Below are 144,179 nucleotides of genomic sequence, written 5' to 3' on the forward strand. Positions count from 1 at the left end.
TCTGACAAATTACACTCCAGGAAACCTTTCATTCATCCATTTTCTATAGTGTTATTCCTCATTCGGGCTGCATGCAATCTGAAATCTATCCCAGTTGATTTACCCAGTCCAGGGTCCATTCTGGACCGGTTGCCAGGCAATCGCTGTCCAGCACACCTTCTCCCCGTAAAGATATTGCATTTCAATTATAAGCCTATAAACAATACAAGCTCAAAGAGATGAAACGTGAACAGTGCATCACTTGACAAAAATGAGTCATGATGACAGTAAATCAGTCTGACGGATATGAGTAATAACACCTCAGACACATTCATCACGGCACATAACATCTTTATTAGCTTTTTCCTTAGGACATATACATATGTAAAATATGTGTGCAATGAGAGTGAGAGAGAGCAGTGCACAGAAAACAGAGTGTCCCCGGGGACTGTGCTCACTCCTGCTAGAGCGACCTGTCTTAAATAAATCATTCCATTTCCATGACTAACTTCTCTATCTCCCTTTAATCCAGTGTGGGAGAGAGTGAAGCAAGATAGGGGGGGGTAAGCTGTTTGCCTTCCTATTTGCCTGTGTGTCGCTTTAAGCCTTTGGTAACTTGAGTTCTCAAACTTTTTGTGTTGACCCACTTAAATATAACAATTTGTACAGTAGCAGCAGTGGAGAGGGGTACTCTGCCAATAAGCAATGTTGTTAGTCAGTAAATCAGATAATCTCTACAGCCAAACTGTTACCAAGGTCAACCACATAAAACTATTCTTCTCAATTGATGTGTCAACTGTCAAGACGGTGAAGGTGCATTAGGATGGGCAGGTGCACATATGTATTTGTTCTTTGGCACCCCCAAAGAGCTCTTACTGGATACAAGTGTTACAGGCATGGCACCCGGGTTGGAAATCACTAGGTATATTGAGTACAGAGCAATCTTTCAGTGTAATTAATATGTATAAATAACTGTGTCACATAATTGATGTTGTGGCAACAATTTTCTGTGTGGGTGTCTATTGTGTTTCCAATGAATTCTCCAAATTAAATGGCATTCAAATAGCTAAGTGGGTGAGACTGACGGTACTTTTTTTTTTTTCCATTGGACGATGAGGAATAGGTGTATGAATTTCCAGAATAAGGGGCATTGTAGACCTGCTAGGCTGCTGTCAAACCAAACGTAAGCGAAACATTTTAATATTACAATGTAGGACCGGTGTGAGGTAAACGACAGTCAACTTTCAATAGCTGCTGGGACTGAGCAAAAAAAGTTGGATGATGGTGAGTGCATTGACCTCTTTTCAGCTGCTGAACTGTCAACCAAGATAGTCATAACACAACCACTGGTAAACAGACTGACTAATGATGTCAAATCTCTTTCTTTCTTCTGTTGGAGAATACTCTCCTTTTCTGAGCTCCAGGCAACGCTCGAGGGATTGCAGAGCAAACAAAGGCAAAGCATGCACCTGATATTTTGATAATTTTGACTTTTCTATATTGAATACGCAGACAAAGTACAGTAAGGATGCCAAGTGACATTCAGGGGTCACAGGCAGGTCCTGTGAACAGTTAGGCGGTTTGCACTAATGGCACATCCTGTGAGTCTGCAGCATCAAAAGTGCACATACTGCATAAGACGTCAGTTGACCCTGTCAGACACTCCTCAAAACGATTGACACTGCACTCCTGGAATGCTGCACTTTTGAAGACTTTAATTAGTGCTGACAAGACAACGTTTCCCGCCTGGCACAGGTTCCCCTAGCTCACAGAGCCTGGAGAGCCTTCACTCTATCATGTTGTGATCAAGTGCAGGAGATATTTGTCAAACGTGATGGATAAACTCTTCATCCCTCAGTGAACAAAACAATCTGAATCACTCTTCAGACAAAGTAGACAGGATAGAGAAAAAAATGTAAATTTGATACGTTTTGCACCACTCACTCACGTGAACATAATAAATCTTGCCTTAATGGAAGCGCTCTCGACAAGTTTCTGAAAATTGGTGAGCCCTGATTGGTTGAGACCAGTCAACTGTGATGTCATTTTCAGATGACAGCAAGGGGCAAAATGGATGAAAACAGGTGGATTTTGCACATAACATATTATTACAAAGAAAATGTTGGGGTTAACTTTCCCTCTAACATTAAGCTACTATGTTAAAGTCATATTTGATAGGATGCAGGTGGCTCCAATGACACAACATAAATAAATAAGAGAAAATCAAGCAGCTAATCTTCTTCCAACCCAACAGATGTTGTCAGATGACCGGAACGTGTGTAATGATGAAAAAGAAAACATTGGCAAACTGGCAAACAGCCTTTAAACAGACAGCGGTAATGTTGCTGTCACTCTAATTAGGCAGCAGGTATGTCTGGCTCTTCAAACTTCAACTACCTGCCAAAGGTGTTTGATATCACATTGCCACTTTGTCAATGTGCTTCCTATTACATTCTTGGAATGTCCAAACCAGTAAAACCTAATTGAGCTATTATGAGTTGTGCCAGTTCAGTTGTTCTAGCAGAGGCAACATGCGATTGTCAAGAAACTTTAGTGCACTACATTTGGTAAATATTCACTTAAATGAGCGTTGATGTTGAAAAGTTAACTTATTACCGTATTGGCCCGACTATAAGACGACCCCGATTATAAGACGACCCCCTCTTTTTCAAGACTCAAGTTTGAAAAAAGCCTTTGTCTATACCCCGAATGTAAGACAACCCCCCCCCCCCCTTTTTTTAAAAAGTTTTATTTCAATGAAAAAAACCTCATCTTATATTCGGGCCAATACAGTAACTGGAACCAATACTTATCAGACTGTAGCTGTTTCACTTACATACATGCTTGCGTCAGATATTTTATTTTGATTGCAGTCTTGCTTTGGAACTAATCCCTAACATTTTAAGGAGAGGTTAAAAAGCACTCAGGTAGCAAAATTTAGGAGCTTGTCTGTCATCAATTATACAAGTGAACTGCTTACATCACTTATGGACATGGTGACATAATTAACAACCAAGTTGGAGTGTGGCAAGAGGTTCGGGTTAGGGCAGACAGAATGATCAAAAAGTTTATGTTTGAATATTGTTGAAAGTCTCCTTGTACATAATTAACTTAAACAAGCATTTTAAAATAAATACATTCATTATGAAATCAGTGTTAAATAATACAGAAGACATTAACTGTGACAACATGTATTATTTATTTATTTATTTATTTTCAGAGATGGGAGCCCGTTCTGTTCGGGTCATGACCATCTGTCCATCTGGCTTTAAAACAACAAAAACACTCACTTCACTCTTTCGTCGTGTTTCAGTTTAATGCTACTCATGAGAATTTCTGCTCGCACAAACATTCTATTTTTATTTTTCACCTTTAGTGAGGTGAGCTGCTGCCTAATGTTTGCTTCTTTTAGAGTACACATTTTTCCATCACACTCAAAATTGTCTTCTACTTTTGTAAATGTCAAGACAGTGCTCATTTACATGGGACATATTGCGCACCAAATGCAAATATTCTTGACTTTGCTTCCAGTTATTAGAAAAAAAAAAAAAAGATTTTGTGCCACTTTAAGATGAAAAAGTGCTGCAGAGGGATGAGGTTTATGTTGGAGAAGCCGTGTGATGTAATCACACCACGGATATGTACATATATGCTACATGTAATACATGCTATGAAATATCAATATTCACAATCTCAAGTAAGGTAGCCTAAATAATTTTAATGATACATTTTCTTGTAAATTTTGTGTGTGTCCTTTCTAAAGCGTCTTCCCTTATGTTGAAAAGAAATACCATCAAATAGCGAACATTACTGATTTTACTGCAAACTAAAGTCCTCATTCACCTGGTGCGCCACGGTTCTCAAAAATCACCATGTTTGCTAATTGCAAACCAGGTTAGTGTTAATTTATAAAACACTCCAACCAGATAAACGACTGAAACGAGGCTAGCTTTGATTTATATGATCCAGAGTTATTCAGGGTGAAATTCATTATTTGTTCAAATGTTTTATCACTGTGCATCTTAGTGTCTCACCAGTTCATGATGTGTGTGGTTCAGAGAGCACAATAAATAAAATAGAAAAGTACTTTGCAGAGTCTTGTGGATAGTTTTATAGGACTGCGCCACATCTAATAAATTTCAACAAACCTCTAGGTATTATTTAATGCAACGACAACAACAACAAAAGTATCAAGAATGCATTACTTCCTTGCAGTTAAATATTTACAGATGATGTTCTTACAACGGTAAATAAAGCAGTAAATGACTCTGACAAACACATCTGGACATCTTGTTTTTATCACACGCATAGGCCAAGTCAGTAAAACACTATAACATTCAATAGTTTATTTACAGAGATGCCTTAATGAAACTTGTTTAGTTCTTGGTGGAGAACCAACAGGGACATACAATCTGAATAAGTACACATGACGAGCTTTTAAAAACAAGGACAGGAGACTCAACGCTACTACCACAACTCAATGTGATTTAGAACATCTTTATTTTAGTTATAGATGTGTGGTGGAATATAATGAGCAGAGATTTGAGGAAAAACAACAACAAATTTGTTGATAGTTGTATGTGTTAGTGTGTATGGAAGGCTTTTCACTAGCTGTGGTCCTTTGTGCATTATTTCATCTGAAAGTCATTCCCAAAAAATCGATTTTGGACAGGGAGCCTTTATTTACTGCTATTCAAGTCTCCATTTGTATACACACTTAATTATAAAACCCTAAAGGGGATAAACAGTTGAATTGGGAATCTCATTAATGGCCACAAAGAGTCCAAAAACAAATATTAGAAGAACAAAAATAAATAAAACGTACTTGCCAGTCTTGCTGCTGGCAAGAAAATGTAATTATCCTTGTCTACAGTTTATTATTTCGATTTCTTCGCACATCAGCAGGAAAACAGCATGTGAGATTGTTTTAGTTACACCAACGATATGACCCCTGATGTGTGCAGCATGCTAAGAAATAATTATCTCACTAAGAAGGCTTTAAACTCCATTGTATTCACCATTATTTTTAGGGAAATTAGCATCCAAATAATCTTTAAACAGGCCGCTTTGCCACTGATCTACAATAACTGGATAACAACTGTTGACCAACGTAATATCTTAAATTACATTTGGTGTGCCACTGTGCGCAGAGCACATGCCCTCCACATGTCAATGTAATGCGAAACAGATTAAACTGCTGAACCTCCACGCACCTTCATCAAATACAAGCACACACATGTCCAATCATTTTTTGCAGAACAATATTAAATGCAGAACACTGGTCTGTTAGCTGAGTCCAACACCTCGTTATGTCAAGGCTATCTTGTGCAGCGTGGTGGAATATCTGATTGATGGAGGTGGGAGGGGTGGGCTTAGAAGACCAGATCCAAGTCTCTTAATTAAGTGGCAGCATCATCCAGACCAAACAGAGCCTTCTTTCGGTCGAGCACATGGCCTCTATTTTCCAAATTTCAGACAAACTCCAAACAAAAAGAGACCCTTAAGACATTGCAACTACTGGAGGAAATCAAACGAGTGCACTAAAACTACAATTTGTTACCCCCATACAGTAATGGAAACATGGCTGAATTCTATTTTAGGAAACTTTAATGGCTGCACAGATAATATTTTGCTTCGAGGCTTGGCCCAGATGTAAGAGTAGTGCTGTGAGTACATTGCCGATCTTAGGAAAGCGTCAGCTGGTATTTCATTTGCCAGGGAACAAACCTACCAAGAAAGCAAGGGAGATGCAATTTTTTTCCCCATGAATACAAGTGTCAAAATGTCAAGGCATGTAATCCTTTTAATAGGTGAGACGGTCTTTGGCTAGAGTTTGGCAGGACTCCAGAATCTAAAGCAAGGAAAGTGCTTACTTCAAGTTCTGGAGGTGAATGCTGACTTCTGATCCCACTCTCCTCCTCCGTTACTGCGGCTCTCCGGTATACTTACTCTCCTTCTATCTGCCCCACGTAGAGGATTATCGTGGTATCAGTATGGATTTGCAGCACTGTACACTATATCCTCAGTGGCATGTTCCATTTTACTTAATGCAGCACACTTTAAAGCACGTTGCCAAGGGTGTCGAGGGGGCAGAGGGTGTAATTAAGAACAAAAGCATCTTAAGGTGACTACAAATCCTCACTCAGCCCTATCCCTGGTGATGTATTTCCGCTCTAATAAAAGCCATCCCATTCACATAGGCCAGGGCATCCAAATTTGTGGTCCACGGATATGTGGACTTGTGTGGTCTTCTTTGTGAGATGAAGAATTGAAAGACGGATGGATGGATGGAGACGGACGGACGGACGGACAGACAGACAGAGATGGGTTCACTAAAGACAAGTTGTTGCTTGTGTTTGTTTGCACTGCTGACTTACAATCAAATCAGGCCATACGTGATGTTTTATTTTGACTTCACAAAGGGCTGACGAGAGACTGGAAGGGCTAGAATTGGGAAGCCCTACTTTTCTTGGATTTGCTGTAAGTCTTTAAATTCATTCCACAAAGTCGATGGGTCAAGAAATAAATGTGAATCAAAACAACAACCTCTGGTGCTCTTTCAAGAACCACTCCAAAATCGTTATGTTCTCCCCAGGCTATATAAAGCCCCTTTTCCATTGTACCAGTTCTACTTCAAATTGCTTTTCCATTAAATTGTTTGAGGCCATGTGGTTACAACTTTTCCTCACAACCAGGTTTAGGTTGTATTTAGAACAGTGGTTCTTAACCTTGTTGGAGGTACCGAACTCCACCAGTTTCATATGCGCATTCACCGAACCCCTCGTTAGTGAATTTTTTTTTTTTTTTTTTGTTAAATTCTAAAAATATATTTTTTTACTGGTGCACAAAATGAGCCATGCATGAACATCACCTTGTTCAAAGAACAAAACCAACACAATCCATGAACTCACAACAAATTACATACTGGTAAATCAGAATTTACACAATAAATCAGGTTTTTTCGGACCTCCTCAGTGGAGGCTCTGTCAAACCCCTGAGACCGACTCACCGAACCCCTAGGGTTCGATCGAACCCAGGTTAAGAACCACTGATTTAGAATAACATGCAGGACAAAGTCAGTAATATTAAAATTCTGAGTGAAATAATTCTTGTGAAAAAATGCACAAAACAGAGTGAGTTCTCGCACTTAATGTTGGGTCGCTGTTCAAAGGCTCTGTACTCTTTGTAAATGGTAATTTATGATTTACGGTTTTTTGCTTCTAAACCTTTGTTGTTAGAAATCTTTTATACGTGCAATGATTTTTATACCTGCATTAGGAACTGTATTTGGAAAAATAAAATATATTAAATGCACTCATTTATTTTAAATTTTTGTCATACATCTGGTCAAGTTGGCGAATAGCCTTGATGAAAAATTGAGGCATCGTCCATCATTCAGTTCCCTTTGGTGGACTATAATTTGGGAAGTTGCTGCAAAACCAGTGAGTGAGACTTGGCCATTCGTGGACTCTTGTGACAGACCCCAGCACAGTGTGAGTGTTCAGTGGAGGCTCGAAGGGTTCATTTGATTCCGCCCCAAATGATGGATGGATGGATGCCAAATCTTCTATTATCTTCTCTTAATATTTTAATTAGCAGAATATCAGTGTGATAGAGGTGGTATTAAGAAGTTGATTGGGTCAGTAAACTCTTCAATGAAGGCCAAGGTCTGAAATGCACCACTAACCATTTTCCATTTTATTTTATTATTTTAATATGCATATATTGAATTTATAAAAATGTTCCATTGTATCATGTTAACATTGGCCAGCTAAACATTACTCATCATCATTGTTGTATCCTTATCACATGCAAACATGGTGAAATCGCCCTCAGGACTACTGACTAATGCACTTATGTACTTCAGACTTCAGAGTACTTTTCATGCCTTTCATTTTATATCCATCTTATCATTTTCTGAAACAAAACCAATGTTGTTAGCTGTGTAAAAAAATACAGGAAGACATATAATTTGCTTGATATTGCATAGATTCCATCCATGTACTTTAAAAAGAAAAACTGTTCAACAGATGTTCTCCATTACTTCCTCCACTCACAGCATGTGTTGCTAAGCAACAGCTCATTTCTGAATCAGAATATTAGTATTCACATAAAAACCATTTTCTGTACAGTTTTTTTGTAGGATTTCTCCCCAACTCGTTTCTGTAACATACTGGTTAGAGTTGTTTTCTAGGTTTTAAGTCAGATCTCAGTTGACATTAGAAACTACAGTAGATTAAGCTAAAAGCTGTCTCTGCCAATTTATATTTTTAAACAGCACCACTGCAAGGATGAATTCTGCTTTTCACTGTTGAACTTCCGGTGAGGCTTTATTTAATCTTGTCTTCCTTAATCCTCTGTTCATCATCCCACCTGCTGTGGCATGACTTAAAATTAAAGAATTCACACTAAATGCATCATATTACCATTCTACACTAAATCACCTTTTGTGCAGGTGCCAGCAAGTTTTAAGATGATTTTGTAGATTACTTTTGCTTTCCTTTGCAAGAAAATACTTGAATCTCTGAAATTGCAAAGGATGTTAAAAGATTAAGACACAGCATATTTATGTCATTGTTGTTTCTTTGCATGCCTTTATAATAATAATACATTTCATTTGACGGCGCCTTTCTGACACTCAAGGTTAATTTACATGGGTTCATATAAAACAATATAGCAATAAAATAAGAACATTGGGAGATCGTATGAATCAAAACAAGATGAAAAAAATGAAATGAAGGTGAATAAACATTTGTAATTTGTTTTGAGACCCGAATTAAAATGTAAAATAGCGTCAATTTCTTAAATCAGGAGGTAGTGCATTCCATCTAGAGCCACTGAGCGCCCGACCCCCCCATGGTACTAAGGGTGTGACGGGAACGGACAGGTGTATGGCGGCAGATGGGTCTCAGTGATCGTAAGTGAGAAGTGATATTGATAAGGTCTGATATATATGGTTATGAATTGCTTTAAAAGTGAGGAGTGAAATTTTCTATTGTATGCATGGCTTAACCGGGAGCCAATGCAGACTTTCTAGTAGGTAGGGCGATCAAGGGTCACGTCAAGTCCAAGGCCGATTCTAAGCTAGTATACGTGAGGGGGCAGGTGAAAATGTGAAGGGGGCATCATGCTACCATTTTGTTATTTGTTGTTGTTAATGATTCTTCATGAGAGAGGGTTGTTAGTGATGCCCAACACAAAGAAACGAAGCAAATTGGAAAAAGCCCACAAATAGCCTTCGCCATTAGATGAATTTATCCTTTCAGAGTATTGGGCATAATTTTAATGATGTTTTTAAATTACAAAACCATACAAAACATTGTGATGCCAGAATCAGTGTGGCCTCATTATACCATTCTCATTTGAGTTAGGGTTAGAAAAAGGTTGGATATGATGGGTCAAATCAAACACACACTTTGATACTACAGCAGCTATTTTGTTATCATCTTGTGAACAAACAAGTCTACTGAATTCACGAGAATGTGTAGGAATAATTACATTTTCATTGATTACAATATATGTCATCCATTTTCACTCCATTTCAGTAGTCCCAAAGAACAGGAGTGACTCAAATGCAGGCATCATCAAGTGAAGCAGCCTACTTTTCGTGCCAGTCAACAGAAAAGTGGTGTTAAAAAATGCAAAGAGAATATGATTGGAGCGCTTCACTGTTTCAATCATTCTCTCTGAAATCTTCCATGTGATGCCATGATCCCTTTTTACCGCGCTAATAGTTTTGCATTCATTATGCATGCAAGTGCAGTAGTGCTGATCGATAATTCATTCAGGCTTTGCCATCATGATGACATCAACAATCAAAATTATCTGCTAATTATTGCTTGCTAAACTGGAGCTCTCGCATGGAATAGGCTAGTCTGCTACTGCTATTGCAGTTCCTCGCCTGCCAGCTCATCAAAGCCAAGAAAGGGGCAGAGCAGACTGCTGCCACTGCCAAGCATGGCTGCCAACGCAGGTAGCCACCTGTTTAGCAAAAGACACGCTAGTGGATCTGAGCTCACAGTGGATATCGCTACAGCAAAATAACACTCCTACAAGCTGTGCATGGTGCGGTATACTACACAGTCGATCTATAGCACTGGTCTGTTTGAACCTTTGCCAGCATGGAATAATTATAATTTTTTTATTCATGCAATAGTCTTAACTCCACATCTGAGTTCATGAGTTTCATATAATTATTAAAACAATTACAAACAGAAATTTACATACACTTTTTAATTAAAATTACAGTAAATATTGATTCATTAAATAATGCCCTACTTTTAGTGCATTTTATCTAGTTGATATCATTGCATTTTATTTGCTCATTATGTTAGTCGACACGAATAGAACTGTTTGTGTTTCTTGTTTACCAACCATACAGGCTATCACTGAGGAAGTAAAACAGTGAGCTGCTCTCGCCTAAAGGGCAACATTAGCTGACATCAGCATGTTGTTTTTAAGCATCATCTATTGTAAGAACAGTTTTCTGCAGCTGCTGTTGCCATTTAGTCTATATTGCACATATTAGTCAAGTACTCGCCAATGTGTACATCTTTCAGGCAAGACCAGCAGCCTCTGTTTGTGTCAAGGCGACATGTAGTGTGTATGTTTTATGGAACTGCACGCTACTTCTATATTGGTCTCTTGTACTTGGCCGTTTATAGTTAAGAGTGTTCTGTCCTTGAGCATTATAGTACAGCGATCAGCAGCTACAAAGATTGGTTTATGACTGAATGTGTTGAGCTCTTAGCTTCAACATATGGACTCCACCATTTTAATCAAATTTGGTTTCTCATCTGTTGGACTATGACTTGTTTTAATGGATTGACGTTGGAGAGACGGATTGATGACGGAAGTGATGGCGGAAGTGATGACAGAAGCAATGATGGACGTGATGGCGGAAGTGATGACAGAAGCGCTTATAAAAAAAAACAAGGAGGGATGATTATACTACGAATAAGGACGGACCAACAATGACGGAATGGTGCCCGGGTCGTGGGTGAAGGATGAAAGATGGACAAGCAAAAATTGGTAAATTGCTCACCTCTGATTAGAACTGTGCCAAGCCATGGGGTCGATTACAATATTCCACTTCTAGTATGTCAGATTACATCATGTGCTATCTGTTTGTGTTCCACGGGCATTTTCCACTCCATTTATTAGTAGACACTTGAAGCTAGTTTTCATAGCAGTTTGAACACCCTAGGTCAAAGAGCTCAAAGTTAGAGATAGAAATGTCAAAAATATTACAGTTTTTCCCAGTCTCCCACACTCAAAAACAACCGTTCTGTCAAGTTGAATTTTGTGTTCGTACGTGGAAGAGTACTCCCCCCCCCTGCTCCTTTTAAATATCCACAAACCTTTCTACAAAGAGAAAAACAGAACTTAAATGTGTCGATCAAACTGCAATTTGAATTCATGTCCTCTGGTTTAATTCACAGAGCACTACATTTTGCAAACAGTCTGAGACAGCCACTTGAATGCTTCTCAAGTTGCAAACAGAGGTCTTGCAGTAATTTTAGGTTGGCACAGATGATAGCGTGCATCATAGCTGTTCTGTTTTAAAGCCCATCCATTCATTTTCTATAATGCAGCCATGACATACGTACTTTAGGACAAGTGAGTGATATAGAAAAACTGATGGATGGATCTTACATTTGCTTTTAAACTGGGTAATTTGACTATTCGCCTGTACAGAGTGCAAGAGCAAAGAGAGTACACTTTGAATTTACATTTTTCTTTCTGCAGAAATTGGTCAGAAAATGTAATGTGTGCATATACCCAACGGTAGACAAACACAGTCTGTGCAAACTCGGATCACACAAAGACTACATTTTTTTCATGACTTTAATGCAGTCGTGTAAACATTTAGTGAACAAACTGTATGAATCTTAAGGTTGATAACCTCTCAAAGAGTTAATTGGTTGCCAGTGTCTGCCAACATAGATGCCAATCAATGTAATGAGATTCGAGGTGTTAGTTAAAGCTACCTGCCCTGCGAAAAAGCACATGCCAGTCTAGTTTTCTTTTCTCAAGAAACCTTGACCTGAAACTTAAGAACATCCATCCATCCATCCAGCCATCTTCTTCCGCTTATCCGGGGTCGGGTCGCGGGGGCAGCAGCTTTAGGAGGGACTCCCAGACTTCCCTCTCCCCAGCCACTTCATCCAGCTCATCCCGGGGGATCCCAAGGCGTTCCCAGGCCAGCTGAGAGACATAGTCTCTCCAGCGCGTCCTGGGTCGTCCCCGGGGTCTCCTACCGGTGGGACATGCCCGGAACACCTCCCCAGGGAGGCGTCCAGGAGGCATCCTGATAAGATGCCCGAGCCACCTCATCTGGCTCCTCTCAACGTGGAGGAGTAGCGACTCTACTCCGAGTCTCTCCCGGATGACCGAGCTTCTCACCCTATCTCTAAGGGAGAGCCCGGACATCCTGCGGAGAAAACTCATTTCGGCCGCTTGTATCCGGGATCTCGTTCTTTCGGTCACGACCCATAGCTTGTGACCATAGGTGAGGGTAGGAGCGTAAATCGACCGGTAAATCGAGAGCTTTGCCTTTTGGCTCAGCTCTCTCTTCACCACAACGGACCAGTACAGGGTCCGCATTACTGCCGATGCTGCACCGATCCGCCTGTCGATCTCGCGCTCCATCCTCCCCTCACTCGTGAACAAGACTCCAAGATACTTGAACTCCTCCACTTGGGGCAGGATCTCATCCCCGATCCGGAGAGGGCATTCCACCCTTTTCCGATCGAGGACCATGGACTCGGATTTGGAGGTGCTGACCCTCATCCCGACCGCTTCACACTCGGCTGCAAACCGTTCCAGCGAGAGCTGGAGATCACGGCCTAAAGAAGCCAACAGCACCGCGTCATCTGCAAAAAGCAGAGACGCGATGCTGAGGTCCCCAAATCGGACCCCCTCAATGCCTCGGCTGCGCCTAGAAATTCTGTCCATAAAAATTATGAACAGAATCGGTGACAAAGGGCAGCCTTGGCGGAGTCCAACCCTCACTGGGAACGAATCCGACTTACTGCCGGAAATGCGGACCGGACTCTGGCATTGGTGATACAGGGACCGAACCGCCCTTATCAGTTGGCTCGGCACCCCGTACTCCCGAAGCACCCTCCACAGAACCTCCCGAGGGACACGGTCGAACGCCTTCTCCAAGTCCACAAAACACATGTGGACTGGTTGGGCGAATTCCCATGCACCCTCGAGGATCCTGCCGAGGGTGTAGAGCTGGTCCACTGTTCCACGGCCAGGACGAAAGCCACACTGCTCCTCCTGAATCCGAGGTTCGACCTCCCGATGGACCCTCCTCTCCAGCACCCCTGAATAGACCTTACCGGGGAGGCTGAGGAGTGTGATTCCCCTGTAATTGGAATACACCCTCCCGTCCCCCTTCTTAAAGAGGGGAACCACCACCCCAGTCTGCCAATCCAGAGGCACTGTCCCCGATGTCCACGCAATGTTGTAGAGGCGTGTCAGCCATGACAGCCCCACAACATCCAGAGCCTTTAAGAACTCTGGGCGGATCTCATCCACCGCCATGGCCTTGCCACAGAGGAGTTTTTTAACTACCTCAGTGACTTCGACCCCGGAGATTGGAGAATCTGCCTCAGAGTCTCCAGGCCTTGCTTCCTCAATGGAAGGCGTGTAGGTGGAATTGAGGAGGTCTTCGAAGTATTCTCCCTACCGACTCACGACGTCCCAAGACGAGGTCAGCAGCACGCCATCCCCACTGTAAACAGTGTTGACGTTGCACTGCTTCCCCCTCCTGAGACGCCGGATGGTGGACCAGAATTTCCTCGAAGCCGTCCGGAAGTCATTCTCCATGGCCTCACCAAACTCCTCCCACGCCCGGGTTTTTGCCTCAGCAACCGCCGAAGCCGCGTTCCGCTTGGCCATCCGGTACCTGTCAGCTGCCTCCGGAGTCCCGCAGGCCAAAACGGCCCGATAGGACTCCTTCTTCAGCTTGACGGCATCCCTTACCGCCGGTATCCACCAGCGGGTTCGGGGATTGCCGCCACGACAGGCACCAAAGACCTTACGGCCACAGCTCCGGTCGGCCGCCTCAACAATGGAGGCGCGGAACATGGTCCACTCAGACTCAATGTCCCCCGCCTCCCCCGGGACGTGGGAAAAGCTCTGCCGGAGGTGGGAGTTGAAGCTCTTCCTGACAGGAGATTCTGCCAGACGTTCCCAGCAGACCCTCACAGAGCGTTTGGGTCTGCCAGGTCGGACCGGCATCTTCCCCCACCATCGGAACCAACCCACCACCAGGTGGTGATCAGTTGACAGCTCCGCCCCTCTCTTCACCCGAGTGTCCAAAACATGCGGCCGCAAATCCGATGACACGACTACAAAGTCGATCATCGAACTGCGGCCTAGGGTGTCCTGGTGCCAAGTGCACACATGGACACCCTTATGTTTGAACATGGTGTTCATTATTGAAAATCCAAAAACTTAAGAACAGCTAAACTTAACTTCTATGAAACAGGACAGGGTCATAAAGAAAGAAAGAAAGACTAAGGAAACAAAATTACAATACAGCAAACAGACAGATAGCGAGATTATGACAGCATAAAGATCTGATCACATTTGACAACCACATACGTACGTATGTCTAATTGATATGGGAATTCCCAATGATTCACATGCTTTTTCTTGTCACTGTGCTCTTTCTCACTGACCTGGTACTCACAAAAAGTACTGCTTCGGACAGTTCCATCAAGACCTGGTGAAATGAGCTACTATTGCAATAAGACCTTGAAAAACTGAACATTTAGCAGCACGCTACTAAAATAACATTCCTTTTCGCTTTGTGGAATCATTTATGGATGAGAGAAGTGTTACTCCAAAATGCAATGCAAATACTAAAAAAACATTCCTTTTCCCTTTATGGAATCATTTATGGATGAGAGTAGTGTTACACCAAAATGCAACCAACATGAAAGAATTCCATTTGTCCCTTTGGCAACTGTACCGCCAGCAGAGTTTAGGTCTATGCTTGAATAGTGAAAAACATTAAGACCGCTCTGTGGTGCACCGGTTACCACGTCTGCCTCACAGTTAAGAGGGTGCCGGTTCGATTCCACCTCTGCCCCTCCCTGTGTAGAGTTTGCATGTTCTCCCCGTGCTCGCGTGCGTTTTCCCCGGGCACTCCGGTTTCCTCCCATATTGCAAAAACATGCTTGGTAGGCCGATTGAGCACTCCAAATTGCCCCTAGTTGTGAGTGCGAGTGCGGATGGTTGTTCGTCTCTGTGTACCCTGCGATTGGCTGGCAACCGGTTCAGGGTGTCCCCCGCCTTCTGCCCGATGATCACTGGGATAGGCTCCAGCACGCCCGCAACCCCCGTGGGGACAAAGCGGTACAGAAAATGGATGGATTAAGCCCATGTCTTTTCCTAACCACCTCAGTTGAAAACATGATGTGGCCAAGAAAAGATGAGAATTCATGAAGAATTAAAACGACGACTCCGACATTGTAAGAACCGGGCTCCACTCACAAGAAGTAATTAAGAGACTTGGGATATTTTTTGTAAAGAGTCTGCTGTCATGAAAAAACAATTTTCCTATATGACCTAATGCATTATTTCTATGTCCATGTAACCCAAGAGGATATTAGCAAAGCATGTAATCAAAGTATAATTAGAATTTCTGTCAAAATTGTGCCAGTAAAAAAATTAATTGGATGACGATCATGTCATGGTTTATACAGCTGATTTGCATGTATGGGATTGATTCTCAGTCATCCCCATTCAAAATTGACCTGCAATCATTTCATACTATAGTCCACTTTCAATTAACAATCCCTCTTGTGGCTTGTTGTCAATATGTAGAAAGTGAGTGGCTGGTGATCGGACAGGTGTACCTTACCTCTCACCCTAGTCAGTTGTGAGAGGTTCAAACTCATCTGCGACACAAATGAGGATAACTGGTATAGAAATTCTGTAGGAGGATTATTCAACATCGTAAATGATCAATTACAATTCATTGTGATTGCAAGTATTCATTCGGCTCAAATATGGCTGCCAGTCCTTGATTTACTGTGACAGGATTCTCCTTCGAAAATGCTCCGTTTGATCACAAGCCCTAGGTTTGATATTTTCGGACTACGCTCTATTTTAAGATGCTCCCATCTTTCTGTCCACCTTTCATGTGTAACAGGTGTTATTAGAACCGTGATTATGGACAACAACTGTCACGTGGCAAACCATCTGTTTCACAGTTTGCCGATGATCCATTCCACCTGGCAGTCTCCTCTTGGAACCAAGCTGCCCCCGAGCAGAGATTTTCTTAAAGGGGACATTCATTTTACAAAAAAAATGCTTCTTTTTTTGCTGCATTTATGTCACCTTTTTGTTTTTTAACTTTGTAGCACTCCAGTGATTACAAAATAGTATCTGTTAGAATCTGTTCAAAGCAACAAAGTGTTTAAGAGGGCGCAAACCATCAGTTGGAAGATTTTGAATTGCCTCATATCATATACAAGATCAGCGCTGAAACTAAGAATATCAGTTCCCATGAAAATTGTGTGTTGCTGCTGAAGAATGCCAATATCAGAAATGAATAGAAAACCTCTCTAGAACGCATGGAAATAGATCAGAGTGTAATTATAATTATCCTGCTCCTAGGCACTGTTCCAGAATGGGGATGACATCAGAGCCATCTGATAGGATGCTTAAATACCATTAGTGAGGCTTATTTTCAAAGCTCAACAGTCCATACAGAGTAGCATATTTTGTTTATTGCGTATGCTGTATATTCTATATTATTCAGTATATGCTGAGTGGTGACACAGATTTATTTCCCATAACAACAGGTACTCCCAAAAAAAATCAATATTATCTTTTTGATGCTTCAATGTATTAGTGCATGAATATTAAAATCATGAGTGAGGTTGCATGAAGATCTAAAGCAATTGAATAAAGACTACTATAGGTGTGATTTTAGGAGAAATGACATCTTGTTATGTAAAGAATTGTGAGTCATTTTGTCAGTATTGGCATGCACACACCAACCTAGCAGTTCGGTTTTTTTTTTTCTGTTGGTCTGTTCTCTTATCCACAGATGTATCGCTATCTGCTATCAATCATAACCTGTAGGAAATTACTTTGTCGAAAGTGAACTATAATTATGACCTCCCAGTGCATTCAAATCCTGTGTAGCTTTATTTTGTTCTATGAGTTTTTCTTATTAGTACTTTAATGTAAACACTGATTTTATTTTGTTTCCAATTGTGATTTGCTATTCATTCACCTGAAGCTTTCCAAAGTAGGGATTAAACAATGTCTACTGATATGTGACAAGAGAAATAGCACTTTTTTTTGCTTCTCACAGGAAGAGCATTGTGAAGCTATGTCTCTTCAAAGTGTACTCCTCTGAATGATGTAGTCTGCACACTATTTCTTCTTGCTTGAATATTTATAACCACGCGTTCATCAAAAAAAAAGAGAATAAAGAGAACAAAATACTGACATCATGACGATTTGCTCTGTGAAAACTATTAGGAAAAAATGCATTTTATTCATATTCATGTACAGTATGAACTACAATCTCAGGTATCAATAAGTGGACTTCATCTGCAGAGAAATTAGCTGGACTTATTACAAGCACAGTCTCTTGTTCTTTTATGTCACCCATTTTTTTCCTTCAGCATTTTTCAAACAATTGAAGCACATGTAAAATTATGAGCTTAATTTTTTTTTTTTGCAATATGTTTTTGAAAATATTTATTTATTTATTTATTTATTTATTTTTTTGTAGAAATGTAACCATTTGATGGTTGCTCTCTCCAAAAATGAGAGAGAATATTCCTACATCCAGTACCCTTTCCCATACATACACAGTTGGCAGAATAACACACACGAATTATATCTTGGCTTGGATTTTGCACAAAAATCAAGCACACGCTGCTGGTATTTCATGTCCAACATTCTACACAGCAGTCTTAGTTTTGTCCCAAAACAGCCTTCCACTTTGGGCCAGTTTACTCATGTACATAATACTACCAATTCAGAGAAAAAAAAAAAAAAAAATCCATTAACTCTGGAAAAAAGAAAAATCTCAACCCCCATTCTCAAATACATACAAATATAAAATCCCAACTGTTTTAATTATAGCCAGCATCAACACTGAATCAATAAATCACAAAAAGCAGTGAAAAGAAACTGAGCACCAAAACAGAAAACTGGAAAAGGGAAAGAATGGTTCACATTTAATGTTATTATTGATGCCCACATCATTCATAACTCCAGCAGAACGGCAGACGTTTCTAATCCATTTCTGCAGTGTGCATCCACACATCGGTCTCCTAATGTATATTTTGCTCCTATCACATTTGTTATTGAGAACTAATGAAAAAAAATGCGGGTGACTAACTGATCAGACGCAGATGAGTTTTTGAGTGATGGGCCTTTATTATATTCCTCCTATAAGCCATGGTTGCCGTCCTTACTGAATTCAAATTCAAGAAAGGAAGGGGCAATGGAAATATAAACTGGTCGCATTTTCAAATCAGGCACCACTTTATTTCATTTAAAAACATGAAGCTGCAGAGTGCTCTGCAATGATGATGTCACATGTTGCTCAAAATTCTATTATTCCAGCTGTAAAGGCCCACCACATTATTTCAACTTAAGAAATAATCGCTGGTATCTGCACAATCTTTACCAGGAAATCAAAACAAGCTTGTTGAACAGACGACCATTATAGACAAGTGAAAGGCATATCTACCACATCTTACTTTCTGCACAAGGTCACCGTTTCCATGGTGACAGACCGATGGCTAGTTTTGCCTCCTTATAGCTTATCTATTTTTTATTCCTCTTCCTTCATATCTTCCAGATTTCTGTTTGAAGACCCCATGTGACCGTTGTGGATTTATCCTTTCTCCACACACCTACTCTTCTTTTTTTACCATTCCGAAAAAAATGAATGAAATCAGCAGCAGATTCCTAAAACAATGTTTTGATGGGCTACAAATGATGCGGCCTCAAATTAGAGCATTTTTCCTGTGATCTGACATCAATGACACCAAGCTGAAAGTTCTCAAGCCTCGCTATGCTCGGCATATGGATGGTGAAAAAGTCTAATGCTGTTTGGTTATCACTTTTGCTCTCTTGGTCTGCAAATGAAGTGCTGATGCAGTTTAATGAGACGTAACCTATCTCCCTTTTTTCGTGCCAGGTCCCTTGCTGCTTCACCGAGTCTGTTAGCCCTGTCTGCATTGGTCCGACAGGGTCACACTACATTACAAAGCTGCCTCATTTGCCTCTTTATCTGTACCAACAGATGGACTATCAGCACATGAGCTTGTGTGACCCCAGGGTGATGGCGAGGTAACGCCACACTGCATGGACATACATCATAACTGGGTTAAAAGGGAGGGTACTGACTGCAGCCTTATGCTCCCCTTCATTTTCTCAAGCAGTATTCTGCCATCGTGCGACACATGCCGACGGCTAAAGCGAGACAAATGAGACATGGCAAGGGGTGGGTAATGTCCCTGAATTAAGCAGCAGAGACAATCAAAGAAGGACAAGCATGGGGACACGGAGTAAACGAGAAGGGGGGAAGCTACAGGGGGCCTTGATCAACATGAAAAACAGGAGAAACTAATTGAGATAACAGGAAACAATATTTATAGGAGAAACTAATTAAGCAATGAATTGTAAATCATGGGTAAATGGAGGTCTTACTCGTTATACTACAATGAATAGTATATGGCTGCTTTAAGGTGCCTCTAATGCATGTACTAATTTGACTGCTTTCGTCTTCAGACACGCAGGCTTGCCTTTGATATCAGCAAGAGCTTTTCCCTCAATAGGTTCTCCTGAATGGCAGCAAGTACTGCGGGATTATGAAAATTAACTCATTTTATGCTGGAGTAGTATAGACAGCTGCCTCAATGTGGAGTGGACGTCGTACACTGAACAACAAGCAAATGAAGGCTTGTATACACTAAAACAATGCCCCTCGCAAAACCATAACAGCTGAGACCAAACACTAAATTGAATGAAACTGTATTTCTTTCAGTACAAAACCTCCATTCCATATTCACGTTTAGCAAACCATTCTTTTCCTTGTGCAACATTACACAGAGAGAGAGCGAGAGATAAAAGAAAAAGGAAAACGAGCTAAAAAGCTATCACAATTAGTTTTTGTCTTCAGTCACCAGACAGTTTTTAAATAAATAAGCTTTGTTTTTGTAAAGACACTTAATAAAGTATCATTGGTGGTCCCTTTGCCAAATGTTGATTTAGCTCTGTCGTTGACATTGGAGTCTCATTGGAGTATTCTTCTTTTTCTTCTTCTTCTTTGCGGTGTCCTTCGTGTTCCTAACACCGCTCATGTTGAATATTACTGTATGCGAAATGTAGGCTCAGATTTGGGTCTCTTGTACATTGTCTTTTGAACAAGCTTGAATCAGTAAATGTTCCTGTGTGGTTGAGCTGTGTATGGTACTGAGCATTGAGGGGTGATGATAAGTGCTCTTGTAGGTGTTGTAGTGGTTGTAGTGCTCCAGTGGGGGCAGCGATAGGTGTCTGTCAATTGCAGCAACACCCGCAAGCTCTTCTTCAACTGTAATGACTTCCATAGAGGAGGCCGGGCCGTCAGGATCCTGTTGGTTATGCTGCTTCCTCATTTTGTAGAAAATAACAAGTAGAACAGCAGCCATGAGCGTGATGGCCACAAAGCAGCCAATGATAATCTTGGTTGTTTTCATCACCTCATCCAAGCCGTTGAGGGCTCCCTCTCCGTCCAGATCGAGAACTGGAATGGTGTAAGTCCTCTCCGTGGTCCTCGTTGAAACCGGGGTCGTTTTTGTGGTCGAGGAGGACACCCAACCGAACGGCGGGAGCGGTGTGTGGCTATCGTCACCCGGGCTCTCAATGGTCTCCACGGTGACTGTTGTGAAATAGGTCACCCCGCTGTTTTCCACAGAAGTGACATTGAGCACAGCCGAGGCGGAGATGTTTCCCGCAGTGTTGCTGACCATACAGGTGTACGTCCCGGTGTCTTGCATGGTGACGCTGGTGAAGTTAAGCGTGCCATCGTTGAGTACCGACAGTCGCACCTTATACGCCCCGTGCGTCACCAGGGAGCCATTTGGTGTGAGCCAGCTGATGGATGTCAAGGAGCTTGTACGACATTTGAGCTCTGCACCCATGCCCTCTGTCACATTTAAGTCAGAGGGTGGCTCGATTATGACAGGAACATCGCACTGGAAGTAGCTATGATCCAATTCACCAATGTAGCGACCTTTAAAGAGCGTAGGGGTATGGCAACGGGCACAGCAACTCGTATTGGCGGGCACGGATTCCTTGAGCCACCAACTGAGCCACAAGATATCACAGTTGCAATTCCAAGGGTTGTGATGAAGGTGGACCCGTTCCATACGATGCAGAGGTGTGAAGAGGTCATGTGGAAGAAAAGTCAGGTTGTTGTGAGCAAGGTTTAGCTCTACCAATGACTGCAAGTCGTCAAAGGAATTCCTCTCAATGGTTTGGATCTGGGCGTGCATCATCCACAGCTTCTGGAGGTTGACTAATCCTGTGAAGGAGCTAGGCTTGACAATAGTCAGCTGATTTCCAGACATTTCCAGTTCTTCCAGTCTTACCAGTGGTAAGATGTTGGGGATCTCCTTCAGGTTGCACATTCCCAAATTCAAATAGCGCAAATTGCTCAAGTCCTTGAAGGCTCCATCTGAAATGTAGGAGAGACGTTTGAGCTCGCCCAAGTCCAACCTTCGAAGCGAGGGGACTCGGTTGAAGGCATAGGACGGTATACTTTCGATAGGGTTGTTCCGAAGCCACAGTTCCTTTAACTTGGACAAATACTCAAATGCTCCATTGGGGATTGTCGTGAGCCGGTTATCAAAGAGCTCCAGGGTGTTTAGGCTTGCCAGTCCATTAAAAGCGCCGATTTCAATGCTGCGAATGTGATTCTTGCTCAGCTGCAGAATCTCCAAGTGGCGCAGGTGTTTGAAACTGTCCACCTTGATAACCTGTATGAGGTTGTCCTGAAGGTTTAAGTAACGGGTGTTGGTCGAAATACCATCAGGCACGTCCCGTAGACTGCGACGGGTGCATATGACTTTGCTGAACTGGTTACTACACGAGCAGACAGAAGGACAGGTCTGAGCACGAACTAGCCCGGCCACCACCAAGATCTGAAGGGCCAAGAGTAGCACGAAGAGGGGGTTGGATAGCGCCCCCTTTAGCCTACGACTTCTCATTGTCTGGCGCTGGAAGGAGGAGATCATTTTGTTCAGCATTCATAGTTCATCTGCTGTTTGAGTTTTCTGCAACACAAAAACAAAGCAAAACAAGACATAAAAAAAAAATTCTGTGAGAAACACAAATCAGAATTTGGACATTGCATTGTAATTTGGAGGACTGAGAGCACACATGGCACGTAATTTTGAATATCTAGTTGTCTAGTTCATCTAGTTCTAAATAACCCGATGCAAGACTGTTTGCATGCTGACCCATTTTAAGTCACACATGACCTTTTTTAGCACTCACAAGCATTTCATTGTGTTCTCATCTGTATGAAATGGCAATTTTGATTTCTCCATACAGTGCAATACAGATACCAGGAAAATTATCTATGAATTATGCAATGAAAACAAACATGCAAATTATGATAAAATGTCTTCGGTTGCCCCTGCATACTCAAAAATCCGGTATTATTTTATACTACAAAACTAATAAAGCCTGCTTTTAGATTTGTGTTGCACTGCACGGGTTTGCATGTGATTATAGAAATGGATGTTTCAAGAGAAACATTTGTTTCAATAAGAAATGAAATCAAATGAGCAAGCTATGACCTTAATCGTTGCATGAAAATGAACTTCAATTCCTTTATTTATTCTAGACAAAGGAGAAGCTGTCCAATACATTTTTAATGTGATGAGTACTGTTGCCTACCTGGCATTTGTCTGGCATTTGGCATTGCCGGAGCAATGACCCATTTACATTTAATTACAGTCCAATTCAACACGAAAACCAACAGCCAAAGAGTGAGTTAAGAGTGAAGAAGACTCATACGCTACATCTGAGAACACAAACTTTACAATTATCTTCCTTCTTTTCATAGAATAAGCTTTCTTTAGACTGGATGAATGAATGAAGGAAACATTCTAATTAATTAACTGATTAATCAATCGCTATATGAACATGACTGGTAAAAATAAGATGAACAAGACAATGTACACATCACTGCTTACAAAGGAGTAGGATGAAATGATCCGGCCCTAACCCTTTCCATCACTTCTGAGAAAATTCATAGATACTTAAATTATATAACAATTTCCACCTTTTCAATACTACTTAGAAAACCGGAAAATAAATCATATCAGCCTCCACAATGTCGCAAAAGTAGAAAGATCAAAAACACCAGCTCGATATCCATTCAAGGTGTGAGTGTTTAGGAATTTGCTGCCTTGCAGAGCACCAAAAATAGGCCAGGACATTCAAATAACAAATACAACGTACAACAGCAGGCATCTAGTTCATACAGCATGATTGATGCGTTTAGTACCCCTTATTATGTTGTGCCCTAGAAGCAACCTGCGTCAACACACAACACAGTATACCAAACATTTCACACGCAATATGCTGAGCAGATACAGTAAAATAGGTCACCGTTTATTCTTGACTTGTATTATTTCAAATTCACTCATTTGTGGTTTTGCTATTGCATCTTTCCAACCTGAAATCCTAACTTGTCTGTTAATCATCTCAAGGCAAGGTATATGGATATTATGACTTATGTTTGCCACACCACTGGAAAAATTGTCAGCTCAGGTGGAACTGTTCTTTTGCTTGCAAGACAGAGTGGCTGCATGAATCAATATAAAAGGTACATGGTACATGTGGCTTGTTTTCTCTCCAGCCAAGCTACCATGCTACTGCAGCATTGGGAGGCTGCAGAGGGACAAGTCTCTGTTGAAGAATGAGATGGAATGAGGCCTCCCACTGGCAAAGGCTCATTTTATCTGCCCGGAATCACAAACACTCTGCACTACCACCTAAACACAGCAAGTGTTGAATGTAGCAAAAACACAGCAAGAATAAAATATCTCTGGTTCCATTTTACTGCAACGTTTATGAAAAGTGCTTAAGTGATGATTGTGTTTTTGTCAAAGGCAGCAATTATACAGTAGACTTGGATATATGCCTTGCTCCTTTTTCCCTCCATCTGCTCGGATTTAAACATGACAATCCCTTTGCACATAAAGAGAATACAAAAAAAGCAAATAGATTCGATCCAACATTCTCATAATTGAATCTCGACAGCTCAAAATGTATTTAGAGCCGCTGAAAGCAGTTTGCTGTTCACATTTAAAATCCTGGCTTCAACATAAACATACACCCACATTTACTTTTGTGCCAGCAGCCACTGGCATTATGGCTTATGTTACTGAGATTTATCGATTAATTTCTTAGAACAAGTCTGACACAAAGGTGTTATAGTGACAATTGCCCTGTTGAAGCCTGACCAAAGTAAATGTACTGATCATATCGTAATTCAAACCCCTCCAGGAGCTGTTTTTACATCTTGCTTCTCATGTGTTTTGGTAATGCGTAATGGGTACGAAGACACGTTTTCTATTTGTCTGCTAAACTATGTCGAAATAAGTGTACACTAGTACAAAAAATATCGTACAAAGAAAGATGCATACTCTGTTTCTCTCTCTCTCTGTTTCTCTCTCTCTCTCTCTTCGTTCTTTATTCGCAAGATGGGCATCCAACTGGGACAGAAACACACACATCTGTATTTAACAATGCAATGCAGGTGGGAAGAAAAAAAAAGTAGCTCAGAAATGCAGTACCCACCAGATAATCAATGTTGTGTAGATATTACCTACACAAACCTGCTACATTTTAGCATTGACTGCATTCTAAGTACTTATAGAACTGTAGCACGACGATGAAACCCACTTCAAAGATGAATTACTATAAGACTACTTCCAAATGTTGTTCGTTTGTTTTTTGATAAATGTTACATTGTAATTCATACAGCTGCCGTTTTGTGTTCATATAAGATGTGGAGGTAAATGTATTTTAAGGCTGCACGCTCAGAGGTGGGCTAAACAAGTGACACGAATACTAAGCGTGCCCTCATCTTCAGCCATGTGGGCATTTCGCCTTAATCTCTCTGCAGAGAAGAGAACAACATGCATGGAAGTCCCTTGACAGTGATTTAGCCCATGCAATTATCATAATGGAGGCAGCATAAGGTAATGTCTGATTAGGAATTGAATTATCACTTGATGGGTGTCACTAAACCATTCACTTGCTTTCCCTCTTTCCCTGTATTGGTGAAACATTCCAACCCTCCCCCTTATCAATCAAACGTTGGCACATGCCGTTTTGTGATCTAGAGAAAATACCACATTAAAAAAGGTCAATATAATGTAACCAAAAGAGAACAGGTCACTAAAATGCTGTAGAATTTTGCAAAACTGCAATAACTTAAACCAGTCATATTGCTAAAATAATATCCCTCTGACATCGTTAACAAATGCACATCTTTGTACAAACCACATTTTTATTATATAACCTTTGATGGATGTGGCTAAATATGCATGTTTGCACATTAACAGAAATAAATAGGTATGTACTATCATTAGTAAATAACCCACATATTTTTTAGGTCACGATCAAGCTTGCACTCGTTCATGAAGAATTAAATCACAATGTACCTATCTTTGTGCGCTAACTCTTAAAGTGCCCACAAACTTATTAGAAGTTTATTTTTTATTTTTTTATATAATTTTCATAAGCTTAATGATTTCAAAAGTATTTTAGTCAATATACAAGAAGAATTTCAAAACCAGTGATCGGTGTATTGGTCAAATTACAAACTACTTTGTTTATATTACAGTTCAAGTTACAGTCCTTGCAGCAATTGTCAGTTTGATCATAATTCCAGATGGCAATTTGATTGCTCTCAGTTTAGTGTCTGTTTTAATTTAATATCCTCCAGCCAATGGACACACGTGATGACACACATCACATGGAAGGGAAAACGGGACCAGTCACCAGGAATTGTGATCAATTTCAATAAGATCGTCCTATCTGCCCTATGGGCACAGCAGGGGTTAAACTCGGGTCATAAAGGTCAAGTGTAACACCTCATTGTGCATTGTTCATCATGAAAAACATCTGTTCCCTTTTCTCTTTCTGCAAACAAGCTTGTTCGCTAACTGTCATTTATCAGAACGATTGCAACATTCTCGCTCATAAATTAGTAGAGGCATTTCCCCTCAACCCCCTGAGCCCGTGTACATGATAAACGGTTTGGATTCTATGACACTGGCCTATTCTGAGTGTAAAGTATGCCATTGTTTCACTGAAAACCATAAACCTATTATTTTGTACATTTGAGGGCATGGGGCATACATCATATTGACACTTTAATGCTAAGGCTCATGGTCCAAAGCATATTAAACATAAATATGAAAAGTGTTTCATTGTAACTACTTGAATATTGCATACACTGTGTGCAGAAAAAGAAGAAGCAATCATATATATTAGTAGAGCACAATGTCCCAAAAAAAAAACGAAAACGTGTTTCATTTGACATCGCAAGATCATGAATATTGTATCGACCTAGATTATGACTAGGTGTGTTTACGTGCATTTAAACGTGCATGCCATTTTAAAGACTTGCAAAACCATTCTATTCGTCCATCCACAAACTTAGTGTGTGAGAACCTTCTCTATATCCATATGGCTTGTGAAGTGAAACATTTACACACAAACAAGATTCAGGGGATACACGCAGTGAATATTTGCGAATGTTATGAATCGGTAATGTGTTAAATGGATAGACTAAATACCATTCAGCTCAGCAGTAGGTCTGTAAGTGGTAACATGAGGAGAGACTTGTCAGATTTCATATCACTGAAATGATTTCACACAGACTTCTCCTCCAATTAATAACTTTACTAACAACAGGGTTTTAATTTTCCTCAAATATATATCTTCAAGCAGGAGGTGGCAGATACTTGGGTGAGGTAAAGTGATTCAAATGAATTGATTCACCTGTTTATATGTGCATGTAAAGATGTAAACAACAGCAGATTCATCCCATGGGAGGTAAGTGTTTAAATGACCAAATACTGTTCCTTTCAATAAAACGGCTACAACAAATATTAGTCCTACTTACACAATAAACGTGTTTTGATATGTTTACATTGAGTTATTAATTGCATCTGTAAATTATTCAAGGAGCAGTGCATTGGTAATACCTGTTGCATTGCGAATGCACTGCCTCTTAAAGGCTGAGATGCGGAGATTCAATCGTATCACATGGAGAATGACACAAATGCCATGAAGCTTCAATGGCCTAGTATTGGCAGAGTGGCCTCCATGCAAACAGTGCTCAGTCACAGCTATTCTTGTAAAGCTATTCTCTGCAAATTGACTGAATGCAAGAGTGTGCTCTCTGGGGCTTTGGTGTGCACATTAGGGTGAAAAAATACTGGCAAAACTTATCATCATAGAGCCCACGCTTCAGTCTTTTGCACTTGTCTTTTTGTTCTGCCAACACACCGGGAATAATGATAATATTTAGTGGTACCTTGAAGTACGGCCACAGTCTGTATGTTACAATAGACTTTGGCTTGAGTTTAAACTTTCATCAGCATAAAATGTATGTATAGCTTTTTTTCATTTACTTTGGGCATCAAGAATCGTATGGAGCCAGACATTCCAGATCATCATTCAGATTTAAAAATGTTGGCACAAGATTTCGATGCAGAATCGAATTGAAGAATCTGAATCACAACCGGAATCGTCCACATTAAAAAAAATGCCCGATCCTACTTTTCATATTGTCATCAAGTACAAGCAGATGACAAGTCTAAGATGATTAATTAAATAACATAAAACACAGGTCACTTTTTTTTTTCTCAAACTTAATTCAGGAATAGTCTCCTGTTGCACGTTACACATCTGATTCTTTAGTACCAACTGTCACACAATGAAAATAGTTACACTTTTATTGTTAGCCTACAGCTATAGAGGAAAATTAGGTAGCAAGGAAATATTTATTAAATTACATTTTATAACGCTGCGCTTACACTATAATGACACAATGTATGCTTGTGAGGTATTTGTATAATTTCTATCCACTTTGAGTCACCATCCTTCTACACACTACTTGTCCAATTTGACTAAATACCTAATCATAGATTACATACAGATTTTGCACTTTGTGTACAATTTAATGTTCAGTTGGTCCTTTCTTATTGTCGCTGCTCATACCTTTTGAATTGCACCTTGGGGATAAATATGGTGTTTTGATTACAAAATCACATTCTATTCTCAAAAGTGATGCACTCAGGGCTAGGATTACTCCGCCTACTTGCTTATCATTGCTTTTCAGTGTGTTATATTATTATTTTCAATAATTATTGTCAGTGAATCGTGTTTCCCAGGCCATCCATCCATTCTCATCACTGCTTATCCTGTTCAGAGTCACAAGGGGTGCTAGAGCCTATTCCAGCTGACATCATACAGCCTGAAGTGGTCGCCAGCCAGTCGTAGGGGACACAGAAACAAACAACCAGTCACACCAACATGCACACCGCCACTGAGCAGGAATCAATCCCACGCTGCCCGCACACAAGACAGGCGAGTGTACCCCTACACCATCAGCGGCTTGATGCCAAAGCCTTGAAACAATATTTCTTTCCTTATTTCCCCCCATTGTCGATGAGGCTGTCTCAACATAATTTTGCCAAACTCCAAATTGTACATCAGGGGGCACACATGATTTAAAATACCTCTGTAATCACTTAACAAAACAAGGTATGTGTTAATACTTCACTTTACAAACTCAAGGGCAAATGTCATAATTTGGACATGCATCATCCATCCATTTTCTATACCGCTTTGTCCCCACGGGGGTTGCGGGCGTGATGGAGCCTATCCCAGCTGTCATCGGGCAGTAGGTGGGGGACACCCTGAACCGGTTGCCAGCCAATTGCAGGGCACACAGAGACAAACAACCAACGGCACTCGCACTCACACCGAGGGGCAATTTGGAGTGCTCAGTCAGCCTACCAAGCATGTTTTTCGGATGTGGGAGGAAACTGGAGTGCCCGTAGAAAACATGGCTGGTAAGATTATTGGTGGTTCACTCCCCTCCCTGAAGGACATTTACACCTCCCATCTCACCCGCAAGGCGACCACGATTGTGAGTGATGTGAGTCACCCCGCTCACTCTTTGTTTGATCTTCTGCCCTCCCGCACCACCAGACTCACCAACAGCTTCATACTCCAGGCTGTTAGGATCCTGAACTCTCTCCCCCCTTCTGCGTAGCGTCCTGTAATTTTGCGCTATATTCTGACTGTCTGCTATATGCACACTTGCTTCATTTTTGCTCCTCTTATTTATTATGTTATTTGTTTATTTAGTATTTATTCATCACTCTTATTTATTCATTGTTTGTGCCTTCTTGTTTTTAGTTTTTGTGTTGTTTACTTGTTTGTATATTGTGTACTATGTCTTGTCACCGTGGGCTAGTGGAAACGTAATTTCGGTCTCTTTGTGTGTCTTGCCATGTGAACAAATTGACAATAAAGCAGACTGTGACTTTGACTTTGAACATGCAAACTCCACAGAGGGAGGGCCAGAGGTGGAATCGAACCTGCACCCTCCTAACTGTGAGGCGGACGTGCTAACCGGCATCATTACAGGGTAAATCAGACATCCTTAGATAAGAATCAGGCCTTATGCAAATGTGAATAAAAATATAATAAGTATTGGAAATCTGCAGTGTAAATGTGTCGGATTGTCCCAGTCAATGCAGTCCTGACGCCATCGATCGAAGTGCACTGATCTACTTACAATTGCCAAGACAATGCAAATAAAATAAAAATTATATTTAAATATATCATACAGTATAATCAAATATAGATAATAAAATAATATCTAAAACGATATATAAATGTATAACGACCCCCCCCCATCCCACTCTTTGCCCAGTGTCTTAGTTTCTGTAGACACATTACATACACAAAGTATGAAAAATTACAGTTAACACCCACTGATGAAACTTAAATTGAAATTTCTTCATTTTGGGGTGGCGGTTCTGTCTCAGGCATGCGTCTATTTTTCAGCTAAACCTGGCTGCTGCCAACCACTGAAAGGTAACGCTATAACGCCAGACAGGCCCTAGGTAATCATTTCACCCCGTCTATTCCTAGGACTAATGCACTGAAAAGAACAGCAATGTACCGAACACTTTCATACTGAAACCATTTTATATTTTCCCCCATTGTTACAGTTAAATCACAAAACTTTATAAGAAAACTAAAAAAAAAAGAAGCAATAACTGGAAAAGAAGTTACAATTGATGTCATATGAATTGGTGACCCCTGGTTTAGGTGAAGAACAAAGCCCATGTTGATTTTATATTGTAAAGAATTTGTCTGTATTTTTTGTGACGCACCCCAGGAAGAATAGTCTTTACCATGGTGAAAACAATAATTAATAATCAATAAATCGTTGACCCATCAAAACAGAGAGACTAGATTGTTACTGGGAGTTTCAAATTCAGCTCAAGAGATTTTCTCATTCTTACAAATTACGTGGACAGGCTCACAAAATTGATTCATGATTAAATATCCAAGGAAAATCTTCTGCAGTTATCTATAAGCATCTGATGATCAAGGATAAAATTACACACCACTCATTGGAGCTTTCTGCTCCCACAAAAGGCTTGGAATGCACCCCTATGAGACCATTAGTTGAGGGATAATTACAGTACGTCTTAATATAAACAACAAGAAGTACATTTAAAACCTTAAAAGCTTAACTGCTTCGGTAAATGTTATAATTTACCCCAGGGATATGAGTTGTTTACTGTAAGATAACATCAGTGCTGCAAGATGGATTCATATCTGTTCCAGGAAAATGATTGCACTTATATTCAAGTCAATGGCTTTAATGGTTCAGTATAAGTTGAAACCCAACTATACTATAATTCTTGATTATTTGCACCTCCACTACATTAGATATTTAAGTGATCGATTTGTATGTATTTGTACAATATAAAGGTAAGTCCACATTTGTACCATTGCATGCATTAAGTGCAGTCACCACGTTGTGACGCAACATGCCGCCAGCATTGAGTTCGACTGTAAGATATGCAGGATGATAGAAAAAGAGGAAGAAGAGCAAGAGGATAAACCAACGGAAAACGAAGCCGAGCATTTTAAGTCCAGTAATATTCCTTTTTCCCACGTAACAGAGAGGAACTATGCCTGTAACTCAATGTGAGTTCAATTAAGTTATATGATGTGGTTAAAAAAAATAAATGCCAAATTCCCAACTCTCTGCATTGCAGTTCAATTTTTCAAAAGGTGAGTTATTAAGTTGAGGCTACTTTGTTTAATGTTACAATGATCTGACAGTTTAAGTTAGCTTATGAATATTTAGCACGGAAGACTTTTAATGTTTATTATTTATTGTCTCAAGTGTGAATTTGAGAAAATTCTCATATTTATTGGGCCAGGTAAAGTCCTTAAAGGCCTTTTTCATATGGCAAAAGCGTAACAGTATTTGACTGGCCAGCCTGTGGGCAATTCATCAACATTCTCAACTTCTCACATGAGCACAAAATTCAGTGAGATGATTCACAAATTACCAAAGACTAAGCCACATATTTCGGTCGACGAGTAAAGCAAGCAGACCATTCCCTTTTTTTTTTCTTTTCTAAATCTGCAAGCAGCTCGATAAGCTTGTGAGGATGTGGTTTCTTTATTGATCCCTGTGGAGGAATTCTCTTTACACTTGCTCTCTCAAGGGAGGTCACAAAAGGGCATCTTCATTCCCAATGATTGTAGCCAAGAATCAGCAGGGAGACACCGTTACTCAAGGGCAGGGCACAATATTGCACATTATTTTTTAACCAAGTCATACAACTTAATTGAACTAAAGTCCATTATTTTATCATGGAAAGCGTTTGGGCAAATTTGCATTGCACCTCCAAGCAACTACTACAGCAATGTGCTTGGCATACCATTACACAGAGTCACAGCCGTATATCCTCTATGTTATGTGGAAACAAGGATTATTACTGGACTGGTAATACTTTACTACAAATATCATCTTAATTACGGGGTTTTTCAAAAGGAAAATCTCGTTCCACTATGAAACCCAGACATACAGTAGTCTATTTTTTTTTAAGTGAACCTTAAGCAAATACCTTTTCCTCTGCCTATGCTGAGTAGCATGCTCATAACTATTCATCCGAAACATATCCTTGCCATCATCTCCTGGTGAGTCGTGTGCTAATTAGCGACTCAAAGATACAAAGGTAGATATTGAACAATGTTCTAACACTGAAATTGCACTCGACGCTCTCAATTCGAGGACACCGAACATTCCTTCACCTAAGCCAGCTAGTCCATTCCACAGCAACAGTTTATCGCTGGGAAAATTAAATTCTCTCCAACCAGATTACTGTAATTATCAAACTCACAATGAAGGAGGAGCAGAGGATTAAGGTCTGTTTAAAAATAACCACCATCAAATATATTTGGACTCAATAACGGAGGGAGTGGGCATTTTCTCACTACGGGACTTTGATTCCCCCTACCTCTGTTCTTTTCTCTCTGTTAAGCTGCTTTGATCAACCGGCAGAGGATGCATGGTGCTTGGTGGTAGAGCATCTTAAAGTCAAAGCAGAGGAAATGCAATTGTTCAAGTGGCAGTAAACTATTTTACAAAAGATGGATGCAGGCCGCATACGCTGTCTGAAAAAGGCTGGGAGCTACCCAGAGCCTCACAAATCATCACCATGAGCCAGATTATTGTTCTGCCTCCGCAAGGTCATTTGCTACACCTGCATTTTTGTTGTTGTTCTTATTGGACTACTTTTGCCCTACGAACATTACATGCGTTCCTAACTTTTGTACTATCGCACTTATAGCGATAACAATGGAGGCGGGAAAGTTATGCTGTTGTGTTTTATAGCTCGAGTGTTTTCTTATCTCTGACGGCAGACGCTGCGCAGACTCGTCTGTTGTTATATGTGAGTTTTGTTGCTAGCGATGGATGATTGATTGCGTGTAGCTTGCATTGACAGCCTACGGTAGGCAGTCCATCATGTTTTTTCTTTCATTATTTCTTCATGGTGAGAAGTCTCAGCTGGCATGCTAATAAGCTGTTAAAGGCTGGTGGTGCGCCAAAATATGCATCCCTGTCAATCTGTCCTTAATGTGTCATTGTAATGCATTTTCGTTTTCTAGTTCATACTGAATAGCATGTATGTAATGATAGAAGATCATTAAATAGCGTGTTTGTCACATTCATGCAAAAAACATATTGGTTAAAGTGGTTCATAATTCATTGTAAACAAACTTTATCATGCACATATATATATATATACTCCCAATACTCTTTAATAAGATCTGTGTGAATTTCTTCTGTAAGCTTTGTAGCACGATAAAACGAGGCAAAGGACATTTTTCAAAATCAGGTTATACAAGGCACTATTTGTCGTACCTGGTCAGCCTTGGTTCAAGTCTGACTTTTATTCTCGTTGCCTTGAGTCTCCTCACAAATAAAATATCTCCCGACCGTGGCCGACAATCACATGCCACAAAGTAAATAAGACCATCGTTGGACTTAACTGTTGCTGTTTCATTGCTGCCTTTGATGCAGTAAAGTTTTTGCACGTTCATGGAGTCCTTTTTGGAATTGGAAGACTAACCTTCCCACTATATATTCATCACAAACTTCCATGGCTTCTTTTGTGACCTGTTACAATTTAAATTGGAACAATTTAGGGTCCAGCTCAAGGACACTTTGACATGGTTGCCAGGGATGAGGATTGAACTCACAACTTGCAAGTTGGGAGACAAACACTACCACTGAGCACACCGCCCAATAATAATCAATCCTATTTCAAGAATTTGTCAAAATGAAACATATCTCAAATATTCATTTTAATGTAACTGTGTTGGGTAGGACATTCTCTGTAGATTTTCATTTTCAGTGGCTATTGCATTAATTTTAATGACAACATTTTGCTGTCCACTATGATGGCGTCGTGCCATTTTGGACATCTGCAATTTGAGGGCCATTCTTAGTCCAGATTCTGTTGTCAGTAACAGTGGTGACATCTGGATACAACTGTACTCTGAATGACGATGAACTTTGACACTGTTGATAGTGCAGTTCCAAGCAGAGTAAACATCACGCTACATTAATTGTTCACGCTGTTAAATATAATCTCAGGCTAACACTACTACGGGTTATCTTTTCATGTCTGACACTGTTTCCATTTAATTGAATCCCAGTTAGCCTGAGGCCTAACTCTCCAGTGACTGGCAAGTTGTTGTTGTTGCGAAGTTGATTGTGATTTTGGGCCACCTTGTATGCACAAGTGAGAGCCTGCCCGATCGGGTCGGCAGTTGGTGCTAACACATATCGACAGACAAACACATTCACACCTACAGGCACTTTAAAGTCTCCACTTTACTTGTCATGCCTGTCTTTGCAAAACAGAGTAAAACTGGAGCAGCTGTGAAGGAAAAAAAAAAGCTTGAGATGAAGAAAAGACAAAAACTCCGTGGAGGATTTCTCTGCTTGGTGTGTTTAAACTCTCTGAAACCTTCTAGTTATATTACTATGACATGTATGTTCCTCTATTTGTACAAGGGTGACAATTCTTATCTCTTTTAATGGAATTTGAAGTTATGCACACAGTCACTGCCTTTGTGACTTATGTCTAGAGCTACAAAAGCACCTTAATCCTCAAGGTTTTTTCCACTCACTTTCCTCGAAGCACCATTTTGCTTCTCCCTCATTCCCTTAGGAACCACTATCTGTCCTTTGCTATCCTGGAGTCTTGCTCTGTTGCTGTCTAATCCTCTACTCTCATCACTAAATAATTCCTCACTGAGAAAAATCTAATCAAATCTGAGTGAGAAAAGCAAAGATGGGACGGAATTGTGTGTGTGTGTCTGCGTGTGTGCATGTGTGCGTGCATGCGTGTGTGTGTGTCTCTGTGTGTGTGTGCAAACTTGTGCATCAGGCCCGGGGCGGGAACGGGTGTTAGCGAGGGGGAAAAAGGCAGCATCAAAACGCGACATTGGTGGTGTGTGAAGGGGTTGCAGAGTAGGAGAAGTGCAAGTGCATTTGCAGTCTGAGCACTTACTGTGGGGAATCCATTCATTATTCATTAGCTAATTCACCATGTATAGTAATTAAAATCAGGGCTTTCTCTAAAATTGAAAGAGCTATTATACACAGGTTTTCGATGTACAATACTTAAGAGGGCTTTTTGAATTTGTGAATCATGTTTGTGATTTTTAAGGATGCACTTCCTAGTGCAGTGGCAACAATACAAGGACAGACATATTAAATTAAAAAAATAAATGCAAATGTCCCCCATCACCTATGAATATGATATGTAAGACTGTCTAATCATTATGCTGTATAATCAAAGTAATCAATCAAACAACAATGGAGTTGGAATTTGTCACAACATACAAAAGATTTGTTGTATGCATACATTAACATATGTGTTCTATCGAATATTAAATAAAAGTATGACATTGTTGTTTTATCTTCCCTGAGCTTATTTAAATGAGAAACATGTTACATTTGTTTGTAATGTGCACATTAATCCCTGACAAAGTTCAGCCCATGAAATGTCTAAAATAATATCATACTGTTAGACAAGCTGATTTTCCAACCTGTTCCTGAGTTATTGTGATGTGCATACATTATCAACTTTGAATATTACAGAACATCACACATTTAATTTACAGTTATGTATTGCTATTTTCTTGTTTGAGCCCAACTAAAGTAAAAGCTTCAACTCGTAATTTTATCTTCTCCCAGTAAGCTCTTTTTTTTTCCTTATTTGCGCAACACCTTCATGCTCACTACTGTCGGCATTGCCACTTGTTGCAAAACGTGCGTACTGGTGTGCTGGAATTTTCTCGCATGCAGAAAAGCAATCATCTTTGTATGCTGCGCAATAGACGGTTATTTATCTTGTGTTGATAGGTTACGGCTGAAAGACATCAGGCGCGTATGAAGGGGACATGCTTGTCATGACAGAGATCTTCCATAATAATCAACTAAAGCTGCCACACTGACCATGAGAGATCTCTGTTTTCGCTTGTTCTCTTTTCTGACGACAAGGTCTAGGCAAGCAAGCAGCAGGTTTTCTTTGGATGGATACTCCAGCTTCCTTCCACCTTGAAAAAAAACATACTTCATAGCTCAATTGAATGCCTTAAATTGTCTGGTGCTGTGATTGGCTCAAAGTCATCTGGTATTGACTCCAGGTTAGCCGTGACCTTACAGTTTCGTAAATGCATGGATGGAAAATAACTTGAAAAATATGGTAATTAGAAAGCACAATAAACAATATAAACGTCTCTCTTATGTACCAGAGGCGATGCAGAGGCTCATTAGGTTGAAAGCATTAATCTCATCAAGAGCACCAATCATTGAAAGCCATTCAGACCACAAGGATGAATACTAGACAAAGCATCATTGCCTCGAATGTAAGTCTGTCCATCTTTGAGACACACAGAGCCAAAAGTGTAATTTTGCATTTATAAATTGACTTATTTAAAGTCAGCTGCGATAGGCTCCGGCTCAAGCACGACCGTGAACAGGATAAGCAATATGGAGAACGGATGGAATTTTGGACTGAATTCTATGAAATCTGTTTTGCAAGTACCTTAAAAACAAATCTTTGGTGAAGATCATATCCCAACAACACTGGAATATATTTGCACTACGTGCAATAGTAAGACTGATTTGTTTCTCAGCCTTGATTGAATCTTCATTCATACTCGATTGAATTTCAGTAAAATACTCCATTTCTAAAATACAATGCCGTATCAAGAATGTTTTTTTTTTTTTGTATGTTTAAAACAAAACAGTTTGTTAGTTCCACCAGTATTTATTAAGAATAACATGGTGTATATTTGAGCTGTCATCTCCAAATGATCAGAACACCTTTCTGTGCAGTGGTTACGTTTACATGGACACAATTTTTCTATTGTGATCAGAGTTTGGATTCAAATTATAATCACTTGCACTGTTAGACACTAAAAATATTGATCGGCTTAGGACTTGTGTGTTCATAAATCACTCTTTCAATTATAAAAAAATATTTTTGACACGTGCAGATTGACCAAATGTAACTTAATGATTGTAGGAGAAGAAGCCGTAGCATCTTTCGAGTCAGCAAAACTTTGCTCCGTCCATTTCTAACAGTTAACATAACACTTCTGAATGGAACTGCAATGTGCCAATTTTTCGCTAACTCTGCTTCTACCAGCATCTGGAATAACGGAAACACATATAATGACAGCACGGACATACAGTAAAAACAATTTTTGAATTAAGTCACAGTTCTGCATAAAGCTCAGTGTCATGTAGAAAAACTTTTAAAAACGTATTTTTCCTTCACTAATCAAACCGTTTCAGATAGCCTCTGCATATAACTCTGTTTTACGTTTGATCCTCAATCTAACCAAGGCAGCGCACAGCAGACTGTCAGATACATCTGTAATTCTCATGCTTCTAGTGGCTTCAAACAGATTAACGAGAGGTAGGTTAACAACATGTTTCTCACATAAATGTTCATTTTCTGTGGATCTGTCATCCTTAATTGCTGGTGACTTTCAATTTTTTCACATGCCTTGTCTGAAGCAACAGTCTACATACTAGTACAAATGGAGGACACAAATATTCCATTGGGCGATATCATCATATCGTCCGTCCATCCATCTATCCATCCATTATTTGTACCGTTTGTCCCCACGGGGGCCGCAGGCATGGAATGGCTAGCGGCCAGTTCAGGGTGTCCACCACCTACAGCTCAAAGACCGCTGGGATAGGCTCCAGCACGCCCGCGACCCTTGTGAGGATAAACCGTGCAGAAAATGGATGGTTGGATGTGTTACACAGCTCAACCCATTCATTGCTAAAGCTCCTCTTTTCAAACCTCCTGCAAATGTGCATGACAAAACTTGTGGCAGGTGTTAACAAATGATTTGATCTTAGTTTTCTTGCAATAGTGAATTGTTTTCTAATTAACAATTCCAAGCATGTGGCATGATGCTAAATGAATGAATGTGACTGGCAAATGACTGAAAGGACGATAAAAGGGAAGCGACAGATGTTGGTTGCAGTCTATCTTTCTCCGTCCGTCTCTCTCTCTCTCTCTCTCTCTCTCTCTCTCTCTCTCTCTCTCTCTCTCTCTCTCTCTCTCTCTCTCTCTCTCTCGCTCGCTCTCTCGCTCTCTCGCTCTCTCGCTCTCTCGCTCTCTCCGCCCTGCTGTAAAAGTGAATGCTCATCCCCTGAATACGAATGGCATTACACGAGCAATCCTCTAAACGGCTGTGACACACTAACATGCTGGTGTCTGCAATGGCCCGCATCAATCTCCAGCGCCTTGCAAATGCCAAACACCTTTTGTTAATTGCAAAGCCAAGAGCCGAAGGATTGGGTGCAGAAGAGGTTTCATATAACATTTCAATCGCACACAGTTTTCTGTTGCATTTCTTTCCCTGTTTACTGCTGCCAATGAGACACAGGGACAAGCAGTAACTTTTGTAGAAAATCGGAGCGTCTTGGAAGGTTCCCTAAGGACGTCTGAAGTGAGGCCTTTGTGTAATGAAAAATACTGCTTGAGCAAACAGTCATCTTATTTCAAGAGTGCGTCTCCCCTGGTCCTCTCCTTCGTGTAACTTGAAACAATTGACCAAAGGCATCATATTAAAAAGTAGAGGAAGCACACCTCACAATTACTATAAATTTAATTTAATTAAAGTTTAATTAAATTTAAAAAATAAGTTTAATTTAAGTTTAATTAAATTTAATTAAAGTTTAATTAAATTTAATTAAAGTTTAATTAAATAAAAATAAATTTAATTTACGTTTAATTCAATTTAATTAAATCAAACATCATATATATGAAAACGATGTACAGTACATACAGGAAATTCCAAAGATATTTGGTGGTTGCATTTGTTCTTCCTGGCAGAACTACCAGCCTCTGTTTGAGTTGAGAAATAACTGCAAACTAGCTCAACCAAAGGGCGGCTAGGTGGCGCACTGGTTAGCACATCCGCCCTCACAATTAGGAGGGTGCAAGTTTGATTCCACCTCCGGCCCTCCCTGTGTGGAATTTGCATTTTCTCCCCATGCCCGCGTGGGTTTTCTCCAGGCATAGGAATAGGCTCCAGCAAGCCCGCGACCCCCGTGGAGACAAGCGGTATAGAAAATGGCTGGATAGCTCAACCAAAGCAATATGAGAGGAGAGAAAATGCTACAGAATGCTGATTCATAGATTTTAATAGCGTCTGTCCTTACAATGGTTGCAAATTGCATACATCGCATATCAACTTAAATTAGGTGTACAGTTGGCACTGGATGGAAAGTTGAAAGGAATAGACCTTGCATCAGTCAGCAAAATGCATTTCAATATATTAAGCAGTCTCCAAGCTCTCAATAAGGTTTCTGATTGTCACCTCGATTTAGATGCGCTTAAGTTGTTACTCTGAATAAGATGCTGCCATGTAGACTGCGTTTCCTTATTACCTTAAACCTGGAGCAGTCATAGTCAGCATAAGCAATAGCTGAAAGAAGACTAATGCAATATCACCATCTTAGTAGCATTATGTGCAGACCGTCATATCAGTACAAAATGTTTTGTGTAATGCATATATAAACAAAGAATAAACTTTTGCAATGTGATCATAATGCCATTAGCTGGAAGATTTAGAATGGAATGAAAATAAACAACTCATACAACACTAGTTCAGATCAACAGTGACTGACTCTGACTAACTCTAATTAAAATATTGCATGATGTCACAGACTATCTTCTGATGCCTCGCATCATTTGTACAGATATTTGTGATTTGTCAGTGGCCCTACAAGTGCTTTTTCTTTTAAATCCCAAATTGCATTACTGAATCACAGCACAAGGTCATATAAATAAAATAAAATCTCTGCCCGAGCAACAGTAGCTCAGATTGCAAACAATTGGTTGCTGAGCAGATAGTCGTCAGGTCAAGTCCCACTGTGGATTGAAATATGAAAACTGCAACGGGTCAATGGAGAGCTGCCAGTTGACATCCTGAGTTTGACTGAGGACCTATCAAGCGAGGCAATGATCAATTCTTGGTGTGCAAGTCAGACCTCTGCCCTCTATGTTACATATTTGATGTACAGCAAATGAGTGTTAACATTTCACTACCCCTCAAGCAACTCATTAAGGGCTGTACTTTTTAAACTTATGAAAATCACGACTGTTTTCCAAGCAGCAACGTTCAAAAATTATTCCAAACCTTCAGGTCAGGAGTTAATTACCAAAGGAATCTGCATCAACTATTACTATGTCAGATGCAAATTAAATAAATCTGTCTTTCATTGAACATTTAATTACTAAGTTATAGCTGCAGGTTGAAACTCTATTTGACACCGGTAAGCTGTGCTCTGAAATACTAAGCTGTGTTTAAGTTTGAATTCTAGAGTCAAACCATGAAAGAAATTTTAAAACTATGCAGTGAGACAAATCTCTGAGAAATGAGATTGAAGATGGAGGTGTGCATTTCTGTTCATGTTTAGATGGATCATTTTGAAAAAATACTGAACTCCAATACAGTTACAAGTGCACCCATAAAGACAGGGATTGCATTTCATCACCTAGCGATGGAATTACTCTTGTGAATTAATGAGTAGAACCTTTTACTGACTGTGGCACAATGCAGTGGACATGTAAACCATTATAGTTTTTGGCTATGCCTTGAATAGGAGAATTAAAGAGAATTAAATTAAATTAAATGCTTCAAGCCAAAATTCATACTATATAAACATAAAAGCAATCTCTGGTATAAAAGGAAAGAAAAAAGATTCTCCATCATTTATAGCTGCTTATTGTGATTACCGTATTTTCCTGACTATAACGCGCACCTAAAAATCTCAAATTTTCCCAAAAGCCACTTATAGTCTGGTGCGCCTTATAGTCCAGAAAATACGGTATTTCGGTGTTTCTGTAGAAACAGGTGATATTGGGACTACAGTAGCTGAAAGTGAAGAATTGGATATGCTCACATCAGGTCAGAAAATGCTGTATTGATGTCAACAACGAACTAGATGCACCTTTTTCAATCCAGACACATTTTTTTCCTGCTATTATAGCCAAAGACAAGCTGTTCCTCCTATGCTCAGGGAAGCATGTTATTAAAAAAAAAAAAAAAATCTACTTAATGTTAAATGGATTTTGTCAGAAATGATCATCCTTCACTTACTTATGAGCAAGCTGAACTAGCATGTTTTTTTTCCCCCTTGACTATCATGGAGCTACCGTGGTGAGGCCACCAGCATTATAGCTTCTCGCTTGTGAAATTTGGGTGCGTGTGCTATGCTAACATCCATTGGCGTAGACAACGGCCTGTTCTGGTTGAGTGCACTACTTTTTTTTTGATAGTGTGTGAAATATAAATTATTAGGACATCATACCTTCCTAACATCATTGTTTCTAATTGTACTACGTTCATCTTGTTTTTCCTTTTTAATCACTTCACTGTGATTAAAAGATTGAAACATGTCAGGTAATGCACCTAAAGTAATTTGTTTGATATAAGAGAACCAGTGAAGTGATCATTGTTTCTACTCAAGCAATTAGATCTCTTTTTTTACTTGCATAGGTCACAGTGATTCTTCTTTTTTTCTATTTGAACTTTTTTTTTTCTCAATCCTACTTGCTTTTGCTGCTTCATCTAGGCACCGATTTCTCTGATTAAAAAAATAATAATAATACAGTGCTCGATATTGTCCAGTATCCACTCCACATTAGTGCTGAGCCCGATTGAAGGCATGTTACTGCCAAGCTTTTGTGGTGACATTTACATGTTTCCAGCCATCGTGTGTTCGGTGGAGCTTTCATTTTTCCCTAGCTAGTCATGGGTAGCAAAATTTGCAGTGGGGGCAGTATTATTTATGTAAATTAGCCATTTTGAAATGTTGTAATCAGGCCAAAATATTGCAACTAAAACCATTTCTTTCTATCCCCAAAAGATGTTGGCTGTCTAATATCATGCTTGATGAATAGGCAGCCACTGCAGTATGGTTACCACTGATTATAATTATTTCCACCAATGATGCGAATTTAACAGAAATATGCAATGCCAAAGTCCAAGAAGAAAACTCTGGCCACTCTACAGTAATTTCAGATTTTCAAATCATCTGAATTTGCTTTCTTTAATTTGGGTATTCAGAACGAAAGAGTGATTCAGAGAGAAGTCCATCGTTCAATTATGAATACCTTCCTTGACAAATCTCATGGTGTCAAGCTAAATTGATTAGCTTGAGCAAGCCAAAACTGCAGCTGGAATAAATCTGTGGAAAGCACAGCACTGCAATACAACAATTAAAATCATAATGGCTATAGTAATACTGACTCTTCTGAATCTTCATCAATTTAACATTAATTTCATTTTCAAGTTTAGGTCTGAGCTTTTTCATGATACTTCCACTTTATGCAACATTCTTTATTCAGGAGAAACATTTATTCATTTTCAGAGAAATGAAGTTTTCATATTTTGGTCAAGAGGATCTATTCGATTAACAGATTAGATCCACAAGGGTATAAAACATTTTTATTACCTAATGGACAAAATGGACTATAAATCCACACCATTACAGTGATTGACCAAATGCTCTGCAGTCTCACAATACAGAGAACGTGGCTTTGCTAAATCTAAATGAGGTGAATATTAAGTAAATTGTTGATTGGTTGTAAAGTTAATTTTCATGTCCTATCATTATTCATTTGAAAATATGTATAGTTTGCTGTCTCTCCATTGACCTTCCATATTACCATTGGCAAAAATAACAATCACACAGCGTAGACACCAATATTGTATACTGTTGGTGGCTCCTGAGACTTTTTGGAGACTGATTGGACACACTTCTGTTTTTGCTCCCTCCTGACAGCTCTTAAAAATACATGAACAAACACTTCTCTAGGAACACGACATCTACATTACAACAAACAAGTAAAAATGGGTTTTCTTGTCTGCAGATCTGCCAAAAGGAAAAAAATGGGCCAGCAGTTGACAAGGCTCCTTCGAAAACATAACACACAAACTGGTTGTCCTCCCAGAAAAGGACAATGAATAGACTAAACTATGTTTTATCAATTTTAGGCTGAATGGCCTTGTAAAAACTGTCCAAGTAATTATAGGAAAATGTTACTCTTAAGGATGAAAGATCATGAAAGGGGACGCATGTGTAATGACTCTTAGTAAATTACTGATGCCTCTGACTATAACACAAATATAAACATAGCTAAAATTAAATTGTCTCACACTTGTATCTAGCATCCCACATTGTGACTCAAAAAAATACATGGACAATGCAAATATTATTTTTTATATATAAAAAAAAAACTACAGCGAACACAAGCATTATGGAGGTTTTCCAGGGGTGTCAAACTCTTTCGGAGGGCCATTATGACTGTCAACCCAAATAAACGTATGAGCACCTCATATTAAATACAGTAAAAGCTACAAAACCAAGTGACAAATAACTCGTTTTCAAATCAGACGAGTAAAAACTAGTCAAATATTTAAAAAGAAAAGATATTATTAAAAGTGAAGACAATTTGCAATTCTGGTAATGACATACAAATTTGATGCACAATTTGTCTTCGCGGGCCACATAAAATGATGTGGTGGGCCATATCTGGCCCCTGGTCCTTGAGTTTGACACCAGTGCCCTAAACTATGACGTTGAACATTCTTTGTTTTCAGGTCATTTGTCAGTTGTTTTGAGGCTCCTATGTTGCCACTCTTCAGAAAAGATGCAAAGAGGAGAACAACTTGCAACTGGCCACCTTAAAGACCCGTAACTGGAGATATTTTGTAAAGAAGAATGTTCACAATACCTTCAACCAGAATCCAGACTCTCAGTGGAAGCTATAGGAAGCGTTTAGAGGTGATTATTTCTGCAAAAGGAGATTTTTTCTGTTGGGGTGCCCAAATTTATGCACCTGCCTAATGATTGCACACTTTCTGTAAATCCTATGAACTTCATTTCACTTCTCAAATATCTATCACGGATCGGAATGGAGCAGGGCGACCAAATGCAGCTTGGACCAGGGTTTATCGGGGGAAAAGGTAGTTGAAATGGAGGATGATGGGACAAACCAACAGAACCGGCAAACTAACATAACTTCCTAACCAAACCAACAACAGGACTAACTGACAGACTGGATAACAGAAACGGAACTGACCGACAACGACGTGAGACAAAAAGACATCAACAGGAAGTGACACGCAGACAGGACTTAAATACAAGACAGGTAACGAGAGGTAGGTGACTGTGATTAATTAGTACATTGATTGTGAGTAGACACAGGAAGGGAGGGGCGAGTACACAGACGCGGACAGACACCAAGACAACCTACAAATAATACAACCGGGGACGAGTCGTGACAATATCACTGTGTTTGTCTGCTATATGATATATTTAACTGAAATTGCTGATCCGAACACTCAATGATTTATAAAGGAAAATCATGAAAATGATCAGGGGTGCCCAAACTTTTGCACATGACTGAATATAAATACAATATAAATATACATGTATATTTATATGATTATCCACATCACAGATTGTGTGCCAGGTTCAATTCTCACTCAGTGATGGTGTGAATGTGAGTGTGAATGGTTTGTCTGTCTCTCTCTCCTGTGAATGCCTGGCGACCAGTCCAGGTTATCGCAGCCTATCCCACCCGGTGGGGAGAGACGGAACTGGGATTGGCTCGATCTACCAGTAACCCTGAAGACTCTTATATAAACTGCAAAAAAACAACTCTGAATGTTGTCATACATAAAATCCAGTCACAAAATCAGCAGCTCATGACAAAAGAGATGTTTTTTTTTTTTGCTTGTTTTTTTTTGAGTGGCTTAAAGATGGCACTTTAAAGTGTTATTTGTTTTATTTAATTTTTTCCATCTTTCAAATAGGTTCGAAATAACGATATATCAAATCAAATCCCCCCTCCCAGCCAGTCAGATGGGATCGGTTCCAGTTTACCTGTGAACCTAAGAAGGAGAAGAGCTAGAGAAAATGGAAGGATAAAACAGGAAAATTGGTTTTCAAGAAACTACGTGTAATCCAATGTATTCTGTATACAACTCTACTCACAGTGGTGTTTTGAACGTCTAATTTGTTCATGAATATTACAACGTGCACCATTTGGCTCATGAATATGAAATAGATGGAACGGCAGTCTCCTGCCGTAATCAACAGTCGACACACACAGTCCATCGTCAGCTGCGCTCTGCTGCAACGTTGTCTCTGCTTTATTTAGCCAATCACAGATAGCCTGAGCAGAATGTTGGTGTTAGAACAACTCGTCCATAAAAAAAATGTGTGAATATGATGGCTTTTGTCACCCAGGATAATTTAGTATAACTTGGGCAGTCTCCATCGCCTGCGCTCTCTTTTCTCTCTAGCTCACATCAACACAATTATCCATTGAAAAACACTGCTTTCTGTGTGACAACCGCAATTCTCTCTATTTTACAAGACAGAAACACAAACCGAACTGCCATGTTACAAGACATTGTCAGTAGGGTTACCAACCATCCCTTGAAAAACCGAAACGTTCCGTATTTAAAAATATAAGTCCCGTATTGCACTTTGTCCTGTAATACCATGAGAATTAAAAACAAGCTAAAACATGTCGATGGAATGAACAACAGTGGCCTTTATATGACACATTAGGACAGTGCTTCTCAATTATTTTCTGTTATGCCCCCCTCCGGGAAGAAGAAAATATTTCACACCCCACAACTCTTGTCACTGACTATAAATAGTACGATTCCAGGGGTGGACACATATAGAATAGAAGGCACAACAAAACTTGGGACATAGACAAATCTGTTGACAGCCAAGCAACGCCAATGATACATGTTTCATAAAGAATGATTTTTTTAACCCTCTGATCAAGGTTTCTACAAGAATGTGAAATGAATGTCAGCATTGTATAAGCCCAATTGATTGACAGGTACGTTCTTCAGACAGCTGACCTCCCTCAAAAGCAGCAGTATCTTTTGTCCTCAGCATCCCCTCTTCCACCAGGTTTGTGGAGAGGGTTTTCTCTTTTATAAAGAGTAAGTAGACAGATGTGTGAAACAAATGCTCCACTGAACAAATTAAAGGTGCCTCAAATGTCATGTCTTGCACAGAATTTTACTCTGCAGTAGTCAAAGACAAACCACTCCTCACAGGAGCAAGATCTCAGAGGAAATATAAATGAAAACAAATAGTCTGTCCACATTTTGTGGCTTTGAGCTGTTCATACCTTACACTGTAAGGTAAGGCGTACAGGATGGATGTTCTTATTATTATTTGTTGTTTTATACTAATTTCTACAGTTTTAAATTAAGCACGAAAGGTTTCAATATCTTATATTACTGATACACAGCCAAGAAATAATCACAAGACAATCGTGACAAAACATGTCACATATATTTTACCATGGGCCAGGATTTCTGCTGCTATTGCTTCCTGTCTAGCTCAAGTTTATTATTTTTCCCACATATCGCTTAGTTTTAAAATGTAAATTCTCATGTGTAGTTCGAAATCAGTATTTATTACTCACAAGCAATGCCTAATTGATTTATTTCCAAGCTACTGTGGGAGTTAGCTATGAAGGCCGACAGACTTGTATTTGTTTCCTGGCAAAAAAATGGTCAGAAGCTAAAGAGGTCAATTAGTCAATTAAAATAATTTTACAGCACAAACAAAGCCTAAACTGTTAACAGCAGTGCCAGAGTCAAAATTGTAATCAACATTAGGAGCCAGATTTTTATACTACACATTGCTTTTTAAAAAAGAAGGAATCATAAAAGAATCATGATTTCATGATCACACAAATGTATGTACAGTATGTGTGCTTTGTACACATTCATATTCATACATATTTAATCGGCAGAAAATTCCTGCTGGAAGTAAGCAAAGAAGCATACTAGTGGATACAATAGATTAATCAGAACTATTGTTCAGAACAGGCTAGTCATAATCATTTTCAAAAATGTGTAAATAACACAATATAGGTAGGTGTAAATGACATAAAGATTAGAGACTCCCCCACCGTTTGTATCGTTATTCCCTGCTTGGATAATTAAAGTCCAAACAGCAGGTGTTATTTAGATGGGCTTTCAAAATTCAACTTAAGCAGTGCATCCACAGAGCCATTACAGTGAAATGCACAATGTTTACTGAGTGTAACAAATGTATGCAGTGCACGAAATAATTAAGACTGGAGGATTTACCACTAGCATTTGACGAGCATAAGGAATCTGATAAAACGTACAGTGGAACCTTGATTTAATTGACTAGGAACCAATGGACTTTGGATTTAACAGACAGAAAATAGTAGCCATGCAACCAAACCAGAAGAAAAATTACAGATGGACATACGCATTTACATCCATTTTTTTTATAACATTTGTCTTTCTGTGTCAGGGTACACCTGCACTGGTCACCAGTGAGTCGGACGGCATATACAGGCACACATTCATTCACATAGCAGCTACAGTATGTACCTGGACATGATTTATTCAGACTAACACTCAACACCAGTACGTGCAAAAAAAAATTCCAATTAAAGATTAGTGCTTATTTCCTGCAATACAAACTGCTGTAACGCCACGCTCTTCTTTAAAATACTGATACTGCCATGTTTGGAAAGTGTCAGCAGTTATTAATCCCAACACTAATCCATATTTCAAAGCACACGCTGTTGACTTGCATTTTTAATTTCTGATGATTTAAGGGGAAATAACATTTCATCTAAATAGTCCCATTTTTGTGATGTCAAATCTTTCCGGAAGTACAAAAAATTGACAAAACTGTCAAGAGTCATGTTTGAGTATGTACAGTATAAAACCAAGAACAAAAAAAAATAAATCTACAAAAGGTGCGAGACCCCCAGCGAGTACAAACGGGCACTACTTACAGGCACGATTTGGTTAGTGCGTAGCCTAATACATCTCACTGCAAAATAAGAGCCAGTTTTCTCTATTATTGATGATACAAGACAAATTGAATTAGATCACAGGAGGATTTATTTCTGGTTTTCTTTGAATTTGAGTGACAAAATCCTCTCGTGGCAAACAACAACGAGGTTCACCAATAATGTATTAGTACATGGCAACAAGGGAACAATATGTTCTAACAGCCTTGTTCCGTCAGAAAACAGTAGTTGAAAGAAAGCTGTTGTCATAAAAGGTGGCAAACTAAGGAGAGGCAATGCAGAGCCACACACTATTGAGGCAATGTTGTCAGCTGTAGAAGATTCCCTTTTTGTTTCGGCTGTGTTTGACTGGGGGCCAGATACTCAAGTCCTATTCCTGCCAAATAAGTCTGCATTCAGTGAGCTACAATCTGTGTAAAGCATTTATATATCAGTTAACATAATTCTCTTAATGTGAGTTAGTTACTCCTTTCTTTGTAATATGAATGGCCATGTTGTAGTATGGCCCTAAATACAAATAGCACAGTCGTTAATGACCTTTTGTTTAAATGAACCTTCTAGAGATATATTGCGTAGTTATGTGAGAATTGGAACACGAATAGGGAAGTGAATCGAGAGGAAGTCAAAAAATAAAAGCGAGAGGAGTGTCATTGAACATTGAGGGGGCAAAAAAGTCTCATCATGACAGTCATCACTTCAGCTATTATCCCAAATTCTCTCAGGGAATATATCTCAGTAAGGCAAAGTAAATTTGAGGCTGATAAGCAGACAATGAGATTTGCTAGGGCTTTGAGGAAAAGCCCTTCCAATGACTCGCTTTCACCTCAACTGGGTTCAAACTTGACACATCAAATGAAAAATAAATAGGCTGACTTTGCTTTTGGTTGGCCTTGATTGTGAAGTTTGAACTGCAGCTCTGGTCAAAGAGTTCTGTCATATTATCACATAGTTGTTGGTTTGGTTGCGTTAACTTTCAGCACTGTTTTTGATCATTCATTTTATTATTTGCCTACCAGTTAAACTGCTGATGAAAGATGATTCATCTTCAACCCACAGTATTCTGACTCATTCCTGTCAGCATTGTTCATCAGTCTTGGCCAGGGCAAGATATACTTTTGGTAATTTGATGTGGGAAACATTGGCTTCTGATTTGAATGGTCAAGTCTTGGCCAAGGCATTATATACTCTTGGTATTTTAATATGGGACACATTGGCTTCTAATTTTAATTGTCTTTCAACATTTCACCAGTCTCTCGTTGAACACCTAGTTAATTACTACCTTTCTACCTGTTGATAATTTTTACCCAGCAGTCTTCATTCACCCTGTCAAGTTCCCTTTTGTTCCCCAGCCAGTCGGCTCCCCACCTGCCAGCTGTCTCTTGTTGTGTGCAAACTTTCTGCATAGTTCTGGTGTTTACTTCTTTCACTGTCAGATCTTCTGGTAGCCTGGGATTTGTATCATGCAGACGGATTTGAGGATTAGTGGGGTAACTTTTTGTTCACAACTGATATGGGCTGTTCAGTCCCTGTACGACCGAGTGTCAGGGTTTGGTCCACATTGCCGGCGGCAAGTCGATTTAATTTCCAGTGGATGTTGGACTCTGTCAAGGTTGCCCTTTGTCATCGACTGGTCATACGCTTTGTAGACAGAATCTCTAGGCACAACCAAGGCATTGAAGAGGCCTGGTTTAGTGACGACAGTATTACATTTTGCAGATGATGTGGTACTACTGACTTCATCAAGCTGGTATCTTCATCTCTCACTGGAACGGGCCAAATGTGAAGCAGCTGGGTTTGGGAATCCACATTCCACATCTGAGACTTGAGAAAGGGTGAAGTGCCATCTGCAAGATCGGCATAAGATATTGCCTCAAATGAGCAGTTTCAATATCTTGAGGTCTTGTTCACGAGTGAGGGAAGAATGAAGTGAGAGATTAACAGGGTGATCAGTATCTGCAGTGAGGAGGTCTCTCCATTGGTCTGTCGTGGTGAAGAAAGAGCTGAGCCAAAAGGCAAAGCTCTTGATTTACTCGCCAATGCACAATCCTTTCCTTACAGGTTGTGAGTCTTGACCCAAAAAACAAGAGTGCAGATACACATGGGCAAAATGAGTTGCCTCTGCAGAGTATCTGGGCTCCCTTAGAGATAAAGTGAGAAATCTGGTCCTCTGGGAGCCATTGCTCCTACACATCAAGAGGAGCCAGTTTATCTAGCTCGTTTACCTTGTTAGGATGCTTCTCAACACCGACCTCGTGAGGTGTTCTGGGCAGGGCCCACTGGGAGGAGAGACAGGGTACGACCTGGGACACACCCGAGAGACTATAACTTCCAGATGGCCTGGGAATGCCTTTTAACGGCTGGGAAGAGGAACTTTTAGGGTTTCCTGCATTATGCTGCTGCTCTCTTGACCTGACCCTGGGTGGATGGATGGATGGATGGATGGATGGATGGATGGATGGATGGATGGATGGATGGATGGATGGACGGACGGACGGACGGACGGACGGACGGACAGACAGATTCTTCAAACTGCCGTATTTGGTGTCATGAAGACGGTACACTTTTCAATCTAACAATTGGGTTATGAAGTGCCATATAGCAACTGAAACCGATGAGGGCACTGAATTTCTTATTTAATGGAGGATGGGAGATTCACGCTGCACTAGAAAATGAATTTATGGCCATTTCAACATAGGTTGCTGCAATCAACTCAGAAAAAAATCACTGACTATGACTACTTGCACAGTATGAGGAAGGTATATATATATATATATATATATATATATATATATATATATATATATATATATATATATATATATATATATATATAATATATAATATACATTATAAATATAGACCTGCCCCCAGAGAAATATTTTCCAACTATGTGGTGACGGTGCATGACTGCACAGCTATACAGCAGGCAATCTGAGAGGAACAGAGAAGCGTGAACAAAGCCCTTTCCCAACTGCTTCTCAACGTTTATTCTTTAAATACCGGTATACTTTCATGTTGACCTTGCACGACCACGCAGCTGGGGCGTTTAAAACCTTGAAATGTTTTTAGTAGTGTATGTGTGAAAGGAGGTTGACTTTAAAAAAGCATCCTCTATATAATGGGCCAAACACAGCACAATTCTTGCCCACAGAATTCTAACAGAGCCAATAAAATGGAGAGAGCCCACAGAGCTGGCACTAATTAATCAGAGAAAAGCTGATTTTCTATCAGCAGTGATGAGAAAATGAAGCTTCAAATTTGCTACATGTTGTATTTTCGACTCCTCTTGTCAAAGATTATGGAATAATTTAATAAAACTAACAGGGGAAATAAACACTTTTGTATCACCTTCATATTTAAATAAATTGCTTGACTGCTTTCTGTTTTGAGGCTCTTTACCTACAACTTGTTTTTTGAAACCGCATCCAAGTATTCCGTCTAAAAATAGTCATGAGAAACCTGATCTCATTTACAATAACACAACAATAAGAATTTCATTTGTAAGAACACATTTAATCCATTTAATGTTGGTGCACAGTAAATCATAATTACATTTCACCGCATAATTTAAAGACATTTTTCAAATAAAGAACCATGACTCTTAAAATGAAATTGAATAGCAAATTGCATGTTATGTAACCAGCGCTGAAAAGCCAAAAGTATAACAGCAAGACGCAAGTATAATACTTTAGATTTTTTTTTTGTAGCTTGAGTATCTGATTTTTATAGCTGACTCTTATTATTATAAGCATACTGATTATAATTGGCACACAAAATTTTTTGTTATGATTGCATGTTTCAAAGTAGTAACACACTATACCGTATTTTCCGGACTATAAGTCGCTCGGAGTATAAGTCGCACCAGCCATAAAATGCCCCAAAAAGTGGAAAAAAACATATATAAGTCACTCCGGAGTATAAGTCGCATTTTGGGGGCAATTTATTCGACAAAATCCCACACCAAAAACAGTCATGAACGAGCAACAACAGGCTAAACGATAGCAACAACAGGCTAAATGATAGGTATGCTAACGTGACAAACACAAACAAAGAGCTGAGAACGGGCCTGACGTAACATATAGAGTGATTAAGGACAACTATTACATGAATAACATGTTTATAAAACCATCGGTGTCACTCCAATTCATTAAATCCATCGATCGTTCGATACGATAGCAACAGGTTAAACGATAGGTATGCTAACGTGACAAACACAAACGAGGAGCTGACGGGCCTGACGTAACATATAGAGTGATTTAGGACAACTATTACATAAATAACATGTTTATAAAACCATCGGTGTCACTCCAATTCATTAAATCCATCGATCGTTCGATACGATAGCAACAGGCTAAACGATAGGTATGCTAACGTGACAAACACAAACGAAGAGCTGAGAATAGGCCTGACGTAACATATAGAGTTATTAAAGAAAACGATTACATGAATGACACGTTTATAAAATCATCGGTGTCACTCCAATTCATTAAATCCATTGATCGTTCTTTGTCAACAATGGGTGCGCGCGGCTGAGGGCGCTTGCACTTCAAAATATTCCACAGGCTCATATAACGATAGATAAACTATATTTCAAATAACTATAATATAAGCAATAATATTATCAAACCATCCGTGCACTTTAAATCCATTAAATCCATCGATCAAATTCCTCGTCTTTTGTCAACATCGCCGCGCGTGCGCCCTGATGTCAGCCTCGTCTTTATTCCACAGATCTAGTATATAACTATATTGTAGCGTTAACAAAGTACAAGGATAGACGTGGGCTTAGTAAACGGCTCTTTATTAAAACCCGGATCTGCCCAAATTTTTTTTTTTAAAAGGTGCATATTTTCTGTGTCCTTAGGTGTCCCTAAGTACGAATATGCCACACTTTTTTGGTTATGACGTCGCGTACACGAGATATGCGGCATCTATATATAGACTATGGGCTGATACGTGCACAAAAATCGGAGCATTCTGACGATTTACAAGTGTAACGTGATGTAATTTATTTGAATGTTCAGAGTTAGTTGTGTTTTACACGTAACAGCTGTCTGCAACATGAAAGGGACCATTTCCGCAATTTTCAATGGGCATGCATGTGCAACGCCTCCAGTCAACGGCGGCCGTCATCCCCAGGGTATGGGGACCAGTCGTAAGAAAATGCCGAAGTTTCTATGAACACAAGTTGGCTTTCATAGCCGTATGTATTTGCAATAAACTTTCAGGGAAAAGGGTACAAAACCACGGTACAATAAGCGCAGCGGACTGAAGATTGCGGTACCATAAACGCAGTGGACGGCCGTGATTTGTAACTCAGCAGTGATCATGCTCAGCCTTGCGCCGCCACTTCCGGTCAGAAAACGGATCACGCGACCAGTGCTTCTCACACATTCTGTTCTGGCTGGTGGTAACCACGGAAACACTTCATGCATAGTGCCACGCAGCACTTGGAGCACGCACTGGACGGACGCGACTTGCAAGTCGGCAGTACGCACTTTCGGCCTTGCTCCGCCACTTCCGGCCAGTGCTCCATGCCGTCGAAGCGGGAGTCATCGGCAACTGCGCACAGGCGCCGTCTGCCCACTCTCCGAGCTCGAGTGACGCCTGGTGCTGCAAGCAGAGTTCGGGCCACTTCGCGTCGGAAGTCAAGCAGAGATATCCCGCCGTGCTCATCTAGCCGGTGCAGCACCCATGCATTGAAGACGGCCGCGTCCAGCATCCAGGTGATAATCGGCCACCACCACTTCTTCCGCATGTTGATGCGGTAGACCCCGATGCTCTGGTCGGCGCGGTCCGTGCCGCCCATGCTGCGGTTGTACAGCTGGACAACAAATGGCCTGTCCACTGCCACCTTCTTCTTCTCCTTCGCTGACCAGTGTGACGCCTTCTGGAGAGGATGCTCGGCGGCGAGGGTGGAAGCGATGGTGACCACGGCGTTATCCTTCCACCGAGTGAGCGCAATCTTCTTTGCCGTGTCGTACACGACAGAGAAGATTTGGGGTCTTCCAAAATATTCAATCATTGCCTCGTCCAGATCAACATTGCAGTCCATTGGATACGCCTCCCTGAACCGAGCGTTGAGGATGTCCATCATGGGACGCAGCTTTGTCATCCGGTCGCTGAGGTTCAGGTGCGCGTTGTCGGCGCAGTGAATGTAGTGGATGATCTCCTCGAACCTGTTGCGTGATATGGCCCCAGCGACGAGGGCACTGGAGATCTGCATCTGTGCTCCAGTCGTGTCGGCGACTGGGGAGAGAGTGGTAACCCGAGAGCACCAAGATCCCCATCACGCGCTTCAATTCTCCGATGGTGAGCTGGAAGTTGGAGTCAGTCACCTTGGTCTCTTGAACAAGATGAGGATATACATCAGAAAGGAAGAAGTCCAGCTTCTGATTTGCGCTCTTTCCGACGACAATCGTGGGGGCGGCGAAAGGTCTGGCGTCCGCGAATTTTGTCAGGCGCAGACTCCACACTGATGACGGGGGGAGCAATGAAGATTTTATCCACAGCTGCGTCTTCATCTTCACCTTCGATTGCATTGAGGACATCCAGCACCGATTTTGTACCCATAGACGCCCATAGTCTATATATAGATGTTTTGCATAAAATAATACATGGATTAAATATGTCAGGTTGAATCATCACTGCAATCACATCAGTCAATAACCATTATATGATAATTGTTCCCTAAAAGTTTCACCCCTCTATCTCGAGTCTATCATAATATCCCGGAGCTCACCTTTGATCATGTTCCATCGTGAATCGCAACCGTCCGGCTTCATTCACCTAGCACGACTGACTCATACACTGGGCAGATGGCGGCGATTCCGGTTTCGACAGGTCAAAGACTGGTTATAACTGTATACAACTGGCACGAATGCTGGTCGTCATTTGAGGAGGACAGATGTTACGGAAATTGGAGCATCTATATATAGACTATGGGCAGAAACAAACTTCCAAGCGTGTGGCGGCGTGGACTTCCAGACACGAGAGCTCCATGGCATAGGACCAGGCGTGCGTAACGGCCATGTCCGAGCCCCATGCACCGTTCGCGGACAGCCACTCGGCCGAGCGCCGGCCCCCGACTCAGTAGAGTAGGACCGGGCGTGCGTAAAAGCCATAATAGTTTTTCAAACCTTCTATGTCACTCCAAATCCTTAATTCCTTCAAACTCTTTGTCCTCCGTGTCACTTAGAAATGATCACCACTAATGATGCCGGTAGTCCTTACATGGGTATGTTTGTCCTTTATGTAAACAACCGCCCCGCCACGCCACTGACGTCACTTGAAATAGTCATCCCTTGGTACATCACGGTTCTCCAAACTTTCTTTCTGCTGCTCGATTACTGTTTTTAGCTGCATATTTTACAACTTGAAGTTTGTAACCTGCAAAATATGACTTTCTTTTTGGTGCCATTTTTCTTAAGCCCACCCAGTTGATGAGTCACGGCCATCGGTGAAATTTAGAGCGCCCTCATCCAGTTTCGTCTGAAAATATAATTTTTTTCAGATGTAGTTTTTTGTTTTGTTTATTTGGTTGTTTTATCAAAGTCAAAGTCTGCTTTATCGTCAATTTTTTTTCATATACCTAGACACACAAAGAGATAACATTCCCACTATCCCTCGGTGAGATAGTACACATGCATACAAGCAACACAAAAAAAAAACAAGAAGGCACAAACAATGAATAAATAAGAGTGTTGAATAAATGATAAATAAACAAATAATAATAAATAATAATAATAAATATAAGAGGAACAAAAATGGAGCAAGTGTACATACAGCAGACAGTGGACTTGGATATGGTTCTTTAAAGTGTTAATTGCTTTATTTGCTGTTTTCTCTATTTTCTATGTTTTGAATATCTTCAAGATAAAGATACAAAAGCATGTGAAGTGATCAACTATACTATAAATAACATGGGAAGTGGTCAACTATACTTGTAAGTAAGTGATGTCTTAATGATCGAGTAAAAATTTGTGGAAAAAACATATATAAGTCGCTCCTGAGTATAAGTCGCCCCCCCATCCAAACTATGAAAAAAAACGCGACTTATAGTCCGGAAATTACGGTACTTGATACTTCAAGTTGTTGACTTGGACTTGAGCCTTACAGTTCAAAGTTGTATGAAATTTGCCAAGGACTCAATATGAAACATTTGAATGTGCTGAAAAGAGACAAAAGGCAGTGTACCTAAAAGGTTGAGCGTAGCTTTCCAAATACAGGGCCTTACAAGTGGTGAGAAAGAGAGATAAAACATTCAGAGGGCTTCAGTCAAAACAGTGAATGTGTCATCATGACATTAACAGTGTCACTCTCCATAAAACGCACTGGTTTGTAAATGAAGAGTCGAGGGAACTTCCTTCTTTAGTCATCACCACATCAACATTAGTTGACTGACGCTTGCGAATGACACAGAGCAGGATTCGCTGAATAATCCCCTTTTTGGTGTACAAAGGCACAACTTAATATGCAAGATTGGATTCTAAATCTCTCTCGGCTGGAATATATTGGATTTAGGGTATTTCTTACCGAAGCAGTCCAAGACATTCAAATTGGAATGTCTCTAGACCTGACACAAACACATGTTGTTTGGAGGCTCGGGTGGAAAGGTTCAGGTAACTGTCGATCAAAGATGAGCTGGCTTCAAGTCAAGCTAATCTCAAACTGCATCCGACTCACTTATCTATGTCACCCAGACATTCTTAGTCTACTTCGTCATACACAATTTCATCGTCATCATCTTTTTCATAACTTAAAACAAACATGCCTGGAAGCACTGGGTGCCTTTTCACTTTATCTAGACAGTGCCGCAGACATAAATTATCACCGCTCCCATCACCAATTTTAATGTCACAGGAAAAAAAAAATCCAGAAGGCCAATATGATAATAACAAGTGATGAAACAAAACGGCGCGCCGTATTAGAATGCAAAACCGACAAAAATGCTGACACTCACCATCAATTGCAAGATGCGGCGGGGCTATTAGAAAATGAAATTTTGGTTGTTGACAGGTTGAAATGTACACTTCAACCCAATTACTCGATCAACAAATGGGATAGAAGTTTTTTCTCCAACACGTTAATGCAAAGTCCTTTAAATACATTGTTTTTTTGTTTTTTTTTTAAACACGCAATTTATGTACAGGAAACATTCAAGAATTCTGGTAGTGATGCACCAGACACGTTCACATATGAATTACCCTTGAAAACAGCCAATGCACAACTTACTAAAAGAGAAGAAAGCTACAGTGCAGGGACCATTTGGACTGTCTACCACCTCTTAACTGCTTTGAGAGCAAAGAACACTAGGTATACTAAGCCTGGGTTTCTGGTTAGAAGTTAGCACCCAGCTAGCGTGCTACAGCTTTCAAAGGGGTCAGGGAGTGAGGTTGGAGATGTATTTGGCCCAGTGCATGCCCATCACGCGCCTAGGGGTGAGACTTGCTCTTCTTAGATGTGAGGCACATTTTCTTCAGGAACTACAGAACTTAGCTCACGTAATATCCTCTGCTTTTTTTTCCGGCTCTTTCGCCAGAAAGCAGCATCACTTCTGACATCAGTACTCCACTGACAGCCTGCCTTTTTTAAATTCCTCCTCCACCTTCAACACCGTCATCCCACAGAAGTGGTAAAAAAAAAGAAGAATATTCTTGTGCTGAGTCTATCGCTCGGGAACCGAGTTCTGGACTTCCTGAACAACAACACCGCCTCCTTGTCCATTACCCTCAGCACTAGCTCCCCCCATGGCTGTGTTCTGAGCCCCCTCCCGTTCACACTACTGACCTATGACTGTTCTGTGAACTTGCAGAGCTTTTTGAATGTCATTGGTTAATTGAACACAGCCACATCCACATTTATGAGTGAGCACACATAAAACCCTCATTATTTTAATTGTTTTTGTTTTCCTTCCCCTCTCAAAAAACCTTTTTCCTTCAGTTACGTTGTACGCGTTATTCAACACATGATGGACAAGGTCTTTAAAACTAAAACGCATTTGAATAGGAGTGAACAATAAAAGATGTTTTAAAAACACTTTCAATATATATTCCATACAACAGATTTTCTTATCTAATCTAAAATGCCATAAACAGTCAAAGTGTCACAAGTGATGACTTTTCTGCGCTCTTGTGATTAAAAATCTAAATTAAAGACGTGATTGTGCCACAAATCTACATGCTACATTGTCAATCAGCTATGCTTCATGTAAAGCGCATCACTTCAAGGTACGAAAAATTAAAGATCATAATTCACTTTGCAGGTTATTTAAGAAGCTCAGGGTAAACACTTCTTTTCTGAGTATCAGTGGTCCTTGAAATTGCTCAGCAATTAGTATCCCACCATGCTTAGTGTAGTGAAATAAAACGTTGGATGCGGCCTGCTCTCATTATTTTATTTCCTGTGGTTCGAACAAGGAATCTACGACTTTAATAAAAAGCTGACTCTTGTGGTTGGTGCATGTGCTGCTGCTTCTGCTACAATTTTCAATGTTCAACCTCTAATGTTGGATCTTGAACGACGTGGCTTAGGTGGGCGGCGATGACAGAACAATGCTCGACAGAGACACAATCACTCGGGAATATATAAATAGCGCTTTACTCTGTTGTCGAGTTCACCATGAATGTCTGTGTTTAAAATGGCAGCTTGTCACCAGAAATTTTAAGAGCGAACGCAGAACTGAGTCCCATCAAGCCACAATTAGACAAAGCTTTTTGTCTTTCTAGTCAGCAATTTGTGCAAGGAAAAACGAGAGAAGGAAAAGATACAAAATGAGCCGCTGTTCACTGAGGTGAGCCAGTGGTTGACTACATGCGTGCCATGCATGAAGAGGTAGAGTATATTTTTTGACCAGGATCTTGTTTCCCATGGTGAAAGCATCTGTCAAAGCTGATGTAGCGACTGGGCCTGGCAAGCTTTGCAGCTATTTGGTTCTTTAGCAAGTAAATGCCAAAAGCTACAATTCCTTTCAATTTGATCGAATTTCTTCAGTTGTGCTGACAAACCCAAATCCACACTATATGACTGGTTGCTCAGAGCTTCAATACACGAGAAAAATTTTCATCATCATAGTATTGAACAGTGCTTTTCCCAGCAGGATGTTGACTTTCTAACCCAGATGGCTCAACATGACTCACTACCACTCACCAGCCATAACATTAACGAAAACAACCCAAATCTAGGGGTTCCAACACAACAGGTCAATCAAATAATTCACCTAAAAGACCACCATTATATCATTTGTTACTTTTTTCTAGGTTACCTTAGAGAAAATATTACAAATTATGGCTCTCAACTTTATCAGAGATATTACAAAACAATTGGCCGTTGTCCCACCCGTTCAACGAATCAATGTAGATGATAACAAATAACAATCAATAATACACTCTATGTGATACATTTATTTTACAATATGTGTTTAATAATGTGATTATCTTTTTCCCTTCTCAAATACACTGGATAAGGAAGCCAAGTGTATGATTAATGAAACAGATGCCGAACACTCCTTAATTTCTAAAAAAAAGTTTTCAATAATACCATTATTACTATGTTCCGTTGATTTTCTTGTCAGATATTTTACAGAAAAATAGTAAAGCATATTTTTATTTTGTGGGCTCAGTGTCTACCAAGTGAAAGGTTGTGGCTTTGATTCTCAACCCTGGTGACGATGTCAAAGTGTACCTGAGCAAGACATTGAACCCTTATTTGCTTAGTGGGCCCTGGCAGCGCCTTACATGACAGCAGCCCCGCACTGGTGTATGAATGTGTTCATGAATGGGTGAATGTGAGTGAGGCGTTGTAAAGCGCTTTGGATACCTTACGGCATATAGATAAAGCGTTATATAAATGCAGTCCTTTAGCATTGGATATTAAGATGTCAATTATACATATTTGCATGACGGAATAATGAATATATAGGTATATTTTTGTGGCAGAATGTTCTGACTGCTGTTTTGTGCTTTGAAATGGTAAAATGGTTGCTGGAGCAACATCGAATAATCGAAGAATATGATGGTTACCTGGCATTTGCACGAGCAAATGGTACAAAGCCAGACGCTGCAAAATACAAAAGCCCGTTTCCCCTGATGCTGTGCCATCAGTGCGTCAATGATCTTAATTTCCCTCCATGGTGGCATCATTGGGGGAATGTTAATGTGATTGGCTGCATGAGGCCCCAAAAGATATTTGATTACTGTACATTGAGTGGAGATGAGATAGTAGCAACATGGAAAATACGTCATCATGCCACACAAGGCGGCCATTAATTATTGTTTTTCATTTGATTGTTTCATATTTATGGTGCCAAATTGTTTTTATACACATTTATGATTTCTGAGAATCTGTTTTATTGTGTCAAAGTGTTCTGTATGTGGAATGCATATTGTTCGCCGTAATGAAATGAAAGGATGTGAATTTCGTGTACACTCGAGGACAAAGTCGTGCAGGTTTATTGTGAGATGCTTATTCCTAATGCAGCTCCTTCACACCAAACTACAAACAACAATTTAACATTTTCAGCATCCACAATGCTGATAAATTGTTTCTATTCGGATTCTAATTTCATTTGAATATTGGCTAAACAACCTGGATATTTCACAAATCCGTTGTGTGCCAGTGTTAAGTATGAGATAGGAGCTTTATTTCTGCTTGAGTTGCATCACCCCATAGGGAGAGGGCATGCAGGGAGAAAACAGGACACATAGGGGGGCATAGACATACTGTACAAACAGGCGGTTTGCCTGTGTAGATTCAGTGAAAATAAACCTCAAGCTTAAGCTTTTACGAGATGTCACACTCACACACACACAAACAAACACACACACACACACACACACACACACACGCGCTCCTATTCCAGAACCCCTCCACGTCTGGCCCATTCCCTGCGCTCTTTTTGTGCTGCAAACGTGTATGCTGAGAATACCTGAACAGAATTTGAATTACCATATGACGTACGTCTCTTCGAGCAGTGATGTCCTGCTGGCAACAGGGAGTCTCACACATCAGTACAGCCTCCAGCAAGCGCTCAAACCAGCAATTTGTTGCATAGCCCCGCTTCCACACCGATCCTATCTACATTTATCTACAGTGAAGATAATCTATCGTTCCGAATGGGATGCATTCACATACGCATACGCACACACAAATGGATGCGGCAGATATAAAAAGCACACAGGGGTGAAAATGGACGTAGCAAGGCATTTAAAAAAAAAAAAAGTATAATACCATTCATTTCGTGCAAATTAAGTGCCCCGTTTTCCGCATTGCAACCGGTCAATGTGAACTATATGACACGATCTCTGCAGATCACACCGGACGTGGGCTGAATCCGAGTGAATGCAATCAAGTACTTACGCATTTTATCGAGTGAATACAAACTGGCAGCGTTGAAGGAAAAATCATCAGGGCCCTGGTCCCCGTTTTGGAAGATTTGCGGTGCGAGCGAGGCGCAAATTTCCATGTGAGGAGAGCTTTTTTGGGGAGGCTGCTCCAGTCCGAGTCTCCCTCTCGATCACAAGTCAGAATGCTCGCCTGCGAAAAATGCCAAACATTAAAAAAAAGAGTTGCGCGGATCTGCGATGCACGCCACCCGTTCCCATGGATAGCGATGAGCCAATCTGTGGAGCACCGCACCAGCACTGTTAGCGGGACCACGACCTGAAGATATTCCGATCTGGACCGAGACTGGGAAGATCCTGTAGAGTTTCTGATTATGCTGGGGGGGATCGAGTCTGTGATGGCGCCCCCTTACTAAAATCAGTCAAAGCCAAAATTGACTCCCACCGACAGGTTCCTTGGTGGGGGGGGAACGACAAGCATACAAGCGCAACCCTCCACGCGCAAACAAAAACAGGACTCTTTAGGTTTTAGCCGTTTTCCTCCAATCACCCTCCACTTTACTGGTTCATATAAACGAGACAGTTAACTCTTGAAGGCATTGATGGGAGCAAAACAGGCGGGTGGGGGGTCGGAACACCTATTGGATACAATTAAAGATAGCCATCCTATATCTTGAGCATCACACGTCTGGGACAGGATTAATAGGCTGCCGTCTACGCTGCTTCAAAAATTACACAGCATGTTGGCAAACTGTATTTTCAATCAAACAAAATGTTGATAGTCCCCTGCATGGCGCTATCCCCACCGCCCAAAGCAATTCGATGTATTGATCGTATAAGCGCAGCTATTAGTAATAATTCCGCAGGTACGAAGTGGCGGCAGCAGCATCCGTGCGGTGCAAGCGAAGCACCTTAGACCACCGACTTCCCCCACCTCCTGCACACTTGGGGCGCGTGCATGTGCGCGCGACGACGTGCTCAGCTTTTGTAAGCGTACGGGGAATCATGAGAGCCGCTCAACCAAACTGGAAGTGTGCCTCTCGCCATGGGACCATTTTAACTTGGACCACTTTGCCTGCGTCTCCATCTGCCCGTTTAAATCACACAGCGGTCGTCAATTATCAGGGATCAATGGCATTAACGCATCAAGCCGATATGCGCACACGGGCGTGTGCGTGAGCACGCGCGAGCACGCGTATACGATTGAGTACTCGATGAGGGATGGTTGCCACCTACAGGCGTTTTAGTCTAAAAATCAGGCATCTAAAATGTCATCCACGGATTAATGCATTCAGCATGCTGAACGGAGTGTTACTTTAAAAATGTATTCTAATAGGCTCGGTTAGTTATGATGTAAAATGTAGCTAATATCGTAAAACCACTGCCACAGTTACAGTCATGTAATTAAATTGATTCATTATAATTACTTTTGGATTACGCCAATACTAAATCCAATAAAAGACAATAAAGAAATTTCAGTACGACATATATTCTTTGTCTGGTCTCTTCTGTGTCCTTCATGATTTATATTTATGGTTTTGAAATCCGGTAGGAAGACTGAATGACTGGAATTCTAAACCAAAGCAAAAGCACTATGAGGCAGGCATGCTAACTACTTGTACATGCTGCAGAGGTAGACAGACAGTTTGAGAAAAAAAAAACTTCTTTCATTCCTGGTGACAATTTTGGCATATGATATTAGTTTTATACAAACTTGGGTGATGCCTGATTACCTCCAAACCTCTTTAATCTGGAAATCACTTGAGCTTTTTGACAAAATTGAAGGGACATTTGAGTGATGTGAACAGTAGCACTAATAGTCACTAATAATAGTCTTAGGATGTCAGCATTAAAATTCAAGCGCCAAAAAAATTCTGCAGTGATTTTGTTCTGCACAATATTTTTTTCAGAAGTGAGCTCGTACGAGTAAAACCCACTATCACCCCCGCAAAATCAAAAATATTGCTTGCTGTTTTTTTAATTATTCTTACGTTTTTAAGTGGACAATAATAATAATGTGAATATGAATTTTGGTGGCAATTAGTCGTAGTTTTTGGACATTTAGCAACGCTGAAGTAGTTGCAGCTCCACAAGCAGACAGACAGTTCACTTTTGATAGCTAAACAAATAATTAGAGCAATTTCAGCTACTTACAATCCTGACACGGGGCTCTGTGTCGCATACACACTTCAAGGCAGACAAAATGCTTCGTGCCTGCTGATGACCTTGTTAGCCACTGCCAGAGAGGCAGCCAGGAGCACCTTGTTCGCCAGACCTCCCACCCGCGTCACCCATCAATGGAGCCAAGAAAACCTCCATGTTATAAGGTAAATGTATGCAAGTTCATTTTCACCTAATACACGGTACTAATACAGTTGGTACTGTATCTATTTGAACATTTGTTTGGGATGATGATGATTAAAAAAAAACAAAAAAAAAAAAAAAAACATTTGCATGATAACACCGCGGCCAGACTCCCATTTTGCGGCCGAAGAGCAAGGGACGGGAAAGTTAATAAAAGTACCGACTGAGGACGGACGGAAGTGGTTTTCCATCTGTCCAGTCTGGTAATTGTCCCTTTCCGGGTCAAGCTCTCAGACGGACCGTTTCGGCACACCAACATGGAAGTGTGCAAAAGATTGTTTTTCGTTTCCGCCTGAAACAGAAACACCCTCTTTTGTCTTGCTTGTGTAATCCACCAATTCACTATGTTCACAGCGAATATGAATGTTGACCTGGAAATGGGTGCCCGTAAATTAAGTGAATGTGAATATTACATTAGCCAGATACTGAGCATTAATTGTTAATTATTTCCAATAGAGAAACCTCTGCCGTTAGCCTCTCTCATGTTGTGATCATGGCAAAAAATTATAGCAGAGAAAGTTTGTTCAGTTTTTGGATGCCACTGATGGCTGCCGGATGGTATTTTGTATGACACCGCGATAACCAACTTGGATTGAATTCTGCCTTTGGCTGCAATACAGAGTGGGATCCTAGTTAAAGTAAATACAGATGTGCGAGAGGAAGAAGTTGAGTGCATGCGGGTATGAACTTGGAGCGGAAAACAACAAACGAGTGAATATTGACTCGAGTGTAAGAAACAAGAGGAAAAGGAGTGCCAAATAAGATAGGACTCTCTCTGCAGTGTGTGTGTTATTGGGCCGCTGGACTTTTCCTGTGTGACTGCGTAGGCAACTTTGGCCTTGGAGAAAGGTATCTGCTGCATATTGTTGGGCGGCAAGTAGGAACGGATAAAATAAGTGTATGTGAGGCTTTGGAAAGCTCTTTGCCAGGCACCGCATGGTGTAGATACTCTGATATATGCACTCCATAATTTTAATCAAATTGGATTATGGACTATGACTTTTCTTTTAACATGGACTGACGAATGAGCAACAGACCGGTGACAGAAGCCTCTTGAAAACGATGAACAGTTATATTATAAGTATGGACAGGCAGACGAAGACATAAGGGTGCCCAGGTTGTAGATGAAGGACCAGCAGAATCTGGTAAAGTGCACTTTCTGCTTAAAGTGGTGTAGTCATAGGATGGAAGCCAAAGGATGTTTTTGAGGTCAGGATCTTGTTGTGAGAGATGTTTCCATATACAAGCAGACCGACTATGGGCCTTAAGTGCCGGATTTTTCGACATTATTTCAAACAATGACAGAATAATCTAGCAATTGAACAAAAAGGCATATGATGGTTGCTGTCTCCTTACATCTGGTGTAAATGTAATACAGCTTTTCAGAAAAAGAATATCATAGCAAGAGGCAAACAGTCTGAGTGGTGTGATAGTTTGCGACTGCTTTTTACTTCAGGACCTGGTCAAATTGCTATGATTGCTAGACCTGTGAATTCGGCTCTTTACCCAAACATCCTGTGAGAGAATTTTGGTCCATTAGTTTGTAACTCAAGCTGAAGTGCAATTGGATTCTGTAGCAGGACAATGATCCCCAAAACTCCAGCAAGTCAACTTCCACTTGACCTTAAAAAGGTTCATGCTCCAAAAACCTCTACTGTAGCTGTATTAAGATAAATCTACACAGAAAGGTGGTCCAAACTAGTAAGTAAGTAAGTAGGTAGGTAGGTAGATAGGTAGAGAGAGAGAGAGAGAGAGAGAGAGAGAGAGAGAGAGAGAGAGAGAGAGAGAGAGAGAGAGAGAGAGAGAGATTAAATTAATAATTAAATACATAAATAAACAGATAGACAATGTAAACATCAGACAGGACAAAAACGACAAACGAAACGAGTGAGGGGAATAGATCCGCCGTAGATGCAAAAGGTATCCGTGGTTGAATAAACAAACAACAGCAGACGAATGTGTCAATGTATAAATAAACACGATTAAATAAATACACAATAGACAGCAGACGAAAGTGTCGATATATTCTTCGTTTGATAAAAAAATAAATAAATCAAGATTTAAGAATTACACTTTGTTAACTTCTGTTATGTTTGTCAGATATTTAAGATAAATATTTATCAGATATTTAAATTGTCTGATGAGATAAAACCCTAAGGCTAACCCAAAAAAATCAGAATGAGAAAAGGGAAAATATTTTTCACAGGGCTGGAATAGATGTGAACATATGCCGGCATCATTAGGAGCCTTTACAAAGTGGACGACTGAGGCTGTTGTGAATTATTTAAATCTCCAGGAACTCTGTATTTTGGTGTATCACATAGTCACACGGTAGAATTACAACGTTCCAAAATTTCATCCTTGTTTTTTATCGAGCGACCGCATATTGTTGTTTTGCGTAATATAGCAGGGCTTCATTATTTTTCTTTAGAGGGAAAAAAAAAAAGCCTACCGTCTTGTCACCCCACCCCATCGTCCAGATATATATGTATTAAAAAGTCAATACCTGCCAGAAATTCCTGCATCTCCTTCAACATTGCTGTCGGGCTCTTGGCATCCTCCCTGACCAATTTTCTTCTCTTCTGTTCATAAATTTTGGCGAACACCCAGTTCTTGGGAAGTCACTGTTATGCTATATTTCTCCACTTGATGGTGACTGTCCGCACTGTGTCAATGCCTTGAAAATGCTTTTGTATCCCTCTCCTGACTGAAACCTAAGGAAGCTCTCTGCATGAATTGTGCTATCAGATACCAAAATGTCAAGAAAACCGTACGACAATCTGAACTTCACTCAGGGTTAATTGGAGGCAGTTCAGACTCAATTATTATTTACATTATATTTATTTTCGTTCTTCTATTATATTATTTTATTCCATTATGTTTATCTTCGTTCTTCTATTATATTCTTTTATCCCATTAACTGTTTTTAGCCCAAGATATATCAAGTGAATGTCAAAGCGATCTGAGTTTTTTACCTCGTTTTTGCCTGCAACCTGAAGGAGCTACTGCCTTTTTTACCTCTAACATGGAGCTGGCCGTGGCTCCCCAGGCAAAGGATGCATCCTGATGGAGATATGAAGAAGACTCAAAAGCCGGTGCTAAAATTAATGAGACAGAAGATGTGCTGTTAGAAAACTGCATTTATTTGTTAACACGCATTGACAAGCACGCTATGATTGCAAAATTACAAGTTCAGAACCCCTGTTTTGTTTGAAGCACTCTAAAAATAGAGATGAGTTGAGAGTTGACTATCCAGTTATAAGGTGTTATGCACAGGTGCAACCACATTATCCTAGTTCAGGGTTTGGCAACCCAAAATGTTCAAAGAGCCATATTGGCCCCAAAAAAAAAAAAAATAAAAAAAATAACATACCTGTCTGGAGCCGCAAAAATCTAAAGCCCTTTTATAATGCAACATAGACTGTCAATACATAAGTTGTATGCCTATTGTTATTTTTATTTATTTTTTTTAATTATGGTATCAATTGGATCATTTCTTCTTGCGGCCCATTGGAGTTCACGTACCTGCATAGCAGAGCTGTCTGTTCGATATCGGTCACGTCACACGACTCATCCATCACAGGCAATTGAGAAAGCTGGAGCTGAATTGACGTCCTTGATTTGCTGATCGGTGATATTCTTTGTGCGGAGAGGCATGTCTTTAATTGTCTGAATGATCGTGGTTTGGTTTTTAAGTCCGAAAATAGGCACTCTGATATTTTAATGAATGAATCCTTCATGTACTCGGTGAATGGTTTTCCGCGTTTTATTATCTCCCGGGCTGCAACAGAACTTGCAGCAGTAGTAGAGGTTGGAGATGCAATCCACTTCTTGAAACAGTTTTTTCGGTCCTCAAATTTCTCCACCTTTCCTGTCAGTTGCAAATGGGTGATCGGCAGCAAATTTAGCATGCTTTAGCCGAAAATGTCGCTCCAAACTCCTCTTCTTGTTATTTGACAAGTTCTCATTGCAAATTAAACATGCAGGCAATGCTTCAGCATTGGCAAATAGTTCAGTCCATTCTTTCTTAAACCCTCTGTTCTCATCAGCAATCTTTCTCTTTTTGCCTTTTGAATCCATGCCCCATCACTCACACACCTGTTTGTTTCACCTGTGCTGTGTCGCAGGCTATGACGCAATTTTGCTATTTGGCGTCATTCTTAAATTCGGTATTTTTAATATATTTAATATATTTACATACATACATTTTTTACAGCACAAGTATGGTTGTGTCGTGATTACCATCTAAAAACCATATTTAAAAAAAAACACCAACAACAAAAAAAACAACATATTTTTCCATTTTCACGCATTTTTGCAAAAATTCCAGGGAGCCACTAAGGGGGTGCTAAAGAGCCGCATGCGGCTCTGGAGCCGCGGGTTGCCGATCCCTGTCCTAGTTGCTTATTTTTTCAGGTTTTCTCTGTCAAAATAATAATTACATTTTGCCTTGGGTTGTACAGGTTCTAGCTCATTATTTTTAATGATTAATACTGGCCTAATATATTATATTGCAAAGACCTGGCATTTTAACAAGTGTGTGTGGACTTTATCTTGACTTTAGTACAATAATACAGATGGGCACAAATACATACAAAGATACTGACTATTATTTGGTTGTACGTTCCATTGGGAGTTTAATTTTAACTAAATACTTTTCGTAATCATCAACTATCTTCTGTCAGTTGTTGGCACACTCCACACATATTTAACACAAGCAAAAGACATCTAAACTTCTGAAACAAATCACTGACATTGTTTATTCCTCCCACTCTGTAAAAATAACATTAAAATACATAATTTTAACCCCCCAAATGCGCATTTATGTCTATGATGAATTTATGTAAACTTCTCATCAACTGGTTGTGTGCATGGGCCTCACAGTTAAAGGAGCAGGATGAGCAGTGGCTCATTTGTATGAGAGGGGCCCACCTCCTCAAAACAGGCTAATCTCACTGGGTTTTATAATAGTTAATTAAAAAGTTAATTATTGACTGCACTGTAGGTAAAGTGCCCATTCTCATGGAGGTTTCCCCCTCGTCCCAGTTTGTAACCTTGCTTTCTTGCAAACCTGATCCAGACAGAAGAGAATAAAAGTCTTGCAAACATCACATTACTCTAGTCTAGAGCAACCAAATGGGCTATGTGGTCCATAATATTCTTACAAGGAACACTGGCATAATGAGTAAAATGTTTTATTTTCATTTCACTAAATTAATTCTGATGTTAAAAAAAAAAAAAACATGGAAAAAAAAGAAAGTAAAAAAGAACTTTTTTAATGAGCACTTTAAAATTGTTCCTCCGTCATTTGACTTGACAACCTTGGTTTTATCTGTCATTTTAATCAAACTGAAAAGCTCTGTTTTGTTATTAAAGCAAAAGTCAACCCTAAGGAATTTTTAAAAGAAAAATGGCGCCTCCCACAGGTGAATAAATATCGTGCTTTGAATGTTACATTTATTTATTAGAATAACAGATTAAACAAGAGGTTTTGACATATCGGGTTGACTTCCACTTTAAAAATGTAAAAGAAAGATGAAGGATTGAGTCACTTATTTTATGCCTCCTTTTAGGTCACTAGCCACTTGTCTGTCAAAACGTGTACTGTGAAGTTACTCCGTTTTCCTTCTTTCTATCTCTTTCCAACATTCCACTGGGATTCTTGCTTGCACTGCTCTGCTCGCACAAGTCACAGATGCTTTCTGGGACAAACTTCAAGTAGCTAGACTGGAAAAGCGAAGGAAGGGGAAAGATGGTGGCGACAGAGAGTGTAAAGAAGAGAGAGCATCCTCCAGCGCCATGGAGTCTCTTCAATTATTCAAATGGCCGCTTTCCCACTGCGCTTGTTCTCTCTTTTAGGTTTGAATACTGAAATGGCTAAACCCAAAGACAGATATCCACCAGACAGAGTCCCACACAGCAAGTATGTGATGTGCACTTGACTCCTCGTAGCCTCACCAGAGAAGTCGATGAACGGTAGACGTTTAAAGAAAAAAAAAAAGACTCTAAGGAGAAAAACATTGCTGTCACAATTGGCCCAATTAGAATTATGTGTCTACCTCTTCTTAACAGACAGGCAATGCTCTGTGGAAAAACAATGGTACTAACTTAATTATAATATTTTTTCTTCTCAAAATGATATTCAAATGTAATTCTTCTTAGCAAATCAATTCTATTGATCAGTTAAGAGATCCGGTTTTCAACTGCCATGCATATTTTACATTTAAAGGCAACACTGTCCTGTGGTGAAAATAAAAATGACACCTTAACTTATGGTCTGTTCAGTATTGGCCAGAAATGTTTTTTATTTGCTTTTTACATGTTCTCAATATTTTTTTAACAAAGTGAAAAATATTATCACTTATGTCTATTATTTTATTCAGTATAACAATAGCATTTAGCATTATATCCCATTATAGCACAACCACAGGCCACCTGTGTTAAGGATCGGACAGTACAGCCAAGTGCGTAACGACGGACTTTATTTGAAGGGGATGATGGGAACAGCTGGCGCTGGAGCGGCGATCGGGCTGGAGAGGACAACGATTCTGCGAGGGTTTCGAGTAGTCAAGTGAGTCAATTATCTCCGGGAATGATGAGCGAAGCAGCATCAAGGGACAGACTGGCACTCGGGTCTGCGCTGGCGGCGCTGATATAGCGCTGTCCATGAACCCGTGGCAGGTGACGGTGATCCCACTGACAGGGGGGCGTGGTCCCGTCGCAGGTGGCACCAGCACGTGACAGAACCCCTCCCACAAGGGACGGCTCCCGACGTCCCCAGGAACCGAAAATAACAAAACAAAAAAAAACTAAAAGGAAGGCACTACCCCGGGTGGCCAGGTGGAGGGGTCAGCACACCGCTGAAACGTCCGACACCTCGCCAGACGTAGGATCGACGGGCGCGGGGGGCAGAAGACCCCGGTACCAGTGGGCAAGACCACCCTGGACCCTCACCCCTGGTCCCCCCCGTCCCTCCTCGGGCGCCCGCGCCGAGGACCCGGTTGGTCCGGATGACAGCGATGGAACTCCGTGATGAGCGAACGGTCGAGTATCCAGCGGCTCGGAATCCAGGAGCGCTGCGCGTCGTCATAACCCTCCCAGTCCACGAGGTATTGTAGGCCCCGACCACGCCGCCGCGATCGGAGCAGGGAGCGGACAGCGTAAGCCGGGCCCCCATCGACGAGCTGGGGCGGCGGCGGCGGAACGGGCGCCGGCGCCAACGCGCTTTCATGGATGGGCCGCACACGGGACACGTGGAACGTGGGATGAACCTTCATGGAGTCTGGAAGGAGCAGACGGACTGCGGCCGGGCCAATCACCTTCTGGATAGGGAACGGTCCAACAAAGCGGGGCGCCAGTTTGCGGGATCCCGCTCGCAGCGGCAAATCCCGCGTCGAGAGCCACACACGCTGCCCCACTCTGTACTCCGGAGCCGGCGTCCGGTGCTTGTTCGCCTGGCGGGCGTAGCCTGAAACAGAGCGGAGAAGAGTGGCCCGGCCCCTCGCCCAGGCACGATGACAACGGCGGACACAAGCCTGGGCCGACGGGCACGCCGCACCACGCTCCTGGTGGGCGAACAAGGGTGGCTGGTACCCGAAGACGCAGTGGAAAGGCGAAAGTCCCGTGGCCGAGCTGGGAAGGGAATTGTGAGCGTACTCTACCCAGGGAAGCTGTTGTACCCACCCGCGCTGGTCTCCGGCGGCCATGCATCGGAGAGACCTGCCCAGTTCCTGGTTCAGGCGCTCCGCTTGACCGTTGGACTGAGGGTGAAACCCCGAGGAGAGGCTGGCCGTGGCGCCGAGGAGTCGGCAGAACTCCGTCCAGAAGGTGGAAGCGAATTGAGGTCCTCGGTCTGACACGATGTCTCGTGGGAGACCGTGGTGACGAAACACCTCCCGCACCATGATGGACGCTGTCTGCTTTGCAGATGGGAGCCTAGGCAGAGGGATGAAATGCGTCATCTTGCTAAAACGGTCTACCACCGTGAGGACCACCGTGTTTCCCTCTGAGGGGGGGAGGCCCGTGACAAAGTCGATCGACAGGTGAGACCAGGGACGCTGGGGAACCGGCAAGGGTTGAAGCAGCCCGGCCGGAGGACGAGTAGGCGTCTTGTAGCGGTTACAGATTGAGCAGGCTCTGACGTAGTCGCTGGTGTCCACTTGCCAGGTGGGCCACCAGAAACGCTGTGCCACCACGTACCTCGTGCGTGCAGCGCCGGGATGACAGGCCAGGCGTGAGTCGTGCGCCCATTGCAGCACGGCCGATCGCAGGCCTTCAGGGACGAACAGGCGACCCTCCGGGCAGTTGCTGGGGCCGGGTTGATCGCGTGATGCGGCTTCCACTTGGCGTTCGATCTCCCATGTAAGAGCCGCCACCCGAACCGAGCTCGGGAGGATAGTGGGAGGCGGACCCTGTCCCTCCTCCCCACCAGGAAACAAACGCGACAGGGCGTCCGCCTTCGCGTTACGGGAACCCGGTCTGTAGGAAAGAGAGAACTCAAACCGGTCAAAGAACAGAGCCCACCGTGCCTGTCTCGCGTTCAGTCTCTTGGCCGATCTCAGATACTCCAAGTTGCGGTGGTCGGTCCAGACAATGAACGGAGTGGTGGCGCCCTCCAGCCAATGTCGCCACTCCTCCAAAGCCAACTTGACGGCGAGGAGCTCCCGATTACCGATGTCATAGTTCCGTTCTGAGGCTGACAAACGGCGAGAAAAGAAGGCGCACGGATGGAGACGATCGTCTTGGCGGCTGCGTTGAGACAACACCGCCCCGACACCCACGTTCGAGGCGTCCACTTCGACCACGAACTGTCTGTCGGGATCGGGAACTCTGAGGATGGGAGCGGATGTGAACCTCCTCTTAAGCTCCTGAAATGCTTGTTCTGCCCGTTCTGTCCATTTGTAGGGAGAGGCGGGGCTGGTAAGGGCGGTGAGTGGCGCGGCCGCCGTGCTGTATCCACGGATAAAACGGCGATAAAAGTTCGCGAAACCTAAGAATTGTTGCAGCCGCTTGCGTGTCTCGGGAACAGGCCATGACGTGACCGCCTCCACCTTCCCAGGGTCCATTTCGATGGATCCCTCACGCACCACGTAGCCGAGGAATTTGACAGAGGAGGTGTGGAACTCGCACTTCTCTGCCTTCACGTAGAGCGAATTCTCTAGGAGGCGTCGCAGCACCGCCCGAACATGCTTGATGTGTTCAGGAAGCGAGCGGGAGAAGATGAGGATGTCGTCCAAATAAACGAACACAAATTTGTCCAGCATGTCTCGTAACACGTCGTTTATCAGTGACTGGAAAACTGCTGGGGCGTTGGTGAGCCCAAACGGAACCACCAAGTACTCGTAGTGTCCGCTCGGGGTGTTGAAAGCCGTCTTCCACTCGTCTCCCTCCCGGATGCGGATCAGGTGGTAGGCGTTGCGAAGATCCAGCTTGGTGAAGATGGTGGCACCCTGAAGGCTCTCAAAGGCGGAAGAAAGAAGAGGCAGAGGGTATCGGTTCTTTACGGTGATTGCGTTTATTCCCCGGTAGTCGATACACGGACGGAGCGTGCCCTCCTTCTTCTTCACGAAGAAAAACCCCGCTCCCGCAGGTGAAGAGGACGGCCGTATGATGCCGGCTGCCAGGGACTCCCGGATGTACTCCTCCATAGCCCGGCGCTCAGGAGCGGACAGGGAGTAGACGCGCCCCTTGGGAGGGAAGGTGCCGGGCAACAGGTCGATGGCGCAATCGTAGGACCGGTGTGGAGGAAGAGAAGCGGCCCTGGCTTTACTAAAAACCTCCTTGAGTTCGTGATAAACTGCTGGGACATTGGAGATGTCGGGACTGTACCTGGGCGGGGCTCTGCCGAGTGGGCTGGTGGCCGCCTTCAGGCACACTCGATGGCAGCGTTCGCTCCACTGCCGTACAACCCCCACCTCCCAGTCCAGCACCGGGTTGTGCTGCCGCAACCAAGGGTGCCCCAGGATGAGCTGCTGTCCTGGGAGGGAAAGAAGAAAAAACTGGATGGTCTCGTGGTGATTGCCGGAGAGCAGTACCTTAACCGGTTCTGTCACGAACGCCACCTCGCCAATCAGGCGGCCATCAATGGCACGCGCGGGAATGGGCGGGCTCAGAGGGAGGAAGCCGACACCCCACCGACGCGCCAGGCTAATGTCCATGATGTTCCCCTCCGCGCCGGAATCCACCAAGGCTGCCACGTTCTGGTCGCCCCCCGCAAGCTGGACACGTGCCTGCAGCGTGAGCGTGCTGGGACTGGGAGAGCCGGTGCTGGTCGAGCTCACGCGGATCCCCCGACGCCGCGTGAGCTCCGGCCTTTTAGCGGGCACCCCGCCACCCGATGGCCCCCCCTCCCCACAGTAAAAACACAAGCCCAGCGAGAGGCGTCGACGGTGCTCCTCCGAGGAGACCCGAGCCCCTCCCAGATCCATGGGCTCGGCGGGTGGAGTGGTGGGCGGGTCCCCAGCAGACGGAGGAATGTGGCCACGCGGATTCCGCGGGGACCTCCTCTCCCGATCGCGCCGCCGCGTCCGGATCCGCCGGTCTACTCGGGCCGCCAAGTCCATCGCGCCCTTCAGGGTTCGCGGGCGATCGTACGACACCAGTTCGTCCTTCATATAATCCGCGAGGCCGTTTAGGAACGTGCTGACGAGCGCTGGCGCGTTCCATCCGCTGCTGCCGGCCAACGTCTGGAATTTAAGGGCGTACTCCGCGACCGATCGGCTACCCTGACGCAGCGTCGCCAGTTCCTCGGCGGCGTCTTCGGCGGCGGATCCCAGGTCGAACAGGAAGAGCAATTCCTCTGCGAAGGCGTCGAAGGAATCGCATGCCGGGGCCATCCGTTCATACTCTGCCAAACCCCATAGCCGCGCCTCGCCCGTGAGGTGGGTTAGAACGAAACCGACCTTGGCTGATTCTGACGCAAACGTGACGGGCTGGAGGCTGAACATTATGCGACAGTTGGTCACAAACGCCCTCACGTGCTTGGGATCGCCGTTGAACTTTTCAATGTTGCCGAGGCGGGGCTCCGGGACGTCCACGAGCCTCCTGGCCTCGGCAGACGGGCAGTGCGGGGGTGCCGTGACAGCCGGGGACGCAGCCACCGACAGTCTCTGGAGGGCTTGGGCCATCTCCTGCTGCTGCAGCTGTTGTTGCTGACCAACCTCGATCAGGTTCCGGATGTCGGCGGACAGGCTGCTGATGGCGGTCTCGGCTCGCTCCAGTCGGCCCAATGCCGTCTCGTCGTTCGCTGACTGCATCGTGTTGGCCAGTCTGTACTGTTAAGGATCGGACAGTACAGCCAAGTGCGTAACGACGGACTTTATTTGAAGGGGATGATGGGAACAGCTGGCGCTGGAGCGGCGATCGGGCTGGAGAGGACAACGATTCTGCGAGGGTTTCGAGTAGTCAAGTGAGTCAATTATCTCCGGGAATGATGAGCGAAGCAGCATCAAGGGACAGACTGGCACTCGGGTCTGCGCTGGCGGCGCTGATATAGCGCTGTCCATGAACCCGTGGCAGGTGACGGTGATCCCACTGACAGGGGGGCGTGGTCCCGTCGCAGGTGGCACCAGCACGTGACAACCTGATTCCCAAGTGCATGCATTATTTTTTCTGAGGAGAAGAATGGGCCCCGCATCTTCTCTGTAGCATGGCATGATTGACGGAACTACGTTGGTATCACAGAATCAAATTCACGCAACATTGTGTCCTTGGTCTGAATGTAGCATAACTGTCGGATTGCGGAATCATTATTCTCTCAAAAATTCCATAATTTCTGTTGAGTCAAAGTGACCCTTTTTTTTCAATAAACTTTGGCTTCACTTTGAAAATGTGAAGTTGTCCTTTTGCCTCCAGGAGCAAGAATTTTTACCATCATCAACACTAATTCTCTCACTGAGTTGTTTTTCTTAAATCCACAAAGGCGCTTTAGTATAATATGCATACACAAAAATGCCACTTCAATTATCTGGAACTGCTTCTAATAAAAGGAAAGCACTGTCCATTAAGGTTCATCCTCCCACACAGTTTGAACGAACACTTTGAATATTACTTGAGAAAAAAAACACATGCACATACACACACACTCACCAGATTCACATTTTCTTATATCATTCCTCTCACAAATGATGCTGCTCTAGAGGACTGTTTTGGTTGAACTACGCAAAAGGTTAATCATTCCCATCAAGCTGAAACAATGGGTGTGATTTGTTTTATTGTTTCAAACTCACATTAACTAACACATTGTTTCCGAGCATTGTATTACCCATCTGGTATCTGTAAACTGTTCAGTTAATTATGCCACTAAGGTGTGACATTATTTACTGCAGATGTAAGGAATATCCTTCTCTTTTTAGTAAAATCTTGGAATTAATCTGAAATGACCAAATACAAAGCATATTTCAATTCAAAGATTCTATGACCATTGAAGGATCTGAAGTAGAAGTGTTGAACAAAATCAGTGTTGAAAACAAATACACGTGGACTGAATAATAATATAGATTTGTGAAAAATATACGTACGAAAATTACCAGACTGTGGCCTGACTATGTCAATTTAAATAAACCAAGCCAAATTGTTTTGCGTCCACGACAAAATAATATCAAAGGTTCCAAAATAATAGGGAACCTTTTTAGTTGAAAGACATCCATCTAGTAAATGGAATTTCAATTTACACACAGAAAAACATTTTTAGCATTATTATTAGGAATATCAGCATACAAACAAAAACTGAGACTCTCAAAATGGCTGTAGTGTATTTTCTTGAATCTGGTAATGTTCCCAACAGTTCTTCTTCCTCACATGAACCTGCAGCTCTGCAAGCCTAAATGTATGGAGGGTGACAGATGCAAATGCTTTGGGCAATGAGGAGTGCAAGGACAGCAGTTAAAGGAAATTTAGTGTGTCCTGTTATTTTGTCATGAACGCTGCACATGTCAAATAAAGTAAACCCTCTGAATTATGACGCTTCTCTGTGGTTTCAGTGCTTCCAGCACTGAGTAATGCTTCAAATCAATGCATGTCTGTTGTATTTGATGTGGTGAGTGTAATCTGAGTCAGATACATAAAACCTTCACTGAGCACACCTGGAATCCCAAATAAGATGTTTAATGTGTAAAAAATGTGTTCAACGAGATAGAACTGCTAAAGTTTGGGGCGTTCTGAGTTGGTTGCTTAAACTCTAGAAATCACCTCTCAAACTCCAGTAATGTACAGTCCTAGTGTACAATCAACTTACATTTTCAATGTTTTTACTCAGAGATGCAAAGAAACTTTTCTGGTTCATTTTTGCGCTGATTCTAAATCTGACCGTTTTTTTTTCCCTAGCACATCATGGTTTTACAAGTAATGCAAATAAAAATGCAACTATGCAAATAAAAATGCAACTAAAACTAAAATTGCAACTATCCATCCATCCATCCATTTTCTGAACTGCTTAGTCCCCACGGGGGTCGCGGGCGTGCTGGAGCCTATCCCAGCCGTCATCGGGCAGTAGGCGGGGGACACCCTGAACTGGTTGCCAGCCAATCGCAGGGCACACAGAGACAGACAACCAATCGCACTCACACTCACACCTAGGGACAATTTGGAGTCTTCAATCGGCCTACCAAGCATGTTTTTGGAATGTGGGAGGAAACCGGAGTGCCCGGAGAAAACCCACGCGGGCCCGGGGAGAACATGCAAACTCCACACAGGGAGGGCCGGAGGTGGAATCGAACCCGCACCCTCCTAACTGTGAGGCGGATGTGCTACCCAGTGCTCCACCGAGCCGCCCAAAATTGCAACTAATATTGCAAATTATATTCAAATAAAATGCAAATAAAATAAAAAGAATACATTCAAATATGCATTATTATCTAACTCTGCTTGGAAAAGTGTTAGAGCAATTGGTATTTTGGCAGACGCACGCAAGCCCGCGCAAATAAAAAAAGGGAGTTTGCATGGTTGTGGGGGTGACCACAGCTGACTTAGTTCACCACCATTCAAAGTGTCTCCTCTCATTCCCTTCAAATGCTGCACAGAAGAGGTGCAAATGGTAGCACAAGAAGAAAATGATTTTGTTGAGTCTGGCATTTCCGAGGAATTGCAAGACCTCCATGGGCAGGTGATGTTAAGTTCATGTCATGGTTTTGCCGATTGTTTGACCCAAATGCAGAACATACTCAGAAGACCGAGGTGATTTTTAAGTGTTTATTGAAAAGGGGGAATGGAATAGGAGAGCTGAGGGTCCAGGACAGGAGTAACAGAGCTGGTCCTTTGAAGGTGGAGCGAGTGAAGTGACGCCAGGGAGGATTGGATTCCATCAGGAGGTCAGCGAGGTGGGTCCAGGAGATGGAAGACAACAATAGATTTGTCGGGTGGCTCGATGGTAATGCGGCGGAGGGCGAACGGGCAGACTGGAGAACCAGGAGGCACGGCGAAGGCGAGCAGGGTAGATCTGAGCGCAAGTACAAAAGCCGTGGAGGCGACCACATGGGCAAACACTCGGGCAACGAGTTGCTGGCAGCAAACTCCTTAAGAGCCTCCCGTTAACGAGCTTGCTCAGCAACACCCTGCTCACTGATGCCACCTGTGGACAGAAGAGAAAACTCCCGGACCCTGACAGTTCTCTAAGGAGATCACAGACCTTTGACGTGTGCACTTGCAGAACCATTGGAGACCCAAATGTTTGTGTCTACGTGTCAATGTCCACAAGAATCTCGTCAACAGTTAGAGTTCAAGATGGTGGACTTCATCAATGTGGCATGTGCTAGCGCTTTGACTGTGAGAAGACTTTTCCCTGGAAGATAGATGAGTTTTAATGAATATCGTAGCAGCCTAGGCCTGAACCTTGGAATGCATGACTCCACTAGATATAATTCTAGTCTTTCACACTTCCATGTGATGCGGAACATCTTTTCTATTTGCACATAGCGCCCCTCAGTGTCAGCCAGTCGTCTTGAAATGTGGGTCACTGGTCGCCAAAGGCCGACTGCTGCTGTGCGAGTATGGCTGTGAAACCATATGGCAATGCATCTGCAGCAACTCATGTCTTCTAAGTTGGAGTTCTGAGCAAGCACATTTGGTGAGCTTACGATCTCCTTTAGTTTTTGAAACGTTGTTTCCTGTGGCACCGGCTGCATCCACTTGATTTGCTTTTTTGTCTATAAGTGGTGTGTTTAAGGGGACTTACTGTAGCATGAACTTGGTAAGGTAGCACCGTGTTTTCCACACTATAAGGCGCACCGGATTATAAGGTGCACCTTCAATGAATGGCCCATTTTAAAACTTTGTCCATATATAAGGCGCAGCGGATTATAAGGCGCATAGAATAAATAACTCAACGTTGCTCAAACGTTAATGCAATCACAATGTAGTAACACTCGAAATAGTAAAAACAATAACAATATATCAAAAACTCAACGTTGCTCAAACACAGCACACAAAATAAACACGTAACGCTTACTTTAATAAATTAGTCCTCATCCACGAATGCATATGGGTCCATATATAAGGCGCACCGGATTATAAGGCGCACTGTCGGTTTTTGAGAAAATTGGAGGTTTTTAGGTGCGCCTTATAGTGCGGAAAATACGGTATGTTAGCCATGACCATAAGGCGCATTGCATCTTCCACACATTTAGACTGTGGCAGCAGCTGGATTGCCTTTACCTTGTTTGGGTTAGCTTCAATGCCTTTTGCTAATGATTTTTTGTCCAAGAAATATGAACCCATTGTTGGAACTTTTGAAGTGTAGTTTTCACGCTCCCTCTCTATCATACACAAATAAATGATTGTCAGAATAACAGAATGACCCATCAAAGCCCTCTTGGATATTCTCCTTTGCTCATGCACCAATGCTATGTTAAAAAGAACGAGCCAAGTATACGGAAACATCTCAAAGGTGCGATGTTTGTGAGGGGCTCTAACTTAGACGCAAGAACCGCTTTTCTGCGTGGGTTTTGTTGCCATGACTGACTTTTTGCTTTCTTCGTGTTTGCTTTTATAGTGTCCATGTTCAGTGTCTTGTCTTCTACAGAGCTGCTATTTATTATTGATGTCTGCTTCTTTACAGTTTCAACATCAGATTTTTTGTATGGCTTTAGTAAATGTGTCTATTTGCAGATGTTCTGACACCGTTTTGTCCTTTATTCCAAATAGACTCACGCTCTTTCAGAACCCCAAATCTACAGTTTTCAAGTTCACATCCAGCTGTGATAAATGATTCACCATACTCACCGTCGTGTTGATGTCTGGAGTTGGAATGAGCTCTTTTAAGGATGATGCAATATTCTCCTACACAGTGATATAATTTAGATACCCATTCATTTTGGATGTCGATAACATTTGATCCGGAATGCCACAGGTGTTACAAGGTTGGCTATACCACTCAAAATTCAGTGAAATTCATTACTTTTATATGCTCAATACACAGAGTGGATGATTGCATGAGGCCTTGAGGCAGTTCGAAGTAAAACACAATTTATTGCTCATTATATTTATTGTTATTAGAGAGTCCTTTAAGTTGTAAATCGGTCAAATTGGACCGAGGTTTATTGAGCATGGTTATCTACCCTTTGTTATCAGGTATTATGTTTTTAGTAATGTTACCACGGCCACTTATTCGTAAATCAGTATTTCAGTCTGACCACAAGCAGGTGAGGTTTGTGGGAAGACCACCTGGAGGCCTCTTTACAAATCAATAGCAAGCTCGTGGTCGATGTGATCTCCTTAGGAGAGAAGTTAAGATCGATTGTCGTTAAGCACTTTACAGGACGGCGAGAGGATGAGGATGGGTCATAAAACGCCTACGCACCACCTACCCATCGCTTTCCGCAGCAACAGAGTGCGGCCAATCAATAGGAATAGAAGCAGCAGAAAAATAATAAATAAATCCTGAATGAAGGAATAAATCCAACTAAACAATGCCCAAATAGAAACTATGAGGGATTCATTCCTTGAAAAAGAAAGAATACCGTCTGACATAGTCATAGTTATCTAAAATACTTCTGAGAACAGAGATTGTTTGAGCCATCTTAGTTCAATGAATAAGAAGAAATTGTTTCTATTACTGAATTTGAGTTGATCAATTGATCTTCTGGTGATCTATTCCAGCATATATTAGGCAAACATACCAAAAATACCAAAAGCTATTTGTGTACACTGTGGAAACATGTAAGTCAAGCCATAAACAATAAAGCAATAAACTACAGATTTTTGCTCCACTATTTATTGACCAGTCCCAGTTGACTGAATTTATCATGTCACAATAGCTCACCTGAAATTGGTTTGTCTAAGCATGCTGTGCGTTGGTTTGTGAAGAAAGTGAAAGACTATAACCTGTTTAATTTGATGGGCTCACATATAAATGGCTCAATGTTTGGCAGAAGTTCCTCAGAGCTCCATCTTTGACGTACTACTATTCCGTCCATATATTGAAGATTTGTGTTTTTGGGGATGGAGCCAGTTGTCATTTCATGCAGATTAATTTATCTATAGATTTGTTGTGTTGGTCCCTCCATCTCAAATTGAAGAGCATGTTTCACATTTTCTAACCCTAACCTAACTATCTCTGCTAAAGTTGACTAAAAATATTGACAAAACAACAGTGATGCTGAGACCTGAGATGTGAGACCTGTGAATCCCTCAGGGATTTTTATTACAATAAAAATGGTAATATAAAAATAAAAATAAATAAATAAATATTTAAATGGTTTCTTGGGATGTATGTACTGTATTTTAGTGTCTGGCTTGACAGTTCTCTCTCTTTTAAACCTTATGTCAATTACCTTCTTAAAACCAGGTTGAAACTGAGATGGTATTTTAGTGGTGTCTCATTTTGCTTTGAGCCAGAAGGCGTCTTGTCTTTTTTTATCTGTACTTGATTATGGTGACCTTTTCTACTTTGTACATGGATGCACCTGCCCATTGTCTGCATGTGTTAGAATTAGCATACCACAGCGCACTTGGTTTTATTACCAATTGTAAAACCTTAACACATTATTGTTTATGATATATCAAACCTGGCTGGCCTCACTTGCCATACGGTGGCTTAATCACTGGTATTTATTTTCATCTGCAAGGGTATGCTCACTAGGTATGCTCTCTGATCGTACAAAGATCTGTCACAATCATAGTCTGAGATCTCAAAAGGGGATGTTGTTTTTGGTTCTGAGTTTCAGGGCTGAACTTCGGAGGGGTGGGGTGGTGGGGGAGGAAGAAGCTATTCCACGCTACCTTTACACTGCTTCCGTACCGGTTGTACCCACAGGCAACGTTCCCACTAATTTTTCAAGTGGCTGTGCAAACACACAAGCTCCCTGTGGACCATTGTGTGCAACACTAGACGAAATAAATAATAAAATAAATAAACAAATAAACAAACAAATAAATAAAATAAATAAAATAAATAAAATAAATAAAATAAATACGGGGGGGGGGGGGGGGCGTCGCTAATGCGGAACTGCTCATGCTAATCGCTGCCACCTGGTTAGAATAGGCCTCTTTGGCACGTGATTAGCTAGGTAGCTTGAGCTATGCCGTTATCTTGCGGTGACCTTTCTCATGCTTCTTTCACCAGCTTTCCCTTCTCTATGACACCCTTTGTAGGAGTTGATCTCACTTGAAACTGCAAGGTCACACATTATCACACAGGCTAGACAGAGTCGCTTTCTTGCAGGAGGGCGGCCAAGAGTAGCATAAGAGTAGGGACCTTGGAGGGGGAGGGATTAGACCTTCTTCCACAATCTTGCAGAGAAGGCTCCACAGCTGTGTCTCGATCTTTCTGGTATACATTACAAAACCTGAGAAGGCAGCCTCCTGGTAATTCCTATTAGCATAGTGAGCATTAAAGATAAAGAACTGGGACAGAATATAACAACCCGCTGATTAGGGTGTGTGCTGTATTTTCCGCACTATAAGGCGCACCTAAAAACCTTCAATTTTCTCAAAAGCCGACAGTGCGCCTTATAATCAATCAGGTGCGCCTTATTTATGGACCAATATTGAGCCACAACAGCAGGCCCGTGGGCCAAATGTATACATCTTATATATGGACAAAGTTTTAAAATGGGCCATTCATTGAAGGTGCGCCTTATAATCCGGTGCGCCTTATAGTGCGGAAAATACGGTATATACTAGACCGTCAGTCCTGGACAGTTTGTCTACCTTGACATGCACACCTGTCATCCGTCCCTGCTCTGACCTGCTGTGTAGTGGTACGTCTGGCCAGTTTGTCTGCTTCGACACACGTATGCCTGACCCCTGTTTTTGCCATACCATCTGATTCCCATTTGCCTGATCCGCTGTGGAGCGGTATGCCTGGCTCGTTCGTCTGCCTTGAGGCACGTCTGCCTGCCACCTGATTTCCTGCTTCCTGACTCGCTGTGTAGCGAGATGCCGGGACTCTGTTTGGCCTGACCTTCTGCCTGTGCCCAACCACTAGCTTGCTTTGCATCTGTCTGTCACCACGATGCGCGTTCACTGACCGCATCGTCAGCCTGCTTTGTACACCGTGTCTGCTGGCGTTCCAGCCCTCGTCTCCTTTTCCCTTTCCCTAAATAAGGAGCCCGTGTTGCATTTGGTTGTCCTGCCTCGTCCGTGACAATAAAGCATTCTGACTCGAATGATAAAATTCTGATTCACAGTTTGTTTTCCACAGCCAATTCGCTACTCAATTTGAGACACCACAGATTCGTATACGGTTCTGATGCGCAGATGCGGGTACGCCTCAGATATTTTCAGATTGCTCATGCAGTGCCTCAGCGTCTAAAGTGACAGAGTTCAGAAATTTGCAAAATGTGACAGTGGCTACTTTTTAATGTAATCCTCCTACCCCACTACATGAGTAGGGACTGTGATTATGTTCACACAAAGTATCATTGAGCCTCAGAATACACATGCATACTCATGCATGTGAGATGTGTAATCGTGGCCACCCCACTAAAAAAAGTTTGGCTGTCGCTACGCCCCTCAGTGTTAAGAGTCACGTAAGACGGATGAAAAAAGGGGCCATGTGTGCCCTACATCTGTCTTCACTTGTTCATAATGGTCAGGATAAGGACAACACAGGGACCAACGAACCAGACAAGTGTTCCCCGCTACATTGTAGGTGTAAATGGAGTCGCGCTCTGTGAAAAGAGCAAGGCACACTGCCTCATCCATCACATTTGAAGCTGTGTGCATCTATGTGAGCTCGGAGAGAGCGGATGCTCTCCAGCTGGGCCCGAGAGATAGCCTGAACAGACGGTGACAGATGACGGATGAGGTGCTGTTGCAGATTCTTAACAGCACAGTAAGAACTCTCCTCTGCTGGCAAGTCTAAATTATTACATAGGTTTTGCCGGAGTTTGCAGCATTCAGCCCAGTGTTATTGCAAACTTTTGGCTTTTGTGAGCTCATTTATCAGCTGGTTGGGAAAAGGGAGAACTTCAGATCATATAAACATTAAGTGCAAGACTTCATATTTTTGAATGTATCATGATATCAGAAATAAGTACAGTAGGTTAGTAAAAGTCCATCTATTCATTTTCTTTACTGCTTATTCTGCTCCGTGTCACAAGGAACTGGAGTCAATCCCAGCTAACTTTGAGTGAAAGGAGGACACAAACCTGGTTGCCATTCAATCACAGGGCAGTTAAAAGGCCTGCAAAGCTATTGTGCATCAGGCAGACACCAAGGCCAAACCAAAATCTGGGGTTCTGCTCTTGTGAAACTCTGAAAATCCACACACACAAATGATTACAACACCTTTTGAGTATCTATTGAGCAATGAATTTTCTGAGCTTATGAATGAGGTCACTCTTGGAGCCAGGCACATGAGGGAGTTTTGCCAAATCACCAATGGCAAAACTCCTTTCAGCTCTACATTTCCTTGCATCTGGGTCATTTCAGGACACTGAGTATATCTAAATCTGTTGCAACTGGCTGCTTGCAGAGCAGTTTTGCTGATGTGCTGTGCCAGGTTTTAAACACTGTGTTTCATACAGGATGGACATATATCCGATTGTCATGTTCCCGTTAAATTAACCGACGATCCTTACAACAATAAGTGGGTTTCCATTAAACCTTTCCGCAAAATGGAAGCTATATTCAATAAAGTAAAATTTTGACGCATACTAGGTGTTTCTATTGAAGGGTGTTTTGTTTCTGAGCTGTAATTCTCGTACTAATGTCCTGGCACGACCTGGTAAGTCTCATGAAATCTCATGAAAGGTTTTAGGAAGACTCGCAATGGCGTGAAACAGTTCTAAGGTAAATGAATGGGGCCGCACTCTCACATAGTCCGCTGGAGGGATTCAACCTGGTGGGTAAAGTGACCGCCCAAGGAGCTCGTGCACAAACATTCATGCACATAACAGGACATCACAATTTACCCATGATTTGCTGTCCAATTCCTTCTTTTTAACTTGGGTTTCTAACCATAGTTCAATAATCCGATCAAGAAAATGTAATAGTCTCCTTTTGAAAAAGGAGTGCACATGCGCAATGTCTGCAGTGTCTGCAGTGACCATGCGCAAATGACTGACTCACTATTCGGTCATGCCTTCTATCGCTAATGTCTCTCACACTTGACTAATTGTAAAATAAGAATTACAATGAAATTAGTAGAGGTATAAAACTTGTCCAGGGAGGTATGATTTTTCATTTAAATAATATTCTACTAGTTAAGTGTCAACTATGACAAAATGTGTTTGTTGTTTGTTTGCTTGTTTGTTTTACTGCAAATTCCACCTTTAAACCAAATAAAAGGTGAGTTAGCAGAAACTAACATACTCGTAAATAGCAGACTCAAATGATTTGGTCCATTGGCTCAAGTGAACTGGACCATTTTAGTGAGCGATTGTGTGTAGTGAAAGTAACCAGAGTGAAATAAATCGAGTTTACCACAATTTTATGGAACTCTGATTAATGAAATTGCTATCAACGGTTTGTTTACTACGTCATAATGACTGCTTTGAAAAGGCAATTGAAAAGTCCTTAAAACAACAAAGCTAAGTGTGTGTGTGTTTGTGTGTGTCTGTATGCGTGTGTGTGCATTTGTGAGTGTGTGCGAGTGTGTGCGTGTGTGTGTGTGTTTGTGCGTACTCAGCTGTGGAGGGCAGCGCAAAATGTTGCTGGTGTAACTTGTTAACAAAAGCCCAAAATATGCAGTGGGGAGAAGCAGAGTAAACACTAGCGCAGTGGTTCTTGACCTTGTTGGAGGTACCGAACCCCACCAGTTTCATAGGCGCATTCACCGAACCCCTCTTTAGTGAAAAATACAATTATTTTTTTCAAATTTAAGACATAGATGTTTTTACTGGTGCACAATTATTTCTTTTCAAATTCAAGACATCAATGTTTATTACTGGTGCACAAAATGAGCCATGCATGAACATCACTTTGTTCAAAGAACAAAACTAACACAATGCATGAAAACACAACAAATTACATACCAGCAAATCAATGTGACTTCTGCTTTTGCCTCTTCGAGACCAGTTCAGATATGCGTTATCGCGAATTTATAAATCAGGTGTGTTCAGATCTCCGTAGTGGAGGCTTTGCCGACCCAATGAGATCAACTCACTGAACCCCTAGGGTTCAATCGAACGAACCCAGGCTAAGAACCAATGAAGCGGCCACATGCTCTTTGAGCTCTAAATGAGACCGCCAAGTTGGGCTAACACATTGCTGTCATGTCACACACAATAATACAAAGGAGACTGTCAGCTCAGGATAACCTCAAGTAGCTACTGTCGACAACATAGCCTGTTTTCTTTCATTTTCGAAGGATGGCAGATCTCTTATTTGCACCCTTAGCTACCTTTTTTTTCTTTACCACGAAAGTTCAAATCAAGGACTAATCTCACGCTCTCCTTCCATCTGAGACAGCATACCCGAGTTCACAAATAAACAAGGATCTTGCTTTGATGGTGAAATATGTATAAAACAATTTATTATCCAACCTCAACTTGGCTCCCAGTTCCATTGATACAGATGTACAAGTAACCCGATTAAAAACAAGCCTGCCATATCTCCACTGGATGTATCCAATCATGTTATGCATGAAATACACGGTTGGAATATGCAATATTTCAGCAGTGATAGCAAAGATATGGGTGGCTGCGTCACCCCTCTCTCTTCTGGTGGTGTCTTAGAGCAGGGATGTTTGCCAAGAAGAAACTAAGTCCCTTGCAAATCCATTCATCGCGAATGGTTGTCATTCCTCCAATCCATTCAAATTTGATTTGGCAAATTTTTTTTTTGCATGACAGAACCCTAAGCTTCACTTGTGGGGAGGAGTGTGAGGGTAATTTGTGGGAGGAGAGTGACACACATGCCCAGGGAAGCTAAATGAGTGGCAAAGAGGATTCCCAGAGCACATACAATATATTTTAATGGAGCTAATAGTTCATTTTGAAGTGGCAGTTTATGGAGATACCAAAGTAATTCAATATATGTTGGAACAGGGAAGGGCAACCGGCAGCCTGTGGGCTGCACTCAGAGTGGACCTCGATTAAATTTTGGAAAAGAGAATAAAAGGTGTTTACTGTCAGTGAGCCATTGTAATATCAGCGTTAACCACAGGTTGGCAGATGTCGCTGACCACCGCCCCCAAGTAATTGTGCGTAAGAAAAGAGTGTGTAATGGACACCACAACACAAAAGTACACAAACAGCAACACGATCAATATATGTTTTCAAGGGCTGTTTAGTTGTGACCAAAGATAAATTTTTGGGGCAAGAAATGCCTATGAACGTGTTTCATTTCTGAAATTGCATGCCACTGAAGCATACATTTGCCTGAAAAAAAGCAATGGCATAAAAGAAACATTTTAGGTATATCGTAGTTTCCGAACCATAAGTCACTCCAGAGGATAAGTTGCACTAGCCATAAAATGCATATAAAAAAGAAGAAAAAGACATATATAAGTCACACCAGAGTATAAGTTGCATTTTTGGGGGAAATTTATTTGATAAAATCTAACACCAAGAACAGACATGTCATCGTGAAAACCAATTTAAAATCAAAGTAGAATAGGCAACAACAGGCTGAAGGTACGGTATGCTAATGTTACATAAACACAAACAAAGAACTGAGAACGCGCCTGCCGTAACATATTAATAGTTATTCACATAACTATGGCATAAATAACATGCTAACAAGTTTATCGAATATCCGCGTATTTATTGTGTTGTTTGTTGATTATTTATTCATCACTCTTATTTATTCATTGTTTGTGCCTTTTTATTTTATTTTCTTGTGTTGTTTACTTGTATGTACATTGTGTACTATGTCTTGTCACCGTGGGATAGTGGGAACGTAATTTCGATCTCTTTGTGTGTCTTGGCATGTGAAGAAATTGACAATAAAGCAGACTTTGACTTTGACTTAAATCCAACGAAATCTTTATCCTCTGTGTCACTTATAAATAACTCCACTAACCCCGTTGCAGTTCCGATTATTCCACTGGCCTAGAGCACCCTCATGCGGTTTAATGTGAAAATAACATGTGAAATGATATAATGTGTTAAGAATTTCACACATAAGTTGCTTCTGAGTATAAGTCGCACCCCCGGCCAAACTATGAATAAAACCTTCGACTTATAGTCCGGAAAATACGGTAATTGTTCTTGCTTTGCCAGACAACTGACTGCAAACTGCATAAATACCATACAGTTAAAGAAAACTAATTGAATGTAGATGTATACTGTCACTCCAGGGATATGTTGACAGTGCTTCTCTCGCTCCATTTTCTGCTGCCCTACTCTTTTCCTTTAACATTTCTATCAGCAAAGTCAATGCAACCAAGAAAACAAAGTAAGGTCTGGGTGAAAGGATTAAAGGAAGAAGAAGGCCTAGAGCAAAGTGCTGCAGCTAGTGTGATAAGCATGCATAAGAGGCTGATTCACATTGGAAGTTGGCAGACATCAAACCATTCCTGCTTGCAGAGGACATGAGCAAATGCAAGCAGACGATACATCAAGAGTAAGGAGATGAAACATGTCGAAGCAGTGTGCACTGCATAGTAGCGCTGTAAATTCAACCTGCCTAGTAGGCTACTGCCATTGTATTCTTGCATTCGTTGGCTAAAGTCACCATTTTGGTTTGATTAGTCAACAAAAAGGCGGTCTAATATTCACTAAATTAAAGTAGACGACAACTACCGAAATCCATCCCAATAATCAGGTAGGCTATAATACAACATACTGACTTTTCTATTACGATGAGAGTTCTCCACACCCCCTGCTTTATGCATTCAGCGCTGATCACGATGTCATCTGTGAACGTCATGGTCCATGATGAGTCAGTCAGCATATGGATCACTGTTGCAACCTGGAAGAGGCTCTGCCTCCCTTTTACTCTACATAAAATGATAAACACATTCACAGTCAATCAATATTTTAGACATGACGCAGCATTGAATGTTCCTTTCTTCGTGAGATATTGATGCCAAACAAGTCACTATGACTTGAAGACTAATTTATGGCCTAAGTGACACCACTACATTATTTATTCTTCACCAACTAATAAGCTCCCACAAAAGAGGAGATGAAAAGATGTTTAAGAAACACAAGTCAAATGAGCTTTTGGCGGGAGTTCACATTGAGGGCAAACCTGAAGAGTCATTTCAGGTTGTCATTGAAAGCTGAAGGATATCTTTTCATTTCATTGACTAAACAGAAATAAGTTGAATGATGAATTCGCAAACTTTTTGCTCGAGCTGCATCGTACATCATTATCTCATTTTTGCAATGGTAGCACAGCACATTTATGCTTTATGACCATTCTATAATCTCCTTTACTCCTTGATGTTTGAATAGGGTACTTTGATTACAGTTAGGTAGTTAAAAATGCATCTGCATCATATGCCTATTGTGGGTTACGATCACATCTGTTGAAGCTCCCTTGGTGCAGCTTACAAAGGAAGTAGAAATATCGGTGAGCCTTCTTTGATGTATCATCTCCAGCTAAAGTCCTCAGAAAGATGGACCTGAAGGCACTTATAGTTAGAGACCACACTAATTGATGCTTCTCTGATTTGCACGGGGGACATGGGGATGTCTGTTCTTCCTGAAGTCCACCACTATCTTCTTGGGATTTTTCAGAGATAAAAAATGTTGCAAGCGGCCTTCCAAAATTGACATTTGAGGTCTTGCCTCACAGCTCATACTCCCTGTGCACTCTGAAAATCAAAGTACCACTACCACCTACTGTAGTGAATGTGCTAATACACTTTAATCTAGTATGGCCAAAAAAAGTATGTTCCCCACGGTCACACATTCACCACCTGGCATCGCCCCTCTCCACCTCCCAGTGGGGCATGCACCTGCTATAAATACATTGTTTCTGCGCCAACTTTTGTAGCAAAGTTTGTTTCTTCCCCGAGTAGGTGTCAAGTCCATCGATCTCAAAGGCTGATTCAGATGGTATTGTTTAGCCGTATTTCCGTCAAACAAAACGCGTAACAATTCCGCATATGGCTGCAACCACCTGACCTCAGGCAAAGTCCATTTTATTTTCCAATGAGCCAACATTGGCTATCTGTGGATTTCTTGCTTTTAGCTGAGCTTGCCATCCGGCTCGCTTTTGTTGCTGCGAGCAACAAGTTACGAGTACTGTTACCGTTACACAGTCCGCCGAGAGTACTTTTCAACTTAGAGGAAACATTTGCCATTCAACTCTCTAAATTGGTCTAGTTTTTCAAAGCAATACTTCACCACGTGTTGTTGGGGTTGAGTAGATCGGCTTCAAAGTCATTGTAAAGGGGGTTTAATCCTGGCAGCTGCACAAGCCACGACACCTCGGGGCAACACCATCTTGTTACTTACTGTTAAATAATAAAGCAATACATATGAATGTCAACTGGTAAGATTTAATATTTAAATGCACATAATCAGTGGAAGAGAAGCCTGACTTTGTAATATCTGCAGGCCGGAGTGATATATCCCCCCCCCAAACATTGTCATGTGCTTTTTAAAGATAATTCCTCAGAGAGTCACCCACAAGGAACAACATATCACAGTAAACAAAACTGTGACAAGTAATCATTTTTGTCTTTTCATGACATCAGATTTGTTGACATTGTGGGCTTCACAATGTCATTTCAATTTGTGGGGAAGACTTTTTTTCTCTCTCTTGCTCTCTCTGAGTTAGGTCTTACCGAAGACTTCCTCATCAGTAAGAAGTGATGAGGACATTTCAGTATTCTCACAATTTAAATTTAAATAAGCTTGTGACATATTTGGCTGCAGTCTGTTTGGAGCAGATACAGTGGTGGAGGAAATGGGATCGGGGCAGCAGGCAGAGGCAGCATATTGAAGGAACAACTCTCGTTTTCAAAACATTTGAGTATGCAGAGGATTAGGAGCATGCTGCGCAAGTGTATACTGGCACATGCCAACACAACAGCCACTCACCTACAAGTGTGCGAGTGAGGAAAAAAAAGAAAACTGAATTAGTTCCAGGTCTTTATTATGCAAGTGGCATTCAGCAGTCTTTCAACAAATTGGTGTTGACATACATCCTTTAGTACTAAACTGATTTCAAGCACAATTAGGCAGAGGTTTATTTTTGTTTTCATTTCAAATGACTTTTTCCTTTTGGAATACATGTACCATTTTTTTGTCGGTCTAAGTCAAGGCACAGAAATCACAATTGCACATTAACCGAATAGTATTTTAATGATAAAGATTCCTCCCGCAGAGCTTGGAGCCACACTCTCGAGGTCTTTTTGTATGAGAGGCCTTCAACTCTGAATCTGTAATCACTGTCAGAATTGTGGAGGGCTGGCATGAAAGCAAAATGATTAAAATCTGCTCCCTGATTGAACTTTCCTGACCTTGCTAGAACAAACGTCTCTTTAAAAGGTGGCAGCAAATGTCAAACTATTCCTTTCTCTTCTACTGGAATAGCTGAAGGGTCCAGTCCACAATGCTTCATCTGAACAGCAATGTCAAACAAGTAGTCATAGCATTCGCACCTACAAATGTGAAGAAACAAAAATTATTCAACATTTGTATTCGTCAAGACATGCACAACTATTCCACTAGTGGAAAGGTAACTACTCACATAGTCTTCGCTTTTTCCCATGACTCGCCCCATACATACACGCCGTGCCTGCGGACAAGGACAGCGCACGAGTCCGGATACTCCTCCATTGCCTGAGCCATGCGGGATTTTAAGTCTTTCTCTTCTGGTGTATTCTCGACAATAGGCACGACTAGAGTGTCATCATAGCTGCGGTACACGAGACATTTGACCCATTACTCAGTCCTATCATAGTCTCAACATGATAGAACATCAAGGCTTGACACGCTGCTGTCACACAGTAATGTCAATCCATCAAATGTCAATGAGAGTGTCTTGAGCATTAGACACTAGCTGAGAACTTTACCAAAGAAACTATTCTTTAAACTTGCTTACAGCAGTTTTTGTGGAATTATTTAATTTTAGAAAGGTGGATCGGGGCATGGAAAGGCTGTCAAGTAAATGGAAACTCGAATCCCAAATTTTCCGCTCAATTGTGTCAAAGCAACACAGATAAAGACACACTGCCCCTGACCTTGTACCACGAGTGTGTGTAAATGGGCTGTTTCCCATGGCAACACCCCTCATCATCATTAATAGAAAAGTGCTTAGCACTGGCGCAGAACTAAACTGAATCTTTTTTTGTGGGGGATGCTAATATTTAGCTTCAAGTACTAAATAAGGTAATCAAATCACTGGAAATAACTCTTGGTTCACTTCACACTGGAAATTTTCCTGTAATGATGACACAACTAGTCACATGAACCACACCTTAACGTATTATTTATGATTAGTCAACAGTAACAATTGTAGGCGAGGCATGTTGAACTAAATACAAAAGGTTCAAGAACTTCTAAAAGCTTGCCGAGGACTGTTTATACAAGATCGTGTCAATACATGTTGCGGTCCCATCCTTGATTGCTGTACTGCACATGAATACGACAGTCCAAGCTTACACATCACTAAGAAAGCGTTGTAGCCCAACTGTCTGATGAGTTCGATTCCATACCGATAGTTGGTGCCGGTGGTGCCTTTACGAATCCCCTTAATCATCTCCTGGTGTGTTATTCTGAACTCCTTACCAGGATAGAGCAGGGTTGCTATGACAGCAGCTTTGGAGTGTGTATGGATAACTGCCTGTGCACCTGCATTTTTTTTTTCCAAACACAAAATTTTTCTCAGTTTGAGATTTTTCCATGATAAAGTACAAAACTTACTAACAACTATAATTAAGGATCCCTCAACACCCCATATAAATCCCCATACACATTACTGTAAAAATCTACTTAAGATTTGGCTCAGTTGTTTGGATGAGACAATTTCACCTCTCATCGTATACGCGTTCATAAAGAGTGGAGTGCATTGGCTCTTCTTTAACTTCTTCCAGGCAGGCGGACAACTGATGTCTCTCTCTTCCACATCACACACAAACATGTCTTCTGGCTGTTTAAAATACACACGGATGCATGCAAACACACACAAACACACATATGTGCACACACACAAACACACACGCAAAATAGCGTTTTTTTAAACCATTTACACTTAAGCCTATTTTAATGAGTCAACATTGTACTTGAAGTGCTAAATATTTTTTAGGTGGTTCTTGGTGGAGAACATTTGAGAACTATTGACAGATTATTTTGTGCAGATCCATCAAATGACATAAAAATCATTCAAATACATACTGTATTTTCCGGACTATAAGGTGCACCTAAAAACCTAAAATTTTCTCAAAAGCCGACAGTGCGCCTTATAGTCCCGGTGCGCCTTATATATGGACCAAATTCCTACATTTAAACTGGCCCGAAGCATTGTGTCATGAAATCAATCATAAGTGGCCCGCTGAAGACTATGAATCATTATTTTGTGATTATAATTTGTTGCGTCTGAAGTTGAAATAAATAAGATTGAATGGAGAATGATTTGATTTGGATTAAAAATCTGACATGATGCATTAATGGTGCGCCTTATAGTCCTTATATAAGGACAAAGTTTTAAAATGGGCCATTCATTGAAGGTGCGCCTTATAGTCCGGTGCGCCTTATAGTCCGGAAAATACGGTATTGTAATGAACAAAATTAGTAAAAAAAAAAAGCCAAGGAGGTGAATACTTTTGCTAGGCTGTGTACTACAATATTCTTGCTACTGACCTGTATTCTCTCTTTCTGAACCCCTGAAGGTGCAATGTAGATGTGCTCTCTGTAAGTTACAGAGCAAACATTCATGTGTTAAAATTGAAGCTATAACACTGCAGTAAAGAACAGTTTAGGATGTTTGGTCCTCAGTGGGTGTCAAACTTGAAACCCTCACACACTGTGAGCGACTGTTTCCCTTGCTTTAAAATATGTTTCATGGTGTGTGAAAAGCTCGGTGTGCACCCTGGCTTCCTGATAAATTGGCCCATCAGTGACGTTAACAGCAGAGCGGGGATTTATTCGCCTGTCCCTTTCAGGCAGAACTCACTGAAACAGGAGACTGCCGAGTCTAGAATACGCATTCACGCCGATGAGGGATGCGATTCATCGCGATGAATTACAGAGGGACCTTGAGACACGAGTTTAATTAATTCTGTGACAATGCTCGTAATTCAAAAGACTTATTTCTAATCATCTTTCCCCTTTGAAATGAATGAAAATGCTGTTAATCCATTCCACCACACACAAACAACAACAAAAAAAAGAGTGCTCTATGACGTAACGTATTTTTTGGACTGGAAATGGCTCCAGAATATAAATTGCATTTTGGGGGGACATTTATTTCACAAAAACAGAAACCAAGAACAGGCGCGCTTGGACTTGCAACCAAAATCCCTCTTCCCTAATCATGATGAAGGCAGCAAACAAGTTCTTGTTGGATTCTCAAAATTCCTCAAGCTTGCTGCCGTTAAGACGTTTAGGAAACAGTGATTTAGGCTGGGAGTCCAAGCTTTCATTTTAGAATAAATGAGTATAAATCACAGGGCCAGACAAACTAAAAAAAAAAAAAAAAAATGGTTCTTAAAAACATACACTGTATTATACGTAAATACATCATTAAAATGTCATTCACATTCCCTGCCCCCGTTTCCTGCCCTTTCTTTTATTGACACAAAAATAAAAAGATGCCAATGAAGGTTTTCAGTAAAATATTTTCTTTACTCAGGTTTCCTTTTTTAAATTTGATAATGTGTTTTTGCCATTACCACAGCATTATGTGCAGGATAATGGGGAATATAGTTAATTTGTATTTAGAGCTTTCATTAAATTAAACATACTGCTAAAATCAACAACACATTTAGATGTAACAAGATCAAAATGGTCCTCCATCATGTAAACAAAAACAAGACCGAAAAAAAGTTTAACACGGTGGTATTACCGGCCAACGATGATGGGTTTAATTGTAAAAGTGGTTCACTTTCTGAGAGCTGAAATTATCTCTGCCAAGTGCAGAAGCTGAAAGGCCCTGAAATATAGATTGTGAAGGCATGAACCACAAAGTACAGTGATGGTACAAGTACATTAGCGGTCAGCAGTTCTGCCCCGTAGGAGACACAGCTGTCATATACAATGTACGTGATTTTTTTTTTCTTTTAATCGGACTAATGGGCAAATGCAGGCTCTTCCACTTTCATAAATGCTTCAATAACACCTAAGCAACAGCACAAACACACTTGCACAGAAAATGCACTTCAGTGCAGTAACTGTTTTGTTTCAACAAAAACAGTTTCCTACCTTTGTGTGGACATCAGATGATGGGAACAAGTCATGATGTTCAGTCTTTTACTATATGATTACTGCAGGCATGCCAATATTTGTTATGAGAAATTATTGACTCATGTATAGATTATGGAGTGTGTGATATACAGTATATGGTATGCAAGAAGGATGGTTTACGTTTGGCCAAGGGTGTATGGTACATTCATACTTTACCGAGCAGTCGCAATAATGCTTTTTAAAGAGGAAGTCAACCCAAAAACATTCTGATTAATATTGTGTTCGTGGAATATGGGTTAAGCAGCAAAACTAACTCGCTTTTACCCGTCACAGGGGCAACCATTTTGCCACTTCCTGTTGACTGAAAATGACATCACAATATGTCATTTTCATTTGCCATCAAGTAGAAAATGCCTGCTCCCTGAAATGGAAAACAATTGGATTTTGCCTGTTTATTCATATTCCACAAACAAAACATTAATCAGAAAAATGTGTTTTGAACAGACGGTTTTGGACAGAAGATATTACAAAGAAATATTTGGGGTTGACTTCCTCTTTATTGACATCATTGTAGAGCGTAAAACTATGCAGCAAGAATTATGCCGGGAGCTTGTTGATTGTTACAAAACATGAAGTTGGGCTGACACTTGTTGATTGAACTTGTTGATTATTGCAAAATATGGAGTTGGGGTGACACTTGCAAACTGAGGTTTTATCATCAGATTAATTTAAACAAAAAAATAAAATAAAAACTTGTTTTAAACTGGCCTAATTTGGCACTAGTTTTCTCTTTTAGTAAGCTTACGGGGGCAAAAAGACATACAAATTACATCAACCGAAACTTACACCACAGTCACAACTTCAACACAGACTCGTTACATACAAACCCTCGTCTCAAACTAATTCCTCCGCCCGTCCCAGTAACCCATCCCAGTTGGTAGAACAGCCGGCAGAGCTCGGGAATAAGTACACGAGGATGCTCCTTGTCCTTCAACACAAACAAACGATTATGGCAAAGTTTTTCAATGCTAACTCAGTTTAGTGAGCCAGTTCTCAAATGAAAGATCATATATTCATACCAGACCAGCAGAAATGAACCAAATTACATTGATTTTTCATTAGTTTTTGGCGAATAAGGGGAAACAAAGTTTAGGGTTTTTGGGGGATTGATGGTAAGTTTGTTTATATTTTCCAGTAAAAATTTTCCAAAATGCCCCGCATTTATCAGTATATAGCTTTTGATATTTTAAAATTTTCAAGGGCTGCATCGGACAAAGTGAGCATTAGATTATTATTTTTATATTTTGTCTTATTAGAAATAGTTGGGAAAAAAATATCACCATAGGGTGATAAATTAAAAAACACAGTTAAAGATACTTTATGACATAATCCAAAAAGACTATGTTTTAGAAAACGTTACAGCATTGAAACATTGATTTCTTTTAGAGAATATTTAGAGGCTTAGGTCACAATAAAATTGCTTTTGTAAGACTTTTGTCCTATTTACCAGGAAAACGAAGAACGAAATCACTCTGAGTCATACTTCTCAGTATGTGCTCTCTTTTCCCCTTCATTTACTGCATTTTGCAGACCAGTTTTCCCCTGTTAAATGATATTTACCTCTTTTTCTTGACCTGCACCTTGGTCGCCATTGTTGGTGCCACACAAAGATGACATTTCCTGCAGGAAAACACTCACATTTAGTGAAGGTTTCACATGATCCAACGACACCGTTAACATTAAAATGATACCAAAACAGTTAAATATTTTGAAAGTTAGTCACTACAGTTACACATGCATTTTACAGACGTGAACACAACATGCATACATGTCGCAGAGAGCTGAGGGCATACATTCAAAGGAGAAATAATTTTGAGCTCAACAATCCAGAGGAAAATGTTTGGTGCAAGGTTTACAGTTTGACGTCATCAGAATTTGGAGCAATTCCGGTGGTAATCAGGTTATTCCGCATTCCCCAACCGTGCATGTTAAGTTAATTATAAGCAATTAAGTGAGAGTACTTCGATGCATGCAGCCTGTCAAAATACGTGTCTTGAGGATGTTGCCACAAGAGGTGTAGTGTTCTTTTCTCTTTTACTGATAAGTGACAACTTCTGCGATAACAGGCATGTACAGACACGGAGCGATAGCCATTTGTTTTTACAGCAGGACTGCCTACGTGTTTAATTGTTTAAGTTTTGATAACTTGATGACGTAAGTGACTTTGCTGGAGGTCACAAATATGAAATACAAACAGGTTAGAACACGCTGACTCGTTTGATTTCCTCTGCTGACAAAATAACGCTTACCAGCTTTGAGTTGCTGAAGTTGGGGAAACGCAACAAACAAAACAAACTTGCGCTGCGCATGCGTCATTTCCGCTTCTTCTTGTGTGCTTGTGGCAGCCTTGGATTCCTTGCGGCACAGTCCTGCTCCCTGCAGGTCTTTCTTAAGAAGTACGGATTTGTCGATTGGTGCCTAAATGGGATATGCAATGCCATATGCAATGCATGCAACCCACTTTTCAAAAGACATTTGTGGGGCTCTTTTGAGTCCACTGGATTGAATTAGTGATATCAAATTTTAGTTTAAACATACCTTTATATTATTATTATTATTATTATTATTATTATTATTATTATTATTATTATTATTATTATTATTATTATTGTATTAGTAGTAGTAGTAGTAGTAGTAGTAGTAGTAGTATTAAATTAAAATTATTGAAGCCAGTTTAAAATATATTAGTTTGGAAGATAAAACAAAATTGTGTACACCAGTAACCAGACAATTAAGTGCACCTTCATCGACATCAAGTGAAATTATCCATCCATCCATCCATCCATTTTCTGAACCGCTTAGTCCCCACGGGGGTCGCGGGCGTGCTGGAGCCTATCCCAGCCGTCATCGGGCAGTAGGCGGGGGACACCCTGAACCGGTTGCCAGCCAATCGCAGGGCACACAGAGACAGACAACCATTCACACTCACACTCACACCTAGGGACAATTTGGAGTCTTCAATCGGCCTACCAAGCATGCTTTTGGAATGTGGGAGGAAACCGGAGCGCCCGGAGAAAACCCACGCGGGCCTGGGGAGAACATACAAACTCCACACAGGGAGGGCCGGAGGTGGAATCGAACCCGCACCCTCCTAACTGTGAGGCGGACGTGCTACCCAGTGCCTCACCGAGCCGCCCTCAAGTGAAATTAATATAATTTTAATTTTGATTTTAATATAGTTTTTCAAATATTGTACAAGCATGTTGTCTGTTTCATTGCCAAGCATTGTCCTTGTCTTTGTACTCATGCCACAGGCAGAATAAAAGATACCGTTTTGTTAAAGAAGCCTTGTGGCTTGTCAAAACATGCATTTTTCAAATAATCAGTTTCAAGTTATTCAGTGATGATTGTGAGATTTACAGCCTTCTAGAAGCCTTATATAAGTATCACCTACCCATGATTTTGCCTTTGTCCAAAGAAAAGAACATTGTTATTTATATGAAACGAACAGTTATGTTCTGCTATATCTTGCACAGGGTGTCTTGAACCTGTGCCGTATGCAAAGACAAAACAAGGCTGTCAGGCCATTCAGCTGGGAATGGACAGAATTTCCAACAGAATAGTTATGATTATAAATTATGTGATCACAACAAAATCAATTCTTACATATAATTATTTACTATAAACTAACCAAACAACATTCTCTCTAAACTATGTTGGTCAACCACCCTAATATGAGGGAATGTACTTATTCTGTTTTAATATTTGTCTCATAATCTTACCCTTACCGTATATTACACGGAAATGCAAAATAAAAGTGAAGGAAGGAAAAAACATGTTTCCAAAACAAACCCAGATAAACACAGGCTCTGCATAAAGCTGCACAAGCATTCATAGTGAGTAAATCAAATCAATAAAATGCATGCCATGACCACACTATGTTGATTTTTTTTTAATCTAACACTTCCATAACAATTGTTTAAAGCACCTTGTGTTATGGGTATTATTTGAATGTGAGCATAACATCCTATGCAATATAATCATGTAATATTTGTGACTTTTTCAGGTATATGTTTTCATGAGAATATTCAACTTGATATATTGCAATTCCCAGTTCAATGTGATTTAATGAAACTTTTGGGATTGCAAGACTGGACAAGTGCTCACCCACGCGTGTTGCGCAATCCAAACAAACTCCTCCAGTGTTGATCACGCCTAAAAGCCAAAGGCTGCACGCCTATGATACCCATCAGTCACCATTAATAAATCACATGCACATTCACCTAATAGACACCGCCTGTGGAAGAAAATCACTATCCAGTCTTTAAAATCATCTAAGTACTTCCTTTCTGGTTAGTTCCCCTGACTGAATCACCAATGAAAATATGAGATGTTTCATGTTGTGTGTCAGAACTTAATTTTTAAACCCTCTCCATTTGGTCACCTGTTGTTTTGCATTAACAATATTGCCCTCGCACCCCATGTACTTGTTTGATTGATTTTTCTCTCTCCGGTTTCACTGTTAAGCCTGAAATTATAATACGGATTTATACAAACAAAAATGTTATTGCTTTATTTAGTAGTGGTGGTTGAAAGCCAATTTGTGTAAGGCTGTTTAAGGCAATTTGACTAGTGGTTTTGTTAGAGGGTCACATTCAATCTGCTTCCAGCTCACATTATAATAATTTGATGTCAAGAAGTTATTTAAGTAATTTGATATCAAGAAGTTATAAACCGGGTTACTGAAATGTTGGGTATTCATCTCCATTGTTTGTTGTCTATAGTTCAGAATGGAGAGAAAATAGGACATTATTTCAGACTGTTACATCAAAAAGACTCACATTGTGAAATACAAAGTACGACACATCCAACGACTACAATGCTGAGTCACAGACATTAGTCCCACCTTTTGCGTCAGTGCTATTTCACAATCTTAACAATTCCACTACTGTATAATCGTTGGATGGAAGGGGGTTACAGAATCAATGTGCAGAACTGCCGCTGTTTAATATACGTAGTATATGGAAGGCTTGGAATCAATTTAAGTGTATTAAAAGTTCCTCTATGTAGTAATACTCCGCTTTGAATGACACCTTTTATAATATTTGTCCATCATGAGGAAACTACAGTATTTGAAACACCTTTTATAATATTTGTCCATCATGAGGAAACTACAGTATTTGAAACAGCTATTTTGATGATTGTATGGCAATTCCACACCACAGCAAATCCTAACCACAAAGTTTCCGTGTGCTTTGCTTTACAAGGAGGAAATGAGCATGGGAGATTTTTGAGGAAGAGGGTGTGTTCACAGGTGTGTTTTTGTGTTGTCAGTCATTGTTGTGCTCATGCAACAAAAACCTGGTGCATATAAAAGGCCAAGCTATGAATCATCAGATTGTAAAACTCCGATTACAGGGTGACCAGAATTTCAGCAGCACTGAAAACAGACCTGATTGGCACTCATCGGTACAAGTACAAGGATGGCGACTTCTCTCTTTTTGGGGATTTTTCTTGGACTTTGGGCTATTGTCTATTCCGGTCTGGTCCATTGTAAGTGGCAGTCATTTTCTTTAATATGCTACCTTCTTCCCTATTATTTGTGTAACTGTTAGCAGGTGGTTGATTTAGTGCTTTATTACCATATTGTAGTTTTAAGTATAACAGTATTCGAACTGGAAATGTTAGAATGAATAACCACGAAAATATATTAGTTTTTTTTAATATACAGATCAAGTGCACACTATCAATTTTAGGAGTGTGTCACATTCTTCTTTCAATGTCATTTTTGGTACATACGAAATTGATTAATTGAGTTGATCCTTGTCATTCTCACAGTGTCTCTTTTCTTCCCCAATGAGTCAGCACTTCAATTGCTTCCGCCTGAAGTGCTCTTAATCGTTCATTCTATGCTTTCAAGGGCCCAAGCATTATGTTTTACTGTCGCAGTGCAGGTTTCACTTGTGGATCTGCACGTCACAACAAGGCCTATGCAAAATAAGATGAATTTATTCTTGGTCTATAAAAGGTGAAATTAAAGAGCGCAAACAGAATATGTATGTTTGTGCTCCATATAATCTCATAGGAAAGAGCAGAAACAACCAAAAATGAAAACAGAATAGACAGAAACAGTGATTTAAAATGATAACTTTACCATAAAATTGATGTACACTTCATTATAAAATGACAAAGTTCATGAATCCCAGTGTGTGATTTTGTATCTCCTTCTATATTGAGTGTGCCAAAAGGGTGATAGACTGAAGCTCCAATGAAACTTCCTCTTGACACACTCACACATGAGTAATCACCCAGGTTAATCATTACTGTCACACCTTAACAAAGTAGACAACACAAGTTAATACAAGAATTCCAGGCTGAATATGCAATCTCCTTTAAAGTAATAGATTACGGCTAAGGAAAAAAAATTCCATGCCAAGTCTGGTAGGTAAATATTTGTGGTGACCCTAATATTTTTCCATTTCTTTCTCCCAGCTGTGACCCAAGTTCCCATTAAATCTGAGGAAGACGTGCTCCGAGAGGCTGTAACGGACGGGTTCCTTGTTGAACATTTTGTTCCCCCATCACTCAAATCCGAACCACTTGAAGAAAAGTCGAGCACTCAAGAGACCAACCAAACATCATCTGACAGCGGAGATGGTCGTAATCGAACCCTGTTGAAGGAGATGATTGAGGGAGGCACATCAGGTGACGGGTTCTTCCAGCCCAAGGATGAAGATTATTCAACCACAAGTGAGAGAGCTTTGCCAAGTTCCAGCACATCTACCACCTTAAGTCTTCCCTCTGGCTGGACGTCCTCCTCACAGACAAATGCAACCCAGTCAAGTAACATCACAGAGCCCAGTGTGCCCTCTCCAACTGTTGATTTTGAAAGTTTTTATTCAGGGTCTGGGAATAGTGAGATTCTAGAACAATATCCTACGACAAAACCCAGCATGACCCATAGTCCAGCTTTCATTACCATAGAACAGGGGACTTCAGGAGAAGAAGATTTGGAGTCAGGATCAGGATTTGGAATACCAAAGGAAATAGGAAAAAAAGGCAGACTCTTGGAATTTCCATCTGTCCAAGGTAAACATCCTTTACCCATCCATAACATAGGAAAATTAAATGATAACCATGAACCTTTTTTATTACTTCCTAGGTGGTGAATTTTATCATATACCTGAGTCTAATAATCCTCCAACAACAGAGCAACACAAAGGGCACGTGACACCAGGTGACTGTCAAACACACTCAAATGCATGCATGTTCTAAGAGCCTTTTTTTTTTAAATTAAAAAAAAAGACAAAAAATCATTTATTTGAGTTCAACTCTCCCCTTTCATTCAGATTGGATCATCATCTTGGCTTTTGTTGTTGGCGTTGCAGCACTGGTGATGCTTTGTCTTGCCATCGCTACCAGAGACAAGTGAGACTTTTAACATGGTTTCGAGTAAATATTTAAATCTAAATCTCCTTGCTAGCGTAATATGAACCATTCCTACTTTTTAGATGGAACGGTCCGAGGCACGCAACGAGACCACAAACCGAAGTTGACTTTTCACAGCAGCAGAAGTCAGAGAACGAAGCGTTCCTGCAGAAAGATACACCCAAGGAAAACGGAAAGGTTGCGGAGTACACAGTTATCCCGTTGGATGAGCTTCCAGTGAAATAGTCACACCACCGAGACAAACAGTTTATTTCAATAATGTGCAGCCGTGCTGCCTCAGAACGCTCGGCACAAAAGGTTTGGAACGTTCTTGCAGTTTTGTATTCAAAGACATTTGGCTCCCTGGAAGCATTCATAAATACTTTGGAATTAGGTCAATATTCATTTCCAAGTTCTCAGTGCCATCAACTCTTTTTAACCACTAAAATTTGAGAACTTAAGCTGTTGAAAATGTTTTGTGAGTACCACCACATATTTTTGCGTAAAATTCAAAGGAGTGTTAATGGTTTGTCTTTTTGTAGAATAAAAAGCAAATATTTGATAATAATTGGTAATTGCTGCTTTCGAGTTTCTTATGACATTATTTTTTTACATTATGTAATTATTGTATGTATATGTAATCTATGAAAAGCTGTTCTGTTGACCTGCCCAAAATATCAATTACAAAAGTACAGAATCTACTTTTTTAACAGCTTTTTGGATGTTGCTCTTCTGTATTGTATGAAATATGTTTTGAGAAATAAGACCACCAGCATCTCATCGATAATTTATTTGTATTTTTTGATATTTTCTTACACTTATTAAAACATTACACACAATTTTAGTATACTTTTTGCCTGACAAAGACTTCTGCCCTCATGCATGTGGATTCGGAGAGTCTAGGTCACGATACATTACAATGGGGGGGAAAAATGAATACAGAAAAATAAATAGAAAATATATGTTGGATTTACTAAAGATTTCAAATTTTCATTAAAAAGGAAGAAAAAAAACTACCAAATAAGTTGACCAAGAACATTGACTGGTCATATCAAGAAAATATACAAGGATATATCAAAGTGATGTTTTAAATGCAGAGATAATATAATATAATTCCATTCATATCTGTCCGCTATTCAGAACATCCCCCATCTTCTAAAAGGTGCCATACGTATTTTACTGAAAGCAATACAGTTCAGTTCAGCATGTCACACTTTGGCTTAAAACAGTAAACCCTGATCTGTCAGATGTTTTCACTGAGCAGTGTATTAGCCAGATATGTAATCAAATGCATGCAAACACAAGACAACTGTTCTTCCCATTCCAGTTGTCTGTCAGACAACACCGTAATGCTGTGTCTCACTTGACCCTTTGCTTGCGCAAAGGTGGCAAAAAGCTATGGTACATGCAGTTGAGTTTTTCTGGTACCCACCACATTTCCATAAATGACTATTTAAATACTCAAAGTATTAATGTAGCCATTTTTATCGAGCAGTACAGATTGAAAATGGCCCAAAGCAAACATCGTACTCAGGTCTAACTCCGTACATGCAGACACTTAGCTGCCACCAACATTTTGCCACTTACAAAGTTGCTTCACTTTGCTCATGACTTTAAAACAACCAAATAATTAAACTATTCAATTAATAATTAGGGACTGTCTCCTTGATCATGATTTGAAGTACAGTAGTTACTACATTAAAATATGAAGTCAATTTTTTAAATAATAATAAAAGTTCACAAACTATCAAAAACCACAGGCTTACAGTGGAGTATAATAAACATACTTCTAACATTTGCATCTAATTATACAAACATGGAAAAAAACATTCAAAACAATGACAATTAAGCTATATACAAGTCTTACAGTTATCTAACTACAAACTATATACACAAAGTGCAAGGAGGCACTTTAAGCTTTTTTTTTTTTTTTGGTACCTTAGCTTTTGCTTTTTTCAGACCAAAAATAAATAAGTAAAGTCTGAGTTAAGATACAATCAAATGCTGGAGACAAACTCATTTTGCATTTGATAAACAAACAGGATCAAACCAATTCAATAGTCAAAGACAAAAAACGAATTCTACATCAAATTTCTACTGATGAAGAGGGCCCAGCCATCCTCATTCTGCCATTAAGTTGGATAGAAAAAATGTCCTCAATGATTGGGAGTCCCAGTTTAATTTGTATTTTGGGGATTTCAAAAACATGCTCACTGCATCGTGCAGCGGCTTTCTTCAAGGCAAGTTAAATATTTAACAAACAACAAGAAACTGAAAGAAAAACACAAAACAATGCACTGTCTTGAGTAGTGAGAGTCATTTCTACTGTTTTCCTATCTTATTTACCATATTTATTTATCAATTTTTTTGCTCAGAAGCAGCACCTACTGTATGAACACAAACATTCCAGGCATATCCAGTAACTACTCCCAAAACTTCAATGTTTCAAACGTTACAAAAATATTTACAAAAACATAAACAAATAACCTTGGAGGGCCTCCTCATTTACTTGTTTTACAACAACACATCATGCGCTGGCTGTTGCCACAATTAGCGCCCACACCTTTTCTGCTTGATGGTCTAAGTAAGACATAAGCTCTCGGCTTAGGCTTGACTGTGTGTGCGACATCAGGCTGTAATCCAATTAGTCAAAAAGTAAAAGGTATTGCACCAGCCTGTCTTTCCCTTAACCTTCTGTGCTCATGTTTGCATTTTGAGCAACATTCCAAAAAAAAAAATCTACGTACATTCAAAAGTGTTTTTTGAAGCAACTACCCATTACTGACAAGAAGCAGCATTCAGCAGTTAAAAAATGCTAAAGCATTGACCTTGAGATTTACATCAAACCAATATTTGGCTTTCCCGTTCTTGTATAATTTCAGCTCTCTATGCAACACAAAGATGTTAAATACAAAAGTGAAATGAAATGTTACAAAAAGTTGAAGAGGTCTATAATTGACTAATCATGAAGTTTGCAGCAGCACCAAATAAGGCCCTGAGTCTTTTTAACCAAATGTTGGAACTTGGTTTTTGCAGGTGTTTTTTTGAGGTGAGATGGATAACTGAAGAGGAATTGAAAACGGCAACTTTTTAATATGATTCTCCTGTTCATTCCCTGCGGTTAGTGTTGAGTGTCATTTTGTAAATATATATTTAGTATATGTTCCAAATTTTGGGGTCACTCAGAAATGTCCTTATTTTTAAAATAAAATCGCTTTTTTTTCTATGAGGATAACATTAAACTAATCAGGAATACACTTTATACATTGATAATGTGGTAAATGACTATTCTAGCAACAAACGTCTGTTTTTTAATGCAAAATCTACATCGGTGTATGAAGGCCCATTTCCAGCAACCATCTCTCCAGTGTTCTAATGGTCCATTGTGCTTGCTATTTGTGTTAGAAGGTTAGTGGATGATTATAAAACCAGTTTTTGTCATCAGAAGGTAAAAGCTTGTGGAACTCGGGGTAAGGCGCAGCAGCTTCTGGGTTTGTTTTACTCGAATTTCCGTAGTTCCTCTTCAACAAAACAGAATCCTGCTGTCTTGCCATTTTTGCTCAAGGTGTCCTGAAAGCAATTATCAACAGTTTCTAACCAAGGCCCCAAGGCACCATAACACACCATTAGTGATTGAAGCAGAGAAGCCAAAAGTTCTTGACATTCAGGCCATTGTCCTCAGGGTGGGTATGAAAATGGGATTTCTCAATCCATGTATGTCTTTGAGCACTCGTGTAATGAAATAGGCGTTTTACGGTGACACAAATACATCAAAACAGGGTTAACGCATTTTGAGAGTTGGCCATGTATTTAATGGATTCTCTGCCCAACCGAATTTTAATACGCCAAATGATGAGAAAGCAGTTTCAGCATCATTCACAATGCAAATCCACCACAAGGTAAACTAACACCAATTATTTGGCTGCTGCTAGTAAAAGAGGATCACATTAGTTAGTGAAGGGCTAATTTCATTCTTTTATGCATTATTCTAGTATTAATCATAGAGAAACAGCAGTCTTTATGTCATACCACAGGCAAAGAATTATATTCTATAATATGAAGAAAATTTTGGTTGGGGCTGCCTTGAATACATAAATACATGTCCAAATAATATAATGAAAATAATAATTTTTCAATGATACCAGACAACCACAAATAAATCAATGATACTTGTGTACATGATGTATAAGGAATGTAACAGTTATCTGGATATCATTCACGACCTTTTGAATTGTTAAAAAGAAAAAAAAAGAGGGGAGGGTCATAGAGTGTCATAAAAAAAAAAAAACGTAGCCTTTGGTTAACCTGGTACCACAAAAACTGCTTTTTCCTATGATGAAATGATGAATGAGTCAATCCAGAAACTTTTTGTTCTTGTTAAATTCACTCATTTTCATTTTTTTCCTCACTGTACATTTCACACATATAAAGGAAGTCACATTGACAAGACAAACAGAGAATCGGGGAGAATCCTCTACATACAAGTCTCTATATCCGTTAACATGAAGTGTACCTTGCAGTCGTCTATCAGGATTGAATTGTGGTGAGCGTAAACATTCTGGTTGGTGTTATTTTCAAAGAAGGACTTTGTTTTAGTCATCTCAAAATCATCCATCCGGGTTTGTTGGGCATCAAAGGAATCAAGCTCATCTTTGGAGAGATGGTACACAATACCGGCTCCGTAGGAGTCGCCAACCACATTGACTGAGGTACGGAATCGATCCCTGCATGTCAATAAGCGCGAAAACAGCTTGATTAGAGAGACCGACGTGAAAGGAAAGACAAAAGACAGAGCCAACGCATGTTTTTTCCTCATTAGAACAGAGTAAATTGTCTACTTATTCTATCGCCCCAATCACTTGTAAATTATGATAAAATATAGCACTTAGTGGTTAACCATCATGTTTTGGGCATACATGTCCATCTTTCAAAGGTGTGTCAGAAAAGAAAATATTAAATGTTTTAAACTCAGACTAAGAAAATATGAGCGTTCCACTTCAATAAATGGGAAGGCTTGGAAAGTATATTACACCATCCAGTCATTCCTTTGAAGGGGAAAAGGTGTAACTTGGATATGTAATATCTTTTGTGACTCACATACTGGAACTTTCCCATTTCGCATTTGTGTTGCATTCTGTCAGGACTGAACTCACTATTGTGTTCATTGATAAATTGATTGCTTTTGTGTATACTGTATATTACATGTGATTTCCAATAGATATTTGTAAAACATTTAGCTTTAAGAAAACCCATAATAATAATACACCGGGAAAGGATAGTAAGGCTCTTATCTGAGCACCAATAGAACAATACTGGTTGCTGGTTTGCATAATTTATTTCTACATAGCCTTTGGAAAAGCTTTATCACTCATGCTGATTTATAAAGAATGTGCCAGGACTAGAAGTTCCCTATTCCATGCCATTCTGTCTGTGCACATGGTGTGCATTGGATCAGGACCCCCCCCCCCCCCCCCAAGCTTCCTTATGTCATCACTTCTGTTCAATATGTATGTTTTTTTATGGACAGCGGTTTCCGGGTGCAACCAGGATGTGCAGCGAGTCCAATTTGGTGACCTATGGATCTCACCACTGCGATTTACAGATTATATTGCTTTTATGGCGTTATTGCTCTGTGACCTTTAAACTTTACAAGGGAAGATGACAGCTGAATGTGAAACTGCCGGAATGAGAATAAGCACTCTAAATCAGACAATGATGTCTTTGTTGGGTTCATAAATGAGGGCAGTATGGACTAAAAGATCGACAGACAAATTGATAGAACTTTGACAATGGTGCCGCGTTATACATAAGCTTTGGATAGGGACCGAAAAGACAAACGAACAACGGAAACAGTAAACCATGATAAATGACCAAGTTTAATATGATTAAATTTTCAAATTTCCCTGTCGCCATTCCCCGGTGATGACACGTGTGTAGGTTTTTTTTTTTTTTTTACATATTTGTCTTCTTGTGCGTTTTGTTTTGTAAATGTAAACACATCAATAACAGATGTGCATCCATTGAAATGTACATGACGTGTGGGAAAAAAATCATCTGGAAGTGAGCCTATTTGGGGCAAATGCACCGGGAGTGGGACCTTAGGGCAGACCTAAATCGAACTGGAGGGATTGATTATGTCCCATGGCTTGCCAGGGATCGTCTCTGGGTCACATCTTATTCCTGGTTAAGTGATATCAGAAATTTGACAGAGGGAAAGAAATTATTTCAGTTTCCATATGGGTGATTTAGTCGTGTTGTTCAATAATTTAACCATCATGTGGGAAAAGGAGGGCTGAAAAAAGTATCCCTCCATAAAAATGAGTAATGCATTCGGGACTAAAATACTTTTAAATTACAATCTGCATTTACTTAAAAGGCAATGACATTTAAATTACCTCTATTATATGCCTATTTAAAGATAAAGATAATTGTCTGGAAACATTGAAAACGACATACACGTTCATTCCATTAAAATAAGAACAAACCGCTCCCTAAAACAAGCCAATTTGAAAAATTAAATGAGAATGCTTGAAACTTTAATCGTAAAGTATTTGAAACTTTTGCTGTTACACATTTTTTGGGGATGATGACATAGATTTTAATGATGTCTTTGGGGAAGTGAAAACTTTTGTTCGTTGCAGTTTGAACTTTTGCATTCAGTGCAGCATAGGTAAACAGACTGATGATTAAATAAACAGCGGGTGTGATGAGATGAATGTGTTCTGATACGCAAAGAAATGACACCTGTATAACGTGCTTTAGATCATTTTACTCACAGGAGCCAGTCAACGGCCACAAGGAGGCTGATGTCCTGGGTGGGCAGCCCGACTGCTGTTAGGATTAGCAGCATGGTCACAAGTCCAGCACTGGGGATACTGGCTGCTCCAACACTAGCCAGAGTTGCTGTCATACTGTAGAGGACATACATTTGAGCTTCAGAGGAATAATGATGAGCAAAGCTGGGCACCCACTATGTATAGCATGTGTATTCATAATAATAATAATAATAATAATAATCACGTGTGGTGTCGTACCCTCACCTGACAGTGACAATTTGGCCCCAATCGAGATCAATTCCATTCATCTGAGCGATGAAGATAGCAGCCACGGCCTCATAGAGCGCCGTGCCGTCCATGTTGATGGTGGCCCCAACAGGGAGGACGAAACGGGTTACCCTCTTATCAATTTTCAGGTTGTCCTCTAAGCATCGGAATGTGACAGGCAAGGTTCCAGCACTATAGAAAATAAGACATTTTAAGAAAAGAGAAAAACATATAAGGGTTTACCTCAGTGTTGCAAACTAACAAAATAATTCTATTTCATATTCTGTATTTGGGTCATAATTCTTTTGATGTTTTCAAACCAACTGACAACCTTTCTCTGTTCTCACAAACAAATATTGTTCAAAAGTATTCTGATTTATTAATTGTTATTTTTGTTATTTTAAATCTTATATAAGCCATGACTTTAATGAGACCATAATCATTCAAGAAAGGGCGCATGAAGAGAAAAAAAAAGAAATCAGCTGCAATGTTTGTTTTGTCTGACAATTAGTACTTCTTGTAGATGGTGGAGCAGTGAGCTGGCAGGAACTTAAAAGAAGTGAGCTCACCTCAGGAGGGGAATGAGGGCTTCTCACGTCATTAATAAAACACAGAGTAAATGAAAAATATCCCGCATGGAAACAAAGTTGGAAGTCGCTGCTGGCATGAATATTTCAGTTACCGCTTTAAATAAAAGTTCCTGTTGTTGTTGTTTGCTATGTAGCCTTGGAAACAAGGTATGTATCAAAGCAGTGTATTTAAAAAATCCTTAAAAATGAAATCATTAGTAACAACCACCTTGTACTAGCCAATGTCAGGTCATTTGAATCCTTTTTGAATAACAGATAATACCTGGATGCTGTTCCAAGTGCCGTGACCCAAGCCTGGAATATTCCCATGAAGAACGTGAAAGGATTTTGCTTGACTATCACAAAATATATTAGAGGAAGGAAGATGCCTCCATGGATGATGAGGCCCACTATCACAGTGATCATGTACATTCCCAGCTGTCGGGCAACCACCTCTAAGTCGGCAATAGAGATGATTTTTCCACATATTAGGCAAGCAATTCCAAACGGCGAGTACCTGAAATGCAACAAAAAGAAACACTGCATTTATGGAGGAGCATCAACAGTATGCCGTAGATAGTGTTCACGCTTCCTGTTTCTGGCTTTTGTGAGCCGTACACTTACCACATAATGGCACTAACAATCCTCATGATGATCTCATTCAAGACGTTAAAGAACTCCAGCATAAGCTTGGCCTTCTCCCCCATTTTCCCCATGATGACTCCGAACGCAACAAAGAATCCAATCAAACCTTTGATACAAAACATAAGTGCAAATTAAAAGTCAAGTCAGACACCCAGAACACAATCAGAGTACTTTTTTGTTAGGAATAAGATCAATAGCCTACCAAGGACATTCATTCCACCCTTGAACTGAAGTGACCTCTTGATGGTGAACTGCGGGGGTGCTTTGGTTCTGTTCGTGGGCACCTGTACTTTTGTGGTCACTGTTTGTATCTGCACAAGAAACACAGAGCCACAGTTGGAACTATGAAGGGATGAGTTATGCATTGTATATCCTAACTTCACAACATGGGACAGCAAATAGAACATTGAAGATCAGATATGTACCTGTTGGAAGCAGGCTTGCACCAAGTTTTCTGGGAACAGGTTTCGTATGAGATCAAATAAAGCATCCACACTGGAAACATCATCATTCTTCTTCCCATGTCCAAGATTAGCTTTGAGCTTTGGGTTCCCGGGATGGATGAGCAATACCAAGATCACCCCCAAGACTGCTGCAATCACTGTTGTTGTCATGTAGTACACCATGGCTCTGGTGCCTAAACGCCCGCTAGATTTGGCATCCAAGCCAGCCAGTCCTGTTATAGGACAAATTTCACAAGAATATCAAAATAAAGAATGAACAATTGTCCCTTTCCAGTTATGTGTACCTTACTTTAATGTGCTTATGATATGAAGTGAATGAAAAATGACTTTTTAGTGATTGTTCATCTATTTATTTTCTTGGGCTCACCAACCTAAATTAAAAAAAAAAAGAAAAAAAAAAGATTTCCCTCAACCAAGTCGTTTTATCTTCATGTATTGTCCACACCAACTCACAACATCGCTAGCCAAGATCAGCAATACCCCGTTTCTACGACACACAGCACTGCTTTCCCATCCTGAGCCACCACATGGTGGGGCACAATTTCCTTAAAGCTGTCAAGAATTCATTCTGCACAGACTTTCCCAGCAGACCTTCTCAATCTGTTTGGGTATCCATCCCCCTCCCATCGGAGACCGCACACCCACCTGGTGGTGGGTGATGGGTTGACAGCTACGACCCTCTATGCAACCTAGTATTCAAGGCTTGGCTGTAATTTTAGTCTGATGGCATCACAAAGGCGATCATCAAACTGAAAATATGAATTCATAATTTTTTTTCATCTATTTAAACAATGTGCAGTTATAGGAATAGGATTTTAATTTGCATTATGATCTGACGATTCCCACAAAGCCATAATTCATTATTTCAATCTTGCTATATTCAACTTTTAAAAGACTTTTGTAAACTTAAGCTCTTTATCTTGGTGTTTGCTGTTTCAGCTCAAGGCTACAGATTATTGTGAAGAACACAGATTATAGGCAGCCGCCACTTTCTTTTACCCACCTGTGACCAGACTTGAAACAACAAGAGGCAAAATAAGCATCTTCAACATCCTCATTAGGATCTCCCCGGGGAAGCTGATGAACATAATAACGTCAGGAGGGAGAGGCGATATGTGCCGCAGCAGCATTCCAGCGATGGAACCCAGAAAAACACCTGAATCAATGATATAATAAACAAATTGACAATGGCATTTACACGTCAGAATCTGTTGCCTCACTACCAACAATGAAGACATTGATGGATGATACAGTAAAGCTGCAACCATGACGATCACTAGCCACCGCTTGTTAGATGAATGCAATCGTCTTTGTCTTGTTTATCGACTAGTGGACAATCAATATTCATATGACCTTAAACTCACCGAGAATAGTTAGAGTTAGAACCATGTTCTTCATGATTTTATCACATACACTGCCACATGCACTCTCAGTTGAGTCCACTGTGGGCTCCAAGTGGCCCTCATCTATCCTGACCTCCACTTGCTTCTGCATCTTGTTGGTACTGTGACAGAAGAAAACAAGAAAAAGCTTTTCTCACAGCATGGTAAAAAAAGGTGTGAACTGTTTTGACCTTTTCTTTTAAACTTGGTGAATTTCATCTTTTTATTGCACAAGAAAAATAAATTTTTCAAACTGAAGCTATTTTACTGGTCAGTAGTTTGCGGAACAGTGGGAAAACTGTTAAGGTTATTATGTACTTTTGGCACTCAGTAGGCTCTATGTTTGCATATTTTCAGTCAATTACGATAGCGCTGGAATAAGGAGCAATATCACTCGTATTCAACCTTCTACTTGGAAATTCATTACGTGGCTGTTGTCAGGCTCAGAATCAGTGCCATGAGTGCCAAGACTGCAGTTAGTTTGTATTTTCTGAGGCCCTGCGATGCAAAAAAGTACATGCACAGGTGACAGAATGCATTTTAAAACTGTATCGTGCTAATGTTTAAAATTTAGAATCAATTGCCAATCATTCCTGATTATAAATAGATGTGCAAAAAACCCGTGGAACCTTTAATTCCTAGTTTAGTGTTGTAAATAGTCAAAACAGGAACACACGTAACAACATGAAAGCTATTAAACAGTTTTCAGTATCGTAATAGCAGTTTGTTAAAAATATATACAGTATATAAAAAGTATTTTTGAAACTTCAAAATCACATATAATAGCTTGAATTGCCACATACACAAATGCAAACAAAATAATATTGTCTTATTTTTCAAATTCAAACATAGCAGCATGCCATTGACCATTGTCTCAAACCTGCAAACTAGAATTCTTTCCCAGAACAATTTTTTAACATTCCACACGTAGTATGTAGATTAGCTTCAGAAAATGCATTTTTACTTCACCACTTCAATTCTCTTTTGGATTGGGCATTCCTCTTCATGAATCTTGATTTTTTGGAACCAAGAAAGTTGTGCGCCACATTTCTCAGGGTTTACACAGTACTGTGTATTCTGGATTGAGTTCAGTGTTTGGGTGTTTGAATTTGTCTGACCAATTGCCTTTAGGAGAACAATCAGCAGTGCACAAACGGTTGTGCCATTTTTCTTAGGGCAAGCCAATGTGTTGCTTGGCAAAATGAAACCACATCTTCTTTTTTTAATGATTGATTTAATGATTTGTGAGGGCTTCTTGCTGCTGGCTTGGCTTCACGTAGGAGACTTCCGAAATGATGAAGGACTGTAGAATGCAATTGAATGATCCTGGGCTCGAATGAAAGTTTGTAGGTGTCAAAAGTTGGCTTCATACGTCACAGCAATTCTCAGAAACGGTCATTTTACGACTATGTAAATTAGTGTAGTATAGTCAAACAAATTCTTCAAGCAATATTTGCTATTACTCTATTCTAACACAGCTGTTTATTCTGCGAGTTCCCTCCTTGACCCGTAACTATTCATTTCCCAAAGCTTTATCGAAAATGATTCAGAAATGACTCCCCGATTCAGATAACCCAGAAAAACATTTTAATGGATGGAATAAAACCTTTGTTCAATCAAAATATACGTAAAATATGTTACTTCTAGCTCTTGAAAGTTCTAACGCAACTATTCATGGTTATTTTGGTACTTCCAAATCTCACAGTGATATACTGCTAATTCCAAACTTTTTATCATGCTGCTTCATTACACCATTGATGCAACATGTTGGTTTGTTATGGTTTGGCGTAAAGCCCTTGGACTTAAAGATCAGCTCTCCCCTGCGCGGCCTTTAAATCTGCTGTGCAGAGTACAGACGTTTGCGGTTATGTAACAAAGCTCATGGCATTGAGACGTTTGACCTTCTTGACTTTAACGCCTGGATTATCAAGTAAGTACAAAATGAACATTATTTATTTTGATCTGGAAAGGTAAAATACAAGAGAAACATTTCACCTTGAAAAATGTGGGTTTGTTTGGAGTATTAGAAGTGATGTAGAAAAGGAAGAGATTATTGCGTTAACACTATGCAGGAAACTTGAGGTTTAATTACATATCAAATCTTGAACTACAGAAGAAAATTCTGCGCGACACTATTGAAGGAACATTTGAGGTAAGTGATCCAACAAGTCAATCACGGCTGCCTGATACCCAATATTCCAGCATTAATGAGACTTAAGTCTTTTCAAGAGGATAAAATTAGCACCTTCAGCACACGACTAATTGTGTTACGTAACTTCCCAGGACTTCCCAGGGAAAGTCAAGGTGCCACCAAGGTGTGCCTGGTAAATGTAATGTATGAGATTACCCATTAGATATTTGTGGATTTTACGAGTATTGTACTGAAAGTAAGAATGCCTAAACAAATGACATTTAAAAAGATAGACGAATTTTTTTTTTTTATCATTGCAAGCTAAATTGCTTCTGTTAACATTAATCAATAGATTCCATAAAAGTGCCATGACACTTGTAAAAAGATTTAAAAGCAATTACAAAAACAGTTTATTTCATCTTCTAACACATAAATAGCTCAATGGCTGTAAATGTACAACAAATTGGCAATATTGTGTGAAATCAAATTCTTCAACAATCATTTGACTGAAAATCCACTCTTGTAATGTTTGTCTAAATCACCACATTTCTGTATGACATCATTGTATGCAACACATGGATTCCAAATGCACTTACCTGTTCATTTGGGAGCAGTTTAGAATGTAAATTGTATGTAAGAGAGACTCTGCTGCTATCCGTCAGGTGAGCATTAACAAAGTCATGGCTTGTTAGTTAGTAAATCCAATTAGAAGCCCCCCAAAAAAAAAATATTTTAGCTCTTCAAAATTGGTTATTCAGCCTTTAAAAAGTTGCAGACCACTTCCTTTTCAGCATGCAAAATAGATACAGATTCTCAGATGCTTGCGCATGCAGCTGCAGAGATTTGCGGAAAGGTAAACTGGCTTTCCTGATGATCCGACAGAACACCTCCCGACAAAAAGGGTGGAGTCAATCTGCTAAGATTAGTGATAGAACACTGTCCTTGCTGCTGTTATTATTTCACCTAGTTCTGTCCCCTTTAACTATGAAGTATTTACTACATCTTATTTAGAATTTCTCAAAACATCATCCATCCAGGCGGCTCGGTGGCGCACTGGGTAGCACGTCCGCCTCACAGTTAGGAGGGTGCGGGTTCGATTCCACCTCCGGCCCTCCCTGTGTGGAGTTTGCATGTTCTCCCCGTGCCCGCGTGGGTTTTCTCCGGGCACTCCGGTTTCCTCCCACATCTCAAAAACATGCTTGATAGGCCGATTGAGCACTCCAAATTGTCCCTAGGTGAGAGTCCAAGAGTGAATGGTTGTTCGGCTCTGCGATTGGGTGGCAACCGGTTCAGGGTGTCCCCCGCCTACTGCCCGATGACGGCTGGGATAGGCTCCAGCATGCCCGCGACCCCCGTGGGGACTAAGCGGTTCAGAAAATGGATGGATGGATGGATCATCCATCCATTATCTGTACCACTTGACCCCACGGGGGTCGCAAGCCTGCTGGAGCCTATCCCAGCAGTCATCGGGCAGTAGGCGGGGGACACCCTGAACCGGTTGCCACCCAATCGCAGAGCCGAACAACCATTCACTCTTGGACTCTCACCTAGGGACAATTTGGAGTGCTCAATCGGCCTATCAAGCATGTTTTTGAGATGTGGGAGGAAACCGGAGTGCCCGGAGAAAACCCACGCGGGCACGGGGAGAACATACAAACTCCACACAGGGAGGGCCGGAGGTGGAATAATTTCTCAAAACACATTTCATATAATAATAAAACCAAAACATCTTGTCTTAGTGACAAAATATCGTTTGTTAGTTAATCAAAATTCACTGTATGTATCGCATTGTGATAAAAGGGGGTGGAAACGTAGCTGTCAAATATTCCAGAATGCAACTCGATATACAATTTGTAATGTTGAAGATGATAGTTATGTTGGGAGGACAAGGGGTGGAGGTTTCAAGCCTATGTAAAATCATGAACCTTTATTAATATTACTTCCACAAATGGTTCTTGAATAAAACATGAGCAAGCTTTTTCCAAGCTTGGCTTGTGCAGGATACAGGCTTGTATTATAGCTCCTGCAGTATATCAAGTAAATTGTCATTTTCAAATCCTTTTACACGTTTATCAATTATTTACACACGAACATTATCGTAAAGTTTGGAAATTGTAGAATTGGATCATATAAATGATAACTGTATACCATAGATGAACAATGTTGGTAAAAAACACAAACATTTAATTAATTAAATGTCAACCATCTATCCATCCATGTATCCATCCATGCATCCATCCATGCATCCATCCACGCATCCATCCACGCATCCATCCACGCATCCATCCACGCATCCATCCATCCATCCATCCATCCATCCATCCATCCATCCATCCATCCATCCATCCATCCATCCATCCATCCATCCATCCATCCATCCATCCATCCATCCATCCATCCATCCATCCATCCATCCATCCATCCAACATTTTCCAAACTGGTGCAGGATGCAGGCTTGCATTATCCAGATTATACATGATACAGGGCGAGGCAGACCCTGACTACTCAGCTGAACAGCAACAACAAGAGCCGGGCCATTAACACCTATGCCTTGTCAGGAAGCAGATTCCCATCAGACAGAATTCTACTGACCAGGGAGCCACTGATATCAAGACAAGAAAGCTCCTTACAATGCACAGAGGGTTCCCCTTCGTTCAACATCCTGAGGCTGAATACAAAGTGGGAAGAGGGTTGGCCATGGACTGGACTATATAGTCCAGGACACTATACAGGAGGAAACAAGACACCTCCAAAAATATATCAAGATGATTGACCCGAGGGATGACCTGCTATCTATCTATCTATCTATCTATCTATCTATCTATCTATCTATCTATCTATCTATCTATCTATCTATCTATCTATCTATCTATCTATCTATCTATCTATCTATCTATCTATCTATCTATCTATCTATCTATCTATCTATCTATCTATCTATCTATCTATCTATCTATAATGTTGTGCCTGATACTGTATACATTTTTGAAGCAGAATATTATCAGTGTGCAAACTTGTCTCTTTGCATTCACACAATCCTGTAAACGTGCCATGACTGATCAGCGGTCAGTGATATCAGCCGTCAGCGATTAGAAAGTGAGAAAGCAAACACGCACAGAGCACATGGCAAACCATTTGCACACGCAATTTCACACCTCACTCCGCCTTTCCTCTCTGCACTCTGCACCAAGCCGACCTCATGCTGCAACACCTGACAACACACACCACGCTTAGACAGCAGGTGCCTATAATTAACTCATCCGTCCTGAGCCATCCTAATCCAGCACACAGAGATGGATCAGACACACTCAGAGAACGGGGCATCCAGTGTAGTATTTTACATCATACTTCCTTGAATCAAAGAAAGCACCTATTTCCCCTCACAGTTGTAATTCACATTGCATCAGGGCCATATAGCCTGTATTAAAACCATACGGAGGGCCACGAGATACACGAAATCCCCGTTAATGATGTGCGTAAACGTCATGAATTTTTCTGGATTATTGTTTCTGACATATTTGTATTGCATTACATGTGTGTTCTATATTGCAGAATTGTCCTGATAATTATTAAATTTATCAATAAATCTCAGTTTTTCTCCATGTTGTGTTTATTTGTGCGACTTCATTTGCTTGGCAACTATTTTGTTGAATTACTTGAATTTGTTGTTGTAGGTTTATACTAATAGTAATACTAATTCTAATGTAAGATGTGTTCATGGTGCATATTATTGTTATTCAGTTTTACAGATCAAATTAAATGTAAAACTAGTGGTAGAGTACGGCACTGTGTTGGATAAAAAATATATATATTTTGAATACAGGCCGCATTCCTTTTCGAAGTTTCCCTCGTAAACACACTTGATTCAATTAATTAGGATCATTATCAAGCTCCTGCAAAACGTGAGGATGAACTGATCATTTCAATTTGGTGTGTTTAACGAGGGAAACTTTGAATACATGCAGGGATGCGGCCCGAGGACTGGAGTTTGTATTTCCATTTCATTACAATAATATTTGAATACAGGTTATCTTCTGTCTTCTGACAAACATGGAGTGTAATGAAAATGAACATATCTTTGCTCTGCTTAAATAAATAACAATTTTATTAGGGGCAAAGATAACATTCATCTTAAAGTTACCATTGACATTTGTGGAGTATTAAGTCAGATAGTTTGGGGGGACTTAATGATCTCAAAGGTAAGAATTTACCATTTACTTGATCTGACCTGCTATTATACCGTCACTCAGGGGTGGACTACAGTCATGTGGACCTGAAAAGTTCATAACTAAGTGTACTACAAGAATTATACACAAAAAATAACTATAGCATTTGATACATGCAGACATAATCCTTTCACTAATGCATGCCCTCACATATTGACACGATGCTTGCTGTCTATGTGTATCCTGAAATATATATTCACATACGACTCTCAATATGAAACTTGCTCACCTGTTGGATATCTTGTCTTCTTCAAACTTGTACATTTTTCTCCCTAAGATAACTGTAAATGTACTTTGTTATTTTTTTAAGATGATTGGCTAGTATTTGACTATTATTTTTTTTAATTTACAATATGTGGCAGATCTGATACAGCATGTCTACTGCAGAGATCCTTGCACCTCCCCGTTTGCAAACTCCAATAAGAATGTCGCGCATGCGCTTTATGTACCCTGATGCTTAGACAGAGGGTGGAGAGTTCAAACGTGGGACAGAATGTCTTCTTAGGTGTGTTTGTGGTGTTCTCACAATAAATCACACGATTTTCACATTTTCACTCCAGTTAGAGCCACAGAGAGGAAGAGCTTAAATAGTACGGTTGAAAACCGTGATAAAACCAATTGGCATGCAAAATAAGAAAACAAACAAAATGAAAGAATCTAACATCAGATTGTTTTGTTTTTCTTAATGATATCCCCGTTGAGCAATAAACGCTGTGTAATTGTAATACTCACCTGTTTTGTGTTCAATCAGTAAATTTCCAGTTGAATAATGTGCAAACCTTTACACTTATACATTCATACCTATTTTCTCTGCAAGTTGCAGATTTTGGTACGAGCCCAATTTATTGTGCTTTGTCTTAGTTCCTCCGCTCAAAGCTGTAAAGGAACGGGGCATGTGTCTGCATCTTAGGAGTAAGAGCTATGTTTAGCAAATCCTCTCAGTGTGTTCCTCAATGACAGCACGTTGGACAGGCTGCATGAGAACTCACAAACGCCTGATCTCACGTGCACAGAGGCCACATATACCCAAAGAAATGATAAGCAGCAGTGAACTGGACAGTCAGACCTGTGCGAATTTAACGCCAATTGAGACAGCAACAGGATTTAATTCCAGTTCCAAGAGTAATCTTTCATTTAAAAAAAAAATATTGTCTATAATCACATAGTTATGAAACAAATCAGCAAGCAAATGCATCATCAAATGCATTGATTGTGAAGGGCCAGCTATCTGTTAAATATAAATGTCTCCAACCAAAAACTGAAACGGTTGGGCCAAATGCACTCTCTATGAGTCAGACAGACTCAGGTGCACTATCCTCGGGCAAATATTTTTGTTGTTGTTCCGATTGTATTGTTCTGCAACTTGGTATTTTAGGGTGGCTTTTACACCTACCCAAGGAACTGTCAATAAAAATTAGCTTTGTTTAACAGACTGCCACATTTCATTGTCCAATGTTGATAGATGTGTGTTGTACCTTTTTGAATAAAGTAATGAAGAAGAAGAATTTCACAATCAGAGAAACTACAATCTGGAACAACTGAAACAAGTCCAGATAGACTTTTTTGGCGATTCAAGGTATTCTTTTCTATGGAAGCTGAACATAAATCATCTATGCCAAACTGGTCAGTGCGCTCCATTTCTACTCTTCATTTAGTGACCCTAAGACTGCTATCTATCAAATGTTTGGCTCGTAATTGCACTGAACATCCTGCTGGAAATATTAATAAGACATTGTGTTATTTTGTTGTTGTCCTCACGCTGTAATATTGGAAACACTCCACTTAATTTCAGCCGCTGGTTACAAAACAAGCAGTGGTACTGCACCCGCTCGACTCTGTACGTAACCCTCTTTTTCTTGTGTGCACTCCGACTCTAATCACTGGACCCTTTTTGCAGGACATAGCAATATGTCACAGACATTTGAGCAGATTCAATTTGAATGCAGAGAAAAGAGGCCGCCAGCCTCTTTAATAACCATGGACATGGACTTTGGTTATTGTGGTCATACAGAGATGTGATCTTCCCACTGAAACAACATTAATGGCATTTTCAGGATTTTTAGAAATACAACTTGTTCAACAGGTTTTTAGGTTCCAGTAAAAGGGATGCTTTTGTTTGCTTGTGTTTGTCAACCTGACAGATGACAGATGGGACGCTAAGTGGAAATTTCTGCAAGAGCCATGGAATAATAGTGGTTGGAAAAATACAGAGAGCACAAAGTGTTTTGGTTTGTCATTCGATAGAAAGCGTTTAAAAAAAAAAACAGAACATCACCATATTTAAAAGGGCTCCATGAAAATGTAAGCATAAGTTAGCTTTGATTGTACTGACTGAAGTGAAGTGTTGTTGCCATCAAGTGTCATTATGCAGAATTGCAGCATCGTTGAATTGATTTAAAAAAATCTCCTGGGTATGAAAACACAATCAAGTGTCAATTGAAATGTTCCTATCTTTATCTGCACATGTAAACCACCCTTTTATGATCTCTCATTCCCCAGCTAAAGACACAATGAACACTCAATTTGGAAGTACTGATGAATTAATGTATCAGAATATATATATATATATTTTTAAAAAAAGATACTGGGTTTCTGGGCATAACCTTTTGTTTGGTTGTTTGAATCTCAGCCCTTGCCAATAAGTCAAAGCAAAAGGTTTAGTGCTTAGTTTTGTTTTTACCTTTTTCTTTGCTGTTGCTTTTGTGTACTTTAAAGCCCACTTTCATACCAGCTGAAATTACTGGAGCAAATATATTTTACAAAATAGCGTTTTGCGTTGTCTGATTACTTTTGAGGAAAAAAATAACACATTAGATTGGTTGCTCAAAAATGTGCATCTTGTAACGCGTCACTGAAAATCACTGGACCTAGCTGTAGCTGCCTCTCACACATCATCTGGTCAAAGTCACACTCATCAACTAAATAAATGGCCACTTCTCACCATCAAGGCATAAATCTTCATTATAGCGTCAATTGCATAAACCTGAATTTAGCAAATACCTCTGCTTAGTATTCATGATATGCATCCGAGGGCAGTTGTGCATTAAAGTGGAGGGTACATGATGAGAATAATAGGGGCATGCTAATGAGGCAAAACCTTGATGAGAGATGTAGAAAGGCCAGAGCACAAATTTCTGTCCCATCATGAGGTTTAATGAATATACTGTACACTGGAAAAACTCTTTCATCCATTATGTTATTTTAACTTAAGCGTGTAATGTGTTTTCACACATCAATAAACGTTTTTAATTCACATATGTTCATAGATAAAAGAACACCGTGAGGGGAGTTGCACAAAGAATTTGCATGTATGAGACATACAGCTATGCCTGGAGTGCCCGTTAAAGGTTTTGTAATAAATTATATTAGTTTCTGGGTGTACAAGGATGTTTTTAATTTTTCCACTTGAAAACTCTTCAGTTTTGCATTTGTACAGGTTGTAGGTAACATTAAAGGTTTAAAATGATTTAGCTTGGTCTTTTAAGTTTAGCATCTCAACACCCAGACATTTGAGATGTGTCAACTTTTAAAGCCACTACTTTAGAAAATATGGGTGAATAGATTGATATAGTGATAGCCCTTCACGTTCAAAAGGGAGGAACAATGTTAGTTGAAAATATTGTGCATGTTTATGAAATACATTTTTACCCTCTGGCAGTGGCATACACGTTATGACTTGTCAGTCTTTGAAACAAACAAATACAAAAAATTTTTTACTTTGACTTACAAGTATATACAGTGACGTAAATAAGGATTTGATTTTCACATAAGAACCATTGTTCAATCAATAGTGTTATTTTGAAAAGTGAAGCATAAATAAACTTATTTGATCGGTCTGGATTGAATTAAACGTGCATGTCAAGGTACCACTAATAGCACGGAATACAAAGGCATAAAAAGTTCACACAAATATACAAAGTGACATGAAATTAGAAACTCACTAAATCATTAAACCTTGAAAGACTAGTGGCGCATTTCACGTCGTTTGCAAAAAATAATCTAAAGCAAACAAAAAAATGACTGAAATTCTAGGATTCATTTAAAACGCCTCCCCCCCCCCCCCCACCAATACAGGTGCACTACACGCCTGTGTTTCCTTTCTCCCCAAGTGTCAATTTTTCTTTGGTGAGATTCTGAGAATTGCAAGGAGTTTTCTTCATTTCTCTTCCCTTGACCCATGTATAGGCTGAGGAACCACCTAGAACCAACATGTTACTGGTCCACCACAGAAGGCTTTTACTGGAAGAGTTGTACATCACTGCAATGACAGTCTGAGCACAAGCTTTGGCGGTCCCTGAGACATTGTGTGTCAGCGGACTGGTATACTTGATCTGCAGTCCTGTGACATAACCAATGGCAAACCCAAACACTCCTCCAAGTGTCATCATGCCCCAGAACCACATATCAGTGAGGCGGTTGAAGCTGGTGATGCGTCCCACTTCTCCAAACACAAGAATGAGTGGGAGGAAGAGGACGCACGCATTGATATTGTTATAGTAGGATAGTTTCCAGATGTTTCCGTCCACTACAGGCATCACCTTCTTCGTGAGTATCGCATTGAGAGACACACAGGCACTGGCGACCACACCAAAGAAGACACCTGACCAGGAGAGGGAGCCTGCCAGGCCTTCCTGGTCTACACCAAGCCAGAATCCACCTGAGAAACAACAAAACAAGCAGGATGAGATTTTTCCACCTCTAATGCCAGTTTTTTTGTGTTATGAAAAAATAATGACCAGGTAATTAATTTCAACCCTTTTTCCACCATTAAATGTGACCTACAAGTTGTCCAAGTAATTTGAAAAAAATAAAATAAAAATAGCACTGCTGGAACGCAAATTAATAAAATAAATCAAGGGCACTTTAAATGGCGGAAAGTGTGTTGACCCTCCACTTATGAGTTCAAATGGTAATTCCAATAGCCACATCTCCTGTTGAAAGCGAGTGTGCACACTTGTGCAAGAAAGCCCACACAGCCAGAATTGGAAAACGGTCTATTGTTTATCTCATTCTGTGCCACTGAGTAAAAGTCACTTGCCATTTGTTTGACAGTAAGCGTTTCAGAAAATAGATGGATCAGTGGATGGATAATAATACTAGCAGGTTGTTGCAAAACAACATACAAATTGCTCCAATTAGTAAACTTGCTGTTAATTTAAATCACAGGTGTCAAACTCAAGGCCCGGGGGCCAACCACATCATTTTATGTGGCCCGTGAAGACAAATTGTGCATCAAATTCATGTGTCTACTAGAATTGCAAATTGTCTTCACTTTTAAAAATATGATTTTTTAAATATTTGACCAGTTTTTACTCGTCTGATTTGAAAACGAGTCATTTGTCAGTTTGTTTTGTAGCTTATACTGTATATAATATGAGGTGCTCATACATTTATTTGGGTTGACAGTCATAATGGCCCTCCAAAAGAAACTATTACTACAATGCGGCCCGCGAAAAAAATGAGTTTGACACCCCTGATTTAAATGATTAACTCTGCCAATTGTTGCTCATTATATTTGTATGTTGTTTGTTTCGTGATGGTGGTGTTTCTATGAGATCACACCAAGACCAGCTCAGATTTCAGAATACCCCTGCAAAGCATAATAAGAGAAACATGATGGACGTACCAAGAATGATCGCACAGCACCACATGGCTTTGAAGGAAGTTGCCTGTTGCAGTATCACATATGACAGCAACACATTAAATACAGTGCTTAGGGAACGTCCCACGGTGTAAAAGGCCACTCCAACATGTTTTAGGCACAGGTTGTTAAAGGTTATCATACTGATAAAGACCACCGACAGGGGCAGAACTTCGCGGGACGTCTTTATGTCAAATTTGACCGAAGGGAAGTCGATCAATGACGGCCTCACGGAGGACAACAACTGCATCACACAGCAGAGCCCCACAGTTACAACACACTGGTAGAATGTCACAAACAGAGGAGCGTCCAGGTCACGGTTGTCCAGTAGGTGATTATTGAGGAACACCATTGTTATGGAGACGAACCAGTACAGCGCTACTACAGCTGCTATCCTGGCAGCCCGGAGAACGAAGGTCTCCCCGAGTCCATCTCGGTCCACCATTTCCACACCAGCCATCCTCAAAATACTGGACCGCTTCAGCTGCGTCCTGTTCATGATTGAACAGAAAAACTGTCATTTGTATGATGCTAACGGTCAGTTAAAATTACGTACAAGATTGCGCTGAACGCAGCACCAACGTCACTGCCGGCTGGCTGCTATAAAAGCAAAGACAAAATATAATATGTCATATCCGTAGAAGTAACATGCTCACTATCCTATGTATAATTAAAAAACAAAATCCCCCAAAATAAAGTGATCTCTGCCCAACTATTATCTGGGTGGCTAGTTTAACGTAAATGCAACTTTGTACTGTTTACGCCTTTTATCTTGAAAGTAAATATTAGCCCCGGAAGTCAAAGTTTATGACGTCACCTTTTGTCATACACTTCCTTGTTAGAGTTTGTTTTTATGTCGATCTGAATCTAACTTAAGTTAATACAAGTAATTACTTATTACGCAAATGCCAAACATCACGAAATCACGTGGAAATTGTAGAGCAAATTAAGATTTTTTGGGCGATGAAAAAAGAACGAATGTCGATACTAATGAACCGCTTCTTTGAATCAATCGTTCTATAAAAAATGCTTATCGTGAACACCAGTTCATTAATCAAGTCCCACTAAAACATGAACATGTTCTACGTCTTTGTTTGCTTTAGATCCTGGGGCTATTCCAGAAAGCAGGTTTAACATACTCTGAGTCTATCCCTGACTCTTAGTTGACTTACTCTGAGATGGGAGAGTATTCGTCCCAGAAAGCTGACCGAGTTAGTTCAACCAACTCTGAGTATGTTCACCTAGAGTTACGCGCGTGGACAACTCCTATAAAAAGCCATTATCAATTGAGCTCCGATACCACGAGTCATTATGACAACTGAGGAAAAACAGATCACCTTATTTTACTTGATTAGATGTCCTTATGTAGACCTGTAACTGACCCAGAGTTTAGGTTACCTCTCTGGAACGGATAACTCAGAGTTTCCCTCGTTTCCGGGGTAACTTACTCAGTTTTCACATAACCCGCTTCCTGGAATATCCCCCGAGTCGAACAGTTATTATTATTATTATTATTATTATTATTATTATTATTATTATTATTATTATTATGTTAGTGCTGAAACCAATTGGACCTTATTGGTTGCACGATATTTTAGATCAGAGATACAAGTGCACTTTTTTGGAAGATTTTATTGTTTTACACTGAATCAGAATCTGCCCTTATTTTATTCATTAAGGAGATCAGTAGTAATATTCATGAGAAGCAATTTTAAGCAAGGTTTAATGGGTCAAACTTTAAAGAAAAAAATAATTATCTGCTAGAAAAAACAAAAAATACTTTAAAAAACTCAGCGTCAAAACTACATTATGGACAAATAAGGCAGTCTCAAAATTTACGTTCACCCGTGTCGGTAACAGGTTCACCCCTTGGATGTAATGTTGCATAAAGACACGAGATGGCAGCAAAGAATCGATTTTTTTTCACTCCACCAAGCGCGACAACGTGAGAAAATATTGCTATTTAGGGGTAGGGTGCTTATTGTTAACGTTTTAAATCATCCAAAGTCAACGCATCCATAATTTTCTGAAACAATATGTGGGAAATGAACAAAGAAATTATTTAATTGCAGTACAAATACTTTGTACATTGTTTCAGACACCAGATTATCAATGTTTTTTTTCAATAATTTTCTTAAAGCTGACAGACGATTTGTGTATCAACATGTTTTTTATTAATCAAACCACCAGTTGGCTACTGGAAACATTCAGCTTCAATTGGGCAAAAATGTATAATCGATTTTAGAATGTTGTGATTTCTGAGAGCTGTTCAGTACTGGTCTAAGCCGCTGTAGATACTATAGATAAACCGGAGTGTTGCATCAGCAGAGCATCCGGTGTGAAACGTCCAAACTAATTATGTGAGTGACTTGCTGCGGTGACCTGAGGTGTGGAGCCAAAAGTCACAATCAATAGTCCATCCATCCATCCATCCATCCATCCATCCATCCATCCATCCATCCATCCATCCATCCATCCATCCATCCATCCATCCATCCATCCATCCATCCATCCAGGATCAAAAATCATCTGGGTGATTTACTCTGCTCTGAGGCTGGAGAAGCCGAGGAGGCCGTGTGGCCAACCTCACAGAATTGGCAGGGATGTAAAATCTTCAGATCTAGTCCTTTTCTACCTTGCACATTATAAAAGATGAAGAAGTGTTCATGCAATTGATCTTACTGTTGCTTCTGATACCCAACATTCTAGGCTCAGCAAAAATACAAAATGTATGGGATCCTTTATTGACCTTTATTGACAATTGAGTATTACGTAAATTCAATGTTCTGAACATGGACAAAATAGTTCCCTTTCTGTCGGAGTGTGCTGACCATTCGGAATTTCGGCTGATTCTCAAACAGCTTGGTCTGTTCTGTCACGTTTCTAACTGCAGCAGGATGGACATCCCATTTGCTTTCAAGAAGGGTATTTTACTTCTCATACCGAGACTTGGATCGGAGTAGTTTGACTTTGTCTGATTTTGATATTCATTTGAAGTTCCGTTTCCTTGACCTCTCCGAGCTGCAGCAATTTCCACTCATTATTAGCAATTACAACAACTGAGAGAATGTGCTCTAGGTGGCACCTTGGGCCAGTGAAGCACCGAAACCGCTTTTTTAGAAATTCACTATGCAGTTATTGCCACCAAATATATCAGGAAAGGAAAGAAATGAAAGGAAAGGAATATGACTAAGTTACAATACTATATGCATGTCATACTGCTTGTGTACTGATGAAGTTACAGCACAAAACAATTCTAGCACAAATCATACAATCTTGTCATGCTCCAAAGATGGAACATCGAGTCATGTCAATGACAATGACAATTCAACCTTGAAGTGAAAAGACATGTTCTGTATTTTGAGGCATCCTGCTACATAACATAGCAAACATAAATGAACTATCCTCAGAAATGAACAGCTCAATAGAGCCATTGAGAAGCTCTTTAACTATTTGGTTCAAGTTGGTCATTCTTTGTCTTATTCTAGCTCAGCAACATAAAATGATGTTGCAGTATAGTATGTGCAAGTGTCCTACTTATCACTGTTGTACTGATGTGTCTCCCTTTGTTCTGTCATCAGAGACCAAGTTGAGTCAGATGACTCATCCCGCAGTCAGCAGTGGCAGTTGTGTGCAGGAAAAAGTGGACACAATGGTTTTGTTTTTATCTTTGACCAAGATTTTTATTTATCCTTTTACTTAAGGGCTCTTATTTATGATTAGTAGTTCAGAGTTAGTATGTACCGAGAAAGAAACAAACATCACAGTTAGATATACAGGTCATGACATGATCCTCGGTGACAATAAATAAATAAATAAACAGGCAATTATATGTCCCCTTTCACTTATCCGGCATGTCCTAGGAGCGAGGGAAAATAAGTGAATTAATAGAGGTGATACAGAAGGGCCTAGTAACTATGAAATGATTAAATTCCATAAATTCATTAATTAATATTATGTAGTAGCAAGGCTGAAAATAAGCGTCCAAATGTCCCTTTTAACTAAACGCTCACCACTCAACGCCCTATGCTGTGATGTCCAATATCACATTCTGTAACAATCAAAATGTGAACAAATGTCATAAATCAAACACATTATACAAAAGAAAATATAATATTTTTTAGTGCAACAACAGCCTCGTCACTCCGTACCACATACATATTACTTAAGTCTAATTACCATACATTTGAATAATTCTTGCATAATATAGGAAATGCAGCTGTTAGAATCAACAGGAAGGGCAGATTGAAAAGTTGATTAAAGGATGCATCATTAACAAGAGTCAGTTCAAAAAATAAATCCTAGATTTAAAATCGATTTCACAAAATGTACAAGTGTGGAAGGTAAATCAAACAAATGATCACTATCCGACCATACAGTCTGGAGGATAGGTGCTCCTGGAAGAAACGAAATGTCAGCTATAGAATAGTGAATACATTTAAATACATCAACGAAAATAAAATCAGAAACGTTTTATGAAGGATTTCAAAATCTACATGTAATGAAATAATCAGTAGGGTAAATATTACACCAGGGAAAACTGAAATTAGCCACAATGGTTATCTTGGTAATAATGGTAATGTGTAGTGTGTTATATAAGTATCATAGCAGTATTATATCATAGTGTTTGAAGGGAAGTTAAAGTGTTTGCCTGCACGGTCACCAGAAGTGCAGTCGTCACTGAATGCAACACTGAAAATTAAGTTAGTTCTCTCGAAACAACCTTGACAGAAGGTGTGACTGGGTAGTTTTTATTCGAAACCTCAATTTTCTGTTGGAAATTTTGCCTATTGGCAGTTATCTTACTCCGACCGTATGCAGGAAAGGTTCGGATTGACTCCAGGATTTTTTTCTCTCTGGGGGACTAAATGGGGGCTTGACTAATACAGAGGGGAACTGAGAAAATGTTTTAGAAATATTCTTCAGAATGCCACATAAAATGCTGGTGGGTCTTAACTGGGACTACACAGATTACTGATTGGGCTATAGAAGCCCTGATGTAGTCGTAATCATAATAGTAAGAATAGAATAAGTGATAGTATTTTTTAAGGCAGAACATTCAGTAGATCATTTCCCAGTTTCAGATTCAGTGAGTAGACACTGTCTATGTAAGGCGCTGACACATTTTCCGCACTAGATTACTAATGATTTTGTGTTTTTTTCATTTTACACTTGATGGGTAGGCATCCACCATAACGACCTAACTATTTGTATACAAAAATTAAAAACGTACTTTTTTCATAACACGTCCTTTTGAATGTTTAACGAAAATAGTTGCTATTTGGACAGTGTTTTGCGATAAGTGCTTATGAATTGGAGCTATATAATAATAATTTAAAATAATTATATAAATACAATAGCACAATTATATGAAATTCCACAATATCAGGCCACCACACACCTAAATGATGAGTTTAGAAATAGTTTTTGAAGCAGTCAGATGACTTTGTGTTGTGTTGTTCTATAAACAAACTCTAATTACATACAATTTGCTTTGAACGCATCCATGCTGCAGTGGATTTTGATGGCAGAGCTATCATGTTGTACTGTGTGACTAACAATTGCCATTTATTTTTTGTAATATCCAGACTCAAAATTGGAAAAAAAAAAACTCCTACAAGAGTCATCTTTAAATACAGTGATAAAACTATACTTCAGAATACAATACGCGCTTGAATCAACACTGTTTTCAGTAGAGCTTTCAATGCTGGCATATTTTCAATCAAAATCTTTACAAGTTGCAAAATACCAAGCGGTATTAGAATTAGATTGGAATGATGGGTTGCCAAATGGCCAAAGCATAGTTTTCACATTGTTGAATGACACTTGCTAATAGGGATTGAGCTGTACCTAGACCGGTTCAATATTTGTTCCCATTTTGCATTTAAAATTGGCCGTGTTCCTTCTAATTGTTACATGCTGTCACACACCACTCCAGTTTTCCTTGGGGGGTGTCATGCCATCATAGTGAAGCAGGAGAATTGTTTAAGTACTAAATTGTTTGTGGTTAAGTGCTGTAGCTGTGCAGTCTTTAATCACAAGCCTTTTAACAGAAGACAGACTATAGAGCTTATTTAAAGTCGTACTTCTCAGTCAATTCCAATAAAATATTAATGCAAATGAATACAGACTTTAATCATTAGTCAATCGAATCATAATAACAGATTTTAAGACTCCTCATAATTACAGGATGCTGCTTTAATTCAAATAAATTCGTCCTCTTGCCTTTATTGTACATTTTTGGTGAGTACTAACTCACTAATGCTCTTTGCTTTTCATTAGTGCATTATCACTTGAATGTCAAGATACACAACACGTGAGCAACATTAAGTTGAGGCTCGGGAAAGCGATATGAATTTGTTGCCTCAGTTACAAAGATAGCATGAAATACAACAAAAAAACACCCATGTTTCCGCACCCTGGGTGGAAATTCATTGATTATCTCAGAAGCTGAAGTCACAAACAGTGTTGTATAAATTGGATCAACACAAGATGACAGTGAGTTATGCTCAAAAGTGAATGAATGAAATGAACTTCCATCCATCCATCCATTTTCTGAACCGCTTAGTCCCCACGGGGGTCGCGGGCGTGCTGGAGCCTATCCCAGCCGTCATCGGGCAGTAGGCGGGGGACACCCTGAACCGGTTGCCAGCCAATTGCAGGGCACACAGAGACAAACAACCATTCGCACACGCACTCACACCTAGGGACAATTTGGAGTGATCAATCGGCCTACCAAGCATGTTTTTGGGATGTGGGAGGAAACCGGAGTGCCCGGAGAAAACCCACGCGGGCTCGGGGAGAACATGCAAACTCCGCACAGGGAGGGCCGGAGGTGGGATCGAACCCGCACCCTCCTAACTGTGAGGCGGACGTGCTACCCAGTGCGCCACCGAGCCGCCTTGAAATGAACTTGGAAAACAAATTACTTTTCCCTACAGCTGTGTTTGTTATCTGTTTGGATTTTTTGGGCTTTATTATCTCTAACATAAGAAGACAAAGAGAGTATTTGGGTGTTTTCGTGTACATCAGTTCTTATTGATATTTATACAGCCAATCAAGATGTGAGGGGACAAATGAAATTCTGAATATTTAAAACTCTTTTTCCAAGCTTCGTGGAATGAGCATGTTAAGAGTTGTGGGAGATGTTAAAAATGAGTGGTATTCCCCATTTTCTCAAGGCTCTGGACATGGTTCTGCTGACATAGTGAAAAATTTATGCGGAATAAATTCTCATCTAATTACAGTGGCTGAATAATAGGGAAGCATATTTAATTAGCTGAGTTTTTCTTTCCAGTTGAGGAGGTTTTGATCTTAGCCATATGGTATCTTCCTTCATTACTGCAGTTCACAGGCTGTTGAATATGAACTAGTTGGTCTGCTGGTCCCTCAAGAAATAAGATTTATGGCAATAGAAAGCGTAATAGCATTAGGGAGTACGGGTTGTTGAAAATACCATTTTATTTTATATTTTAATAAATGTATTTATTGGCAATAGAAATATGACACATTTATTGATAATTATCAACTGTAACGCATTTTTGCATGCGTTTATATATGTACAACAAAAAGTAGTGCTTAATGTCATACTTGGAAACCCCACTCATTGTTTTGGGTAGAGGGAGGATTATGTCTCTTGCAAATGAATTAGTGCTTTCTCCTTCCTCCACGACTTCAGAGCCGATTCAAGTAGGCGAGTGGTTAAGAGTTTAGTTACTAGTAGCAAATGATTTGATTTATTTCAAAGCAAATTAAAAGCATGCTATAGATCATCTCAATTTGATGTATCAGAGTCCTGCTCTTCCAAGGAATAGATTGATATGCTGAGCTTGTTTAAATGACAGAGATTTATTATCATGGTTGCTCAGCTTCAAACAGTGTTTGTTTGCCAGATGGCTTTGTCTATTTGCTGCATTAAGGTCATTATTGTAACAATGAGAACATGTACTTGCACAACCCACAAAGTGACTCATTGTATTGAAGTTCAAATTGACTTACTAAGAACTTGAGAGGTAAAAACGTACTAATACTCGAGTTGGTTGTACTTTCAGTGCTATGAAGCTGAGGTTATGGTTGCATATGTATCTATGTGCACAAAAACTTCAGGTGCAGCTTACCGGAAACCGTAAGTTAGGATAAGCAGTACAGAAAACGAATGAATTTCATATGAAAAAGAAAAGGTCTATCATAGGGTGTCATCTTGGTTGGCTAAAATGTTAGCATTACACGAATGCACATTGCAGTTCCTCCGACCCACTCAGACCCATTTTAGCCCTGTGGAAAGGGTTGTGTTCATTCTAAAGAAGCATGGGAAAAAAGCTCTTCACGGCCAATCCAATCACCATTCCCAACAAAAAACGGGAGTCCACTATATACTTTAAAGTTCGAACATTACTATTCACAATTAGATGGCATACATAGCCTAGTTGTGCTTGCAACCAAATCTGATACTGCCAATACTACAATCTGTGTTTTGGCATAATTATTAGGCATGGTAATTGCTTTTTCATCTATGGATAGATATGCATGGCAAACATAGTACCTCAATAACATAAACTTCCTAAACACTGGTCATGTGGCCCCAGAGAAGCACTGATAAAAAGCTGTGGTCTGCATCCATCATTTAAATTGCCCATCCATGTCACCTTTTACCCACAGTCACAGTGGCTAAGCTCCAGTTTCCCCTTGATCCTGAATGGTTAAAAAAAAAAAAATGGCTAGATGTGTTTTAGAGCACGTGTAACATTTTGAGATCCAAGATCTCAAGAATGCCAAAACAATTTTATACCCCCAATTGATCTATGACTCAAATCTGGGTTGTTGTTTTTTTGTTTTAAGTGGAACAACTAGTGTTATGTAATTTCGACCCATGACAAGATGAAATACAAAAGCAGAAGACTTAATTTGTTTGTATCTTACAAATAAATATTCGCCTCGACATTCATTCAGTAATATTATTTGTTTGCTTCTTTAAACTAGGTTCAGATAGGGGTGGGACATTATATATCAGGATTTTCTTTTATTTCTAAAAGAAAAAACACCTCTGAGGGGCAGTTCAGGATAACCAGGTCACATAATGTTATTCTGGCCACTGGAGCTCTAAATTAAAGCGCATAGTGGAACACTGGGGGAGCAGCTTATTTCATGGGCTAGCAGCACACAGTTGCAGGACTTCCAGAAGACTGGGCACCCCAGAGTGTGTGCCTACATGCAGGCATGCCTGAGTGCGTGCGTGCGTGCGTGCGTGCGTGCGTGCGTGCGTGCATGCATGTGTACATGTACGTGTGTTTTGATCAGCTCATCGTTTGAACAAGGCTTTGGAAACTACAATTTGGAACGTGTTAAATAGCATTCAATTTAGTCAGAGATAGTTTGGCTGTGCAAATGAACTGTCAAACTCCAAGAAAGTGCATGAGCTTCCACACGTGTGCAAATAAAAACCACAACTTTCTAAATAAAACACCTATTTGGGCATTTTAGTGTCACTGTGAGGGATAAGAGAGATTATTAATGGGCTGGATGCGGCCCCCGGGCTGTACTTTGCCCAGGTCTGACATGTAGAGTGGTGTACAAAGATATGTATCAGAAAGGGGCTGAAATGGTAACACCTGATACAAAACAAAAAGTCTCACTTAATACTAAGTTTCTGTAATAAAAACACCTGCAGAACACATGAATAGATGTGTGCATGTTTGAAAACCAGGAGATTTGCACATCAGATTCAGCAGTCCCTTGATAGCAATATGTACGCATCTTTTAATTTCGAAAAAACAATTAAGGAAAGCTTGTCTTGAAAACAAATACACCCGAGTAAACACCAAACAAATTCCTATTTGCATAACTGTTTATTCTAATGAAGTCATAATACATTATGCATGTGTGCAAACAATAACCATCACTCTACAGTAGGCTGTACTAAATAAGCTTTGATAGCTCTGTGTGGAATGAATTAAGTTTATACGGAAATCAAGAAATAATGAAACCACAGCTGTATTATTACAAACAACATCCCTCTGCTAATTTTGTGAATTAATACATTATTGTTAACGAACAATTAACAGTGTAGGCCTTACGTTACACATTACAAATTGCAACTTTAAATGTAATTACACCATGGCAAAATAGCATCCATGATGGTTTACTGTGCATTTTCATTCACTTTTTCAGTTTTGAAATCGCTCTGCTTGGTTATCTGTGTATCTTGCTTCCCCTTTGATATGACAAGAACATTTCCTTACAGATTGCATGTTTGTGCTCCTCCAACAGCTTGTGTGGGTAATGTAGATAACTGTAGAATGGTGCTTATTCATATGCATATACGTAAAACTCTCTTCTCCTCTTGATTTTGCTGTTCGCTGTAGTTGTGCCATTGTAATTGATGCAAATTATCTGCCTTAATTTGGGAAGATTCTCTCGTAAGGGACTAACATTGCTACCATGCAGTCTCCATCCAACATCAAGCAGAAACATTCATTATTTTTAGAAAATGTTTCCCTTGCAGACTTTACTTTTTTTTTTTTGCCTTTGTATTGTCAATAAAGTTTATATGCAGATACAACTTGTATTCATGCTGTTCCCTCATTCCTCCTGAGCGTGTTTGTGCTGTCAGTCCTTGCTGTTTCTGTCCTCTCTCCCTTTTTTGTGTGCTCCCACATCCGCCACTTTGACTCCATGCAGTCAGAGACTAATGGCACTTTTCCATTAGCCACACCACACCACTCCACTTGACCGGGCACCGCACCACACTGCCTCCACTGCTTTTCCATTACAACAGGTGACGGAAGAGACAGGGGCGGGAACAACTGAACTGAACTGATTGATTGATTGATTATCTTTATTTCGAACATCCAAAACAAAAAGAAAAAACATAACAAATAACACTCTAAAGTGCCACATAAGTCCATACAACAAACAAACAAAAAATAAACCAACAAACTGAAAAAATACATAAATAAATAATAATAATAATACATAAGTAAATAAATCAATAAAGAATGCTCGAAAAGGAGTAGGAAGAAGCATAGCTTATAGAGATTCCTACCCCTTTCTCACTTTATCCATTAAACCAATGATTCAACATATACTGTAATTCTACAACACTTTCACACTTATTTTTCTGTTTCATTTTTACTTGTGTGTAGCCCTTTGGCACTTTTAGCCTTTGTACCCGCTAAACAACATATTTTTGTACATTCTTTTAAACTGGTGGATATTTGGACTTTGCTTGAGTTCCTCACTTAGATTTTGCCAGCCTCTTGCAACAAGTAACATTTCACGAGTGGTACTTAATACAGAACGATAGATCCACAGACCTCACCTGCATCATCTAAGTAAGTATAAAACCCCATGTCAAAAATATTACCCAGGAAAATACTTATATGTAATGTAACAACGTAATAAAATCCAGCTTTATCTTCTAATCTTTTGAACAGCCCTTTTTTTCATGGCTCAGTTTTCTCAGTATGATGATGTGGGTCTCAATGTTTTAGTCAATGAGTCTGTTTCCGCTGATTGAGAATTATTTTCTGTTCTACAGAAATACTCACATTTTTGCTAATGTGAAGTACTCCAATCATCTCCTTTCAAACACAAATTTCCAGCCAACCAGAAATTAAATAAACAATTATGCTAATTAAAAGTGGATGAAGGTTAGTCTTGTTTGGATTAGCCTGCTATCGGCAAAAATGTTCTATTTCTGAATATCCTTCAAGCATCCCCAGGATTGTCTTCAATTGCATCTGCTGTTGCTACTCGAGGCATTCCACACAAAGAAGTGAGATTCTTGGATTTGCAAGTGGATTGGATGGTGTCAACATGCATTAGAGTGAGGGTAATTGGGATTGAGTGCTAATAGACTCTTGGACAAATTCAAAATACACTCCAGCTGTTAAAGCAGAGAAGTCCTTCACAGATAAGACTGAAAGAAACACCCATGCAGACAATCAGAACTCTACACCAATGTCACCTAGATTTAAATTTAAATACCCAATTAATCCACAAACAATAAATTTAGTCATATCTGACCTTCAATCGATGACTTTTATGATGGTCAGTTTTATCAACCTCATTAAATGACTCAAGCAGGTTACAGTCTGAGATCTTTTTTTTTTTTTAAATTTAATCTATGTTCAACCTTTTTATTGGCACCATGGCATGTGTGTATGTAAAATATTGTGACCAAGATTCAAACTAAAATGCCGTATATGCTATGTCACACTCTATCGTTTGTTTTCAGTCTCTGGTTCTACAAAGTCACTTTGATTGTCAGCAATTCGTTGATTTGTCATCGGCCTTCACTTCAGACAACAAACAGAAAGGTGCAGGCAAGTCAAGTTTGTATTAATTCAAACAAGATTTAAATGTCACAACTCCTTTGCATAAAGATGGAAGATTAGGAGAGAAACCCTGAGTGGGTGCAATCTAAATTAAAAATGTAACCCAAAAAGGAGACTCATCAGCTATTCAAGGAATCGTTTCATTGCTTCTTTGTTATTCTTTATAAATATTGTACTTTGTGAATTTGCAGAATAACTAAACAGGCAATCCTATGAAGTTCCATCACCAGTCGCAACGATGAAACATATCCCAGACAGGAAAATTAAAGCCAGTCAGTATGTGCCGTTAATTTATTCCTCTAATATCCTCTTTTGCGTTTCCAAACCTTCAGCAGATAGTTTCACTTGAATCTTTTGAGGAACACGGACCACTTGCAAGTGTGATGAATATAAAATATGAATATACTTGAATTTTGAGGTTTTGGCTTCATACAGAATAGAAAAAAATATACAAGTACAAAAAACATACTGAAGTGGTGACATTTCGTTGCCATTGCTAAATACAATACCAGTTAATTGCATGTAACAGAAGTCACAGAATCCAACAATCGTCAGTAGAAATTTGCCTCAAAAAAAGGCCATCAATAAGATATCAAAATTGTGGCAATCAATAGTATGCTATGAAATTCACAGACTCCACATTCCAAGTGGGATACATTAAATATTAGTTCATGTTATGAGATCATTGCAGAACACAGCAGAAAGGGTCCTATTAAAAGGGGATGGCACGAGTATTGAAAAAGGAATACTTAAGTGGGCTAACTATTGGACTGCATTGTTACACTTTGTATTTGACGGCATACATGATGAGTGAAACATCAAGGGTCTAAAAGCAGTGCCTTAGTCAGTGAGAACCCATCGATGTACAGCAGGATAGTAATTTTCTTTTATTGACATTTTGGATATTGTATTGCTTTCCAAGTTGGTGAGTTTGCAAACACTGTTGGCCAGTCTAGTTCTTTTCACGTTCATACAGAACAAATTTCAAATGTAACAAAGTGCTTCACGACTATATTAAATTAAAAAAGTGATATTTTAAAACAAAAAGAGGAATGAAAACAATGTATTTTGACCTTTTTTTAAATATTGTTTCATTTTCTGGCATTGTTGGTCAGTGTGGGATTGAATTAATGATCATAATAAAGCTTTGAAAGCAAATGTTTCTAATAAGGTCAAAGTTGAAATACAGCTTAATCCTCTTGTTTCATATTTTTATTTCCGCCACCAGAAGCGTGAGTCTCTCACCAGCTACATGCCTAACAAGGATTCAACTAATTTCCCCTAAATTCGTATGAATTTTAACCATGCAGAATGACTAAGGAATGAGAAATAAATTGGATTAGCTGTGCACTACGCAACTAAATTGCATCATCTCAACGAACAATTGCACTGATGAAATAAGCAGGGCTACGAACCGTTGCCAGAATTCAGTCGTGAGGGGGCCACATGAAATGCTTGGGGAAGGAGGGATTATTATTATCAGCCTAAAGACAGTACAACTTTGCTGCAACCTGTTTTTGATGATCTGATAGCAACTGTCCTTTATTTGTGCACCACTGCCACACGCAGTCAATAATATTGAATGCCACATTGCACACCCGCTGGCCTCCATTATCACAGACAACATTTACAGTATGTAATTATAGTACACCTCATTTTTGTACATTGCTGTGAAGATGGCTTGTTCATTTGAGTGGAGTTTTTTTTTTTCTTTTTGATGCAACATTAGTGTAGCACCAGAGAGAAATCAATACCCCGCACTTCAAAATAAACACTATAGAGTTATATGGCACAATAGATGTAATTCTACCAATCATATTGTAATAATAATATGAACACAGATGATTAACATGGAAAGGCACCAGCCATGCCTCATGCATGGATGGATAGGTTCGCCACTGATTCCAACCTTGAAACAATCAACATCTGAATTTTATTGCAAGCTACAAATGAAATCAGAGAGGTAAAGGTTGCAATATAAAATTCATAAAGCTAAAACAAATATTAAATAAAATTTTTGCAGTTTCTTCAGTACCAGTATTTTTAATGTATGATAGATCACATTTTTGGCATATTTTTGAAATCAATAGATTTTTTAATGATTGCTCATTGAAAAATTCTAAAATCCTACATACTTTCCCTTCAATACATTTGCCTCATAGCTGGTTTAATACCAGGGCTCAGTACCCATCAGTGTGTGCCGGCTGATCTCATTGTGAAGAAGAAAAGAAATCAATACGGTAAATCAGTCTATAATAACTACTGATAGGACGGAAAGCTTATTGCACAGCTGAATATAGATGATTTTTATTGAGTGCATTTATCTGGTAAGAATGAATAATATCAGGCAGAAATAGTTTTATATTCAGCAAAAGGGTTATGCATTTAGTGTGCTTTGTCTCTTATGCTAAAATATTCGAGTGAATTCCTGGTAGAAGAGCGTTGCATGACCCATGAAAGAACCCATTACATTCAGGATTTGATCTGCCTGACAATGGATGTCATTCAATGCTTATAGGGCATTGTCAGTGCTAGTCTATCCACATTGTTCTTGACATGATTAATTTTTGATTAAACTCTCTTGCTAAATATACTGTATGCACCATGGTAACCCCCATTTTTCCTCATTTTCACAGTTCTTTTTACTCACTTCAATAATTCACACAAATATGTGATAAATGTACCAAAAAAAATCTATCCAGAAGGAGCCGACAGTGCACAACATGAAATCCTATAGATTCATCCATTCTCATCACCGCTTATCCTGGTGACAGTTGCAGGGGGTGATGGATCCTATCCCAGCTGACATCGGGCGAAAGGCAGACTACACCCTGAACTGGTCGCCAGTAATATGGCTATAGATAGATATGTCGACTTTGAGGTTAATAAGACCGTCCACCCTCATAAAAAAACTCGACCAACTTCATTGCCGTGCCTGTATTCATACGCCTCAGAGCCTTTCAGATTCATCATGTCTGAAGACTTCGGAATGTCACTTCAACTGCAACTTGTGGCTGGCCGCTCTTTTTAGGTTGTCCTTCTTGTCCACTATAATAAGAGGGAGCGAGATTGAAATGTTTTCTCATATAAGCTACACCACAGGTGTCAAACTCAAGGCCCGGTGGGCAGATACGAACCGCCACATCATTTTATGTGGCCCGCTAAGAAAAATTGTGCATCAAATTAGTGTGTCATTACAAGAATTGCAAATTGTCTTCACTTTTAATATCTTTTTTTTTATATATTTGACCAGTTTTTACTCGTCTGATTTGAAAACGAGTTATTTGTCAGTTTGTTTTGTAGCTTTTACTGTATATAATATGAGGTGCTCATACATTTATTTGGGTTGACAGTCATAATGGCCCTCCAAAAGAAGCTATGACTACAATGCGGCCCGCGAAAAAAAATTGTTTGACACCCCTTGTGTAGAGGGAGGCAGGCAGAGGGGTGTAATTGCATCTCAGATTGAGAGAAAGACAGGGATTTCTTTTTTTTTTTCATTGCGTCCAAACCCCATACAGAAAGGCCGAAGCCCGGAATCAAACCCAGGACTTTTGCACTGTGAGGCGGACATGCTAACCAGTCCACCGTGCTGCTTATTACGATTATTGTTGTTATTTATTCAGAACAGCTGTGCACGTGCAGATGAAAATGGCTCAAAAGATAATGCATGGGTTGAAAACAGGGGACTTAAACTGTTTAGTGTTTAGACCACTGAGCACTGATGCAAGGAAATGCAATTTAATTAACACTATGACTCTCCACAACAATTTAATCATTCTATCAAACAAAATGAAAAAGCAATCAGGATCACTGATAACTGCCATTTGTCAACTGTACTATACGAAAACATAATCAGCAAAAGTCCATATCGCTAGTAATTGGATTTTAGGGGAGGTGAAATAATGGATTTGGCCAGTTATGCAAAGCTCGACAGAAATGTGTGTGTGTGTGGTGTGTGTGTGTGTGTATGTACGTGCGTGCGTGTGTGTTACAATGTGTGTGCACACAGAGGACTACGTGATAAATTTACTTTTAATTTTACTGATTCCCATTTGGATATCATAATGGAAATGGAAATCTATTCATTAATGACAGGAGTTGTTCAAATGAGAATGATAAGAAGTAATTTTGAAGAATTGTCCAATTGAAAAACTTTAAGTAAAATATTGTGCCATACCTCACTTGATAAGCTTAAATGTTCTACACCACAATCACAGGAGCCAATTAATTTACAGTGCCAAAATAAAAGTATTACGCTCCACATAAATTTCTTTTTTTTTTGTCTGTTTCCCCACTTTAAGATCATCAAAGAAATGTAAAGATAGGACAAAGATAACCTACGTAAACATAAGATTTTTCGTTTTGTTTTATTAACTCATTCACTGTCAGCCCAGTTAAAATGGAACGTGTGCAAGTGTGTGTGAGCGTGTGTGTGCCCGTGTCTGTGTGTGTGTATGTGTTTGTTGTGTTGGAATTACAGTATAACCTCTACCCTTCTAATTGAACCTCCTGCCACTCCCACTGCCCCAGGTAAATTTGTCTAGAGAACCACCAATGATTATTGCCTCGGTATTTTGGTGGTGATAAAAATGGAACCAATTACATTCATGAACATTAATGCTTGATACATTTAAGGGCTCTACCAGCTTTAAGTACAAGCTTAGTTATCATAGACCTTGATAAGCGGATGAAGACAAATCTCAAATCAAGGTTTTTAAAGGTTTATGTGGCTACGGCAGCATGACAGTTTCATAGAAGGAAACTCTCACACAATATATGATATCGTCTCCCGTTCTTCGATTGGCTGAGGGTGATCTATAGCTGTTCTCTAATGGAGCGTTTACTCATTTTTATAACTTCTTGTCCATAGCCCATGCCTGCTTAGGAAGTTGCTTCTGTGACCTACTGTAATTTATGAAGCCAAACCTTAAGGACACAGTTTTTGAATAGTCACTACAAATCCAGCAGAGCCCGAGGGTAAAAGGGTCGGACCAAAGAAATAAGCCACTGCTGTTGAATAAAAGTGCAACACAAAGTGTCTCTAAGCTTATTTCAGTTATTTTCCCATGGCATCATAAAATGGAAACAGCAAAAACAAACAACAAGCGGTTGCCTTTAAAAACAAAAAGCTGCTTTTCATCCAAAATGTTTCTCTCAAGCCTTAAAAGGATCCCACACCAACACATGGATTACTTTGTAATTTTGACTTTATTTCAAGTCTTAACCAGCCTTCCTTCGTGGAGTTTGCATGTTATTTGCGTGCCCGCGTAGGTTTTCAGGTACCCCAGTTTCCACAGTGCCCAAAAGCGCCCCCCATAAAAAAAAGTATGGTAAGTACCGTAATTTTCGGAGTATAAGTCCCTCCGGAGTATAAGTCGCACCAGCCATAAAATGCCCCAAAAAGTGAAAAAAACATATATACCGTAATTGCCGAACTATAAACTGCACCGGATTATAAGCCGCACCTGCTAAAATTCAGGGATATTTCAGTTTTTTTCTTACATAAGCCGCACCGGTCTATAAGCCGCATGTGCACACGAGTTTTTTTACAAAGAAAGACAGTACATAGAAAGCCTTTTTAACGTTTTAATAACATACTTGAACATGTCTTTCTAAACATTGCCTGTGATGCAGCAGTAGTACCGCAGCAACGCGGAAGTGTGCACGCGAGTTATTAGCAAAGAAAGACTGGACACAGAACTTTTTTTAAAGCTTTAATAACATACCTTAACATTTCTTTCCAAACACTGCCTGTGACGCGGCAGTAATACCGCAGCAACACGGAAGTAGCACAGCAAAGTCACTGAGACGCGGCGGTAACACAGCAGCAATACGGTAGCACAGCATTAACAGGGCTGGTTAAAAAAAACATACCAGTAAAAGTAAAAAAAGAGCCGTCTTCATCTTCCTCCTGTGCACTGAAACCATCGAAGTCTTCCTCCTTAGTGTCCGATTGGAATAGCGTTAGATATCCTTCGCCTCACACTTTCTCAGTCTCTCTTTCGTCGTCGGTTTTATGGATTTCTTCGAGTGTGAAAAGGGTCTGTTCATGCTAATCTTATTCATGCACGAAGCGCTAAATTACATTAAACTAGCGAGCGACACGTATAGCTTAAAAGCGGCATCATATGCATTTCTTTTGTCCCCCATAATGACGGTTTGTGTATAAAAGCTTCCTGTCTTTGTGTAAATGCGGGTGTGTGCGTGATGCGCGAAATGTAAACACAAACTAGCACGTCTTCTTCGGCGCATTATCTCTTCTTCGTCTGTCTCGCTCTTGCTTCCTGCTAGAGCGCCCCCTGGAGGCCGGAAGCCGTAAAAATCCGTAAGTACGCCGCGCCGCCGTTTAAGGTTCAAAGTAACCTTCTGAATAAAATGCATTAAAAGTTCACATTCATTACAACTTGTTTTTGGTGAGCAAAATGTCAGAAGAATTGAATTTAAATGCTGATTGATTGGGTTTTAATACAATGCAGATGGTCCAAACAGCGCCACTGCTTTGTGTAATCTCTGAGTCACATGGCAGAGTAAGAGAAAGGGTTTAGAGCACAGGTGTCAAACTCAAGGCCCGGAGGCCAGATACGGACCGCCACATCATTCCATGTGGCCCGCGAAGACAAATTGTGCATCAAATTCGTGTGTCATTACTAGAATTGCAAATTGTCTTCACTTTTAATAACATCTTTTTTTTTAAATATTTGACCAGTTTTTACTCGTCTGATTTGAAAACGAGTTATTTGTCAGTTTGTTTTGTAGCTTTTACTGTATATAATAGTGTTAAGAGTAAAAGTGATCAAGTCATCACAAAAATCACGCAAAAAATCTTATATAAGCCGCACCTGACTATAAGCCGCAGGGTCCAAAATTTTGGTCAGT

The 144,179-nt window shown here is 40.3% G+C and overlaps 5 protein-coding genes across 11 annotated transcripts in view; 1 reads left to right on the plus strand and 4 right to left on the minus strand.

The window, feature by feature from the left end:
• Positions 1 to 17,490: 17,490 nt before the first annotated feature.
• lrrc4cb (leucine rich repeat containing 4C, genome duplicate b) lies at positions 17,491 to 67,855 on the minus strand. 3 transcript variants are annotated; one of them, XM_049718014.2, is made up of 3 exons: positions 67,280 to 67,855; positions 66,730 to 66,852; positions 17,491 to 22,292 (listed from the first exon to the last, which is right to left on the minus strand). In XM_049718014.2, exon 3 carries the CDS (start codon positions 22,263 to 22,265, stop codon positions 20,370 to 20,372), a length of 1,896 nt encoding a protein of 631 aa, XP_049573971.1. In that variant the 5' UTR covers positions 22,266 to 22,292; positions 66,730 to 66,852; positions 67,280 to 67,855; the 3' UTR covers positions 17,491 to 20,369. The 3 variants fall into 3 exon arrangements, with proteins under 3 accessions (XP_049573971.1, XP_049573970.1, XP_049573969.1); XM_049718013.2 differs by lacking the exons at positions 66,730 to 66,852; positions 67,280 to 67,855 and adding exons at positions 61,407 to 61,583; positions 61,686 to 62,344; XM_049718012.2 differs by lacking the exons at positions 66,730 to 66,852; positions 67,280 to 67,855 and adding an exon at positions 61,407 to 62,344.
• Positions 67,856 to 91,169: 23,314 nt separating this feature from the next.
• The window catches only part of apip (APAF1 interacting protein), a 75,952-nt gene continuing 22,942 nt past the window's right edge, over positions 91,170 to 144,179 (minus strand). Inside the window, exons 1-8 of one of the 3 annotated variants that reach the window (XM_049717309.2) lie at positions 97,746 to 97,850; positions 97,057 to 97,116; positions 96,324 to 96,424; positions 93,895 to 93,943; positions 93,067 to 93,184; positions 92,751 to 92,886; positions 91,784 to 91,951; positions 91,170 to 91,694 (exon numbers count right to left, since the gene is read on the minus strand). In XM_049717309.2, coding sequence (XP_049573266.1) covers positions 91,595 to 91,694; positions 91,784 to 91,951; positions 92,751 to 92,886; positions 93,067 to 93,184; positions 93,895 to 93,943; positions 96,324 to 96,424; positions 97,057 to 97,116; positions 97,746 to 97,805 — 792 coding nt within the window. In that variant the 5' untranslated portion in view covers positions 97,806 to 97,850 and the 3' untranslated portion in view covers positions 91,170 to 91,594. Of the gene's footprint in view, positions 91,695 to 91,783; positions 91,952 to 92,750; positions 92,887 to 93,066; positions 93,185 to 93,894; positions 93,944 to 96,323; positions 96,425 to 97,056; positions 97,118 to 97,313; positions 97,473 to 97,745; positions 97,851 to 144,179 lie in introns of those variants that run through there. The other 2 variants (XM_068650475.1, XM_049717310.1) reach the window with 2 other exon arrangements.
• LOC125966832 (uncharacterized) lies at positions 100,785 to 103,703 on the plus strand. The gene is made up of 5 exons (XM_049717308.2): positions 100,785 to 100,989; positions 101,929 to 102,525; positions 102,599 to 102,673; positions 102,786 to 102,864; positions 102,948 to 103,703. The coding sequence occupies exons 1-5, from the start codon at positions 100,920 to 100,922 to the stop codon at positions 103,108 to 103,110; spliced, it is 984 nt and encodes a 327-aa protein (XP_049573265.1). The 5' UTR covers positions 100,785 to 100,919; the 3' UTR covers positions 103,111 to 103,703.
• On the minus strand, positions 103,640 to 119,748 carry LOC125966830 (excitatory amino acid transporter 2-like). Its single transcript, XM_049717304.2, has 11 exons — positions 119,554 to 119,748; positions 112,950 to 113,089; positions 112,589 to 112,741; positions 111,547 to 111,797; positions 111,324 to 111,432; positions 111,101 to 111,227; positions 110,760 to 110,993; positions 109,905 to 110,099; positions 109,641 to 109,775; positions 107,378 to 107,588; positions 103,640 to 106,434 (listed from the first exon to the last, which is right to left on the minus strand). The coding sequence occupies exons 1-11, from the start codon at positions 119,586 to 119,588 to the stop codon at positions 106,363 to 106,365; spliced, it is 1,662 nt and encodes a 553-aa protein (XP_049573261.1). The 5' UTR covers positions 119,589 to 119,748; the 3' UTR covers positions 103,640 to 106,362.
• On the minus strand, positions 122,931 to 126,425 carry slc35c1 (solute carrier family 35 member C1). Of its 3 annotated transcripts, XM_049717307.2 has the most exons (4): positions 126,303 to 126,392; positions 126,138 to 126,231; positions 124,951 to 125,456; positions 122,931 to 123,981 (listed from the first exon to the last, which is right to left on the minus strand). In XM_049717307.2, exons 3-4 carry the CDS (start codon positions 125,423 to 125,425, stop codon positions 123,404 to 123,406), a joined length of 1,053 nt encoding a protein of 350 aa, XP_049573264.1. In that variant the 5' UTR covers positions 125,426 to 125,456; positions 126,138 to 126,231; positions 126,303 to 126,392; the 3' UTR covers positions 122,931 to 123,403. The 3 variants fall into 3 exon arrangements, with proteins under 3 accessions (XP_049573264.1, XP_049573263.1, XP_049573262.1); XM_049717306.1 differs by lacking the exon at positions 126,138 to 126,231 and having other exon boundaries at positions 126,303 to 126,425; XM_049717305.2 differs by lacking the exons at positions 126,138 to 126,231; positions 126,303 to 126,392 and having other exon boundaries at positions 124,951 to 125,515.

The sequence above is a fragment of the Syngnathus scovelli genome, chromosome 4 (genome assembly GCF_024217435.2).
Source record: "Syngnathus scovelli strain Florida chromosome 4, RoL_Ssco_1.2, whole genome shotgun sequence".
Classification (NCBI taxonomy): domain Eukaryota; kingdom Metazoa; phylum Chordata; class Actinopteri; order Syngnathiformes; family Syngnathidae; genus Syngnathus; species Syngnathus scovelli.

Bases quoted from the DNA above. Each gene is read 5' to 3' on its own strand.
- LOC125966830 (XM_049717304.2), bottom strand. From the start codon at position 119,588: ATGTACAAGTTTGAAGAAGACAAGATATCCAACAG. The intron at 113,090-119,553 runs GTGAGCAAGTTT...CTTCTGTCACAG, and splicing joins GAAGACAAGATATCCAACAG to TACCAACAAGATGCAGAAGC. The intron at 109,776-109,904 runs GTGAGGGTACGA...TGTCCTCTACAG, and splicing joins GGCCAAATTGTCACTGTCAG to TATGACAGCAACTCTGGCTA.
- lrrc4cb (XM_049718014.2), bottom strand. From the start codon at position 22,265: ATGCTGAACAAAATGATCTCCTCCTTCCAGCGCCAGACAATGAGAAGT.
- LOC125966832 (XM_049717308.2), top strand. From the start codon at position 100,920: ATGGCGACTTCTCTCTTTTTGGGGATTTTTCTTGGACTTTGGGCTATT. The intron at 102,674-102,785 runs GTGACTGTCAAA...CCTTTCATTCAG, and splicing joins CAAAGGGCACGTGACACCAG to ATTGGATCATCATCTTGGCT. The intron at 102,865-102,947 runs GTGAGACTTTTA...CCTACTTTTTAG, and splicing joins GCCATCGCTACCAGAGACAA to ATGGAACGGTCCGAGGCACG.
- slc35c1 (XM_049717305.2), bottom strand. From the start codon at position 125,464: ATGAACAGGACGCAGCTGAAGCGGTCCAGTATTTTGAGGATGGCTGGT. The intron at 123,982-124,950 runs GTACGTCCATCA...GTTGTTTCTCAG, and splicing joins GTGCTGTGCGATCATTCTTG to GTGGATTCTGGCTTGGTGTA.